The 144,179-nt window shown below is 45.7% G+C and overlaps 3 protein-coding genes across 3 annotated transcripts; 2 read left to right on the top strand and 1 right to left on the bottom strand.

The window, feature by feature from the left end:
- The first annotated feature begins 13,429 nt into the window (after positions 1–13,429).
- COPS6 (COP9 signalosome subunit 6) lies at positions 13,430–45,660 on the top strand. The gene is made up of 10 exons (XM_082255498.1): positions 13,430–13,562; positions 20,370–20,495; positions 24,023–24,154; positions 25,512–25,600; positions 29,713–29,775; positions 29,859–29,906; positions 30,620–30,734; positions 32,468–32,560; positions 32,648–32,748; positions 45,376–45,660. Exons 1-10 carry the CDS (start codon positions 13,502–13,504, stop codon positions 45,514–45,516), a joined length of 969 nt encoding a protein of 322 aa, XP_082111624.1. The 5' UTR covers positions 13,430–13,501; the 3' UTR covers positions 45,517–45,660.
- A 24,306-nt stretch (positions 45,661–69,966) lies between these two features.
- MCM7 (minichromosome maintenance complex component 7) lies at positions 69,967–87,604 on the bottom strand. Its single transcript, XM_082257018.1, has 15 exons — positions 87,446–87,604; positions 82,651–82,730; positions 79,373–79,537; positions 77,003–77,127; positions 76,431–76,611; positions 75,850–75,987; positions 75,606–75,755; positions 74,184–74,298; positions 73,904–74,035; positions 73,599–73,682; positions 73,072–73,283; positions 72,326–72,507; positions 71,969–72,221; positions 70,324–70,433; positions 69,967–70,178 (listed from the first exon to the last, which is right to left on the bottom strand). The coding sequence occupies exons 1-15, from the start codon at positions 87,471–87,473 to the stop codon at positions 69,971–69,973; spliced, it is 2,163 nt and encodes a 720-aa protein (XP_082113144.1). The 5' UTR covers positions 87,474–87,604; the 3' UTR covers positions 69,967–69,970.
- On the top strand, positions 87,124–143,856 carry AP4M1 (adaptor related protein complex 4 subunit mu 1). The gene is made up of 16 exons (XM_082257019.1): positions 87,124–87,191; positions 100,641–100,713; positions 105,807–105,895; positions 119,999–120,105; positions 120,187–120,283; positions 122,235–122,345; positions 122,452–122,532; positions 125,697–125,759; positions 125,875–125,941; positions 129,074–129,127; positions 131,852–131,958; positions 134,939–135,030; positions 137,289–137,336; positions 137,449–137,499; positions 139,663–139,780; positions 143,597–143,856. The coding sequence occupies exons 2-16, from the start codon at positions 100,656–100,658 to the stop codon at positions 143,792–143,794; spliced, it is 1,341 nt and encodes a 446-aa protein (XP_082113145.1). The 5' UTR covers positions 87,124–87,191; positions 100,641–100,655; the 3' UTR covers positions 143,795–143,856.
- The last annotated feature ends 323 nt before the right edge of the window (positions 143,857–144,179 follow it).

Raw genomic sequence — 144,179 nt, 5'->3', positions numbered from 1 at the left:
GGACTGCGACATTGCGTTGGACAAATCTGACCCCTAACTGACATTTTTGACACTTTTGGGGGGGACCAGTGACATTACTACAGTAATCAGTGCTAAAAAATATGCACTGTTACTGTAATAATGACACTGGCAGGGAAGGGGTAAACACAGGGGCGATCAAAGGGTTAAATGTGTACCTAGGGGCGTGTTTCTAACTGTATGGGGGCATGGCTTGTGAAATGATCACAAAGACCTGTGATCCTATATAGAAGGATCACAGGGGCTCTATGATCATTCCAGGGAGAAGAACGGTCAGCTGTGTTTTCAACAGCTGACCGTTCTTCTCTCTCAGTGGGGAGCGATCGCGGGTGTCAGGCGGCAATCGGAGCCACCTGCCCTGTGCATCGGAGTCCCCGTTGCCAAATGGGGGTGGGAGCACGCCGGCAGCAGCGCACACTCGCCCCCTAGCTGCAGGTGCGTGACCAACGTATAGCTACGGAGGTTTGCGCAGGAGGGACAGCCTGCCGCAGTATAACTGCGGTGGGCGGTTCTTAAGTGGTTAAAGGATGTATATGGTGTGGTAGATTGTTGTATGAATACAATAGATGGTCTACTATCAGACTGTGCATGGTGCAAACAGGGTTTCGTTGACCTGTTTAAGATATAAAGGGTGTGTTAGGTTATGGTATGGATTAACGTCGGGAGAAGGGAGAGGGCACAAAGGACATGTGCCCCGGGCGCTGTGTGGAGGTGTGCTGTGCTCTTGTCCCACTCTTCACTGACAGGATAGACTGTAGAATCACTCCTACAGTGCCTTGCGAAAGTATTCGGCCCCCTTGAACTTTTTTGACCTTTTGCCACATTTCAGGCTTCAAACATAAAGATATAAAACTGTAATTTTTTGTGAAGAATCAACAAGTGGGAAACAATCATGAAGAGGAACACAATTTATTGGATATTTCAAACTTTGTTAACAAAGAAAAAACTGAAAAATTGGGAGTGCAAAATTATTCAGCCCCTTTACTTTCAGTGCAGCAAGCTCTCTCCAGAAGTTCAGTGAGGATCTCTGAATGACCCAATGTTGACCTAAATGACTAATGATGATAAATAGAATCCACCTGTGTGTAATCAAGTCTCCGTATAAATGCACCTGCACTGTGATAGTCTCAGAGGTCCGTTTAAAGTGCAGAGAGCATCATGAAGAACACGGAACACACCAGGCAGGTCCGAGATACTGTTGTGGAGAAGTTTAAAGCCGTATTTGGATACAAAAAGATTTCCCAAGCTTTAAACATCCCAAGGAGCACTGTGCAAGCGATAATATTGAAATGGAAGGAGTATCAGACCACTGCAAATCTACGAAGACCTGGCCGTCCCTCTAAACTTTCAGCTCATACAAGGAGAAGACTGATCAGAGATGCAGCCAAGAGGCACATGATCACTCTGGATGAACTGCAGAGATCTACAGCTGAGGTGGGAGACTCTGTCCATAGGACAACAATCAGTCGTATACTGCACAAATCTGGCCTTTATGGAAGAGTGGCAAGAAGAAAGCCATTTCTTAAAGATATCCATAAAAAGTGTCGTTTAAAGTTTGCCACAAGCCACCTGGGAGACACACCAAACATGTGGAAGAAGGTGCTCTGGTCAGATGAAACCAAAATCAAACTTTTTTGGCAACAATGCAAAATGTTATGTTTGGCGTAAAAGCAACACAGCTCATCACCCTGAACACACCATCCCCACTGTCAAACATGGTGGTGGCAGCATCATGGTTTGGGCCTGCTTTTCTTCAGCAGGGACAGGGAAGGTGGTTAAAATTGATGGGAAGATGGATGGAGCCAAATACAGGACCATTCTGGAAGAAAACCTGATGGAGACTGCAAAAGACCTGAGACTGGGACGGAGATTTGTCTTCCAACAAGACAATGATCCAAAACATAAAGCAAAATCTACAATGGAATGGTTCACAAATAAACATATCCAGGTGTTAGAATGGCCAAGTCAAAGTCCAGACCTGAATCCAATCGAGAATCTGTGGAAAGAACTGAAAACTGCTGTTCACAAATGTTCTCTCCTCCCTCCAGCCTGCTGTAGGTGGAAGAAAGCTGCGCATTCCCACAATGCACAAAAAACATGCAGCCCTTCTGCAGGCGTAACTTTTAATAGCACTCCCAGACACCTTGCAAACACACATGCTTCTGCACTTGTACCATGCATTTCAGTGTGCCACAATTTTTAAAGGGTCCGACCCTTCTCTTGTACTTTTTTTCAGGTGTAGGGCATCCCATGGCAATGAAAAGCAATGAACGTAGTCGCCCCCTAACAGAAAGTCAATCACAGCAGCAAAAAAAAAAAAAAAAAAAATCTGGAGGTTTGGAGGAAGCTGAGAGCAATAGAAGGGACTTTTTATGTCAGAAATACAGTTTAGTGTCACTTTCAGGTCACATAGACAATCGTTAGGTATGACTGTGTGATATCTCCAATGATCTCCAAGCACACACAGATTGGAGATGTGCTTTGACTTCCCTCCATTGCATTTTATTAAGCGGAGATAAGGAAGTGCTGACACTACAGAAGATGGAACAGGTTGATAGTATTGATGTGAAGATACCAGCATTGCACTTGGGTACCAGCACTGTGACATCCGGGGGAAGTTTTCTCTTGGTTTTTCTAGGTTCAGAAGAAGTAATTTCTTTGAGGTTGATACCACTCTGTAATAACGTCACCCTTCCAGCTGAAACCTGGTGGTGAGAACTGTCATTGCACATTTACCTTTCCAGATGTATAGAGGAATTTATCTATTTTATAGACGTGTGGTTCGTTTCGTTCCGAATTAAAATTCGGAACAAATTTTTCGTTATTCGTAAATTCAGATGTATCCGAATTTCTGAATTACAATGTATTTAAATGAATCCGAAATTGCGAACAAAAATTTCTGACAAAATTCAAATCGTTTTCAAATCGAAATCGAATTGTTTTCGAATCAAATTCTAATTTTCTAAGAGAATAAAATAAAATTGAAAATAAAGAAATAGAATAGAAGGGAGTGCAATTAAATAGAAAGGAAAATAATAGAAAACAATGGGATAGACTAAAAAAAGGAGAATAGAGTAAAATGGAACAAAATAGAATGGAATAGAATAGACTAAAATAGAAAAAAGGAGAATAGAGTAAAACGGAAAATAGAAAATAATGGGATAGACTAGAAAAAAGGAGAATAGAGTAAAACGGAAAATAATAGAAAATAATGGGATAGACTAGAAAAAAGGAGAATAGAGTAAAACGGAACAAAATAGAATGGAATAGAATAGACTAAAATAGAAAAAAGGAGAATAGAGTAAAACGGAAAATAATAGAAAATAATGGGATAGACTAGAAAAAAGGAGAATAGAGTAAAATGGAACAAAATAGAATGGAATAGAATAGACTAAAATAGAAAATAAAAGAACAGAATAAAATAAAAGAGAAAATAAAGGAATGGAATAGAATAGAATGAAAAAAAATAGAATAGAATAAAATAAAAAGATTATAACCATTTTCTGATATTTCAATGTTAAATAGAATGAACATGACTTCACATACAATAGAAAAAAATAGAATAAAAAAAATGGAGTATAATAAAAAAAAAAAAAAAAAAAAAAAAAAAAGAATAGAATAAAATAAAATAGAAAGAATATAACTCCTTTCTGAAATTCAAAAAAAAAATGAATTCAAATTCCAAATTCAAATTTTCTAAGAGAATAAAATAAAATTGAAAATAAAGAAATAGAATAGAAGGGAGTGTAATTGAATAGAAAGGAAAACAATAGCAAATAATGGGATAGACTAGAAAAAAGGAGAATAGAGTAAAACGGAACAAAATAGAATGGAATAGAATAGACTAAAATAGAAAAAAGGAGAATAGAGTAAAACGGAAAAAAATAAAATGGAATAGAATAGGCTAAATTAGAAAATAAAAGAACAGAATAAAATAAAAGAGAAAATAAAGGAATGGAAAAGAATAGAATGAAAAAAATAGAATAGAATAAAATAAAAAGAATATAACCATTTTCTGATATTCAAATTTTAAATAGAATGAACATGACTTCACATACAATAGAAAAAAATAGAATAAAAAAAAAATGGAGTATAATAAAAAAAAAAAAGAATAGAATAAAACAAAATAGAAAGAATATAACTCCTTTCTGAAATTCAAATAAAATTAATTCAAATTCCAATAGAATAGAAAATAATAGAATAGAATAAAATAAGAAAGAATATAACCATCTTCCAAAATTCAAATAGAGTAGAATAGAAAATAAAATAATAGAAAATAATAGAATAAACAATAGAAAAGAATAGAATGGAATAAAAGGAATATAACAATATAACTGTTTTTCGAATTTCGAATAGAATTCATATACAAATAGAATAGAAAATAATAGAATATAATAGAAAATAAAAGAATAGAATAGAATTTAAAAGAATAGAATAGAAAATGAAAGAATAGAATAGAATAAAACAATAACAAGGGAATGGAAAGAAAATAACCAAATTTTGAATAGAATAAATTCAATTTAGAATGGAATTCGATTGGAATTCTTTGCCTACAAATTCGGAAAATTCGAGTCGATTTGAATTCGAATAAACGTAACAAATTCTGAAATCGAATTAAACTAATCTAACTAAACGAAACAAATTTTTTCATTCTGCACATCTACTATTTTATAGACTTTTAGGGCTCATTCACACGTACAATAGTACTTGTCACACCTATGAAAAGCAATCTGTAGTGTATCGCTTTTTAGATGTGTCTGACAAACTGCGCCTCCCCATTTGCTTATATATTATGACGCTTTCTGAGCAGCCCTGTTTAGTTATATGGGCCATGTTCGGCTGTGGTACTGCCTGCTGAAAGTGGCATGCCGTTAAATTTTTGCTATGGCCGCCGCATGTGTAAAAAATGAGCAGCTGCATGCCCTGGTTCATGGGGGTGGTAAAACTGCAGCCTCTGTGGTGAGAGTCCCGATAGAATGGGAGACGTAGCAATACGAAATGAACCTTGGTTAAGTAGCTGACTACGAAAATCATCATGACCTCGATGTGATTTGAACACGCAACCTTCTGATCGGGAGTCAGACGCACTACTGTTGCGCCACAAGGTCTACTACGAGGTCTGTCTCAAGTTTTTAGCTACTCTTATCTCAATGCTTCTGTGGTTGCCCACAGCATGACCTATAGCCCAGATAGCCCTTTGCTGGCATCCTATATACAAGATTGGGCCGGTTAGCTCAGTTGGTTAGAGCGTGGTGCTAATAACGCCAAGGTCGCGGGTTCGATCCCCGTACGGGCCATTTCTCTTTTATTTCAGTAGCCTCAAAAAGCCATGGATTTCTATGGCCGTTGGCGCTTGGTTTTGTTTTTTTAACCAATAATGCCAATTTTGATAATGACGTAAATAAATTGATCTATTAAAGGCTTAACCAGTTGCCGACCACTCACAGTACTACTACTGCGGCAGGTCAGCTCCCATGGGTCTACGTCGCTGGACTCCTAGTGATCTCAGCGCCGCGCGCCGCTGGAGGCTCGCTCGCGCTGTGTTTAGACATAGCGGGAGTCAGGCCGGAGGAGGAGAGGCGGCGATCGTCTGGGAAATTGTGAGAAGATCCGCCCGCTTGTGTAAACAAAGCAGGCGGACCTTCTCTGTGACAGACAGGGAGAGATCACATAGCTGAACCTGCGATCTCTATCTCTGTCTCTGTCACAGAACCCCACCCCTCCCCACACACGTCAGTAAGCGTGAGGCATACATTTAACCCTTTGATCACCAACAGTGTTAACCCCTTCCCTGCCAGTGTCATTATTACAGTAACAGTGCATATTTTTAGCACTGATTACTGTAGTAATGTCACTGGTCCCCCACAGATCGGACCCCTGACATTTTTTAGGGGCTCAGTGACATTACTACAGTAATCAGTGCTAAAAATATGCACTGTTACTGTACTAATGACACTGGTAGCTGTAGTGTGTATACCGTGTTTCCCTGAAAATAAGACCTACTCTGAAAATAAGACCTACTGATATTTTCGGGGAGGGCTTCAATATAAGCACTACCCCAAAAATAAGCCCTAGTTTAAAGTGTCTGTAAAATCCTAGAATCCACTCTATTACTGTTTAAACCACTTAAGCCCCGAAGATTTTACCCCCATTCCGATCAGGGTTTTTTTTGCGATTCGGCACTGTGTGACTTTAACGGACAATTGCGCGGTCGTGCGACGATGTACCTAAACGAATTTGACGTCCTTTTTTTCCCACAAACAGAGCTTTCTTTTGGTGGTATTTGATCACCTGTGCGATTTTTACTTTTTGCGCTATAAACAAAAAAAGAGCGTCGATTTTGAAAAAATAATATTTTTCACATTTTTTTATATGAAATTCCCCCCCTAAAAATGTAAAAATCAAAATTTTTTAACATTTTCGGCCAATTTGTTTTATGCTACATATGTTTGGTAAAAAAAAAAAATCGCAAAAAGCGTATTTTGATTGGTTTGCGCAAAAGTTATCGCGTTTACTAACAAAGGGAAAGATTTTTGTCATTTTTGTTGTTTTTTTTTTAACGCATAATGGCGGCGATCTGCGATTTTTTTTGCGGTACTGCGACATTGCGGCAGACAGATCGGACCCTTGACTGACATTTTTGGGGTTACCAGTGACATTTCTACAGTAATCAGTGCTATACATATGCACTGTTACTGTAAAATGACACTGGCAGTGAAGGGGTTAACTTTTTTTGAGAGGGAGGGGTTATGTGTGTCCCTAGGGGCGTGATTCTAACTGTGATTGGCTGTGGCTTGAGGTGTATGAACAGTGATCAACGGTCCTACATAGTAGAACCGTATGATCACCATTCATACACAGGGGAGAATGACAGGCGGCTTGTTTACATTAGCCGCCTGCCTTTCTCCCTCTGCATCGACGATCGCCGAGTGACCGGCGGACATCGGGGGGGTCCGAGACCGCGCGGGAGCGCGCCTCCAGGGGTGCGCGCTCGCTCCCTAGACCCTCACAGGCTAGCAACGTAGTACTACGTCGCTCTGCCTGTGAGGGGCTGACCGCAGCAGTAAATAGTCGTGCGGCGGTCGGCAAGCGGTTAAATAATGTCCAATGTGTTTCTGTTATATAACTGTGTGAAATACCTTTGTTACAGTGCCGCTCGGCGCTCAGCTGATCTCCTGCTGCTCTCCTTCTCTCCCCCCCCCCCTGCTGACAGCAGGGGGTCTCAGCCCCTCCCCTCTGCAGTGCTTAGAGCGGGTCACAGAAGCATTGAGTATTATATTATAATTGTGTGAAATACCTTCAGTACAGCGGCGCTCGGCTGATCTCCCGCTGCTCTCCTCCTCTTCTCCCAGCTGTCAGCGGGGGGATCTCAGCCCCTCCCCTCTGGAGTGCTTAGAGCGGGTCACAGAAGCACAGAGTATTATTTTATCATTGTGTGAAATACCTTCGTTACAACGCCGCTCTGTGCTTCCGTAACCCACTCTAAGCACTGCAGAGGGGAGCTGACAGCTGGGAGAAGAGGAGGAGAGCAGTGGGAGATCAGCCGAGCGTCGCTGTACTGAAGGTATTTCACACAACTATAATATAATACTTAGCGCTTCCGTGACCCGCTCTGAACACTGCAGAGGGGAGGGGCTGAGATCCCCCGCTGACAGCTGGGAGAAGAGAAGAAGAGCAGCGGGAGATCAGCTGAGCGGCGCTGTAACAAGTTTTAGATGTATATACTGTACCATAGTTTGTGGACTCTAACTTTCCTGCAGACCAAATAATATACACTGATTTTGGGAAATTTCACCAAAGAAATGCAGCAGAATCCATTTTGGGCCAGATTTATGAAGACAGATTGTTTATTTGCAATTTTCAGTCTTTTTTCGTTTCTTTAACCACTTTACCACCGGAGGATTTTGCTGTCTTACGTCCAGGCCACTTTTTGCGATTCGGCGCTGTGCAACTTTAACTGACAATTGCGCGGTTGTATGACGCCGTACCCAAACGAAATTTACGTCCTTTTTTTCCCACAAACAAAGCTTTCTTTTGGTGGTATTTGATCACCTGTTCGATTTTTACTTTTTGCGCTATAAACAAAAAAAGAGCGTTTATTTTGAAAAAATAACAATATTTTTCACATTTTTTTATATGAAATTCCCCCCAAAAAAATGTAAAAATCTAATTTTTTTTAATTTTTGGCCAATTTGTTTTCTGCTACCTATGTTTGGTAAAAAAAAAATCACAATAAGCGTATTTTGATTGGTTTGCGCAAAAGTTATTGCGTTTACTAACTAAGGGAAAGATTTCTGTCATTTTTGGTGGTTTTTTAACGCGTAATGGCGGCGATCTGCGATTTTTTTTGCAGGACTGCGACATTGCGGCGGGCAGATCGGACCCTTGACTGACATTTTTGACACTTTTGGGGGTACCAGTGACATTTCTACAGTAATCAGTGCTAAACATATGCACTGTTACTGTAAAAATGACACTGGCAGGGAAGGGGTTAGTTTTATTGGCGAGGGAGGGGTTAATGTATGCCTGGTGCTTACTGACGTGTGGGGGGGGGGAGGTGACTGAGTGAGTCAGGGACAGATCGGATGTTCAGCTATGCTGAACACTGCGATCTGTCACTCCCTGTCACTGAGGAGATCCGCCCGCTCTGTTTACACAAGCGTGCGGATCTCCAAACTAGATTCCCCGACGATCGGGGAAGAGCGGCGGCGATCGCCGCCGCTCCTCCCCTGGCCCGACTCCCGCTGTGACTGAACACAGCGGGAGCGAGCCTCCGGCGGCGAGCGCGCACCGCCCACAAGGGGCGGAGTCCAGCGATGTAGGTCTACGCCGCTGGACGATAACGAGCCACATTGCTGCAGTAGCAGCAATGTGAGCAGGGTTTAAGTGGTTAATAAAATAAAAAAAACCCAGTGGTGATTAAATACCACCAAAAGAAAGCTGTTTTTGGGTTTTGCATGCAATAGACGTCAATGGACCTGCATTCAAAATGCAAGTATTGCGGTTTTAAATCTGCCCAACAACAAATTTTCCAAAAAAAATTCAAAACATAAAAAAACGCAAATTGCGGCAAAAAAACAGTGGAAAGCACAGCAAAAAAGCACTACAGAAATGCTCAAAAGCAACATGCATAGGTGTAAATCGAGTCTCAGATCTACCATCTACAACTACTACTACTATAGAGAGGCCTGCTTTAACCACTTTAAGACCGGAAGGATTTGCCCTTCTTCCGGACCAGGCCCTATTTTGCGATTCGGCACTGCGTTGCTTTAACGGACAATTGCGCGGTCGTGCGACGCTGTACCCAAATAAAATTGAGGTCCTTTTTTTCCCACAAACAGAGCTTTCTTTTGATGGCATTTCATCACCTGTGCGGTTTTTATTTTTTGCGCTATAAGCAAAAAAAAGAGCGACAATTTTGAAAAAAAAGAAAAAAAAAAAACACTATTTTTCACATTCTGCTATATAACATTCCCAAAAAAAAAAAAAAATTTAAAAATCTAAATTTTTTAACATTTTAGGCCAATTTGTTTTCTGCTGCATATTTTTGTTAATAAAAAAAAAAACAATATGCGTATTTTGATTGGTTATCGTGTCTATTAACTACGGGAAAGATTTATGTCATTTTTATTGTTTTTTTTTTTTTTTTACTAGTAAAGGCGGCGATCTGCGATTTTTTGCAGGGCTTCAACGTTGCGGAAGACAGATCGGACCCCTAACTGACATTTTGACACTTTGGGGGTACCAGTGACATTACTACAGTAATCAGTGCTAAAAATATGCACGGTTACTGTAAAAATGACACTGGCAGGGAAGGGGTTAACATTGTGGGTGATCAAGGGGTTAAATGTGAGCCTAGGGGAGTGATTCTAACTGTGGGGAGGGGCGGGGCTTGTGAAATGACCATAGAGACCTGTGTTCCTATATACAAGGATCACAGGCACTCTGTGATCATTTCAATGAGAACGGTCAGCTGTGTTTACAACAGCTGCCCGTCCTCTCTCAGCGGGGAGCGATCGCGGGTGTCAGGCGGCAATCGGAGCCACCTGACCCGTGCATTGGCTTCCCCGCTGATGACGCCCGCTCGCCCCCCTAGCCTCCCGAGAGCGAGCGCTGTACATGTACGGCGATTTGCCTGGGAGTGGCTGCCTGCTGGGGTCGTAAACAGGTTAACAGTCCACTCTACAACTGGAGAGTGCAAAATCTGGTGCAGCTGTGCATGGTAGCCAATCAGCTTCTAACTTCGGCTTGTTCAATTAAGCTTTGACAATTAAACCTGGAACCTGATTGGTTTCTGTGCACAGCTGCACCAGATTTTGCAGCATGCAGAGTTAGTAAATGTTAACCCCTTATGTGTATGTAATCAGGCAGGCCCCTGCACCACATATAGCTTTTGGTTGGTCTATAGCCCTGCGTTTCTCAACCTTTTTTCAGTCAAGGCACCCTTTAAAAACGATGGACAGTCTTGAGGCGCACCGTTCTAAAATGTAAAAACTATTCTAATACTTTTACATGATGCAGCAACATCCATACGTAGGATGCCCAGTGTTAGAGGAGATTTATTCTTCCAAAGCAAATACACTTTTGCAAACTGGTACTGACTAGTACCCCTACGTTTCTCATCCTTCTCGGTTTTTCTCCATCTCTCAGCTAATGTCACCCCACCGCTGATGGAGAGAGGCAGGAGAGGAGGATGCTATGCAGGCGACTGACATCCTGCTTATCAACTGATGATGCCATTGGTCGTTAGGATGCCGGCAGCTGGAAGGTTGTAATGGTGAAGAATGAGAACCGTTGGCTCTGTGTAACTAATGGCGCTTTTCCACTGCATAGAACCGTACTGGCTCGGCACGCTTTTGTGCTTTTCCACTGCGGTACCGCATGGTATAGGGTCGGAACGGTTCGGTACGGTACGGTATAGGTTTGCTTTTCCACTGCATGGAACCGAACGGTACGGTACGGTACGGCTCTGAAAAAACAGTACCTACTCGATTGTGGTTCCAACAGGTACCAAACTGGTACCATATCCCACAATCCTTTGCATGCAGTCACTACTAGCCACTGATTGGTCAGAGAATCACACCCACCCCGTTGTTATCCCACCCACTTAACTTTAGTACTACTTTAGTGGAAAAGCAAACCTATACCGTACCGTACCGAACCGTTCCGACCCTATACCATGCGGTACCGCAGTGGAAAAGCAAACAGGGCCAAGCAGGGCCGAGTAGAGCCGAGCCGGTACTAGCCGGTACTTGCAGTGGAAAAGTGCCATAAAAGGCCGGCTTCATCCACATGATGGTTTGTATACAATTTTTGACCAATTTTTAGGCATTTTAGCAAGGCACCCTTGAAGAAACCTCAAGGCACCCTGGATAAAAAAAGGCTTCTATAGGAGATTGTACAGATTGATTGTTTGGTCAGCCTAAAGGATATTGTGAAACAAGATTGTATTGTGTACAGTCAGCTTTACATGCATTACAACAGCAGTAAAGTTTAATCGGAAATCATTTTTAAAGAGCCAGCCTAAAGGCTTTATCACAGCGCCCCTAGAGGCAGCCTAAAGACTGTACCACTGCGCCCCTAGAGGCAGCCTAAAGACCGTACCACTGCACCCCTAGAGGCAGCCTAAAGACCGTACCACTGCACCCCTAGAGGCAGCCTAAAGACCGTGCCACTGTGCCCCTAGAGGCAGCCTAAAGACCGTGCCACTGCACCCCTAGAGGCAGCCTAAAGACCGTGCCACTGCACCCCTAGAGGCAGCCTAAAGACCGTGCCACTGCACCCCTAGAGGCAGCCTAAAGACCGTGCCACTGTGCCCCTAGAGGCAGCCTAAAGACCGTGCCACTGCACCCCTAGAGGCAGCCTAAAGACCGTGCCACTGTGCCCCTAGAGGCAGCCTAAAGGCCGTACCACAGTGCCCCTAGAGGCAGCCTAAAGGCCGTACCACAGCGCCCCTAGAGGCAGCCTAAAGGCCGTACCACAGCGCCCCTAGAGGCAGCCTAAAGGCTGTACCACAGCGCCCCTAGAGGCAGCCTAAAGACCGTACCACAGCGCCCCTAGAGGCAGCCTAAAGGCCGTACCACAGCGCCCCTAGAGGCAGCCTAAAGGCTGTACCACAGCGCCCCTAGAGGCAGCCTAAGGGCTGTACCACAGCGCCCCTAGAGGCAGCCTAAAGGCTGTACCACAGCGCCCCTAGAGGCAGCCTAAAGACCATGCCACAGCACCCCTAGAGGCAGCCTAAAGGCCGTACCATAGCGCCCCTAGAGGCAGCCCAAAGACTGTACCACAGCACCCCTAGAGGCAGCCTAAAGACTGTACCACTGTGCCCATAGAGGCAGCCTAAAGACTGTACCACAGCGCCCCTAGAGGCAGCCCAAAGACTGTACCACTGTACCCCTAGAGGCAGCCTAAAGACCGTGCCACTGTGCCCCTAGAGGCAGCCTAAAGGCCATACCACAGCGCCCCTAGAGGCAGCCTAAAGGCCGTACCACGGCGCCCCTAGAGGCAGCCTAAAGGCCGTGCCACAGCGCCCCTAGAGGCAGCCTAAAGGCCGTACCACAGCGCCCCTAGAGGCAGCCTAAAGGCTGTACCACAGCGCCCCTAGAGGCAGCCTAAAGGCTGTACCACAGCGCCCCTAGAGGCAGCCTAAAGACCATGCCACAGCACCCCTAGAGGCAGCCTAAAGGCCGTACCATAGCGCCCCTAGAGGCAGCCCAAAGACTGTACCACAGCACCCCTAGAGGCAGCCTAAAGACTGTACAACTGTGCCCATAGAGGCAGCCTAAAGACTGTACCACTGTGCCCATAGAGGCAGCCTAAAGACTGTACCACAGCACCCCTAGAGGCAGCCCAAAGACTGTACCACTGTACCCCTAGAGGTAGCCTAAAGACTGTACCACAGCTCCTCTAGAGGCAGCCCAAAGACTGTACCACAGCGCCCCTAGAGGCAGCCTAAAGACTGTACCACAGCGCCCCTAGAGGCAGCCCAAAGACTGTACCACTGTACCCCTAGAGGCAGCCTAAAGACTGTACCACAGCTCCTCTAGAGGCAGCCCAAAGACTGTACCACAGCGCCCCTAGAGGCAGCCTAAAGACTGTACCACTGTGCCCCTAGAGGCAGCCTAAAGAGTGCATAGCATCACTCCTTGAATGAGCCTAAAGAGTGCACAGCAGCGCCCCTAGAGGCAGCCTCAAGTTTGTACTGCAGCGCCCCTGGAGACACGTTCCATTGCGCCCCTAGAGACAGCCTAAAGCATTCCACAACCTTTCTAGAGGCAGCATGAAAACCGTAGAGCAGAAACCTTAGAAGCAACCTAAAGACTGTACAGCAGCGCCTCTAGAGGACGGGGGGGGGGGGGGGGGAGAGAGAGAGAGAAAACCCGCCGCGCGTGCGCAGAATACAGACCAGCCGCGCGCCTGCGCAGATCTGAGCTGTCGCTCCTCGCAGCCGCAGTGACACAGCTTGCCAGCCGGGAGGAGCAAGATGGCGGCTGCGGCTACGGCTACCGCTCCGAACGGCGGCGGGATGGAGGTAGACGGGGCGGGTGAGTATCCGGGCTGTTGTCTGTTGTTAGCTGCGCAGGGCCAGCGGTAGGGAACCCCATTGTGCGGTAAAAACGTGTAAGGGGGGTAATGGCCGCCTCTGGCCTGACTGAGCCTCCCGCTCTGGGTCAGATGGGTGGGCGGGGCCGGAACGGCGCACCTTGGTTGGTTGGTAGGGCTGTCAGTCTCCGGTGGAGGGGGCGTTGCTGTGACGTCAGTCAGTGTTATGAATGGAAGGAAGTGGAGTTGTGTGTGATAATAGAGGGGGGCTCCATATACTGGGGGGAGGGGGTCATACATTGAGCTGCGACACCTGACATTGGGAGGGGTGGATATTTTATACTCTTCAATAATAAAACTTATAGCTGGAGAGCTGTGCCTGATAATGAATTATTGGGCTCCTGGGGCCCCTCTGCTCAACCCACCTCCCCCCCCCCCCCCAAAGCTGCGTCCCCGCTTCCATTGGCTGCGTCCTGTGTGCTGGACGCCCCCCAATGACCAATCATCTTCCAACTAAGTCAGAGCCGACACAAAAAACAGAAAATTCTGGAAGGTGAGGGGAGAATAAGAGCGCCAAACCAAAGGTTCAGGAGCCCCCATGTATTTATGTCATCAAAGCAAGGCAACGCGTTTCACAGGTCTGAGGCCTCCCTTCATCAAGGCTTCAAGTAGAATTATAGGCAAAACTCTTATTTTTATTTTAAATAGAGTAAAGGAGGGTTATAACCCGTCAGACTTTTTTGTTCCCGCTATCTGTCCCCCGTTATGGAGATTTCTCTTCACTTCCTGTCCCATAACCAAACAGGAAGTGAGAGGAAATCTCTGCAAACTAAGGGAATTCTTTGGGGTCGCCAGAACTAGTGTCCCCATTGAAAGATTTCTATGGGAGGGGATAGGGAAGGCAGCCAATGAGGCGGACTGTATATGATGTATAAGTGGGTACAGGGTACAATGTCATAACAAGTGGCAGTCCGTATATAGTCCATAGTATATAGTTCATAGTGTATTGTAGGGATGCACCGAAATTTTCAGCCAAAAATGGGTTAACAATGCCGAAATTAATGGCCGCCGTGAGGAAGGAGGAGGGCGCAGCGCAGGTTTCAAAAGACGCGCCTCTGGCCGGAGGCCCGCCTCCCACTGATGTCACTACTACTGCGATGTGCATGAATGAACTGACCTGACACCGGGCGGGAGGGCGGGCGCTAATAGCTATAACTATGTGAGCTTCACTTCCCTGTCAGAGGAGATGCATGCATGACAGGGAAGTGAAGGCGCTCACATAGTTATAGCTAATAGCGGCCGCCCTCCCGCCCGGTGTCAGGTCAGTTCATTCATGCACATCGCAGTAGTAGTGACATCAGTGGGAGGCGGGCCGCCGGCCAGAGGCGCGTCTTTTGAATGAAGTACACCGGAGGAGCAGAGTGACAGTAAGGACGCCGAGGCAGGGGGGGGGGGGGTTAGCTGAGGCAGCTTGCCAATGGTATTAGTATTATGCAGCATGAGGGGGTTAATGTATTGTCACTGCTGGTCACTGCTGCATTAGTGACCGACCAGTGGCAGTTAATTAACCCCTTTGTGCTGCATTAGTGCAACCAGTATCAGTTCAACCAGTGTTAATTAACACTGAAACTGGTTGCACTAATGCAGCACAAAGGGGTTAATTAACTGCCACTGGTCGGTCACTAATGCAGCAGTGACCAGCAGTGACAATATATTAACCCCTAATGCTTCATAATACAAATACCATTGGTAATTAAATTAACCTCTTGCCAACCCGTCACAGTACATATACTGTGACAGGGTGGCAGCGACAGGTGTACGTCGCTGCCTGTTTTTGGTGTATGCCCCTCTTCTATCTATTTTAAAATTATTTGGGGGAAAAAGTCATTTTCGTTTTCGGTTTTCGGCCAAGGGCATCCTGCATTTTCAGTTTCAGCCCAGAATCTTCATTTCGGTGCATCCCTAGTCAATAGTATATAGTCCATAGTATATAGTGTATAGTCCATAGTAGTTCATTGTATTCCATAGTATATAGTCTGGACTATACACTATGGGCTATACACTATGGACTATACACTATGGACTATACACTATATACTATACAGTATGGACTATGGACTATACACTATGGACTATACACTATATACTATACAGTATGGACTATGGACTATACACTATGGACTATACACTATGGGCTATACACTATATACTATACACTATGGACTATGGGCTATACACTATGGGCTATATGCTATAGACTATACACTATGGACTATACACTATGGGCTATATACTATACACTATGGGCTATATACTATACACTATGGACTATATACTATACACTATGGACTATACACTATGGGCTATATACTATACACTATGGACTATATACTATACACTATGGACTATATACTATACACTATGGGCTATACACTATATACTATACACTATGGACTATATACTATACACTATGGGCTATACACTATATACTATACACTATGGACTATATACTATACACTATGGACTATATATTATACACTATATATTATACACTATGGACTATATGCTATACACTATAGGCTATACACTATATACTATACACTATGGGCTATATACTATACACTATGGACTATATACTATACACTATGGACTATATACTATACACTATGGGCTATACACTATGGACTATACACTATGGACTATACACTATGGACTATACACTATGGACTATACACTATGGACTATACACTATGGGCTATACACTATGGACTATACACTATGGGCTATACACTATATACTATACACTATGGGCTATACACTATGGGCTATATACTATACACTATGGACTATACACTATGGACTATACACTATGGACTATACACTATGGACTATACACTATGGACTATACACTATGGACTATACACTATATACTATACACTATGGGCTATATACTATACACTATGGACTATATACTATACACTATGGACTATACACTATGGGCTATACACTATATACTATACACTATGGGCTATACACTATATACTATACACTATGGGCTATACACTATATACTATACACTATGGACTATATACTATACACTATACACTATGGGCTATATACTATGGGCTATACACTATATACTATACACTATATACTATACACTATGGGCTATATACTATTGACTATGGGCTATATACTATGGACTATGGGCTATACACTATATACTATACACTATGGGCTATATACTATACACTATGGGCTATACACTATGGGCTATACACTATGGGCTATACACTATGGGCTATACACTATGGGCTATACACTATGGGCTATACACTGGGGACTATATACTATGAACTATACACTAGGGACTATATACTATACACTAGTATATACTATGGACTATATACTATACACTAGTATATACTATGGATTATATACTATGAACTATACACTATGGAATACTATGGACTATATACTATGAACTATATAGTATTCCATAGTGTATAGTATATAGTCCATAGTATTCCATAGTGTATAGTATATAGTCCATAGTGTTCCATAGAGTATAGTATATAGTTCATGGTATTCCATAGTATATAGTCTATAATTGCTGGTGCAAATCGCACTAGGGGTGCACTATATCAGGACTGCTGCCAGCTTGCAGAGTATGAAGCAGCTCTGTAGTGTGGAGACAGGGGGAGAAAGAGCCGCTCCTTCCCCCCCTGTCTCCATTGGAAGATTCCCCCTCTATTACCTTTCTGGGGACAACCCAAAATATGGGATTTTCTTTATCTTTCACTTTTAATGATAATGGTAAACAGGAGAACTAGAGAGGGTGAATCTCCTTAATGGGGACACAGACAGCAAAAAACAACTGACAGGGGTTCCAATCCCTCTCCACTCTATCCAATATTAACCACTTCTGGACTGGACCTTTTTCTGACACTATATATATATATATATTAGCAGAGACCCTAGAGAATAAAATAGAGATTGTTGCAATATTTTTTGTGAAAGATAATGTTACACTGAGTAAATAGATACCCAACATGTCATTTTTCAAAATTGCGCACGCTCGTAGAATGGCGACAAACATTGGTACCTTAAAATCTCCATAGGCAAAACTTTAAAAATTTCTACAGATTACCAGTTTAGAGTTACAGAGGAAGTCTAGGGCTCAAATGATTGCTCTCGCTCTAACGATTGCCGCAATACCCCCCATGTGTGGTATGAACACCGTTTACATATGTGGGCGTGACTTGCGTATGCGTTCGCTTCTGCATGCAAGCTTGGAGGGACGGGGCGCTTTAATATATATTTTTTTCCTATTTATTTTATCTTTTATTTTTACACTGTCCTTTTAAAAAAAAATAGTTTGATCACTTTTATTCCTATTACAAGGAATGTAAACATCCCTTGTAATGGAAATAAGCATGACAGGTCCTCTTTAATGTGAGATCTGGGATCAAAAAGACCTCACACGTACACTAAAAAAGAAAAAGTCATTTTTTTTTTTTTTTTTCATGATGAAAAAAAATTAGCCCTTTAAGGCCGTTGGGAGGAAGCGACGTATGATGTCGCTTCGGTCCTCCAAGGCCATAGAGTGGATTGGGGGCCATCTTGCCCTCACTCGACTTCCTGCCTAAGAAGAGAGAGGACCAGATCATTTTCCCCGCTACCGACGGCTCCGATAAGCGGGGGAAAAACGACCGGGGAGATGGGGGGCACCTCTCCTGCTGCCCATAAAGGTGATCCCGCGGCGCATCCCTCGTTGAGACCACCCCTATGCTAAAGCGGAGCGCCCGCTGTTTAAAAAAATACCGGGGTTATGGCAGCTATCTGCTCCTGTAACCCCGGTATTAAACATCACAATACCGACATATATATATATATATATATATATATATATATATATATATATATATATATACAGTGGGCGGTCCAGAAGTGGTTTAAAAAACAGTTTTGCCTTTAGTTATAAATTAACCCCTTTCTTACCGGGCACTTTCACCCCCTTCTAGGTTTGCCACCTCATCCCTTTAAAGGGTTTGTAAAGTCAGAAGGTTTTGCATTCTATGCATGGAGATAAAAAGCCTGCCAGGTTCCCATCTGTAGCCTGTCTCCAACAGCTCGGCCTTTGTGCAGTGAGCCAAATTTTAGTGCGGTGTGTGGACATTAGGGCTTACCCTTCTGCCATCACACATATTTGCCTGGTGGGCATAAAGGAGTTAAAAAGAACCTGAAGATCCTCCTTATACCAGTGACACCTATAGAGTAACTCTGTTGCCATGCAAGGTCTTCCAGGAGCCACCCTAAGGCTACGTTCAGATGTGGGCGCAGCGGATCACGGGCAAAATCACCGCGATTCTGCCCGCGATCCGGAAATCGTTGCAAATCGCGGAACGCCTGTGCGATGCCCGTGATTTGCAATGGCACCCCAAACGCTATACGATATTGCCGCGATTTCCACCTGCCGAATTGCGGTAACATCGTGCAAACAGAATTGCGGGAAAAGAAGCTCTTGTACATTTTTTGGGCGTCATGTGTCCCGCGATTCTGTTTACGCGATGTTACCGCGATTAGGCAGGTGGAAATCACTGCAACATCGCATAGCATTTGGGGTGCCATTGCAAATCACAGGCATCGCAAAGGCGTCCCGCGATTTGCAATGATTTCTGGATCGCGGGCAGAATCGCCCACATGTGAACGTAGCCTTAAACTCTTCCTGCCACCTGCACGGTATACTCGACCTCTTGGCAGGTGGTCTTTAAGGCTCCATTCACACTTGTGCGTTCTGTCATGTGACTTTGGACATCAGTTGCATGACAAGTCGCACCCTATTCTCTTTAATGGCACTCGTTTAAAATTGGTGCGGCTTTGAAAAGGTGCCTGCACTATTTTGGTGCAACTTTTGGTGTGACTTTGATCCATAGAATATAAAGTTGGATTTAAGGCACACCAAAAGTCACGCTGGAAATCGTGCGAATTTGAAGATGCAAAAATGTAAATGGAGCAGCGGCATATATGCGTTTATATGTAAACCGCTTACAGTGCTGAGAGTGCTCCCAGTACAGTACCTAAACTGTCACAGAAAGCTCTGGATGCATTCTTGCGATTGGAAGCTTTTGATCATGTGACAGCCAATCACCGCAGTCACATGATCAGGATGCCCACCTCTGCCTCCTGGCATTTCGATCCACTTAAAGGGGCCTGGAGGGGTAAAAGGGATAGTAAACCCTAAGTTGTTTTAGGCACTTTCAGCAGCTCATTTAATGGATGAAATCTCTGGGAGCTCCTCTCAGCTCCTCTGTAGTTCAGAAGGAAGGCTCTGTGAATTATGTGATACAGCAGTGCCTACTCACATAGTGAATACGTGTCACAGAATTCCAGGAAGTAAATGTGTGGGGATCCTCAGAAAGTACGTTTTACAGTCTTCAAGATCATTCAGATTAATAGGAGTCGGCTAGAAATAATTGATATACAATGTGGAAATGTAAATGGGATTTTACACTTTGAACATTAATACAATTTCTAAACCTTCAAGACCATGGTGGGTAAAATATGATGGTCCCAGGCGGGGCTTCCTGCCGTTTGTCCCAAAAAAAGAGTGTCGCCAGCTGTTTCTCTTTGCCAGTTCTGGGTGAGGATGAGCCCCTGCTTGGCTTTTGCACCTGGACAGCTGGGAAGGGGATCCAATATAAGGACCTTTACTTGTATATTCCTGTATTGCTTGTCTGTGGTTAGATATGCATTGCTTCTACGGAGTAGACTTACTGAGGTCATTAACATCGTCTGTTTCCTTACAGTGCTTCCCACCGTGATGGCGCAGGGAGTCACCGGCAGCGTGGCTGTAGCGTTACACCCGCTAGTCATCTTAAATATTTCCGATCACTGGATACGAATGAGATCGCAAGAAGGCCGCCCAGTGCAAGGTAAAACACTGAATTTCTTAGAGATTGCATTGGGCCTCTTTCAAGGCTGGCTGAATCTTAGGAGCCTTCCAGGCTGTGTCTAAAGCAGATATTCTGAACCAGGTTTCCTCCAGAGTTTGCTAAGGGGTTCCTTGAGCTGTGGCTAATTTACTTCCCATCTGATGATGCCTGCATAGCTTTGGGGATAATACCACTTGGCAGAGCCACTGCCATGACACCAATTGTTCCCACTGACCACCAATGTAAAGGAGCATTCTTCCCATTGATCACCAATGTAAAGGAGCATTCTTCCCATTGATCACCAATGTAAGGGGCATTCTTCCCACTGATCACCAATGTAAGGGTCATTCTTCCCACTGACCACCAATGTACGGGGCATTCTTCTCACTGATCACCAATGTAAGGGACATTCTTCTCACTGATCACCAATGTAAGGGGCATTCTTCTCACTGACCACCAATGTAAGGGACATTCTTCCCACTGGCCACCAATGTAAGGGACATTCTTCCCACTGGCCACCAATGTAAGGGACATTCTTCCCACTGGCCACCAATGTAAGGGACATTCTTCCCACTGGCCACCAATGTAAGGGTCATTCTTCCCACTAGCCACCAATGTAAGGGTCATTCTTCCCACTGACCACCAATGTAAGGGACATTCTTCCCACTGGCCACCAATGTAAGGGTCATTCTTCCCACTGGCCACCAATGTAAGGGACATTCTTCCCACTGGCCACCAATGTAAGGGACATTCTTCCCACTGGCCACCAATGTAAGGGACATTCTTCCCACTGACCACCAATGTAAGGGACATTCTTCCCACTGGCCACCAATGTAAGGGTCATTCTTCCCACTGGCCACCAATGTAAGGGTCATTCTTCCCACTGGCCACCAATGTAAGGGACATTCTTCCCACTGATCACCAATGTAAGGGACATTCTTCCCACTGACCACCAATGTAAGGGGCATTCTTCCCACCGGAGACCTGGGCAGGCCGTGGAAGGTCCCCCCCACCCCCCCTCCCGCTCCTTGTAATGACAGCCGAGCGGCTTCTCAGCCGCATCGGTTGTCATTAAAAGACAGCCGACCGTCGGCTATGGACGCCGGTACCGGGGTGATGCCTCTAGCTGCAGGCATCACTCCAGTACAGCACTTTCCCGAAATATTGGCAATATCGGTCACCTCAGGGGCCGATTCCGATATATCGGGGAAAGTGCATATCGGCCCCCAATATATATTGGCATTGCCAATAATTGGTCGATCCCTACTTTAAATATATTTAGAAGTGTAGGGAAAACCCCAAAACTCATGGGTTTCAGTAACATTTTGACTGTTGAAGCCAGGTTAAAAAATAGATGTATTTAATTTACAAACATGTAGGTAGCAAGACCTGTTTGGAGAGCAATACAGTAACATAGTGTTGGTTTCAAAACCATTGCTCTAACTGGCTAAGGACTTGTAATACAATTTATATAGCCTAAGATAGGTCTGACTTTCTCTGAAGTTTCATCTGTGTCTCTGATGATATTCATTGATATGCTAATAGCTGTTCACATAGGCTTGTTACTTCCAGTAGTTTGGCTCTTTGGAGGAACAGGTCTTCAAAGGCCTAGATAGCAATCTTTACAGCATTTAAACACAACAGCTGTTATACAATATGACTTCTAACAACCTATACATCCAATATATCTGCTTAATCATAAAAACATATTTGATAATCATAAATAAATGTTTAATAAATAAAATGGCTACTCCATTCACCCGATCAGGGAACAAATAGCTCATAGACAGGTTTTAAGATGTCCTGATCCCTTTTCCTATATCAAACCTAAATAGATTCCCTCATATCTGGCTAACCTAAAGAATCAGTTTATGCAAAACGAATGTTTCCTTTTTTTGGGTAAAGACTGGGATGTTGAATTACCCGCTGGGGTTGATTTACTAAAACTGGAGAGTGCAAAATCTGGTGCAGCTGTGCATGGTAGCTGTAACGGAACCGCAGACCCACACTGTACTTGTGGACTTCGGGTCAGTATACGGCTTCCTACAGTCTTGAACATATATACACCATATTTTCCGGCCACCCTACATACAAAACTAGCCGACAACTTAGCTTGTACTGGAAAATCTCTCTTTATTGAACAGTCACACAGAATTCATATAGATCATGAACCTCCCCCTCCTGATTAGATTACCACACACAGGTCAGGGGTTGCCTGATTACATTATCATATGCAGATGAAATTGTATACAGAAATAGAATTAACATATCTAAAGAACAACCAACACAAACCGTATACTATTTCCACTCAGCAACTAACAGAGGACAATAATTCAATCAACTTCAGCCAATTAACTAGCAGACTTTCCGTCCTCGAGCTCCTGCAATACAACACACACCATCTCAACACACAAACAACAGGGAAAGCCTGTCTGTGACATTAAAGAACATGGAACAGAAGCCAATGTGATTATCTCTTTCGATGAACATGTTCAGAATAACACAGGAATAGTCCTCACATATTTTTTGAGAGATATTGTTGATAAATTTTACTCTCCCATTTGAAGTTATCCAAACCATAAAGTATCTGTCTTTCACTCCCAGTGACGGTGAGTACCGTCACAGTAGCCGTTCACCTTTTAAAGAGGTTGTAAACCTCAGAAATTTTTTAAAAACATGAACACCTGAAAGACAAACACATAATAAGCTAGTATGCATCGCATACTAGCTAATTATGCAATACTTACCTTAGAACGAAGCCTCGCCGTTCCGCCCACACACCTGTCTAATGGGTGACATGTTTGGTCACCCTTCTTCCAGGTTTGCGGCATCCGACCATCTGATTGGCCGGAGCCGCGATGACGTCACTCCCGCGCATGCGCGTGGGAGCCGACGGTCACGGCACGCGGGCTCTGAAGGAACGGCATGAGCGGCCATTCCTTCAGAGCGCATGCGCCAGTGATGTCACTGGCTGCATGCAAAGTAAATATCTCCTAAACTGTACAAGTTTGGGAGATATTTACAGTACCTAATAGGTAAGCCTTATCATAGGCTTACCTATAGGTACAAGTTGAAGAGGAGGGTTTACTGCCTCTTTAACTTCAGCTTGCTCAATTAAACTTTAACAAAGAAACCTGGAATCTGATTGGTTTCTATGCAGAGCTGCACCAGGTTTTGCACTCCTGAGATTTTGTAAATCAACTCCTGTATCTCTTGGTGATACCATGGGTGAGATCTATATACAGTTTGACCGCCATTTGCTTCCATTACAAGGGGGTCCCATATTTCCTGTCTGATTACTTTTTATTTTTATATTATGGGGAATGGAAAGGGAGATAGGACTCCTTGGAAAAGGGTACCAATCAGGAATTCTGTTGGCGTCAACAAAAGATAAGGCGGTGCAGCAGGCTATATACCCCAGCCAGATTTTATGGCGTGTCTTTGTTTTCCTATCTTTGACCCTTTATTATGTTACCTGTCCTCTGTGTCATCTGCTCTGTACTCCGTGTTTTTTATCTCCTCTGCAGTGATCGGAGCTCTCATTGGGAAACAGGAGGGAAGAAATATAGAAGTCATGAACTCGTTTGAGCTGCTTTCTCAGAACACCGAGGACAAGATCACCATCAATAAGGAATATTATTACACTAAGGAGGAGCAGTGTGAGTAGAGACACCTCACAGTAGGGGGTAACGGGGTAATTCCACCTTTACAGCCAAAACAATTAAGATTATTTTCCAACACCCTTCCCACTCCTCCAGTATCTGCTGGAGCAGTATAGTGTTAACAATCAGTCATCAGCATCAGACAGTGCTGACCAATGAGTTTCTTCTGTCTTCTACTTTTTCTGAAGTAAGAAATGACTCTTATTGGTCAGTGACCATTAGCCATTGCCAGCATTGCACTTCTACACAACCTCTGGGGCTGTGTATAGAGTTTACAATGTACAGATCAGTACACTGGCAGACATGGGTAGTGGAAGACTATCGGCACAGCAGATAGGAGCAGAAGGGACCATAGGATTGGGAGAGTGTTGGAATAAATCTTTAGTTTTTAGGAGTACGGGTGGAATTCCTTATTAAAGTAAATTTAAACCCAGGGCCACATACAGTGTGTGCACATGTTCTCTGGGCAAAATACAATACTGTGCAAACGTTTTAGGTAGATGTAAAAGAAATGCAGTGAATTAAGAATATTTTCAGAAATAAAAGCATTAATAATTTTCTTTTTTATCAATTAAAATGAAAAGTAAATGAACAGAAGAGAAATCCAAATCAGTGTTTGGTGTGACCCCCCCCCCCCTGTCTTTAAAACAGCATCAATTCTTCAGGCTAGGTTCACACTGGTGCGATGCAGGAACCACAGCGATTCCTGTTACGGTTCCCACATGGCATCAGAATCGCAGGCAGTTCACACTGCACTCTGCAAACCACTGTGGGTGTAAGTATAAACTTAATGACACCCCCAAAACGGTTTGCGAACCGTGGATTTTTCTCTTACGTCTTCCGACAGTCGCCGCCTCTAAGTCATCACTATTGGGTATTGACTTCCGCTCCGCAGGAGTAGCTACTCCTGCGGAGCGGAAGTCAATACCCAATAGTGATGACTTAGAGGAGGCGGCGACTGTCGGAGGACTCAGAGAAAGGAATTTTACAGGTAAGATTTTACAAAAATTCCGTTTTTTTTACTGATCACATGTGCAGCACCCTGGCAACTGCAGATCATGTCTACCACCTGTTTAACTAATCAGAAAAAAAACAAACAAATCGAGGCTAAGATGGCAGCTCCCTTGGCTCTAATAGATTGGGGGGAGGGGGTGTAGTTCTACTTTAATGCAAGGGGTGGGTAAAAACTATTCATTTATTTTTAAAGCATCCTCACTATACAGCATTCTTTTACATGTTGCTTTAATGTTTGCACAGCACTGTATTTCTACTACGTTCTGAAAGTCAGACTCTAAATGATCCAACAAATTCTCTTCTGATTTTTTCTTTTTTTTTTATATTTTTTTCTGATTAGTTAAACAGGTGTTTAAAGAAATGGAGTTCTTGGGCTGGTACACAACCGGAGGACCTCCAGATCCATCCGACATTCATGTCCACAAACAGGTACAGGGTTTACTTTTAGATGGTTATTCAAATTTGGGTTTTATTTAGAAAACATATACTGACTTCTCTCTTCAAAGATCCTAAAGCAAAGCTCTACCCAAAAGGGGAAGGTTTGCTTTTTTGCCTAAAATTCATACTGGGAGGGAAATCCGTATTCCACCACTGATCACTGTTGTGAAGTATGTACAACAAAGTTTATTAACCACTTGCCGACCGCCGCCCGACTATATACAGCGGCGGTCAGCCCCTCCCAGGCAAAGTGACGTACCGGTACGTCACTAGCCTGGGAGCGAAAAGGGGGCGAGCGCGCGCCGCCGGAGGCGCGCTCCCGCCCCCACTCGTACCAGAGGAAGCCCGCGCGTGTGACCGGCGGACCCGATGCCCGCCGGTCACTCGCGATCGTCGGGCAGAGAGGGAGAAAGGCAGGCGGCTAATGTAAACAAAGCCGCCTGTCACTCTCCCCTGTGTAAAAACACAGATCACTCGGTCCTGCTATGTAGGACCGTTGATCTGTGCTATTACACACACAGCCACATCCAATGACAGTTAGAAGCACGCCCCTAGGGACACACTTAACCCCTCCCTCTCCAATAAAGTTAACCCCTTCCCTCCCAGTGTCATTTTTACAGTAACAGTGCATATGTATAGCACTGATTACTGTAGTAATGTCACTGGTACCCCCAAAAGTGTCAAAAATGTCAGTCAAGGGTCCGATCTGTCCGCCGCAATGTCGCAGTACCGCAAAAAAAATCGCAGATCGCCGCCATTACGCGTTAAAAAAACAACAAAAATTACAAAAATCTTTCCCTTAGTTAGTAAACGCAATAACTTTTGCGCAAACCAATCAAAATACGCTTATTGTGATTTTTTTTTTTTTACCAAACATATGTAGCAGAAAACAAATTGTCCAAAATTGTGAAAAATATTGTTATTTTAGCAAAATTGTCGCTCTTCTTTTTTTGTTTATAGCGCATGATCAAAAATTCGCACAGGTGATCAAATACCACCAAATGGAATCTCTGTTTCTGGGAAAAAAAGGACGTCAAATTTGTTTGGGTACAGCGTCGCACGACCCCGCAATTGTCCATTAAAGTCACGCAGTGCCGAATCGCAAAATACCCCCTGGTCAGGAAGGGGGTAAAATCTTCCAGGGCTTAAGTGGTTAATACAACACGGCGTATTTCGTGTTAAGTGTGTGATTTCAGACTGCTGTAGGCTGTCACGGTGCTGCCGCCATATCGGCAGAGCAGCAAACTAATTTCTGCGTCCGTACCTTGCATGTCGTATGGAGACAGTTTGGTCAGAAATATTTGCAACAATATGCATTACAACACAAAGGGGGAATTTACTAAAACGGAAGCGCTCAGAATCTGGTGCAGCTCTGCATAGTAGCCAATCAGCTTCTGACTTCAGCTTGTACAACTAAGCTTTGACAAAAAAACATGGCTGCTGATTGGTTTCTGTGCAGAGCTGCACCAGATTTTGCATGCTCCAATTTTAGTAAATCAACTTCTCAAAACGTTTCCCAGAACATTCATCAGTTAAGCTGGCCATACACTAGCCGAAATATCGGGCAAACTCATTTTTGAAAAAGGAAAAATCGGCCATGAGTGCAGACGATGGTGCCATCATGTAATGACCGAATTTCGAACGATAAATCGTTCAATGGACATAAATGAATCCGTTTTTTGTTCAGTTTGTCACATATGCCGAGTGCAAACAGTTCGGCCGAGAAACAAATTAAGCTTCCAATTTATCGTTCAGTTGGCAGATTTTCAAAACTTCGATTTTTCGGCTCTGAAAAGTTAAAAACAATTTTCTATTTTTGCCCATTAACTGGACGAAAAACGTACGATCGGACCAAATGACAGATTTTCAAACGATTTTTCGACTAGTGTATGGCCAGCATTAGTCTGCACAAAAAAAAGTCTAAACTGTGTCAACAATTCATGTTATCGTGTAAGTATAGCCATACACTTTTTTGGAGGGGAGGGGTAAAGTGGGGAAGGGTAAAAATCCCTGTCAGGGACTTTGCTTCTTAGGTAGTTGCCCCTGTAACAGGCATTGATATAAGATTACCTTTACCTCTTGATCTGGGGACAACTCTAAGGCCTTATGCACACTTGAGCTCAAAAACACTGCACCCCTCCATGTTAGCCTATGTATCCATGCACACTATAGGCATTTACAGTTTAAAGGCAGGGAAAAAAAAAAACACACTTGCGCACTCGAGAGCTTTCGAGCATGAAAAATGCCGGACGTGCCTAAATGTTTGTAAATGTGTCTAAACGTGCATTAACACTGGGCAATTTTAGTACTTAAGCATTCGGCGCAGTTACTGGCAGGAACTGGAAAGCTCCCGATGCATACTTGCGATCAGGTGCTTTCTGATCATGTGACTGCTCTGATAGCCAGTCACATGACCCGAAAGCCTGCCTCCCGGCATTTATAAGCTCTTAAAGGGCCTTGAGGCGGCGGTGGAAAGGGGTTAATTTTATTTGAACTGCTATCTGTCCCATTGTTCTAGTCCTGGATGTTGAAATGAGCCCCTTTCCTGCAATTGTACATAACGTAGTCTTTGGTTTCCCTTTTTGTGAACACGTTTATTAGTGATGTGGTCAGGCGGTGGGGGGGATAGTGGGTGGCACTGCTGAAGTCTGAGCAATGGCAATCATGCTGTGGTGATGTTTGCTGCATATCGCTCACCCAAGATGCTCTGCAGAGGAAGAGATTATGTGACCAACTCCTTGGTGGAGGATCTGGTGAACTCTTAAAGCTAGTGATCCTCCAGCAGAGGTCATGTGTCCAATTCCTTGGTGGAGGATCTGGAGAACTCTTAAAGCTAGTGATCCTCCAGCAGAGGTCATGTGTCCAATTCCTTGGTGGAGGATCTGGTGAACTCTTAAAGCTAGTGATCCTCCAGCAGAGGTCATGTGTCCAATTCCTTGGAGGATCTGGAGAACTCTTAAAGCTAGTGATCCTCCAGCAGAGGTCATGTGTCCAATTCCTTGGAGGATCTGGAGGACTCTTCAAACTAGTGATCCTCCAGCAGAGGTCATGTGTCCAATTCCTTGGTGGAGAATCTGGAGAACTCTTCAAGCTAGTGATCCTCCAGCAGAGGTCATGCGTCCAATTCCTTGGTGGAGGATCTGGAGAACTCTTCAAGCTAGTGATCCTCCAGCAGAGGTCATGTGTCCAATTCCTTGGTGGAGGATCTGGAGAACTCTTCAAGCTAGTGATCCTCCAGCAGAGGTCATGTGTCCAATTCCTTGGTGGAGGATATGGAGAACTCTTCAAGCTAGTGATCCTCCAGCAGAGGTCATGTGTCCAATTCCTTGGTGGAGGATCTGGTGAACTCCTCAAGTGAGTGGTCCTCCAGCAGAGGTCATTGTCCAATTCCTTGGTGGAGGATATGGAGAACCCTTCAAGTGAGAGTGATCCTCCAGCAGAGGTCATTTGTCCAATTCCTTGGAGGATCTGGAGGACTCTTCAAATTAGTGATCCTCCAGCAGAGGTCATGTGTCCAATTCCTTGGAGGAGGATCTGGAGAACTCTTAAAGCTAGTGATCCTCCAGCAGAGGTCATGTGTCCAATTCCTTGGTGGAGGATCTGGAGTACTCTTCAAACTAGTGATCCTCCAGCAGAGGTCATGTGTCCAATTCCTTGGTGGAGGATCTGGAGTACTCTTCAAACTAGTGATCCTCCAGCAGAGGTCATGTGTCCAATTCCTTGGTGGAGGATCTGGAGTACTCTTCAAACTAGTGATCCTCCAGCAGAGGTCATGTGTCCAATTCCTTGGTGGAGGATCTGGAGTACTCTTCAAACTAGTGATCCTCTAACAGAGGTCATGTGTCCAATTCCTTGATGGAGGATCTGGAGAACTCTTAAAGCTAGTGATCCTCCAGTAGAGATCTTGTGTCCAATTCCTTGGTGGAGGATCTGGAGAACTCTTTTATAGTGAGTGATCCTCCAGCAGAGGTCATGGGATCTGAGCTTTAGCAATGGTTATGTGGCAACCGTTCCCTGTTCTAAGTCCATCTTTTTCTTTGTAATAGGTGTAACACCGTGAGAATCATGTGAACGCTGTAATAAAACAATGTTGTTTTCCCCAGGTTTGTGAGATTATTGAGTCGCCGCTCTTCCTGAAGTTAAACCCAATGACAAAGCACACAGATGTAAGCATACCAATCTACCCATATTCCGCTTCTGTTTTACTCTGGATTATTCAATATTCCTAATACCTTCTCCTCTCTCACAGCTTCCAGTCAGTGTTTATGAGTCTGTGATTGATATTGTGAATGGCGAGGTGAGTCTAGTTTCCTCGATGGCTGATACTCTGAATAGTCAAACGTTTTTATGATGTCTTTAAAATTTATAGACAATCTCAAGGCACCCCATTCTAAAATGTAAAAAACTATCCTAATAGTTGTACATAATGCAGCATCATCCACGCGTAGGACACCCAACGTTGGAGATGATTTTTTTTTTTTTTCCCAAAGCAAATACACTTTTGCACACTTGTACTGACTAGTATTCCAATGTTTCTCTTCTCCCTCAATTTCTCTCCATTAGTCAGCTAATGTCACCCCAGTGCTGAGGGAGAGGAGCAGAGGATGGTCAAACAAGGATGCTGTGGAGGCGACAAACATCCTCCTTCTTAACTGATGACATCATTGGTTGTTAGGATGCCGGTGTCTAGAAGGTTGTAATGGTTCATAATGAAAACCTGTGGCTTTGTGTAACTAAAAGGCCGGCTTCATCTACCTGCCGGCTTGTATACAATTTCTGATCAATTGTTAGGCTTTTTGCCAAGGCCCCCCTTGAAGAAGCCTCAAGGCACCCCTGAAGATGCCTCAAGGCATCCTTGTTAAAAAAGGCTGCCCTAAAGTATACAGCAAAGTAAAACTCATATGTGAATCTTGAGAATCATTGAACATTTGTATCATGCAGTAAACTGCAATAAAAAATATTGAAAACAAAAAATGCCTTTTTAAAATAGCTGCCCTCTGTTCCTTTCAGGCCACAATGCTTTTAGCTGAACTTCCATACACTTTGGCAACAGAGGAAGCCGAAAGAATCGGAGTTGACCATGTGGCCCGAATGACAGCCACTGGGAGCGGAGAGAACTCCACAGGTGAGGAATAAATAGGCGGTGAGCTAGTAAAGCAAGGTGAAGTTACACTGTGCTTCATTTACTAAAATTGGAGCATGCAAAATATGGTGCAGGTGTGCATAGAAACCAATCAGCTTCCAGGTTTTAGTCTAGGTTTACACTGAATGAGGGTTTGAAATCATGCGAGTTCAGCTAAACCAAACCGGCATTTCAGTCTGACTTCAGGGGCGATTTGAGAGACATCTGTGCGGGTTCATGCACAGGTAACTATTGAAATCGCCCCCGAAGTCACCAAAAGTAGTACAGGAACTACTTTTGGGAATTGGTGCAGCGCTGCAAAGTCCGCGTCACACCGATTTGGACGGTGCCGTTGCCTGCAGTAGAATCTGATTTGACATGCCAAACTGGCCTGATGTGACCGGGAGCTTATTGACAAAGCTTAATTGAACAAACTGATGTTAGAAGCTGATTGGCTACAATGCACAGCTGCACCAGATTCTGTACTCTCCAATTTTAATAAATCAATCCCTGTGTGACCAAAAGTTTGTGGCCATTACACCTACACTATATCATCATAAGTATGTGAACACCCCTCAGGTTTAGGTGTTTTCCATAGAAGGGTATTAATTCTACAATATACAAAGACGTTTTAGACAATTGTGCGCTTCCAACTTTGTGATAACAGTTTGGGGAAGGTCCTTTTCTGCTCCAGCACGAATGTGCCCTGTGTACAATTTTAGCTCCATAAAGACATGGGTTGTTAAGTTTAGTGTGAAGGAATCTAAGTGGCCTGCAAGGAGCCCTGACCTCAACCCTCCAGAACACCAACTGCAAGCCAGGTCTTCTCATCCAACATCAGTACCTGACCTCACAAATACTGTTTTCATTGAATAGGCACAAATTACCAGAGACAGCCTTCAAAATCTTGTAAAAAGCCTTCCTAGAGGAGTGGAGGCTGTTTTAATACTGCAGATAGGGAGGGAATCATTATTTCATATTCTTTTGAAACTGGAAGTACAACAAGCTGGAATGAGAAGTACAACTATAGAGGGATATGTTTTGTTTATATTTCATGTTTGAGGTTTACAACCACTTTACAAAATCGAAAATAAAATTAGCACAATCTCCTTATGTGAATACATATATATATATATATATATATATATATATATATAAACTGGTTGCTATCACTGATCGTGTTTTATCATCACACCAAAAATATTTAAAATCCTTATAAACAGTGCTGCGCCAGATATAAACAGTAGGGAGATTTGATGTAAAATACATAAAAAACATTAATTTAAAGTGTCTCGGTGTAATAAAAATGTGCAAATTATTAGAATATTCAAAACAATGCTGCGCCAAATATAGTCTATTTGGCGCAGCATTGTTTTAAATATTCCACTAATTTGAACATTTTTTATTACACCGAGACACTTTAAATGTTTTTTATGTATTTTACATCATATCTCCCTACTGTTTATATCTGGTGCAGCACTGTTTATAAGATTTACAGCCACTTCAACTCTAGGTTCACACCTGGGCAAACGTGCGGGCCAGCGGTTTGCGCGGGCACAACAGCCCATTAATTTGGGGTTAATGGCACTCGTCCGTAGGTCCCACCTTTATGCTGTGCGGGTGGTTGCAGCTGCGGGAATTTGTGCAGGTCCCACAGCGGCGCCCCCTGCCCAGGAGTGAACCCTAATCTTAATACAGAAATCAGTTTCTTGATGAGCTCCATTGTCTGTTTCTAGTGGCGGAACACCTCATCGCCCAGCACAGCGCGATTAAGATGCTTCACAGCCGAGTCCGTCTCATTCTGGAATACGTTCGAGCGGTGGAAGCAGGTAACTGGAATTTGTCTCTGTTAGGCCACTTGCTGTGAGTTTTCTAAAAAGTTTATTTATGACATTTCTAATCTTTCTTTTTCTCAGGAGAGGTTCCCTTTAATCATGAGATTCTGCGGGAGGCCTCTGCTTTGTGTCATTGTCTCCCTGTACTCAGCACAGACAAATTCAAGACAGATTTTTATGATGTAAGTCTAAAAATGAAGTGACATTATTTCTTCGCAGGTCCTTTCCAGATTCACCGCACAGCCCAATGCACTTTTTGGCTCTGGCAAACATGAACATGTCTTTTATATATATATATATATATATATATATATATATATATATATATATATATATATAATTATTGTGTAAATACTATTTTTATTTTCTAAATGTAAAGTGTGCAAATCACTTAATCAGATTATCCAGTTGCCGACCGCCCTATAGCAGCTTTACTGCTACAGTGAGGCCACTCTGTTTAGAATCACTTAGAGTCTGTTCACACTGAGGCTACACGACTCCTTACTACTTCGGGGGGGGGGGGGCTTGTGCATTCCCATGCACCACGACTTTGGAGCGACTTGCAGGGACTTCACATAATGAATGTCTATGCAAGTCGCTCCGAGGTCGCCCCAAAGTAGTACAGGACCCTTTTTCTAAGTCGGAGCGACTTGTGTCGCTCCTATTAGAACGGGTCCTGTAGCTGTCAATGGACCGCGAGGGAGCCCGACTTGTCAGGCTGACAAGTCGCCTGACAAGTCGCACTAGTGTGGACCGGCTCTTACATACACGTGATGCTGCACTTCCGGGTGGGGGGGGGGGGGCAATGGATTAGTGACAGCCGAAGCCGATCAGTGGGTGCCAGCCAATGGATGACTGCCAAGACCCGCTAATTGGCAAGGAGACCCATTGGACAGAGCTCTGCCTATGTAAACAAGGCAGAGCTCTGTCCTGTCTGCGAGGATGTGATGGATTTTGTTTCCTTGCAAAGCAGGGGAAAAACATCCAGCACATCCCTTAGTTAACCGGTTGCCGACCGCCGCACGACTATATACTGTGGCGGTCAGCCCCGGCCAGGCAGAGTGACGTATCGGTACGTCACTCGCCTGTCACTGACTTGCGAGCCTATCGCGGGCGGGCGCGCGCCCGCCGAGGCGCGCGCCCGCCGCGGCTCGTTCACAGGCAAGTCAGTGCGTGTGACCGGCGGACTCGATGTCCGCCAGTCACACTGCGATCGCTCCTGTGAAGGGAGAAAGACAGAGCAGCTTGTGTAAACAAGCTGCCTGTCAGTTCTCCCTGTGTAAAAGTGAAGATCTGTCCGTTCTACTATGTAGAACGGTTGATCTTTGCTTTTACACCAATAGGAATGTCCCTACACAGTAGAAAGCACGCCCCTAGGACACACTTAACCCCTCCCTGTCCAATAAAGTTAACCCCTTCCCTGCCAGTGTCATTTTTGCAGTAACAGTGCATATGTATAGCACTGATTACTGCAGTAATGTCACTGGTAACCCCAAAAGTGTCAAAAATGTCAGTCAAGGGTCCGATCTGTCCGCCGCAATGTCGCAGTACCGAAAAAAAAATCGCAGATCGCCGCCATTACGCGTTAAAAAAAAAAACACCAAAAATGACAAAAATCTTTCTCTTTGTTAGTAAACGCGATAACTTTTGCGCAAACCAATCAAAATACGCTTTTTGCGATTTTTTTTTTTTACCAAACATAGGTAGCATAAAACAAATTGGCCGAAAAATGTTAAAAAATTTAGATTTTTACTTTTTTTTGGGGGGAATTTCATATAAAAAAATGTGAAAAATATTGTTATTTTTGCAAAATTTACGCTCTTTTTTTGTTTATAGCGCGTGATCAAAAAATTGCACAGGTGATCAAATACCACCAAAAGAAAGCTCTGTTTGTGGGAAAAAAAGGACGTCAAATTCGTTTAGGTACAGCGTCGCACGACCGCGCAATTGTCCGTTAAAGTCACGCAGTAAAAAATCGCAAAAAAACCCCTGGTCCTTTAGCAGCCAAATCCTCCGGGGCTTAAGTGGTTAAAGCACCACGATATGTACACATAAACTATGGTTAGGCACACATTTAATCCTTTTATTGCCCTAGATGTTTAACCCCTTCTCAGCCAGTGTCAGTATCACTGTATTCGTGTTAATGGTTTAGAAAAAAGGGTCAGTTAGTGCCAGATTGTCCGCCACAATATTGCAGTCCCACTATTAAGTCGTTGATCACTGCCATTACTAGTATAAAAATAAATAAATAAAAATTCCAGTATATATACCATAGTTTGTAGACGCTTCAACTTTCACACAAATCAATCAATATTCACCTATTGGGAATTTTTCTTGCCAAAGACCTGTAGCAGAATACATTTTGGCCTTCATTTTATGAAGATTTTTTTTTTTTTTTCTTCTTTTTATACTGGATGTTTTATAGTGGGGAAAAAAAATAAATTTCTCTTACGTCCTCCGACAGTCGCCGCCTCTTCATATTCGTCACATATGGGGTATTAGACTTTGCTCCGAAGGAGTAGCTAGGCAACAGAATATGTTAACAATAAAGCTTTAACATATCCCACCCTCAAGGGGTGGTCCCCTCAGTCAATACCCTCCTACTTCCTGCAACCATATCTCAGTTTTAATGTCTAGCTTGTCAGGAGTGGCTGGCTCTCTCTGTGCTGGGACTTTCTGTCCCAGACTCTTTCTTCTTTTTAATATTTTGTTTGAGTTTTTCTCTCTACCTTTCATTAGCTGTTATTTTGTCAGCGTTAGTTAGTTCTTCGGACGAAGAGGATCATGCGGACTGGGTCTCGGGCTGATCCCCCTGGTCGCAGGTCGTGGGTCAGTGGCTTCCCAGTCTGCCATCGAGCGTTCAGCCAGGTAACGCTCCTGGCATAGTGAACGACCCATCCCTGTTCGGTGCAGGGATGATTGGTGAGGTGGCTACCTCACCGGACGCTGTGCGGTTTCTTAACCTCCATTGTGTGCGTCTTGAATTGCGACTCTCCCTGCCTCATATGCAGCGGCTTGTTCGCCTGTGCGGGTTCCCCACGCCATGTGAGGTAAGTGTATTTCTGTGGGGACCTGTATGTCTGGGGGGGTGTCAGTCTGGGACTGTGTAACCTGCCTCTATTCACGCTGCTTGTCTCCCTATCTCTCGGCTGCATGCTGTGGGCTGCAAGGGGGGGGGGGGAGCTGTATGACACTGTGTGTGTCAGGCTGGGCAGTGTGAGAAGCTGTGTGCTGTGGGGCATGTTTTTTCTTGGCATGTTTGGGCATATACAGCGATCGCTGCGGCGATCTAACATGTATCCTTCTATTGGGATGTAATGTGTGTGTTTTAATGCACTGTGGAGCGGCGTTTTCGGCGCCAAACGACGCCATTTTACCGGCGCCCGCTCCGGCCGCATGGTTTACATGCATGGCGGCCATTTTCTTGTAGCCTCCATAGGCTTACATAGAGCGCCCTGGCAGCATCACTTCCTCTTTCCAGGAACACCGATCGAGGCAGCAGCAGCAGCGAGGGTCTCCTCAGGTTTTATCCTTCTGTTCTTGCTATCCATTGCCTGTGTTCAGTTTGCATATTCCCTGTGGGGGTCTCATTGTGCTTAAGTGTGGTGCGGTGGGCTGCGCTTGCCGCGCTTGCTACAAAGGGGCAGTTAACCCTTGGTTGTCTGGCATTACAGGGGCAATGGATTCTCAGGAGGGCAAATTTCCTACAGTATTGGTGGAAAGCCAGGGGACCGCTGTTCCCCCCCAGGGGGGGATTTAGCCACTATTGTGGCTGGCCTTGCTGCCCAGGTGCAAATGCTGGTGGCTGCTCAATCTACAAAACGGCCCAGAGTTGCTCTGTCCTCTGATTCTGAGGGTGAAGGTGATGGGGCTGTTCTGGCAGGGACCTCCTTATCGGGGTCCCGCTCCTCTCTTGATCTAGTGGGGTCTGAGGTGGAGGCTGAAGTTGAGGGGGTCGATAATTCTCCCCCTGGCTCGCCTGAAGAGCTTGCAATCATGGATGAGTTGATTGCTTCCATTAAGCAAACGCTGCGTTTGCAGGACGAAGTGTGTCCCCCCGCTGCCTTGGCGGCTTATGGGACGCAGAGAAAACGCAGGACGCCGCAGGTTTTTCCCTGCAATGCTGATTTTCAGCGCGCTGTTAAGGATCAATGGCGCGATCTGCGCAAGCCTTTTGCGGTACCAAGTAAATTTAAGCTGCGTTATCCTTTCTCGCCTGCCACTGATGAACGGTGGTGTGTGCCTCCGCCAGTGGATCATGCAATTGCGGTTTTGAACAAAGCCACTGCGATTCCTGCAGAGGGTTCCCCTGTTTTCCGTGATGCCACGGATAGGAGACTGGAGTCTCTTGCCCGTCATACTTATTCTGTTACGGGTTCTATGCTTAAGGCTCTGTTTGCTTCTCTCATGGCGGCCCAGGCGATCGCAAGTTGGACGCAGATGCTTAGGCGCGTCCTAGTGGCCGATTCGGCCTCAGCGGCGACCCTGGATATGGTGGATCAGATCCACCAGGGTGTCATGTATCTGTGTGATGCGGACCTGGACCTGATTCCGTTGGCTGCACGTGTGCACAGCGTGGCGGTGTTGTCTCGCCGCCTGGTTTGGTTGAAATGTTGGTCGGTGGACCAATCTTCACGTAAGACCTTAGCCAATCTGCCTTATGATGGGTCTCGCCTTTTTGGGGAGTCCCTGGGTGTGTTGATTAAGGGGATCACCGGGGGTAAGAGCACTCTCTTGCCCCATTTCCCCAAGGCTAAGGGGGCTTCTGGGAAGAAGCATGCAAATTTTCGGCCCCCTCAGGGGCCCTTTCGTGCCTTTCGGCCGCACTACAAGGGCAAACCGTTCAAAGGCCAAGGCTCTCAGAAGAAGCCCTGGTCTGGGAAACAGAAGTCCGGCCAATCCGGACCTGCAGCCCATAACAGTTCGGCCTGAAGGGGCGCCCTCACCCAGTTTTGGGGTGGGGGGACGCTTGCTCGGTTTTATTCAGCCCTGGTTGGCCCGTGTGCGGGACAGATGGGTTCTGGAAATCGTTCGATCTGGTTACAAGATCGAGTTTCTCTCTCGGCCGGAGAGCAGATTTTTTCCCTCAAATCTTCAACTGTCTCCAGAGCGCCTGCGGGATCTGCACCTGGCGGTGCGGGACCTGAGGGCTCAGGGAGTGGTGGTTCCGGTGTCTCATCGGGACAGGTTTCGGGGGTTTTATTCCAATCTGTTCACCGTGCCCAGAAAGGAGGGCAAGGTTCGTCCGATTCTGGACTTGAAGGCTCTGAACCGCTCTGTGCGGGTTCGCAAGTTCCGCATGGAATCCCTGCGGTCGGTGGTGGCTGCCCTGGTTCCGGGGGAATTCATGGCCTCCATCGATTTGAAGGATGCGTACCTTCACATCCCCATATTCGAGGGTCATCAGAGGTACCTTCGATTTGCCATTGCGGAGGATCACTACCAGTTCGTGGCGTTGCCCTTTGGTCTCGCCTCGGCTCCGCGGGTCTTCACCAAGGTGCTTGCACCGGTTCTGGCATTATTGAGGGCCCAGGGCATTTCTGTCCTGGGGTATCTGGACGACATTCTGGTTCGGTCTGCGACCAGACAGGGTCTGGAGGAGGACCTGTCTGTCACAATGCAAACTCTGCAAGAGTTTGGTTGGACGATAAATGTTCCCAAGTCGACACTGAGTCCGTCGGTTCCTCTCCCCTATCTGGGAATGATACTGGACTCGGTGCAGGCGAAGGTCTTCCTGCCGGAAGACATACTCAGAACTCTTCAGGAGGAAGTCAGGTTCCTCAGGGACGTTCCGAACTCGTCTCTGCGGACGTGTATGAGATGTCTGGGATTGATGGTCTCGGCCTTCGAGGCGATTCCTTTCGCGCAGTTTCACACGCGGGGTCTCCAGGCGGAGATCCTGTCCAGGTTGGACGGGCGACCTCAATCTCTGGATCTTCAGATCTCGTTGAGTCATCGCACCAGGGAAAACCTTCTGTGGTGGCTCCAGTCCCCGTTGGTGTCCGGGGGCAAGTCGCTTCGTCCGATCTCATGGACGGTAATCACCACGGATGCCAGCCTGTCGGGCTGGGGTGGAGTTCTGGGCGTTCTGTCCGCCCAGGGGACTTGGTCGGAGGGGGAGTCTTCCCTTCCGATCAACATTCTGGAATTGCGTGCGATACGGCTCTGTCTTCATCGCTGGACGGACCGGCTGCAGGGTTGCCCGGTTCGGGTGCAGACGGACAATGCCACGGCGGTGGCCTACATCAACCACCAAGGGGGCACCAGGAGTGCCCGAGCGGCTCGAGAAGTGGCCGACATTCTGTCTTGGGCCGAGACTCATGTCCCGGCAATAACGGCGGTTCACATTCCGGGAGTGGAGAACTGGCAGGCGGACTATCTGAGTCGCCAGACCCTGGATCAGGGGGAATGGTCTCTCCATCCGGCTGTCTTCCAGACGTTGTGCGCGAGGTGGGGTCTTCCAGATGTGGACCTGTTCGCGTCTCGCCTCAACAACAAGGTGAAGAGGTTCGTGGCAAGGACGCGCGACCCTCGGGCAGACGCGTCGGACGCGTTAGTGGCCCCGTGGCATCAGTACAGGCTGATGTACGCGTTTCCACCGATTCAGTTGCTGTCCAGGTTCCTTCGCAGGTTACACTCGGAACGCAGCACGGTGATTCTTGTGGCACCGGACTGGCCTCGCCGGTCCTGGTACGCAGACCTCGTGAATCTGGCGGTCGACGCCCCTTGGCGTCTGCCTCTTCGAGACGATCTACTGTCTCAAGGACCGATTTACCATCCTGCTTTACAGTCGCTGGCTTTGACGGCCTGGCTGTTGAGACCGAGGTTCTGAAGGAGAAGGGTCTCTCTCCAGAGGTCGTTCATACTTTGATCAACGCGAGGAAGTCTTCCTCGGGGAAGGTTTATTACCGTACTTGGAAGGCCTATTTTGCCTGGTGTGAGTGCAGGGGGTTTTCACCCCGCACGTACTCGGTTTCCCGTGTGCTGTCTTTCCTTCAGATGGGTGTCGATCAGCGTTTGGCGCTGGCTACGATAAAGGGTCAGGTGTCTGCGCTGGCCGTTCTGTTTCAACGTCCCGTGGCTTCCAACTCCTTGGTTGGCACTTTTATTCAGGGTGTGCGGCATCTGGTTCCTCCTAGGAGGGATCCTTTGCCCCCTTGGGACTTGAATCTCGTTCTATCTGTGTTACAACGTGCTCCTTTTGAACAGATCAGGGAGATCTCGTTGTCTATGTTGTCCAAAAAGGTCGCCTTTTTGGTGGCGATCACTTCGGCTCGCAGAGTGTCAGAACTGGCGGCTTTGTCCTGCAAGTCTCCGTACCTGGTTGTTCATTTGGATAAGGTGGTCTTGCGACCTATTCCTTCTTTTCTTCCGAAACGAGTTTCGGAATTCCATCTTAATGAGGATATTGTCTTGCCTTCGTTGTGCACGAAGCCTAAACATCCAAAGGAGGTGAGATTGCACTCTCTGGATGTTGTTCGGGCGATAAGGGTTTACCTTAAATCGACTGAGTCTTTTCGTAAGACGGACTCCTTGTTTGTTCTTCCAGAGGGTCCTCGGAAGGGCATGGCGGCTTCGGCCTCTACCATCGCCAAATGGATCAGGCAGACCATTGAACAGGCCTATGCTTTGCAGGGGAAGGTTCCCCCTGTGCCTGTGAAGGCGCACTCTACTAGATCTCTGAGTACGTCTTGGGCCTGTCGTCATGGGGCTTCTGTAGCCCAGGTGTGTAAGGCGGCGACTTGGTCGACCGTGCACACTTTCACAAAATTCTACAGAGTAGATGTTCAGGCATCGGCGGATGCTTCCTTTGGCCGCAAGGTTCTTAGTGCGGCTGTTCCCTAGGGTCCCTTGTTGGGGACTCCTGGCTGTTGGGATATCTTTTGTATCCCCTGGTTTTTTTGTCTTTTCCTGGGTTGTTGCTCCTGTTGAGCACTTATTTTTGCTGTTGCCCAGCTGGTTTCCTTCCTTTGGTAAGGTTCCTTTCTTTGATGTGGAGACTGCGTTGCCTTTCGGCGCGGATGCGTTTCCCACCCCTCGTGTTTGCACTGCTTTGGGACGTCCCCATATGTGACGAATATGAAGAGGCGGCGACTGTCGGAGGACGTAAGAGAAAACTGAATTTTTGCAAAATCTTACCTGTAAAATTCCTTTCTCTGAGTCCTCCGACAGTCGCCGCCCCCGCCCCTCTTTTGGGGTTTGATTGTATACTCTACTGCTATTCCACTAAAACTGAGATATGGTTGCAGGAAGTAGGAGGGTATTGACTGAGGGGACCACCCCTTGAGGGTGGGATATGTTAAAGCTTTATTGTTAACATATTCTGTTGCCTAGCTACTCCTTCGGAGCAAAGTCTAATACCCCATATGTGACGAATATGAAGAGGCGGCGACTGTCGGAGGACTCAGAGAAAGGAATTTTACAGGTAAGATTTTACAAAAATTCCGTTTTTTACTTTCTGATATAATAATAAAAAAAAAAAAAACGCAGAGGTGATCAAATACCGCCAAAAGAAATCTCTATTTGTGTGAAAAATAATGATCTAAATTTAGTTTGGGTACAGTGTTGCATGACGGCACAATTGCCAGTGAAAAATTTACAGTGCTACTCAGCAAAAAATGGGCTGGTCATGAAGGGGGTAAAACCTTCCAGATGTCAAGTGGTTAAAGCTGAATTGAAAACCGAATATAAATGACACAAAATAGTACAGCTCTGTAATATTTAATACATCATTTAGGCTCTGTTCACATATATTCAGTGCAGGAAATGCATCAAATCCTGTGTTTCCCGCACCGCATTGAATCGCTCTGCATTTATGGGAACCACTGCGGGCGTCAATGATAAAGGAGTTGTAAAGACTGAAGGTTTTTTTTTTTTTATCTTATTGCATTCTGTACATTAGGATAAAAAAAACATCTGTGTGCAGCAGCCCCCCTCAGCTTCCCTAATACTTACCTGAGCCCGACTTTATCCAGCAATGTTGCAGGAGTGTCAGAGCCGCTCTGGACTTCCCTCCTCATTGGCTAAGACAGCAGAGTGGCACAATTGGCTCTCGCTGCTGTCAATCAAAGTTAGTCAGCCAATTAGGAGACAGGGGGCGTGGCCAGGTCACAGCTCCGTGTCTGGATGGACACAGGGAGCTGTGACTTGGCTTGTGTGCCCCAATGCAAGGTGCTTGCTGTGGGGGAACTCAACAGGAGGGAGGGGCCAGGAGCACAGAAAAGGGACCCAAGAAGAGGAGGATCGGGGCCACACTGCAAAACCAACTGCACAGAGCAGGGAAGCATAACATGTTTGTTATTTAACCACTTAAACCCCGGAAGATTTTACCCCCGTCCTGACCAGGGGGTATTTTGCGATTCGGCACTGCGTGACTTTAAAGGACAATTGCGCGGTCGTGCGACGCTGTACCTAAACAAATTTGACGTCCTTTTTTTCCCACAAATGGAGCTTTCTTTTGGTGGTGTTTGATCACCTGTGCGATTTTTTGATCATGCGCTATAAACAAAAAAAGAGCGACAATTTTGCAAAAATAACAATATTTTTCACATTCTTTTTATATGAAATTCCCCCAAAAGAAAATGTAAAAATCGAAATTTTTAAAAAATTTTGGCCAATTTGTTTTCTGCTACCTATGTTTGGTAAAAAAAAATCACAAAAGGCGTATTTTGATTGGTTTGCGCAAAAGTTATTGCGTTTACTAAGGGAAAGATTTTTGTCATTTTTGTTGTTTTTTTTTAACGAGTAATGGTGGCGATCTGCGATTTTTTTTTTTTTTTTTTTTTTTTTTTTTTTTTTGCGGGACTGCGACATTGCGACAGACAGATCAGACCCTTGACTGACATTTTTGACACTTTTGGGGGTACCAGTGACATTACTACAGTAACAGTGCTATACATATGCACTGTTACTGTAAAAATGACACTGGGAGGGAAGGGGTTAACTTTATTGGAGAGGGAGGGGTTAAGTGTGTCCTTAGGGGCGTGTTTCTAACTGTCATTGGATGTGGCTGTGTGTAACAGCACAGATCAACGGTCCTACATAGCAGGACCGAGTGATCTGTGCTTTTACACAGGGGAGAATGACAGGCGGCTTTGTTTACATTAGCCGCCTGCCTTTCTCCCTCTCTACCCGACGATCACGAGTGACCGGCGGACATCGGGTCCGCCGGTCACATGCGCGGGCTTCGTAGCCCCCTAGCCCCCTATTGGCTCCCAGGCTAGTGACGTACCGGTACGTCACTTTGCCTGGGAGGGGCTGACCGCCGCCGTATATAGTCGGGCGGCGGTCGGCAAGTGGTTAAAAAAAAAAAAGAGACTTTACAATTACTTTACGTTAACAACACTCCAAAACAGTTTGCAAAACGCAGTGCGATTGACAGGATCGGATCACAAAGGTTTGAGCACACATGCGATCCAATTCAAGTGCAGGGGAAAAAAAGGGTCCTGCACTTTTTTTTTTTTTTTTTTTTTGAGCGGATGTGGTGCGATTTGAGCCATACAAATGATTTGCTCAAGATGTCTCTTTTGATTTGAATAGAAATGTGGTGCGATTCCTATCCGAATCACATGCTGTGTCCTGCACCGCATATATATGTGAACCCAGTGTAAGGCCCCTTTCACACTTGTGCGACTTGTCTTGCGACCTTGGACTGCAAAGTCACATGACAAGTTGTACCCCATGATTTCCAATGAGTACCTTTCCTATCTGTGCGACTTCAAAGTAGTCCCTGCACTACTTTGGCCTGACGTTGATGCGACTTGAGGCCCATAGACCTTAAGATTACACAGGCATTGCTTTAAGTCGCGTTGAAGTCGCATGACTTTCAGGTCAGACAAGTGTGAAAGGGGCCTAAAATGTTTTTGGGTTTTATTTAAATGTAAGCATCTGAATAGGACTTGGTATCAGCACCATGCAGTCCTGTACAGCAAAGTTCAGACTAGAAGAGGGAGAAGCCACACAGTGAGCCAATTATTCCAAAGCAATGTGTAGGTACATGGCAGGATGTGGGAACAATGCTGATGGTCCTTTAATTTGTTTTATTGAGGACATCTTGTGGAGTACTGCAGGGGGACAGCTCTGGATTGAAGTGGAATGTCACAGCAGTAGCTGATTTTTTATTTCAATTATTATTTTTCAATGGGCTCTTCAGTTTCTTTTTTTTAGAGGGGCTTTACACTGCCCCACTGCAGTCCTGCTGGGCTTTGGGCAAAGTGCAGCTAACCTGTGGGTTTCTTGTGGGTTAACTGCATTTTCCCATAGACTTTCTCAGTTTCAGAAACTGCAGGATTATGGGAAAGCACAGATAACACGCGGGCTAGCTGTGCTTTAGCAAATTTCTGTTTAAATTTTTGTTTAGCAGAATCTGCATGTCATTTGAGTTTACCCAAACCTTTTCCCTCTTTTTTTCTCCAAAGAGAGGTACCCACTCCCACTTCCGGCTGACTTTGTCGCAGCAAAGTCAGCTGGAAGTTCGGCCCCCGCCGCCGGGCCATTCACAAACGATATCGGTCGATCCCTAATGCACAGTAGGGAACTGGTTGTAAAGCTGCAAGGCTTCAATGCTGGTTTTCCTTAGCCAAGATAGCGGTGGCAGCACCCGAGAGCCAATTGAAAAATCAGCTCGGGTAAAGACACCACTGGATGCCTGGACAGGTAAGAGCCCTAATATTAACCACTTAAGCCCCGGAAGATTTTACCCCCCTTCCTGACCAGGGCCTATTTTGCGATTCAGCACTGCGTGACTTTAACGGACAATTGCGCGGTCGTGCGACGCTGTACCTAAACTTATTTGACGCCCTTTTTTTCCCACAAACAGAGCTTTCTTTTGGTGGTGTTTGATCACCTGTGCAATTTTTTGATCATGCGCTATAAACAAAAAAAGAACGACAATTTTGCAAAAATAACAATATTTTTCACATTTTTTTATATGAAATCCCCCCCCCCCCCCCCCCCCCAAAAATGTAAAAATCAAAATTTTTTAACATTTTAGGCCAATTTGTTTTCTGCTACATATGTTTGGTAAAAAAAAAATTGCAAAAAGCGTATTTTGATTGGTTTGCGCAAAAGTTATTGCGTTTTACTAAGGGAAAGATTTTTGTCGTTTTTTTCTTTTTTTTTGTTTTTTTTTTTCTTTTTTTTTGCGGGACTGCGACATTGCGGCGGACAGATCGGACCCGTGACTGACATTTTCGACACTTTTGGGGTTACCAGTGACATTACTGCAGTAATCAGTGCTATACATATGCAGTGTTACTGTAAAAATGACACTGGCAGTGAAGGAGTTAACTTTATTGGAGAGGGAGGGGTTAAGTGTGTCCCTAGGGGCGTGTTTCTAACTGTGATTGGCTGTGGCTACTAGTGTAAGAACAGAGATCAACGGTCCTACATAGTAGAACCGTGTGATCTCCATTCTTACACAGGGAAGAATGACAGGCGGCTTTGTTTACATTAGCCACCTGCCTTTCTTCCGGTGCAACGGAAGATAGCGAGTGCCCGGCGGACATCGGGTCTGCCGGGCACACGCGCGGGGGGGGTCCATGACCGCGCCTCTGGCGGCGTAGGCTAGCGACGTAGACCTACGTCGCTTTGCCTGTGAGGGGCTGACCGCCGCAGTAAATAGCCGTGCGGCAGTCGGCAAGCAGTTAAAAGACTTTTACATTTTTCTGAAGGAGCCAGGAGCTCTGCTTTGATGATCGCAGAGCATTTACAAGACGCACACCGAACTTTGTCAACAAGCGATGTTCACATTACGACTTGCAAATATCATTCTTTGTATGGCTAGACTAAGTCTTTTTCTTCATTTCCAGCAATGCAACGACGTGGGCTTGATGTCCTACCTGGGAACCATCACCAAGACATGCAACACCATGAACCAGTTTGTCAACAAATTCAATATCTTGTATGACCGCCAGGGGATTGGAAGGAGAATGAGAGGCCTCTTCTTCTGAATCGTCTTCTGATGGAAACAATGTTTTCTGTGACTAAAATGGACTTTAGAAAGAAAAAAAAAAAAAGCAACTTTTGCTCTGTTATGTTATTGTTATTATAGGAAATAAATGAATAAAAGTATATCACGTATGTTCATGACATTACATTGTTACGGGGTATTGATCTTTAAAGATCAAATGTTTGTGTAAGAGACTCGTATAGCATAAGACAGGCAGACCAAGCCACTGTCCCATCCGGACCCATGGCCGCTCCATTTAGGAAACGTCATTTTTCAGGCAGCGCGGAGAGCAGGAGGCAGGGGATAGCAATGAGAGAGCGGGAGGCACAGCCATACTGGATGGAGTGTGGGAGCTGGAGCTGCATGAGTTAACTTACCAAATTAACCAGCAGGTGATTGGTTGCTAGGACAGTAGCAACCAATCGCCAGCTTGTTAATAGGAAAAGTTAACCTCAGTAGCCCCCTGCTCACGCCCTCCATCCAGTGCTACTGTGCCTCCCGGCCACTCTCTGCTCTGTGTAATGTAGGCCAGAGAATATAGCCGTGGTCGGGTGGCGTGAAGGCGGCAGTGCTGTGTGTGTGTGTGTGTGTATGTGTATGGGGGGGAGGATTTGAAGGGAGTGGCAGATGTGAATAGAGCAGAGCACATTACTGTGGTGGGGGAGGGGGATCTGAAAGGGTAGCAGCGCTGTGGGGGAAGAGGGATGTGAAGAAGGGCAAGTGGGGTGGGGGGGGGGGGATGTAAAGGAAGCAGTGCTGATAGGGAGGTAGATTTGTAGGGGTGCAGTGCTGTGTGTGTGGTGGGGGGTAATGTAAAAGGGGGCAGTGTTGGGGGGGGGGGGATGTAAAGGGATGGGCAAGCGCTGTGGGGGGGTAGTCCTGTGGGGGGATGTGAAGGGGGTCAGTGCTGTGGAGGGAGATCTGAAAGGGGGACAATGCTGTGGGGGAAGGGGATTTAAAGTAGGCCAGTGCTGTGGCCGGGGAGATGTGGTGATAAAGGGAGGCAAATGCTGTGGGGGGGGTGATGTGAAGGGGGCAGTGGACACTAATGTGAAGGGAAAACTGATGTGAAGTGGGTTACTGATGTGCAGGGGACTGAGGACATTGTTGTGAGAATGGGATTGTGATATAAAATGAGGGGACTGTGATAGAAAGGATCTGGGACATCGCACAAACATGCGATTCGGACCTCTGCTGGAAGAGAATTTTAGTGTTCGGACCTCCATACATTTGAATCCAATATCCCTGCCATAAGATACTTACATTTAAAAGGCTTAAAGCGGTATTAAACCCAAATACAAAAATGTAATCTATTGCAGCTTACTAATACCTAAATGTGGTGGATGCATTCGTTTTATTTTTTTCCGGCTTTTTTTTCCCCCCTTATTTTCACCTGGTGATCCGGTCAGTAATTTTGATCAGTTTGTGGCCTTCTCTGGACAACAGAAGTTTAATCGACTTCTGACAAAAGAACACTTTTCCTGGTACTTCCCCAGGAAAAGGTAGCACCGAGGCCTCAGTCCTTGTTTCTACCCAAGGTGGTTTCTTCTTTCCATCAGAATCAAGACATTGTGTTACCATCTTTTCTCTATCGCTCATTGACAGACGTAGTCTTCTTGATTCTCAAGAGCTGGGTTATGTTGTCTCCGCAGGAGTAGGACTAGGCAGAAAGACAAAACGTTCTGGCTCCACCTTAGGGGCAGTCCCTGAGGGTATATCCTCCCTCTCTCTGCTACAGGGAATCAGTTTTTTTCTGTCTAGTCAGGAGTAAGGACCTAAGTTCCTTGCTGGGATCTTTTGGTCCTGGCAAGACTTTTTTCTTTAAGAAAAAGACATTTTTTAGGTAGTTTTCTCCAGTGTTTTTTCCTGTGAGATCTTCAAGCAAAGATGCCGGACTGGGCGACACTTGTGGTCACCCCAGCCGGCCTACGAGCGCGCGCAGACCATGGCATTGCGCTTGGTCGGCCGCGACACATTCAAGTAAGTATGCGGGGCCGGGCGACGGGCTGGATGTTGAGATCCAGTGGTCACCCCGGTTTCTGCCTACGAGCGCGTGCAGACCAGAGCTCCGCGCTGGGTCGGCCGCGACGGAGTCCCAGTGGAGGGACTGACCTTGCGAGTTAAAAGTCTCGCTTGGACGCCAAGAACCAGAGAGTCGAGGCGTCCGGAGTGGTCCACAAACCCCCACCCCGGTGGAGAGGGTATTGTGAAGAGAGGGTGCCTGTCGGTTCGGTATGGTGAGTAAAACGTTCCCTTTTTTTCCTCGTTATGAGGCAGTATGTATTATGGGCCCCTCCATATATAGTCAGTATATATCTGATACTTACAAGTCCCCCTTGTAATACAGCATGTGTTTGTGGGAAGTGGACTTGGTTTAAGAGCTAACACTCTACCCAGCAGACTGTTACATTACAGCTGACATAGGAGGTATAATCCTACCTTATGTGTAGTATATCTTCTGTAGATCCATATATCGCCTCTTAGCAGAGATGCAGGTGGATGTGCTGGGAAAACGATTTCGGCGGTCCGCCGCCATTTTGCCGTAGACCTAATGCATGTATGTCCTCAGGTCACGCCGGCCGCCATGTTTTTGGAGTCTTATGTCTCTTCTATGGGGGCGGCCATGTTTTGTGAGCCCAGCTACCTCGTGGAGAGCTGGGAACGCCGGAAGGCGTACACAGGGGGCGGAGCCACGTCCTTCTACCCGGGGAAAAAGCAAACAGCTCCTTCCAGTCTGTGTAAGACAGACGCTGACTGCAGTTGGTTGGAAACTGCACTGCATCGGTTGGTGAGCCTTGGGGGTCCCTCTCTCTCTCTGTGGGATCGAGAAGCAGGTACTCTGAGGGGCGCTATTGCGCTAGGGGGAGACACACAAAAAAAAAAAAAAAAAAGTTTTTTTTTTTTTTTTTTGTTTGCTGGCAAAGGTGTCCTGAATTAACATGGACCCTGCCACTCATGTATCTCCTCCGGATCCCCTCGAGGGGTCTGCGGGATCCTCCAGCACCCCATTGACAATTGAATCATTGTCAGCTATTATGGAAACTTTTGTGTCCCGGGTGGAAGTGGCTTGTCAGGGACAGGGCGCAAGAAAGCGACCCCCGCCTAACCCCATATTATCTGAAACCTCGGATTCAGACTCTGAGCCCATTTCTGCAGTTGCAGGTACTTCATCTGGGATTGGTGTCTCGGGTCCTGTCTCTTCAGACAGTGAGGAGGATGTTTCGGCATCCGCCATAGCCCGAGAGGAAGCGTTGGTAAACGCACTCATTGTATCTGTTCAAGAAACCTTAAGGTTACAGGGTACTCCATCGGAAATAGCTGAAACTGAAATCCCTTTTGGGACTAAAAAACGCATCAAAGTGGCGAAGGTTTTTCCATTGCCCAAATGTTTTGGCAATCCAATCGAAGAAGAATGGCGTCTGCCAAAACGCACTTTTACTATTTCTAAACGCATTGACAGGCGTTATCCGTTTGAGGAAACCCTTATTAAGAAATGGACAGAACCACCTGTGGTGGATTCACCAATTGCTAGATTGAATAAAGCCACGGTTATTCCTTTAGAAGACGCTCCGTCTTTTAAAGATCCAGTGGATCGCAAGATAGAAGCTATGTCTCGCACCATGTTTTCCTTGATTGGATCAGCTTTCAGACCAATAATTGCTATTGGTCTGGTTTCGCAGGCTGTAACTGAATGGACCAAGTGGTTACGCCGGGACTTAGAAGAGGTCCCTCAGGCGGTATCAGATTTGTTGGAACAAATGATACAGGGGTTACAGTTTGTGTGTGATGCGGCGTTAGACGCCACTCCATTATTGGCGCGAGCATCAGTCTCAGCAGTGGTTCTCAGGCGTACACTGTGGCTAAAAGGTTGGTTAGCCGACCAAGGTTCCAAAAAAGCATTGGCTAATATCCCCTTTTCAGGAGAGCGTCTATTTGGAGCCAACTTAGATGAGATCATTAAAGATCTCACGGGTGGAAAGAGCACCTTTTTACCGCAAAATTTTAAAGGTAGAGGAACTCGTCAAAGACGAGGGCCTTCTTTTTCTGCTCACAAGAGGTTTTTTCGTCCCGCGGGTGAAAAAACTAAGTCCTCCAAAGCTCCTGCAGGAGGCGTCAGGGGTCGTTGGTCGGGCAAGCAAAAGCCCGCCCCCCCCAGACCTGAAGATAAACCATCCAAAGCCTGAAGGTGCGCCCCCACCCATAACTGGGGTGGGGGGACGTCTTCGCCGGTTCCCGGATCCATGGCTTTCCAGAATCCCGGACAAATGGGTTTGCGAAGTCATAAGGTCAGGGTACAAGATCGAGTTTCGATCTCTCCCACCGGCGCGATTCTTCCCTTCCAATATCCGACTATCCTCAGATCGTTTAGAAGATCTGCGGAGAGCAGTCACAGATTTACTACAACAAGGAGTGGTAGTCCACGTTCCTTGGACAGAACGGTTTCAAGGGTTTTATTCAAACCTATTTACAATACCCAGGAAAGAGGGCAAAGTGCGTCCAATTCTGGACTTAAGAGCACTCAATTCTTTTGTCAACATAAGAAGATTCAGAATGGAGTCCATTCGCACGGTAGCAGCCTTCCTGCATCCAGGGGATGTCCTAGCGTCCATAGACATCAAGGACGCCTATCTTCACATTCCCATTTTCGCAGGACATCAGCGGTTTCTACGCTTTTCCGTAGAAGAGAACCAACTCAGTTTGTGGCGTTACCTTTCGGTCTCGCCACGGCTCCGCGGGTCTTCACAAAGGTGTTGGCCCCAATGTTGGCACTTCTGCGCCAAAGAGGCATATCGATCCTTGGTTACCTAGACGATCTTCTGCTTCATGCAGAGTCTCCTCAGACCTTGCTACAAAACATAGAAATTACTATGATTTCTTTACAGGAATTCGGGTGGCTGGTGAACCAGCAAAAGTCATTTCTGGTTCCCACCCAGAGGCTCGAATATCTGGGTCTAATTCTAGACACAGTCAGGACAAGAGTTTTTCTTCCGGTAGGGAAACTCCGAAAGATTCAATCAGCAGTCCAGTTGTTACTGTCCAACAGCTGGTCTTCCCTTCGGACTTGCATGAGGGTTCTGGGGTTGATGGTGGCTTCGTTCGAAGCAGTCCCATTTGCCCAGTCCCATACCCGAATTCTTCAGCAAGAGATTCTTCTCAGATGGAATCGGAATCCCTGGACAATCAGATCCGATTGAGCAAACAGACCAGAGAGTCTCTGGTCTGGTGGCTTCGGTCTCCGATGCTCAGCCAGGGAAAGTCATTTCTGCCAATATATTGGACGATAGTGACCACGGATGCCAGTCTATCCGGATGGGGAGGAATTCTCGGTCAGTTATCTGTCCAGGGACTTTGGTCCCCGGAAGAATCCAGGTTACCGATAAATGTATTGGAACTGAGAGCGATCAGACTTTGTCTGATTCACTGGACCGAGCAGCTCCAGGGCAGCCCGGTTCGGATTCAGTCGGACAATGCCACGGCCGTGGCTTATGTCAATCACCAGGGGGGCACCAAGAGTGTCCGAGCGGCCAAAGAAGTGGCTTGCATTCTTCGCTGGGCGGAACGATTTGTTCCAGCAATCTCTGCGGTGTTCATTCCGGGGGTGGAGAATTGGCAGGCAGATTATCTCAGCCGTCAGACCCTGGATCAGGGGGAATGGTCCCTCCATCCAGACGTTTTCCACCAGTTGTGCCTACGGTGGGGCACCCCGGATGTGGATCTGTTGGCATCACGATTCAACAGGAAAGTTCAGAGATTCGTGGCTCGCTCCCGCGATCCTCTAGCAGAAACCGCAGACGCACTGATCGCCCCGTGGGGGCAATACCAGCTAATATATGCCTTCCCTCCTCTCGCGTTACTGCCAAGACTTCTTCGCAGGATAGAGGAGGAAGGAATTCCAGTAATCCTGGTAGCTCCGGACTGGCCTCGTCGAGCTTGGTACGCCGACATGGTCAGACTGGTGGCGGACGTCCCGTGGAGACTTCCTCTCAGGGAGGATCTACTGTCTCAGGGACCGATCTTCCATCCTGCTTTACGATCGCTGGCTTTAACGGCCTGGCTATTGAGACCCAGGTGCTGAAGGACAAAGGTTTGTCAGCTTCAGTTATTCCTACTCTAGTTGAAGCAAGGAAAGCGACTTCCAGAAAGATTTATCATCGCACATGGAAGTCCTACATTGCATGGTGTGAACCTTTGGGGTTCCGTCCTCGGTCTTATTCGATTAGTCGAATATTGGCTTTTCTGCAACAAGGGGTTGAGCAGAAACTGGCCTTGAGTACTATCAAGGGTCAGGTCTCAGCATTAACCATCTTCTTTCAGAAGCCTTTGGCTACTCATTCCTTGGTGCGGAATTTCATCCAGGGGGTGCGACATCTGGCTCCGCCAGTGCACGCGCCGTTACCCCCCTGGGATCTTAATTTAGTGTTGTCGGTTCTTCAGAAGCCTCCCTTTGAAGATATTAGGGAGATTCCTCTACCTACGTTGTCCCAGAAGGTGGCCTTCTTGGTGGCTATTACTTCTGCACGCAGGGTGTCAGAACTGGCCGCATTATCTTGTCGTTCCCCATATCTGGTGGTTCATAAAGATAAGGTGGTTCTTCGTCCGAATCCATCCTTCCTACCAAAAGTGGTTTCAGAATTTCATCTGAATGAAGAAATTGTATTACCTTCCCTGTGTCCTAAGCCCAGTCATCCTCGGGAGTTTGCTTTACACTCCTTGGATGTGGTCCGGGCGATCAGGGTATACTTGAAAACGACAGACTCGTTTCGCAAGACGGATTCACTTTTTGTGATCCCAGATGGACCCAAAAAGGGGTTGCCTGCATCTGCCGCGACCATTTCCAGATGGATCAGACAGACGGTAGTACAGGCTTATTCTATTAAGGGTCGGGAGCCCCCGTTCCCTGTTAAGGCGCACTCCACTCGGGCACTTAGTGCGTCATGGGCCTTTCGCCATCAGGCGTCAGTGGTCCAGGTGTGCAAGGCGGCTACCTGGTCGTCGGTGCATACCTTTACTAAACATTATAAAGTTGATGTAATGGCATCGTCTGATGCCTCGTTTGGCCGCAAGGTTTTGCAGGCCGCAATTTGAGGAGACCAGTGGTCTACCTCGAGGGTTTTTCCGTTGGAAAATGTTTTCTTTAGTCTCATTCTTGTTTATAATGAGCCTTTAAAACTTCTAGTTTGGCACCGGTTGGGCCTTCTAGATTGGATTTGATTTGTCAATCCCACCCCTCATTTGTGGCACTGCTTCTGGATGTCCCAGCTCTTGAGAATCAAGAAGACTACGTCTGTCAATGAGCGATAGAGAAAAATGGATTTTTGTAAGATCTTACCGTAAAATCCTTTTCTCTTAAGCTCATTGACAGACGTAGTACCCGCCCCTCTATCATTGAGTTGGGTTGGGTTAAATTCTCTGTACTGCTTTAAAACCGAACTGATTCCCTGTAGCAGAGAGAGGGAGGATATACCCTCAGGGACTGCCCCTAAGGTGGAGCCAGAACGTTTTGTCTTTCTGCCTAGTCCTACTCCTGCGGAGACAACATAACCCAGCTCTTGAGAATCAAGAAGACTACGTCTGTCAATGAGCTTAAGAGAAAAGGATTTTACGGTAAGATCTTACAAAAATCCATTTTTTGTCCTAATCATCCTATGGAAAAGATGCTTCACTCTTTGGATGTTTGAGTTTATCTGAAATCTACGGTCTGATTCCCTGTTTGTTCTGCCTCAGGGTACACATCTCCCCTTGTAAGACTAAAGCCCCATACACACGCAACGATTATCGGCCGACCGATCGTCCGTCTTTTGTCCAGAGTTGTGTTTTGTTGGTTGGAATGTGCCTAGACTGCACACTAATTTTCTCGGCCAACAAAATTCTACTTCAGAAGTGATGTCATGTGTTGGTTTGTTTTCTTTTGTGTTTTTTCTTCACTGAGCATGCCCAGTCTTGCTCATCAGATTTTTCCCTGTCGAAATCTGTACTGACTGCACGAAAATCGGCCGTTATGTTGACAGCCAACAAAAATTTTATAGTCTGCACACCAGATTTTTTTCGGCCGAAAAGTCGGAGTTGGTTGTCGGAAGCATCATACTAACAAGCCGAAAATCGGCAGATCGGACGTTGGCCGAAAATTCCCTGCCAATTTTCGACGCGTGTTAGAGGAAGGTTGCTTCTCGGTCCACTATTTCTAGGTGCACTAGCGCAAGGTAGCGTGATCCCATGACCGTTGTGTCACAGTGCTCGGTGTGATTGGTCCTAGCAATCACATGATTACAATGTAAACAAGAGTCATGAATGGCTTCCACTGATGACTGTTTTGCTTACTATTGTGATGCTGTAAATGGCCCACAGCTATCACATGGTACCTGGGCCAATCACAGCACCTTGTACCAATGTGATTAGCTTTAGCCAATCACAGGTCACAATAGTAAGCAAGCTGTCATGAATGAAAGGCCATCATAACGGCTAACACTAGTGCTTATAGTAAAAGAAAACTAGTATGAGTCTATTATCCACTTGACGACTGCCCACCGCAGATTTACTGCGGCAGGCGGCCGCTCCTGGGCAAACCGACGCAGTACTACCCATCGCTCGCTCAGGAGAGTCTAGGGGGTGTGCTCCCGCCCTCGCTCGTCAGCTGGGGAGCCAATGCGTGTGACAAGCGGCTCCGTTGGCCGCCGGCCACTCGCAATCTCTCCCCCCCCCCCCGCTGACAGAGAAGGACGGATGGCTGATGTAAACACAACTGTCTGTCCTTCTCCCTGAAGTGATCACAGAGGCTATGTGATCCTGCTATATAGGATCACAGGTCTCTGTGATGCTCTCACAAGCCACGCCCCTCCAGTTAGAATCACTCCCCTAGGCTTACTTTTAACCCCTTGATCACTAATAGTATTAACCCCTTCCCTGCCAATGGCATTATTACAATAACAGTGCATATTTTTAGCACTGATTACTGTAGTAATGTCACTGGTACCCCCAAAAGTGTCAAAAATGTCAGTTAGGGGTCCGATCTGTCCGCAATGTCGCAGTCCCACAAAAAATCGCCGCCATTACTAGTAAAAAAAAAAAACAATAAAAAGGACATAAACCTTTCCTGTAATTGGTAGACGCAATAACTTTTGCGCAAACCAATCAAAATACGCTTATTGCGATTTTTTTTTTTTTTTACTAAAAATATGTAGCAGAAAACAAATTGGCCTAAAATGTTAAATTTTGATTTTTCATTTTTTTTTTTTTTGGGGAACGTTCTATAGCAGAATGTGAAAAATATTGTTGTTTTTTTTTTTTTCAAAATTGACGCTTTTTTTTTGTTTGCAGCGCAAAAAATAAAAATCGTACAGGTGATCAAATACCAATAAAGAAAGCTGTATTTGTGGGGAAAAAAGGACATCAATTTTATTTGGGTACAGCGTCGCACGACCTCGCAATTGTCCGTTAAATTAACGCAGTGCCGAATTGCAAAATAGGGCCTGGTCATTAAGCAGCAAAATCCTCCAGGGCTTAAGTGGTTAATCTCTTCTCAAGAGAGCAAATTCAGTTCCTAATATTTCCTCATAGCTGAGCTCCTCCATGCCTCTTATCAGTTTGGTTTCCCTTCTCTGCACTTTCTCCAGTTTCCCGATATCTTTTTTTTGCGGACCGGAGCCCCAAAACTGAACTGCAAATTCCAGATGTGGTCTTACTAATGATTTGTACAGGGGCAAAATGATATCTCCTCTGGAGTCAGTACCTCTCTTAATACAAGAAACCTCATTTGCCACATAGTTGCCAATTAAACAGTGCATTGAGGTCAGCTCGTAAATTGGAGACATCATGTAAGGAAGTTATTCCACAGCATAGCTTGGTGTCATCTGCAAAGTGTAACGGTACTTTTAATCCCAGACCCTATATCATTTATAAAGATATTAAAAAGTAAGGGTCCCAACACTGAACCTTGGGGTACACCACTTATAACCTTAGACCATTCAGAGTAAGAATAATTACCACTACTCTCTGAATTCTACCTTTTAGACACTTTTCTATCCATTTACAAACTGATCTCTCCAAGCCTGTAGACTTTACCTTACACATTAGCCGTGTGTGGGAAACTAAGTCAAATGTTTTTTCAAAATTCAAGTATACTACGTCCACAGCCACCCCTCTGTCCAAGGTTTTACTTCCCTCCTCATAAAAAGAAATCAAATTTGTCTGACAACTTCTGTCTTTCATGGATCCAGGCTGTCCAGTTAATCCCCCCTCCCCCCCAAAAAGAGCTCATCTATGTGGTCTTTTGGCAAACTCTCTAGTATCTTCCTGACTATAGAAGTTTAACTAACAGGTCTATAGTGGTTAGCTGTTATGGCACTTTTCCACTGCAAGTACCGGCTCGGCTCTACTCGGCCCTGCTTGGCCCGGTTTGGTTTTCCACTGCATGGTACGGTTTGGTATGGTTTGCTTTTCCACTAAAGTAGTACTAAAGTAAGTGGGTGGGATAACAACGATTCTCTGACCAATCAGTGGCTAGTAGTGACTGCATGCAAAGGATTGTGGGATATGGTACCGGTATGGTACCTCTTGGAACCACAATCGAGGTGGTACTGTTTTAGAGAGCCGTACGGTTCGGTTCCATGTAGTGGAAAAGCCCGCCGTACCGAACCGTTCCTACACCATACCATGCGGTACCATGCAGTGGTAAAGCACAAAAGCGAACCGAACCGTTCGGTTCCATGCAGTGGAAAAGGACAGGGAAAATCACAGAGACAGTGCCAGAGGATCTGGGAAGCCCTGTGGGGCTAACCTGACCACAATGGGATCTAAATAAAATGCCAAAAGTGGAACTCTGTGCAGTTTTAGTGCAGCAAGCTGGCTCGACTGCGCAAACCCAAGTAAGGAAATGATGCAATATTCTCTTCTGGAGCGCTTTTCAGTTCAAGTGTGAGAGAAGAAAGCATCAGACAGTGAGTACACTACACTGACATTAGTACACATATTTAACCCCCTCTGAGAGCTGCCTGACACCGGCGTTCTCTCCCCGCTGAGGGAGAAAGACGGTCGGCTGATGTAAACACAGCCTTCCGTCCATCTCCCTGCAATGATCACAGAGACTATGAGATCCTGCTATATAGGATTGCATGTCTCTGTGATCATCTCACAAGCCCAACCCCCCCCCCCCCCCCCCCACAGTTAGATTCACTCCCCTAGGCTTATATTTAACCCCTTGATCACCAATAGTATTAACCCCTTCCCTGCTAGTGTCATTATTACAGTAACAGTGCATATTGTTAGCACTGATTACTGTAGTAATGTCACTGGTACCACCAAAAGTGTCAAAAATGTCAGTCAAGGGTCCGATCTGTCCGCCGCAATGTCGCAGTCCCGCAAAAAAACGCAGATCGCCGCCATTACTAGTAAAAAAAAAAACAAAAACAATAAAAATGACATAAATCTTTATTTCGCAATAACTTTTGTGCAAACCAATCAAAATATGCTTATTGCAATCTTTTTTTGTTTATAGTGCAAAAAATTAAAATTGCACAGGTGATCAAATACCACCAAAGGAAAGCTCTATTTGTGGGAAAAAAAAGGACGTAAACTTTGTTTGGGTACAGCGTCGCACGACTGTGCAATTGTCCGTTAAAATAAGGCAGTGCCAAATCGCAAAATAGTGCCTGGTCAGGAAGGGGGCAAATCCTTCCGGGACTAAAGTGGTTAATGGTAGTTAGCGACAGTACCAGATAGGTTTAAGGCATCCGCCATACATCCCCTAATAAAGATTTAATCCCCTGATCACCCCCAGTATACCCCTTAATTTCCCTATCAGTGTCACTATTATATTGTACAGCTCTTTTTTCTGATCACTGTATTAGTGTCACAGGTGACGTCAGTTTGCATCAAGCCAGGACCCAGATTTTCTTGTAGCCTCATGTGCTGAAGAGATCGGCAGCCACCCCGCACAGCCATTTTGCGGTAGCTTTCCTAATAGGAATCAGAATGGGAAGTTCCTGGAGGCGTTTTTTTGTGGGTGGAGCCCCACCCTATACCCTGGGCTGTTCTTCAGATCCTCCCCTTTTGGATGGAGATTGTTGCTGACACGTGCTGTGCAGACGTTCTTGGCCTCCTGGTGCATTTTTGGTACAGGGTGGTGAGTCTGGGGGTCTCCAGTGCGCTTTGCCTGACCTCTGTGGGGCGCTGTAGCACGGTGGGACGTTTTTTTTTTTTTAAAAACTAACTTTTTTTGTGTAATTTTTTTCAACTTTTGCTGACGGGTTCCTCTGGTGCAACAGGGACACTAAAGATCATGTGTCCCCCCCCATTTGACCCCTTCAGTGAGGCCACAGGGCCTTTCGGCCCCCGGCTGTCCATGTATGCAATTTCTGCGGTCCTGGAATCATTTGTGTCCCGAGTGGAGGCGGCCTTTAAAGGGCGAGGTGCTGAGAAACGCCCTCCGCCTATCCCTGCCTCATCTGATGTCTCAGATTCTGAGCCTGGATCAGCCACTACAGATGCGGGTCTCTCTGCCGGGTCCGCTACTTCGCGCCGTCTCCTCTGACAATGAGGATGACATCCCTACCTCTGCCACTGTGCAAGAAAAGAAGAGGGGAGAAACGCCACTGGAGTGCAATAAAAAGAGTTTTATTAAGAACAAGCAGGATATGGTGACTCACATCTGGGCTCAAATCTGAACAATCACTGTGGTGCCCTCCGTAGAGTAGTCAGGTAGCTGGTTGCCTTCTCTGGGTCCGGTGCGGTCCGATCGTCCGGGAGAGGTCCGGGGGTAGTCTCAGGCGACTTCCGGGTTGGGACAGCGGAGGAGCTGCAGAGAGCTGTTGTGGCGGCGGCCGGCAGCGTCTGACGTCACGGGCAGTCTGGGCTTAGGACAAAGGAGTGCGCATGCCCAATAGCGGCATGTTGCGCATGCTCCGAAACATGTAGTGATGCCCGGATACGCCCACTAAGCCCAGACTGCCCGTGACGTCAGACGGTGCCGGCCGCCGCGCCACAACAGCTCTCTGCAGCTCCTCCTCTGTCCCGACCCGGAAGTCGCCTGAGACTACCCCCGGACCTCTCCCGGACGATCGGACCGCACCGGACCCAGAGAAGGCAACCAGCTACCTGACTACTCCACGGAGGGCACCACAGTGATTGTTCAGATTTAAGCCCAGATGTGAGTCACCATATCCTGCTTGTTCTTAATAAAACTCTTTTTATTGCACTCCAGTGGCGCTTCTCCCCTCTTCTTTTATGGTACACATTGAGCCGCTTCGCTCACCCGGATAGCAGCCCAGAGTGCTGCCCAGCCCTATTCCCCCCATCCACCTGGACAAGTGGATTTTTACATCCCCACCCCTCCCCCCTCTGTACCGAGGTCAGCCCAACAGCATACACTACAGGCACTTGAACCTTTTATTCCATCCCCTCTAAGGCTCCTCCAGCTTGCAGCCCTTTGATGTGCCAGTGTTTTGATTGACTTCCACCTGACTGTAAGCCCCTACCAGCAGCCAAAACAGAGAGTAGCACCCCTTGTGAGCGCTGACTAATATACTTTCTATCTACTGTGCAAGAAAAGGCGCTGGTGGACGCACTGGTTGTATCTATGCGTGAGACCCTTAAAATGGAGGACGCAGCTGCGACTGCTACTGAGGCGCAGGTTACGTTTGGCAATAGCCATCCAGAGCGGCAAAGGTTTTTCCCTTTCCCGCGTACTTTTGACAACATGGTCAAAAAAGAATGGGACCGTCCACAGCGTTCCTATGGGGTACCCAAGCGGATTACTAGACGCTACCCCTTTGAGGAGTAGATTATAAAAAAAAGGTGGACCCTCCGGTCTCAAGACTGAGTAAAGCTACCATGATCCCAGTGGAGGATTCCCCGTCCTTTAAGGATCCGGTGGATAAAAAGGCAGAGTCTGTGGCCCGCAAAAAAACAAGACCTGTTTTTACTGTTGCCCTTGTCTCGCAAACTTTGACTGAATGGGCTCAGTTGCTACACGCGTGACCTAGGGGGGGGGGGACAACAACGCCCCCTGCCTTTGCAGAGCTGTTGGACCAGCTCGTACAGAGGCTGCAATTTGTTTGCGCTACCACTCTGGTTACTGCTCCCATATTGGGTCGTCTGTCGGTTTTGGCAGTGGTTCTCCAGCGTATACTTTGGCTAAAGTGCTGGTCTGCGGATCAGACCTCAAAGAAGGCCTTGACTGATCTACCTTTTCAAGGAGATTGCCTGTTTGGGGCTACCCTGGATGACATTATCAAAGGTCTCACAGGGGGTAACAGTACCTTTCTCACACATGCTAACAAGGGTAAGGACCCTCGTCGCAAACGGGGTCCCTCCTTTTCAGCACACAAGAAGTTTTTTCGGCCCTCAGGGTCAGTCGATAGGGCAAGTCCTTCAAGACTCCCTCGGGTGGTCCCAAGAGACCCTGGTCTGGCAAACACAATTCGAATTTCTCCAGACCTGAGGACAAGGCCCCTTCGGCTTGAAGGTGCGCCCTCACCCATATCTGAGGTGGGGGGACGTCTTGCCAGTTCCCAGACCTGTGGCTATCCTGGATAGTACAACAGGGAGTAATAGTTCCGGTTCTGTGTGCAGACCATTTTCAGGGCTTTTATTCAAACTGGTTTACGGTTCCCAGTTAGGAAGGCAAGGTGTGTCCAATCCTGGACCTGAAGGCACTGAATTGCTTTGTGCGAGTTCAATAATTCAAGATGGAATCTGGTCGCACGGTGGTGGCCTCCCTACACAAGGGAATTTCCTGGCCTCCATAGTCATCAAAAATGCCTACATTCACATCCCAATAAGTGAAGGACACCAACAGTTTCTGCGCTTTGCTGTGGGAGAGGATCATTATCAATTTGTGGCGTTACCCTTTGGTCTCGCCTCTGCTCTTCGGGTCTTCACGAAGGTGTTGGCTCCGGTCCTGCCGTTGTTATGCCAGTGGGGGACATCGGTCCGGGGTTACCTGGCCGATCTGCTTCTCCGTGCAGTCTCCCACGGTGCTGCTGACAAATTTGGAGTTCACCATGAGAACTCTGAAGGTTCAGAATCCACCTGAACTCCTCCAGAGGTCGCCCCTGGTCCCTTCGATGAGACTGGACAATCTGGGCCTGACTTTGGACTCAGCCAGGGTGTTTCTTCCTCCAGAAATAACTCAAAAACTCCAGACAGATTCAGCCATTGATGTCCAGCAAATGATCATTCCTGCGTACTTGTAGGAGAGTTCTGGGACTGATGGTTTCGTCCTTCTCAAATGGAACAGGAATCCACATTCCCTGGACAATCAGATCCAGCTGAGACAGGTGACCAGGGAGTCCCTGATCTGGTGGCTTCGTTCCCTGATGCTCAGCCAAGGTAAATCCTTCCTCCCTATATATTGGACAATGTCACCACGGATGCAAGTCAGTCCGGCTGGGGAGGGGTTCTCAGCAGGTTGTCTGTTCAAGGAGTCTGGTCCCTAGAGGATTCCAGGTTACCAATCAATGTTCTGGAGCTGAGAGCTATCCAGCTTTGCCTAGTCCATTGGACCGAGCACCTGCAGGATTGTCCAGTGCACATTCAAGCGGACAATGCCACGGCCGTGGCTTATGTCAATCACCAAGGGGGCACCAAAAGTGTCCTTGAAGCCCTGGAAGTGGCAGACATCCTTCGGTGGGCGGAAGGCTTTGTTCCAGCTCTCTCCGCTATTCACATTCCAGGAGTGGAAAATTGGTAGGCAAGATTACCTCAGTCGACAGGCCTTGGATGCAGGGGAATGGTCCCTTCATCCGGAGGTGTTCCAGTAGTTGTGCCACTCCAGATGTAGATCTGTTGGCATCTCGGATCAACATAAAAGTGCAGAGGTTTGTGGCCTGCTCCCAGGACCCTCTCGCAGATGCACTGGTGGCCCTGTGGGGGGTCAGTAATAGCTGATGTATGCCTTTCCTACCCTCAAGTTGCTGCCAAGACATCTTTGCAGCATCAAGGCAGAAGGTATTCCAGTAATTCTTGTGACTCCGGACTGGCCTCGCCAAGCTTGGTACGCTGACCTGGTCAGGCTGGTCGCAGGTGCTCCTTAGAGACTTCCTCTCAGGGAGGATTTACTGTCTCAGAGGCCAATCTTCCATGGCTGGTTTTGATGGCTTGGCTGTTGAAAGCCAGGTGCTGAAGGAGAGGGGATTGTCTGCTTCAGTGATTCCCACTCTGCTTAGAGCAAGGAAAGCATCTTCTAGGACAATCTATCATTGTACGTGGATGTCGTACATTGGGCAGTGTGAGTCTCTTGGGGCTCCCCCTCGCTGGCTCGGATTTTGGCTCTCCTACAACGAGGTGTTGATCCAAAGTTGGCCTTGAACACTATCAAGGGTCAGGTCTCGGCCTTGGCAATTTTTTGTTCCAAAGGCCTTAGCCGCCCATTCACTGGTGCGTAACTTCTTCCAGGGGGTGCAACGCTTGGTACCTTTGGTGCGTCCTCTGTTGCCTCCTTGGGACCTTCATTTTATGCTGTTTCTTCAGGAACCTCCTTTTGAAAGTATTAGGGCGATTCCTCTGCATATCTTATCCCAGAAGGTGGCCTTCTTGGTGGCTATTACTTCTGGGCACAGGGGGTCGGAACTGGCGATGTTGTCCTGTCATCCTCCCTATCTGGTAGTTCACAGGGATAAAGTGGTACATCATCCGGATCTAGCCTTCCTTCCGAAGGTGGTTTCCAGTTTTCACTTGCATGAGGACATCGTGTTACCCTCTGCGTCCTACGCCGACACACCCTAAAGAACTTTTGCACTGCTTACTCTGAATGTTGTTCGGGCAATCAGGGTATACTTAGCGACTACTGAATTTTTCAGAAGTCAGATTCGCTCTTTGTACTCACGGATGGCCCCAAGAATGGGCTACCTGCATCTGTTTCCATATGGATCAGACAGACGGTGGTGCAGGCTTATTCGTTTAAGGGTCAGGTTCCACCTTTCCCTGTTAAGGCGCATTCTACTTGGGCACTTAGTGCTTCTCACTCTCAGGCATCGGTGCTTCAGGTTTGCAAGTCGGCTACCTGGTCGTCTGTTCACATCTTCTCAAAATTTTAAAAGGGCGATGTGCTAGCATCTGCAGATGCCTTTTTTGGCCACAAAGTTTTACAGGCTGCTGTCTAAGGGGGTTTTTTGTCTCCCTTGAGGGTGGTTAATGTTTTCTTCGGGTCTCATCTGTTGTTCTGAAGAGTCCCATGTTGCCTGGTTGGCTATGTTTAGCCTTGGGGACTTATTTTTTTTTTTTTTTCTGCTGTTCCGTCCCTACTGATATGGATCAGAGACAGCGTCCATCAATGACCGACACAGAAAAACCTACCGTTAGTTAACCGGTAACAGTGTTTCTACGAGCCATCCAGGACGGCACAACATGAGAGATGATAGGCTCCTCCCTACCGGAAACACAATCACTTACAATTTGTTAAAAGGCCCCACCCTTCCCTCTGCCCCTCAGTTGTAAAAAAGTATCTTCCACAAACAAATTCCAAGGGAAGTGTTCTTATAATTCTATAGGTACTTACCACCTATGTTATATTTTCTTAACACACCCTTTTAACAGGGCGGGAAGCAGGCCGGCCATCCTGGAAGGCTCGTAGAAACACCATTACCGGTTAACTAACGGTAGGTTTTCTCCTCTCACCTTCCAGGACGGCCCAACATGAGAGGATAATAATTACCCATAGGCCTACCTTAGGGTGGGACCACTGCCTGTAAGACCTTTCGGCCAAAGGCTAGGTCTTGTTGAGACAGTACTTCTACACGGTAATGCTTCAGGAATGGGTCGTGACTGGACGAGGTGGCTGCACTGCGGATCTGCTCCCAGGATGCTCCAGCCTTCTCGGCCCAGGATATAGCTAGGGCTCTTGTTGAATGAGCTTTAATTTTAGTTGGAGTCGGAACACCTGAGACCTCATAAGAGGTGGTAATTGCTTGTCTAATCCACCTAGAAACTGAAGGCTTTGAGGCCTGCAGTCCTTTTCTGGGCCCAGAATAGAGGACTAAAAGGTGGTTTGATCTCCTAAAGTCTTTAGTCCTCTCTAAATAAGTGAGAAGAGATCTTCTCACATCAATACTGTGAAATTTCCTTTCCTTATTATTTTTGGGGTTATCACAAAAGGAAGGTAGATTTCCTTTGTCCTGTGGAAAGAAGATGCTACCTTTGGCAAATACAGGGGATCTGGTTTAAAAACAATCCTGTCTGGGAAAATCACCATAAAAGGTTATTTTATGGAAAGAGCTTGTAGGTCCCCTATTCTTCTCGCTGTTGTAATGGCTAACAGAAAAGGCCAATTTTAACAGCAATCTAAGGGAAATTTCCTTTAAGGGTTTGAAAGGGTCCTCAGATAATGCCTCTAGGACCCTGGTCAGGTCCCAGGGGGGGGAACCTGTCTTTAATGATAGGGTTAATCCTTTATCTAGCCAATAAAAATCTTTTGATCAACTGCTCTTTTGCCAGACTAGTGTCCAAAAATACCGAAAGAGCCGATATTTGTACCCTAAGGGTGTTAGTTGCCACACCCTTATCTACTCCATCTTGCAAGAATTCTAAGATCGTAGGAATAGAGGTGGAGGCAAGTTCCTTTTGCCTCCGCCCGGTACAAAAAAATGTTCATATAAATATTTCTAGTGACTGGCTTTCTGCTCAGCAAGAGTGTGTCCACTATTCTTTCTGAGCAACCTTTTGAGATTAGGAGTTGGTGCTCAGTAACCAGGCTGTCAGATGGAAGAATCCTGGGTCTGGACACAGAACTGGTCCTTGAGACAGCAGGTCTGGGGGATTCAGGAGTTGCCATGGTGAGGCTACTGACATGGCTTTCAAGGTTGCAAACCATGGCCTTTTTGGCCACCAAGGGGCAATAAGGATAAGCCACAGATTCTGCGACTGACTCAATTTCTGCAGGACTCTGGGAATTAAGGTCGGGGGGGGGGGGGGGTGGAGGCGTAGGCTAAGTTGAAGGCTAGGGCATCCAGCCCGGACATCCCTTTGGCCCATGCAAGGGAGAAGAACCTCTTTACCTTCCTGTTCTGACCGGTGGAAAACAGGTCTATCTCCGGGTGCCCAAACCTTTGGACAACTGACTGGAAGATCTTGGGATTTAGTTCCCATTCTCCTTTTATGGGATGGCGACTGAGGAAATCTGCTTGCCAGTTCTTCCCCTTGATGTGAATGGCCACAAGGGAGATTATCTTCCCTTCAGCCCACCCAAGAATCTCTTTGGTCAGTGCTAAGAGGGAACTTGACCTGGTTCCTCATTGTCGATTTAGATAGACGACAGTTGTGGTATTATCTGATAGGATCAGAACTTCTCTGTTAAGATGAAGTTTTCGAATGCTTTTAGGGCTTCCCCCACTGCTTTCAACTCTCTGAAGTTGGACGAGGCCTGTGCTATTTGTCTGTTCCAGACCCCCTGAGCTTGAGCCCCCTCCAGGTGCGCTCCCCAACCCTTCGTGCTGGCATCTGTGGTGATCCTCATAGGGTTCCACTGACCCCAGGGTCTGCCTTTTCCCAAGTTGTTTGGGTCCGCCCACCACTCCAAGGATACCTGAACTTGGAGTGAGATTGACAGACTCGTCTAGTGATTCTATCTTCCTGTCCCAGGAGGACAGTTGGAAGAATAGAAGCTCTCTTGCGTGGAGTTGCGACCAATCGCTGGGATGCTGGCCGACATGAGTCCCATGACTCTTAGGATTTCTCTTCTGGAACAGGAGGGTGCGTCCCTGAGGGCTGTTACTGAAGAGACTATTTTCTCCCTTTTTTCTATCGGTAGAAAAAGTCTTTGAACCCTTGAGTCCACCTGGTAACCCAGAAAGGTTTGTATCTGGGTTGGTTCCAGGGATGATTTCTCTAGGTTGATTAGCCATCCTAATTTTTGTAGAGAACTTATCACCTGCTGGGTGTCCAAGTTCACCTGACCCACTGATTTGCCAAAAATTAGCAGGTCGTCCAGATAGGTGATTAGGGCTGTCCCTTGAAGGTGTAGATGGGCTACCGCCTCCGACAAGGTTTTTGTTAAAATTCTTGGGCTGGCTGCCAGTCCAAAAGGAAGTGCTCTGAACTGCCAGTGAGCCGTCCCTTCTTTTGAAACTATCGCAAACTTTAGAAAGGGCCGATGTTCCTGATGAATCGGAACATGCAGGTATGCATCTCTGAGGTCTAGTGTAGTCATGAAAACATCTTTCAGTAGATTTTTTCGTACCGAATAGATGGTTTCCATTGAAAACTTTTTGTAAAGTAAAAACTTGCTAAAGTTTTTTAAGTTGATGAGGCGATACTTACCTGAGGGTTTGGGGACCACAAACACATGGGAATAAAAACCTTGGAAGAATTGATCTTCTGGGACCGGAATTATCACTAACTGCTCTGCCAGTTTTTGAATTCCTTGTAGTAGGGCGTCCTTTTTTTGAACTTCTTTGGGGAGATGGGTAAGGGTTATTGTTACAGGGGGGTAACTAAGCAAATTGTAGGCAATACCCTTTTATGAGGGAATGAATATATGGGGAGACGGCAATCTTTTCCCACTGGGATAGGAATTGACTCAGTCTGCCCCCCCACTTTGACTTTGGCATCATTTGTTATCCCTTGTGCCCGAGGAGGAAGGGAAGAGCAAACTGTTTTTGTCTTCCTTTTCCGACCCCCCCCTTTTTGCCGGCTCTCTTTTGTTCCTCTGTTGTCTTTGTTCCCGGGGCCACGAAAAAATGTTCTACCTCCCTCTTTTTTGGGTTTGGTGGGGAATTTTTTCCCTTTTTCCGAGGATCTGGTTAGAACTTCATCTAAACCGGACCCAAACAGTAAAGCCCTTTCAAAAGGTAGCCCACAGAGCTTTTTTTTTTTAGATGAAGTCACCATCCCATTCTTTCAGCCAGATGGCTCCTCTGGCGGAATTCAGGAGAGCCCCAGTCTTGGCGGAGGCTACCACAGATTCAACTGCCGCATCCGCCAGGTAGGCAACCGCCTTACCTATCACTGACAGGGAATCCTGTAGGTCTTGGGCTTTGAGCTGAGGCAACGGTTTGTTCAGTCTGTCTACCCAAAAGAAAGCGTTCCTTGCCACACAGGAAGTAGCTAATGCTGGGGCCAATGCCGTGGCATTGGCATCCCAGGCCTTCCTCAGTAAGGACTTTGCCTTACGGTTCATGACATCCTTTATGTTGCCTGTATCAACAAAGGAGAGGTCTGACCTTTTTGTCACCTGTGACAGAGGGGCATCTAGTTTAGGATTTTTTTAGAAATCTTTCTATTTCTTCTTCCTTAAATGGAAATCTCCTTTTCCAGGATCCTGACTTGGTCAGCCTATTTTCTTGGCAGCTGCCACTGCTGAAGTATTAATCCCTTTAGGGATTGGTGGACAGGTAAAACTCTAGAGGGACTCTTTCCTAGCCCCTTATAGAGTCTATCCTGGGCTGAGGTTTCTTTTGGAAGTTCAGGTATCTCTTCAGAGGCATAAATGGCCTGAAGGAGTCCCTGCATATTTTCCAAGCCAAATAAATTCCTAGTTGGTTCTATTTCATCTGGTTCTTCTGAGTCCCTGTCTCCTTCACCATCTGAACTGGTTTCGGAGTCCGAGCGGTTTACTTCTACTTTCTTCTCTCGGCTGTTTTGAGGGGAGGTTTTGGGATATGGGCAAGAACCCCAGAGGGTCCAGCTTTAGACAGTGAGCTTTCCTGGGAGGAGGTACCCTCCCCTAAAGCAGGTTCACTGGGCTCTCTGGTTTGGGGGGGGGGGGGGTCCTAATGAAGAACGCACTGACTGAATCGTAGTCAGCATTTCTTCTTGTACAGACTTCAAGAAGTCTCATTAGACCCGAAGCCTCTTTACCCGCTAATTTATAAATGCACTTATAACAGAAGGGTTTGGAGTGGGAACTGGATAATCTATCCCCACAATTACCACAATTCTCTGGTTTGGGGGGGGGGGGGGTCCTAATGAAGAACGCACTGACTGAATCGTAGTCAGCATTTCTTCTTGTACAGACTTCAAGAAGTCTCATTAGACCCGAAGCCTCTTTACCCGCTAATTTATAAATGCACTTATAACAGAAGGGTTTGGAGTGGGAACTGGATAATCTATCCCCACAATTACCACACTTCTTAGAGTTAACAGAGCCTGCTGAAAGTGCTGGGGTGGTAGTAGAGGTCTCTTGCGAACCGCTCTGGGACTCTAATTATGGAAGAGTGATACCATGTTATGTCTGGAAGAAAGGATACAAACAAATACATGGACCATAGAAAGGACGCAGAGGTTAAGTCCGACTAGGGTCAGGGAACGGGACTTTTCTAGGCATATTTGTCAGCAACAGCAGTCTTTAAATAACATGCAAGGATATGTTCCAGCACTTACCTGGTTTCGACCTGGGTTTGACTGCCGACACCTGGACCGGCCTCCCCTCCTCCAGAAGGTGGGTTGTGGAGGGCTTCATTTCCCCTGCAGCTGTCCGGGCTCCTGTAGCCTGGGCGTCTGCTTTCCCGCTAGTAAGCGGGTCCGGTGTCTCCTCCACATTTTCTCTCTTCCGTATCGCTGTGCGGCTGCGTCCTGACGTCACACCGGAAGTTCCGGTTCCAAGATGAGGCTTGAGGCGCTCAATGGCGGGTTTTTCAAAAAAACTGTGGAGGAGAGCTGCTGGTGCCGGAGACAAGCCTAGAGGGGCACCCCAGGTGACCGACGGCTTGTATGCATGGGGGGCGACCTGTGAGAAGCCCGAGGAGGCGGCAGGTAGAGTTCAGCTCTCAACGGCAATTTACTGAACCTAGCTCACAGGGGGACCGTCAGACTCCAAGTCATTAGGTCAGTAAAACAAAATGTTTTTCTGTAGGAAGAAACAATCTACACTGAGGGGCAGAGGGAAGGGTGGGGCCTTTTAATAAATTGTAAGTGATTGTGTTTCCGGCAGGGAGGAGCCTATCATCTCATGTTGGGCCATCCTGGAAGGTGAGAGGAGAAACTGGATTTTTGTCTTACTGTAAAATCCTTGTCTCTTACGTTCATTGACTGCTGCAGTACCCACCCCTCTATTTTGAGCTGGGTTGGTATTGTTTCTCTGACACTGCTTTGATACAAAACTGACATCCTATGCAGGGAGAGGGTATACCCCCTGGGACTGCCCATAGGCGTAGCCAGTTTTTTCTGCCTAGTGTCCTACTCCTGTAGGGGGCAGCATAACCCTAATGATATGCATCAGAAACTGCATCCGTCATTGAACTTCAGAGAAAAGGACTTTATGTCAAAAATCCAGTTATACTTATTCCAAATGGCTCTGCTAAACGCTTATGCGCTAAACAAGGTGTCAGGAAGAAGTGGATCCCTTGTAAAATTCTAGGAAGAGATCACATGCCTTCCATATCCAGAAGATGCTGTGGCCCAAATTCATAATCCAGATGCAGTGAGCTGGCTGCATGAGAGGCATATTCCATATGTCCTCCCTGGTAACCCTACCCAAACAGCACCCCATAGATGTGTTAGTAGAAAACAGATATAGGCGTGACATCCACTTTTTTTGTCCCGCCTGGTCTCTATACTGGACTGTTTGTCCCTACCACACACTAGTAGAGTATTAGTATAGGGTACAGCAGTCTAGGGCCCACTTACACACAGGGTCATGAAAGAGGTTAGATGGCAATCACATTTTGAGAGACCCTAGCCTGGAACGTTTAACTATTTTTAGTTACAAAAGTATTTAAAAAAAAATAGTCCTTTTGAGTTGTTCTTACTCTCTGTACTTTACAGTATAGCAGTATGTTATGTTACAGTTTCATCATTAACCATAGTTTGCTTTGCAGCTATCACCATTCTACTTTATGCCATTATAATGTAATGTTTTATTGTTAACAGTTTATTGCTTTGCAGGTACACCCATAAGCACGGATTTGTTTATTCTGACAGCAACAGCATTTGCTCTCAGCATATACGCAAATCGATGATTGCAGCGCTGTAGGAGGCGATTTCACCACAGCAATATATAAAAAAAAAGTGAAAATAAATCTTGCTTGGGTACAGCATTTGCTTGACTGCGCAATTACCAGTTAAAGTCACGCACTGCCAAATTGCAAAAAAATGGCCTTGTCATTAAAGGGGGTAAAGCCTTCCAGTCCAGAAGTGGTTAATTGCAAGATCTTTCCTCAACATAAGGCAGTACCAATTGTGTGCACATAATAAATTCAGTATCACAAGTAAAAAAGTCTTTATTGAAATTACTTCAGAGACCATCATTTTCATTGTAGTCAGAAAAACAAGTCTCCATAGTAAGGACCAGAAATACCTGAAGTCAACTAAAGGAAAATATAAATGCGTCAACATGTCATCTTAGTATAAGCGCAACACTAAACAAAATGTGCCACTAGGCAAAGCTAGATCAAATGTATGCTGCCTCTGTATGCCCGCAATTGTCCATTTGCCCATCAACGTGAATTCCTGAAGAGACTTAACAGCCTGGCTGTAGCAAAGTGTTTGATGCACATCAGTTATTTAGACAAGAAGCGTGGAGTACATAATCACACAAAGGTGATCTTTGTCCGGGCTTGGTTAACCAGCCAAACGTTCAGCTCCTCATATTCTTCCAAGGCAGCTTCAAACTGTGCTGGAGTAAAGCCTTTGGAAACACAACGCTGCTCAGCTTCGGAAAATTTGACACTGCGTGCCCCCTTCTCTGGAACCATCTCACGAACTGTGGCAAAGATCACATCAGCAGGTCGCTGTGTCCTGGAAGCAAAAAAAAAAAAAGGATATACTTTAGTAAAATTGTTATAGACCTACTTAAATAGCCATGCAGCATAACGAGGAAGCTCCCAAGTCTGAAGATCAAAGACAGCTGGGACATATCCAGATCAGGTTTAAATAGTTTTACCTTGCAGTCTGTCCTTTGTCACCCAGCAGAGAGTCTTTAGACATTTCCATTAGCCTCATTGCTTCGTTCACATCCTCTTTCTCAACAGTATCTTCAAGACGCAAACGAGCCTATCAAAAAGGGAGTAGCATTTGAGATGCATTAAAAAAAAAATAAAATATTGAAAGTAAAAGCCCATGTTCTGATTTTTTGTAGCAAGAGAAGTCTCTAAAGGCAGTGATAAGTCACTTAAAAGCCCTCCTAGCTATTTATCATTTGTTAAAACACATCCAAAGGTTTTTACAGGCATTGGTGCTGCATCAAATGGCCAAACTGTAGACAACAGACCATCACACCTCTAAATTTGTTAACATCTTATTCCAAAACTATGGGCATTAATCTAGTGTTGGCCCCACATTTGTGGCTATAGGAGCCCTGCTTTTCTGAAAATGCTTTCAGGATTGAGTTCATTCTACCAAAACAACCTTTTGGGAGGTTCGGCACAGATGTTGCATGAGAAGACCCGACCTCGCATTCAGTTTTCCAATTCATCCCAACGGTGTTGGGCAGGGCTAAGGTCAAGGCTATGCAAAGGCCCACTCGAGTTCCTCCACACAATACTGGCTAAACCTAGTCTTCATAGGCCTGGCTTTATGCACAGGGGCACAATCATGCTGTAACAGAAGAGTCTTCCCCAATCTGTTACACATAAGTGCAAGTGTACAATTGTCCAGAAGGGTCTTTAAATCCATTAGCGTTACAGTACCCCTTCACTGCAAAACCACAAAATGAATTCAGTTTTGAAAGGGGCTTCCACATACTCTCCTGCCATAGCACCGGTGTGACTGGGAACACATTGACTAAAACACTGCAGCCTATTGGCAGATCCAGGAGTGATACATGCAAGTCTTTCAAAATCGACATATTCCCTGCCACTATTCTAAAAACAGAACACGTGTTGGTGATAGGCAATAATTAGCAGGTTTGTTCAGTCATTTTATCAGCCTAAAAACAGAAGTGTTTGGTCATTATGCTGTAGTGTTTTGCCAACACTGTCAGACCGAGACAAGTGCAATGCTCCTAGGACACACCAGCAGTTGCTCCTATCTCTGCCTGTCAACATCGGCCTTTCTGGAGAAAATTGGGTGCCTTTGATTCTATCTGCAGGCATCAGAGCTTTAGGATGATGGAGGTCACAGGAAACTCGTGAAGTGCTGTCCTTACAGTAGGACCATCACACAGCTACCTGCACGAACAGCACTTTGGAGCTCCAAGGACAAAAAAATTGTTCCCACAACAACAAACACCACATTCTCACTTTAAGTTTTCCGATAGCTCCAGCAATTTGCAGGATGGAGGGCAGAAAATTGGTCTGACCCTGTACAGATCTTCCCGTTATCTTAGCCCAATTGGAGTCAGGATCTTGTGTGTCCCACCCTGATACAAGGTATAGCAGGAAATGACAAATTATGCAATATGAGGGTATTTCAGTATATTTACCGTTATGGGGGGGTGAAGGGAGAAAAGCAAGAACTAGGAGGAACTACGCAAACTAGAGGGGTACGAGCACTGGTATACATTGGGGATCCAATATTTTAAGGACAATCCAGGACCTACAGTTGTATTGCCCACTGCCAACTTAGTATTCTGATACTCAGGTCTTTACCAGAGCTGTAGAGAGGCGCAGAACTGCCAACAGTGTCCTTGCAGAGGTGAATGTGGTGTCTTTATTGGTTCTTGCTTCTTTCCTCATCTCCACATACGCAGCGGTCAAATAATCAGCAAGTGATTCTGGAATTGCAGGTTGCTTCCTCTTGCACATAGTGATGTATCGCCTCATCAGCTTCATATCCAGAGCTTCAAACTGGGATGGTGGCTGTTTGCTGTGCTGGTGGACATACGTGATGTGCTGAGCCAGTCTAAAAAAAACAATAGACTTCCATTAGTCACTTTGCCACAATCTGCAGATGTGTAAAATTATATACATACATACACAAACACATCATAAAAGCTAAAGGGTCACCTGAGATCGTTATCCCGATCTGGCTTGTCCTGGATTAGCCAAAGCAAGTCAAATCGAGACAGTAAGGCAGCAGGGAGCTGGATGTTTTGCTCTACACTCTTCTTCGGGTTGTATCGCCCATATGCAGGATTTGCAGCTGCAAGGATGGAGCAGCGAGCATTCAGAGTGGTCATAATCCCAGCCTAAAAAAAGAAAAAATATATGTAAACAAACCATCAATTTGTTCCCTCCAGTGTCTGTCACTTGATTTTTGCTTTCAGTTAGCATCCCCCACCTTTCACATACATAAATTATCTGTGCCAAGGCTAAACAGCATAAGTGCCTGTGACTGCCAGAGCTGTAAACACAAGGCATAAATAGTCCGACTGCCTGCATCAATGGAAAGGTTATCCCTCAAAAAGTCCAGCAAGTGTTCTTATTGTGCCTACACCAGGGATATGCTAAATGTGGCCCTCCAGACGTTGCAGAACTACAAGTCCCATGAGGCATAGCAAGACTCTGACAGCCACAAGCATTACACCCAGAAGCAGAGGCATGATGGGACTTGTAGTTTTGCAACAGCTGGAGGGCCACAGTTTGCATATTCCTGGCCTACACAATAAGACAATAACGCATGTACAGCAAATATCAGATTACATTGTTACTCACCAAGAATTACAAAGAAAAAAAAAAATAAGGCAACTTAAACTTACATTTAAGACCCACTATTACTTAGAATGCACATGTACCATCTATCTGATACTCACCTTGGCAATGGAGATGGTCTGCTGCTCCATGACCTCATGAATGGCTGTGCGGTCACTGTCCATCATCTTATCAAACTCGTCAATACAGCAGACACCCTGATCTGCCAACACCAGAGCTCCGCCTTCCAGAGTCATCTCCCCCGTTACTTGATCTTTCATTACAGCAGCAGTGAGACCCACCCCAGATGAACCTCGCCCAGTTGTGTACTGACCTGCATGTGAAAAAACAAAGTCACTCACCTGTTCGGACAAACAAAAGGATCTAAAATGCTAGTTGTCTGGCAGTCTTAAGATGGATACACACTATACAACTGTTGTTCGATTTCCTTTCAACTACGTAGTGCAAGGGGCCTGCTTGATTGCATACAAATTGAAAGTGTTTGTTTTTTTCCTTTTTAGATTTACCAAAACCATATAATAAGAGCTCAATCCTAAAGAAATTGTATAGTGTGTATCCAGATTTAGAATAAGCATGCAGCCAGTAAAGTCTGATCTGCATACCTGCACGTAGCACGCAAGATACTCACTGCGAGGAGCTAGACGGTCGATGTAAGACAGAAGCTGGGACTTTGCTACTCCAGGGTCTCCCATAAGGCAGATGTTTATGTTTCCTTATAAAAAATTAAAAAAAAAGAAGAAGGCGTTAAAAAAAAAAAAAAAAAAAAGGTATAAAGGTCAAATTGCATTTATAATTACTGTGAAGCAAAAATCAAACTATAAAAAAAAAAAAAAAAAAATATCACAAGACTACTACAAGTTGTGCTCAGACTTCACTAGGACATCCTCCACCCACCACGTTCTTGTGAAGTCAGTAGGCCAAGACATTACATACCTCTTATCTTCATGCCACGGGGAGAGTGGTCAACACCACCCACCAGGAGAAGCAGCAGCGCCTTCTTTACATCCTCATGACCATAGATCTCTGGAGCAATGGAGGCAGCCAGCTTCTCATAGAAATCTTCCTCTAAAAACAGAAGTGAAGACTTTCATTACAATAAACCCTGGTAACTGTACAGGTTATTGGAAACACCTCTGCCCTCTCAGGGGGCATTTACAAACTAAAGCTAAAAACACCTTTTAAGAAATTTAGTTTTTACATCGCTTCTGCACACCTGTAATCTGTCGTAGTTCCTCTTCACTCAGCTCCTCTGTTCCCAGCTCATCATCCTCGGTTTTATTCATTTGAATGATTCGATGAGCCTCCAAGTAAGTCTCAGAAAGAAGACCCTACAGAAGAACACTTTTTTAATGTGCCAAGCCCCATTAGCTCTTTTTTTTTTTTTAAACCAAAAAAGCTTTAGTGAAGTATTTAGCACAGCAGTGTGCAGTATGAAACAGTACAATATACAAGCCTCAGACTTTAAAGCATTTCACCCGCGATCAGCAGATGCAATGCAGGACTCCTGCATGCTTGTCAGTGACAGCGGCTTCAGGAGTTGGAATATGTTCCACCTTAAAAACAAGTGGAACATGTAACATTCCCAAAGATGAACTCATCCTTAAGGCTGGGTTTACACTTGGTCTGAACACCCATGTGATCCAATTCCAGTGCGGATCAAAAAAAGGGTCCTGCACCATTTTGGTCCAAATGAGATGCAAATTTGCTTGTGATCTGCACAGCAATGCAGTGCGAATCACATGCAATGTCTGATTGCACCAGTGTGAACCCAGCCTTAAACATTTGTAGCAAAATCTGATTGTTATTGTGGGTCTGCAGCATGACTGTAGGCCTAAGACACCAAAGAGAAAAAGTGACCGCACTCAGATAAATGAACTTGGTGTTTATTCCCATTCATAAAAGACAACAGTGCATCGAACAGACATGGACACGGTTGACATGTTTCAAGACTCTGTAGGTCGCTTACTCATAGGGTTATGAGTAAGCGACCTACAGAGTCGTGAAACATGTCAACCGTGTCCATGTCTGTTCGATGCACCGTTGTCTTTTATGAATGGGAATAAAAACTTCAAGTTCATTTATCTCTGAGTGCGGTCACTTTCTCTTTGGTAGTTTGATCACTGGATGGCGGATCCGACCAGCACCTGGATATCTGTGCCTCACCTGAGCGGCTTTCCCTGTGTTGCTTGAATGTAGGCCTAAAACAGTTGGGTGAAAATTGCCCTCATTTACCAGAATGTTGCAAACAGCAGTTCCAAATTTTGTTATGTTCACATGGACAGCCCCTATGAACATAAGAGTTTAAGGTAGGGTGGCATTTACTTACAGGACCCAGACATTTAAGTGTAGGAAGTGGGGCTTGAACCCAGCCCCTTGTGATAAAGTTTTACGCGGGGGGAAAAAAAAATAGAGACACGATTTTCTGCATTAGGGTGGGGAATAGAACTAAAACATTACTAGGGGTGTGAAGTGAGTGGTGAGCCCATTGTGTCATGGAGGAATCACCACCTGTGCCCAGAAGCCCTGGATAATGGGGCAGGCAAACAAAATTGAGAAAAAGTGTCCTTGGGTTAATTTTTCTTCTTTTTAGATACACTTTAAATGCATCAACTGACTGAAGATTCAGCTCACTTACCTGTACTACTTGCCGAAAACCAGTTTTTAGCATAGGAAGGAAGATCCCAGTAATGCCGATGTGATCACCTGGCTGGGCCAGACGGGTATTCTCTCCTCGCACGTACACAGTCATACAGCGGGGAATATTACCAACTGGTACTTGGTCACTCTAAAAACATACAGAAGGCAAAGACTGTTAGATAAAGTTCTCTTAGGAGGTTAAACAATTGGAAAAAATAAAAAAATAAAAAAAATCCACTTACATGCTCCTGAATCTTCAGTTCCTGGAACTTGACAAACTTTGACCCCCTAGTTTGTAAGTAGAGTCTGCCACCTGACCGGTTAGTCTGACACTCTTTACTTGGACACATTAGGAGAGGCATGAAGGTTGGGGACTGGATCTGTAACAAACAAAGTATATAAACTAAGCCACACAAACTTCTATTACTACATTTTCATACCCTATACCTCCTCCGCAGACCAGGCACCACCACCAATAGGCAAACCCAATTCCTCTTAAATTCTGCATTTGTATGTGACTCCAAATAGTATAATTCACTCTACTAGGGATAAGGTTGCCATCATCCCTCAACACTTTACATTTCATTCATAACTCCTAATGGCATTTTAACTGAATTTTAAATGGCAACCAAAAAATTTTGGCAGAAAGTAATGCATTGTGGGAAGCCAGGATGAGTATACATACATGTGGCCCATGTCACAGATGAAGCCAGCAGGTTTGGACAGCAAGTACTAAAGCTGAAAAGAGTTTGCTGTGCAGTAGAGGGGCGAGGTGAAAAAAAAAATTGCAGACAAAGATTTGTTTTGAGATCCGGATACTTACTGGTTGATAAGTCTCAGCACCGCACTGATCACAGGTATAAGTTGCTACAACCATCATGGGTTTGACCTCTGTGACCCTGGTCACAATTCCTCTCACAGTAACCAGTTTACCAATTGAATCTGCTTTAACATCACGGACAACACGAGCTTTGGCACTGGAGGGAGTCTTGAAGTACAGTTCACTGGAAAGGGGGGGGGGGGGAAGAAAAAAATAATAATATTTGTAGAATTGTCCATGTCATAGTTGGCAAAAGAAAAAAAAAGGACCAATATAGCTTTAGGAACACAAGTGTTGGTCATAACCTGGCATGTGCATTTCAGAACACTACAAGTTGCAAGATTATAATGCCAGAACCCATTGCAAACAGGCCGTTTTCTCCCCCTTCACAGAAGAGTGGGCCACCAGACTTGACCTTAAGGAGAAATTCCAATAAGTTGGAAAATCCCTCTGTATAAGGTCAGAAACATCCTAATTTTCACACCTGTAAGGCTGTAACAGTACACAATGTAGTCTGCCGTTACTGGATAACCCTTTGAATATCAACTAATAAGATTTAAACGGCTGCTACTTACAATCTTCTCATGAGCTCTGGTGGATACTGGTTGTGGGGGTCCCGGATCTCTGAGGGGTCTCTGCCTCTCTGCTCCATCATTAACCGATGTTCTATGTAGACATCTAGAGAGTCTTTATGCACAACCTATGAAGAGTTAATTTTTTCAAGAGTTCAGTACATCTCTCCAACATGTGTTCATTGCCCTATGTTTGGTATTAAACTCTGCATGTAAAATATTGTCTGGTGACCCTGTCAGAAGTTAAGCCTCGTACACACGCAACAATTGTTGGCCGACCGATCGGCCGTCTTTTGTCCAGTGTTGTTGTGTTGGTTGGAATGTGCTCTAGACTGCACACGAATTTTATCGGCCAACAAAAACCAACTTCAGAAGTGATGTCATGTTCTGGTTTACTTTTCCTGTGTTTTTTCTTCTGAGCATGCCCAGACTTGCTCATCACATCTTTGTCTGCCGAAATCTGTACTGACTGAAGAACAATCGGCCGTTCTGTTGGCCAACAAAAATTTTATAGCCTGCACACCAGATTTTGTTCGGCCGAAAAGTGGCAGTCGGTTGTCGGAAGCATCATACTAACAAGCCGACAATCGGCCGATCAGATGTTGGCCGAAAATTCACGGCCAACAATCGTTGCGTGTGTACAAGGCTTTACACTCATTCCAGCATGCAAAAACCATAAAAAGCTTAATGTGATAAAACGCTAATTGGAAATCTGAATTCTCAGTCTAAAATTGGGTGTGCCGATAATTCAAATCAGTTGTCTTCAAAGCCACACAGAATAGTAAGCACACACCCTGCATAAGACCCTGATCATTTTGGGTGCAGTGTGTTAATCCTGCTCACCGCATCTTTGATAGTCTTTCACCAAACATGTTATAGAGAGTTAAATGGTAACACATCGAAAATGCATGGTACAGGTATGACCCTGGCTGTACATCTTACTCCTGTCTGTACGATAAATCATACTCCTGTGATCCCGGCTGTACATCAGAAGCAGCATATTTTGTCTACCAACTTTATCCATAAAACCAAAATTAAAGTGGAAGCATAATCAAAAATACTAACTAAGCCTAAACCTACTTTTACCCCTATTCCAATTACCCTGTAAAGGAAAGCACTATATACACCCATGCTGAGAGCGATTGTCACATGAGGATTTACTAAAGCTGGAGAGTGCAAAATCAGGCCCACTTTAGCATAGAAACCAATCAGCTTCCAGGTTTTTAATGTCAAAGCTGAAGTTAGAAACAGACTGGCTTCTCTGCAGAAGCGAGACTGATTTTGCATTTTCCAGCTTTAGAAAATAAACTCCACGTCGTCTCCAGCGATCAGCTTCAGTGAAGAGCAGGAGATCGGCGACAACAGCTGCAGAGCCTGGTTGAGGAGGTCACCCATAGGCTTACCAAAGAGCATCCGTTGTCGGCTGTCCCTCTACGCTGAAGTAGGCACGGGGATCTGATAATGTGACCGGACAGGAGTGCCCGGAGTATATGTATGAAGACATATCTTTCCTTTCACAGGGTGGATAAAATAAGCTTAGAATGGGGGTGGGAACTGATTTGGGCTTAGTATTTTACTGAAAAAACACTTGAATACAAAGGTTGCCAATACTTCGGTCCTACAACAAGCATTGAGCTGGTGAAAAGTCAGATCCTCCAAGGCAGGACCAGTGCAGGGTAAGCACTGATGAGACACCTACCTGTTCAGCTGTGTCTTCCCGCTACTTTCCTGCACTGTACATGGGAAAAGAGGACGAGACGACAACGGTGGGGGTAAAGAGTGAAGCACTTCTGACAGGGTTAGATTATCTGGCACCTGCCTAAATTGGCCCTAGAATGTGTATGAATGAATGAATGAGAGTTTGGGATCTTATATTGTAAGCTCCTTGAGGATAGGGACTGATGTGAATGTACACTAGAGATGTGAAGCAATGCATAAAGTGACAGCACTATACAAGTAACTGTAAAATAAACTGGGGACTCACTAGTACTATAATGGGAACTACAATCGGATGTATAACTCTGGGGGGGGGGGGCCTTCACCACCAAGGGAGAATGTTACTTGGGCTCTGTTGACTACCAATGCACATTTCTCATCACCACCAACTTTAAAATTTGGCCACAACCCTTTAAAAGTTTGCCGCAGATCTTTTGAGTATTAAAAAAAGTAGATCACCTCCTCTCTGGGGTTGCTGACAATATGATTGGGCCGTACTCACATCTCAACTGAACAGTCCTAAAACAAACCCAATGCTTCCAAGTATGAAGAACGCAAAAGACTGCCTTCTAAATTAGGTTTGTTTTGCAATTTTCCCCACCAATTCATGAGTCCCAGTACGACTCTTATTAGAAGCCTTCCATTTTCTGCATTCACCTCTTTTTCCTTATACTGGGGTAACAACTCCTGAACCGCATCAGCGAAGAGATTGGTGTATCTTCTGGTGTTCTCACAAATGGCATCCACCAATTCAGGATCTTCTTCTGCCAGATCATCCAGGTCTATGTAGAGAGAAACTTGCTCCCTGTGGGCAATCTTTGTCTGAAATACAAAAAAATTAAAAAACACCCCAATTAGCAATGAACAAGCAGGACAGCGTAAATGGTAGAGCGCTGCCATATTACAGAGGTTCACAAATATAAAAAAGTTAAAGAGGCAACAACCAATATTTTAGGAACCTGAATGGACCATGTATTGGAAATATGGGGGTGTTAATACCCAGATCCCAAAACACTATATGAAGCTAATACACAAGACACTGGCTCATTTAATCATCAGATCACAGGCCCAATGACTGATACTGTAGCTAATTGTGCTGCCAATGGTTGAAAATAGTAATTTGCCGTCTTCTACCCCCATGTCCACGTCTTCCATTCTTCTCAATGCAAGTATTAGAATGCTACGGATAACAGGTACAAGAGCAGATTTGCCAGACCTGGGAATGGGGAGAACCCCCCATATCTTGTCTTATAAAAAAAAAAAATCGACAGGATGGGGGGGGGGGGGATTTATCCAAATTAAAGCTGAATTCCAGGAATGACAATGTTTACATTGGTTCAGCTTGTTCCAATGAGTGTATGTATGCGCCATTCCTGAGGAAGCCGAGAATCACTGTAGTATGCACTGCTACATCGCCTCTAGCTTCTGAATACCATGCCAAGCGCTGCCCTGCTGCTTACTGAACGCAGCAAGAAGTCACCCACTCAGCATGAACACCATTCAGAGAACACTTTTTTCAATAAATGCCAAGTGGATGAGGAGAAGCTTGGGGTCTCCTCACCCAGTCTTTCCACCTTGTCCAATCAGAATGCTTTGCTCTACCTACAATTCATCTAAGACAGCAGTGAATGTCTGACCCTTCCCCACGCAAAACACATTTCATTAGGTTAGGGCTTGAACGTCAGTTATTCTCAGGTGAACTTCACAAGATAAGTCTGTATTAGCAACACCAGTAACAAAGATGGCCCCTGTCCATCTAGAACTGGCCTTCACAGCAAGGAGCGAATGAAAGGGCCAAGTATTTAGCAACACCATGATCCAGTTACCATCCTGAAGAACTATGAAAGGACAGTTTTCAAAGCTGGGAGAAGGTACCTGCTCCCATTTTCGAACGATGTGATGCTCAGGAACAAAAGTTCTCCCCCATCCCGTCTTCTGGGACCCTGGCAGGTTCCAGAAGACCGCATCCACCAATCCAGGATGCATTGCGCACCGGGCACTCGGCTGTGAAGCCACAAGCTGTCAGAGCCAGGTGCCCATAGTGAGATGCAGGTGCCGCTGAGGTAGGACGGAGGATGATGAGCTCACCGCTGGACTCCTTTTTAAGAACAGTCTTCTACCCACCTTCCATTAAAGCACTTCAGTCCCTGGTCCTGGAAGAAAACTTGGACTGGGGGCCCCCTATCTACTAGCACAGGGGCCAAAGAAGATTGTACTAGAGAATGTGTCCCTGCTAGGATCAGGGAAGGAAACAAATAACCGAGGCCAACAGAGATGACACTTTGAACGTGGACCTTGTGTTTACTGTTCTAGAAAAGAATCACCCCCCCCCCCCCCTCCTTTAAATCAATCATTTTATTGCTTTGCAGCCCAAATTGAAAATGGTCTTCAAGTCATTCCACAGATTTCCAATGGGGTTTAAGTCTAGGCCATCCAACTTTTTCTCCTTCAACCACTGTGGTCATTTTTGCAGTGTGTTTTGGATCATTGTCATGTTGGAAGGTAAACCTTCCAATTGACAACTTTCTGGCAGAGGGCAGCAGTTTTTCCCTCTATCCTGACAAGTGCTCCAGTCCCTGCTGTAGAAACACTCCCATACCAGGATATTACCACCTCCAAGCTTTACCGTAGGAATGGTGTTACTTGGATGGTGAGCCGTATTGGATTTCTGCCATACATATAGTTTGGTGTTGAGGCCAAATAATTATACATTTTGGTCTCATCTGACCATAACACCTTTCTCCATGTGGCCTCAGAATCTTTCAAGGTGCGTTTTGGCAAACCTCAGTCATGACTGCATGTGGCCTTTCTTTGACTTTTCTTGCAACCCTCCCATACAAGTCACATTTGTAGAGAATTTGTGATATTGGCACATGCACACAATGACCGCTCTGTCAAATTCCTGCAACTGCTTCAGAGTTGCTGTAGGCCCCTTGGTCGCCTCTCTGACCAGTTTCCTGCTGGCTCTTTCCTCCAGTTTGGAGCGAAGTCCTGATCCAGGGAGGGTCTGTGTTGAACCAAATACCTTCCACTTCTAAATAGACGTCATTATGCTTATAGGCATTGATAAAAAAGCATTTGACTTTTTTGTATCCATCGCCTAAATTGTGCCTGTCCACGACTTTATCTTTGAGATCACAGTGACATTGCATTGCCACCCATAGTGGATTGTTTGCTTCAGTTGTTCTACAAAGGACTGAGATGCTCCAGGAAAGCTCTTTTCAAGCTGAGCTAAACAAAATGACAACAGCTGATCACAGTTGAAAGTCCAATTGCTTTGTGGGCCATTGAGAAGGTGATTAGCTGTACCTAATCCAGTTTAAAGTAAACCCCTGTTATATTTCAGTCCCAATATTTTGCGTTTGTTTTCTGTAAGACCTATTTTACTAATTAAATCATTAATATTTTTGTGATTGCCATTGCTCCGTCTCCCAGTATCTTTTAAAAGTGTATTTAAATACCTTAAAATGCTTTTAAAAGTACAGTGAAAGTTATAAAAATATGCCTAGTGTATTTAAATAGGGTCTTTTTCACGGATTTTAACTTTTCACGGGTGGGTGGGTCCGGAATGTAACCCCCATAATGGAGGGGGGTTTACTGTACAAGTCATTTTTAGGAGAGGGGTGATCCTTTTACCAACTCAGTGATTCGGGTTTTTACATTTTTATATTTTTTCCCTGACACTTTATTGTTCTATCTTTCACTTGGATTATAAGTTGCATTGAGTGAATGCAGCTGGCTAAAACATAAAAAGGTCTCCGTAGCAACAAAAAAATTTTAATGGGGGGGGGGGCATTGTTTTCTATTTTTCTATACCCACTGTAGGGGGGGTGAAGCCATTCTTATGTGCTATCCTGAAGACGATTGGGCAAAAATGACAGCAGAATAAAAATGACAGCAGAATAAAACATGGAGCACAGACATCCAACACTCACCAGCTGTGTTCCATATTTAAAGTGCTTCTTTCCAAACTCATCATCCTTGTAAAATTCCTGAAGGAAGGTTTTGCATTTTTCTGGAAATAAAAGATGGAAACATTGACTTTTAGTTAAGGATTAGAAAACAAAAACGTACAACAACTTTTGTTTCAAGTGGTAATGAGCCAAGAACTGGTCTGGCATTTAAGGAAAACATCCACACATTCCCTCAACTGGTTTAGCAGTCTACAGAGCACTCAAGCAGCCCTGAGGCTACCAAATAGGTTTGCATTGGGAGCCAAAGCCACCTACTGCAATTCATTGAACAGAAGCTGCCTAGGGTGACAACCCTGCTCCTCCAGGTACAGTAAGGATGATCACCCTAGGACAGAAACTTTGACTGGCAGGATTATCAGGTGAAAAAAGGAAAAACCCAGAAGAGAAGACAGTGTAGCTCTTATATTTAAAGGATAATTGGTTATCCTCCAGTGTTGCAGTTCATTAGCCATTGATTTTTTTTTTTTTCTTAATGAATGGCTGCAATTGAAGGCTTGTCTGCTGCTGGTCATGGCTATTCATGAAACAGAAGAATCAAGGGGGACTCGTCTGTTATAAACGCAAGTCCACTAAAGCAACCACAAGCTCATAGCCTATGGGGATTGGGGAATGCAGCTGCTGTAAGGCTTACTGAGCTGGCCAGCTGCAGTTCTGTTCCACTACCACTCTTGTGTCAGTGAAAGGGTTGAAGTGACCAGTTCATCCTTGTAAAGGCTGTAGAAGCATCTTTGCTTACTGACCAGTAGTGCGTGTCTGCAACCTCTGCTGTTTCACTGCAGATACAGTGCACGGATGTACAAGTCAGCAAGAGAAGTATTCCATACATCCTGAAATGTCAATGCCTGCAGCAGCGAAGCAGTGGAGTTTGCAGACATAAGTCAGCAGAAAGGCAAGTGCACGTTCTTTCACAGTGAGGCTCCAGCGATGCACGCCTCTGAGCGGAAGGGAAAAAAATAAAAATCATGTACAGGTATGTGTTTTCGGGCCTAAGGGCTGCCCTGCCACAGTGCATGTACGCGGGGCGGTCCTTACGCAGTTAAAGGATAAGTTCACCTTTTGAAAAAAAAAAAAAAAATGCTGCACATTTATTGCCAAAAAAAAAAAAAGGATGCATTTATTTTTTTCTACAAAGCCTAAAGAGCATTGCACCAGCATTCAGCAGATGGTGGGTGCAAAACAAAAGCTCCTGCAGACTCAGGATAGCTGACTAGACTATTTTCCCTCCAATACGGGCAAGCAGGCAGGGCCCCGAGAGCAGGAAAAATCAATAAACTAAGAAAGTGTTAATCAGTGCCCCCACAGTACACTTACTAACTACAAGCCGCCAGGCACAACAGATGATGGTACTTTTAGTCTTATTTAGTCACAGAAAACGTAAAGAATGAAGTGGCCATGTGGGAGGAGCTCCCCAGCCTGCTGGCGGTGGGTATATAGGAGCAGGTATTCTTGTAATGAGACCCTCAATGACTCACTTGTCTGCCAGTTGATCTAAAAGAACACAGTTTGTTCCCCAACCATACTGGCTGGGGAAAGGGACACCAAGACCTGGAAGTGATCTTTTACATGTTGCTTCAAGCTAACAGAAGGGAGAGCAGCAAACTGATGTTTTCCGATCTCCCCGCCCCCTGTACCTGGCAGAACGCTGGTCCCAGGTCTGCTGATTAGCACATGATACCCAGGAAATACGGCCGGGGTGCACTGCAGTAATGGTGGTATGTGGAAGTGATCCGGCGTCTATAGGCTCTCATTTTCATTAAGTAGCCAGTAAGTCTAAGAACAAGCTTTCCTGTAGAATGCATGGATGGGACAAACCACTTGCTTACAATGATGACCTTTACCTCAAAAGAATAAAAATGCTTATAAAGCATTAAGCCGGGCCCTTTCACACGGGCGCTCCGCATGTCCGTATATTATCCTATTTTTTTTTGCGGGTGATATACGGACATAATGTATGTCAATGGCATTGCGGAATACCATCCGCTGACATCCGATTTTCGTCCTTTCAGTTCTGTTCCGGTTTTTGGAACGGAACCCTATTTTTGTTTTGTTTAAAAAAACGGAACGGATGCAAAATTGCATGTTAGCGGTGTCATCTGCTGACATCCGCAATGCCCATAGACTTACATTATGTCCGCATATCATCCCCAAACGGATGGGATAATATGCAGACATACAGAGCGGCTGACAAGTGTCGTCCGCTCCGTGATAAAAAAAAAAGTGCCGGAGCGGATCGCAATGCGGTCCGCTCCGTGTGAAAGAGCCCTAACTGGACTTGACTTCCATTTGTTAGTGTGTTTGAATGCGCTCGTACATCTAACGCTGCCCCCCCCCCCCCCCCCCAGTGTGACAATGGTGCTGCCTGCTGTGTTCCTGCCAGAGTGGGGGGTGCTTTAACTAATACAGGTAGTGTTACTGGCCAGGTCAGATAAAAGGAGGAAAAGGCCAAGAAAGAAAAGAAAAAAAAACAGCCACCAGATCCAACAACTGGTGGTAAGCTGCAAGCAATAGATTACATTTTGGTGGTGAATACTGCCTCGAGTGGTGATATGAGTGTATTACAGCCTGATCTTTTTCTATCTGCACACACACACACACACAAATATCATAGAAGCAGTGTTAATTTTGTCGACTAAAACACTTTCGTCGACTAAATTAACACAATGTCAACTAAAATACGACTAAAACAATTCAGATGACTAAAATACGACTAAAACTAAAATGGCATTTTAGTCAAAAGACTATAACTAAAACTAAATTGAAATTTGCTGCCAAAATTAACACTGGTGCATGCTCAAAGCTTAATACCATAAGTAATAACATTCGATTTTTTACTCCAGGACCAGCAGTAGTATATAATGAGTTTGGAAATTGTAGAGAAATACTTAAATAATGCATTACAAATTACAATTGAACTACACCCATTCGATTATAGATGACTAAAATGAGTTTTAGTCGACTAAAATGTAGGGCGTTTTAGTTGACTAAAATATACTGGAGTTTTAGTCGATTAAATACGACTAAAACTAAAACACTTGCAGAAGACTAAAATGGGACTAAAACTAAAATGCCATTTTAGTCCTAAGACTAAAACTAAATTGAAATTTGCTGCCAAAATTAACACTGCATAGAAGGCAGTCATCGCACACACTGGTGGTTCTGGTCTCACATGGGTGGACTGTGTTTTATAATGAAGCGACAACACACAGGGCCACATCACACTTCCTCCACCAGGACTTTGTGATTCCGATGTGCTATCAGAATACAGCTACCTTTCAGACTCCGCAACCGGAAGTGATGATTGGACGAGAACTTACTGCGCATGCGCTCCAACCTGGCTGCTATGCGTTCCAATAGCTTTCCTAAGAGGGGGTGGGGGGGGGGGGGGGGTCACATGACCCGCGGCCATTTTGGAAAACAACAGGAAGTTTACAGAGAAGCGCTGCACGCTTGCAAGCTCTGCATTTTAGCTTTATCATGAACTTTTACATGAGTGCAATTTGGTTTTCTAATAAATGAATATTGAGTAATACAGAGAGCATTAGATCTGAAGCAGATGCGGACATCTTCTTACATCCACGCAAGTCTTGAATTTTACATTTAAAGCAGAAAACTCACCTTATATACTGAACAGTATTACATTTCTATTATTGTAATATAGCGAGAGACCTGCAGTTAGAAGGTGGCGGCAGCCATCTTGGTACACCCAGCACGGCTCGGTGACAAACGAATTATATTGAGAAATAAGACTATTACACTCGGTCGCGGTGGAAGAGTCTATTTCAATATACAAGGAGAGTTTACTGCTAAAATAAATGTAAAAAATTCATGACTTGTGCCGATGTAAAATGTTTGCTGTTCTATCAGAATACCGCTACCGATCAGATTCTGCAACCTAAAAGTGACGCTCGGACAAGAACAACTTGCTGCGCCATGGGTTTCCTAATGTGACAGAACATGAAGCAGTGGCAGACATCTTCTTACACCAATGAAAGTCTTGAATTTTACATTTTAGCAGTAAACTCACCTTATATACTGAAATAGACTAACTGCGATCGACTGAAATAATCCATTTCACTATATAATCAGTGCAGGGTGTACCAATATGGCTGTCGCCACCTTCTACCTGCAGGTTTCTCACTATATTTATATAATAGGAATGTAATACTCTGATTCAGTATATAAAGGTGAGTTTACTGCTAAAATAAAATTCAAGACTTGTGTGGGTGTAAGAAGAAGTCCGCAGCTTTTTCCTGCTCTGTCACATTAGGAAACCCATTGGAACGCATGGCGGCCAGGTTGGAACACATGGCGCATGCGCATTAAGTTTTCGTCCGAACGTCCCTTCCGGTTTCAGAATCTGATAGCGCACAGGTCACAGAAGCCGGTCACATGACTCGTATAACCCGGAAGTAAAAGCGCCCTCCCTGCAACACCCTACTAGCCAGAAAGGCTGATCCGGGCCTATCCCTCCCGGAATGTAGAGTGGTGACCACCCCGGCCGGGTAAGTCTATACAGCAGAAGGTTTCCTTACTGCAGTCTCCGGCTCCGCAGGCCTCAGAGAAAAAGTCTCTGTATATCGGGGACCCCCCATTCGGTAAAGAAGGGTATATGGAGGGAATAAGGCTGCTCCGAGTGTTGCGGATTACCACAGAGTGTCAGAGCGGTGACCCGGTGTGAGCGCTGTGTTACCTCACTATACTAACACACTGCCTCCATAGCCGCCCCGTGACACAAAGCACTTCGCATCCTCCGTACCTTTCTCGGCCTGGTAATCCTTCGGCATCTCTGCTGCTGGCGATGACGGATCCGCTCCGGCTCTGTACGACTCGCTGACTGCTCGGCGGTGCCTCTAGTTTCCCGGGCTTTCTTTTCGCGGGCTTTTGCCCACTCCGCTACGCGATTGGCTGCCCCGGAAAGCTGTCACGCTCGCTCGCACCGCCCCTTAGCAACAGCGGGCGGGGCACGCGATTTGGAGCCAATGGTTGCCCGGCTGCTGGACCTCTAATGGCGAACCAATAAGACGCGTGTGATTGGCGCTCGCGGCCCGCCTCCTTCGTGGAGCGCAAGCCAATGAGATGGGGAGAGTGAGAATTTCCCGCGTTTCTTCTTTGTTGAGCTATTCCTGTGGTGAGGGAGGGATTACCTCAGAGAGAATGATGTGTGTGTGTTACATGGGACTGCATAGCCTCAGAGATAACGATACTGCAGTCAATCCATCAGACAGTTCCAAATTAGTGGTCATGCTATCAGACAAGTTTTTTTTGTGTTGAAAATTGAAGACGGAAACATTATTTGACACAATACACAGCAGATTGTAACCTACAATATAATTATTACACAAATGTGTCATACACACCCCCTCCCCCTCTACCATATCTTACAATATGGTGGGATTTTACTGTGGAAGTTTAAAGATACAGAGCCCCAAATATCACCCCTTAGGCTACAAACTGACATTTTTTCAAAAATGTTAAATGGGAGAAAAATAAAATCTCCCATTGGACCACTACGTTTACAATGCAGATGTGTCATACACCCCCCCCTCTACAATATCTTACAATATGCTGGGATTTTACTGTGGAGATTGTGTCTGTATCTTTAAATCTTCACAGTAAAATCCCACCGTATTGTAAGATATTGTAGAGGGGGGTGTGTATGACACATCTGCATTGTAAACGTATTGGTCCAATGGGAGATTTCCTTTCTGACCCACTTTGAAGTATTGTGAAAATGTCAGTTTGTAGTCAATGGATTGATATTTGGAGCTCTGTATCTTTAAATTTCCACAGTAAAATCCCACCGTATTGCAAGATATGGTAGAGGGGGAGGGGGTGTGTATGACACATTTGTGTAATAATTATTTTGTAGGTTACAATCTGCTGTGTATTGTGTCAAATATTATTTCCGTCTTCAATTTTCAACACAAAAAAAACTTGTCTGATAGCATGACCACTAATATGGAACTGTCTGATGGCTTGACTGCAGTATAACGATGGCTGTGTGTTACATGGGACTGTGTTACCTCAGAGAGAATGATGGCTGTGTGTCATGCGGGACTGAATTAGCTCTGAGAGAGCGATGGCTGTGTATTACATGGGACTGCGTTACCTCAGATAATGAGGACTGTGTGTCACATGGGACTGCGTTACCTCAGAGAGAACGATGGCTGTGTTTTACATGGGACTGCCTTACCTCAGAGAAAACGATGGCTGTGTGTCACATGGGACTGCGTTACCTCAGAGAGAACGATGGCTGTGTGTCACATGGGACTGCGTTACCTCAGAGAGAATGATGTGTGAGTTACATTGGAATGTGTAAGTTACCTCAGAGAGAATGATGACTGTGTCTTACATGGGACTGCGTTACCTCAGAGAGAACGATGGCTGTGTGTCACGCGGGACTGCATTAGCTCAGAGAGAGCGATGGCTGTGTCTTACATGGGACTGCGTTACCTCAGAGAGAACAATGGCTGTGTGTTACATGGGACTGTTACCTCAGATAGAACGATGGCTGTGTGTTACATGGGACTGCGTTACCTCAGAGAGAACGATGGCTGTGTGTCACATGGGACTGTTACCTCAGAGAGAACGATGGCTGTGTTTTACATGGGACTGCGTTACCTCAGAGAGAACGATGGCTGTGTGTCACATGGGACTGCGTTACTTCAGAGAGAACGATGGCTGTGTTTTACATGGGACTGCGTTACCTCAGAGAGAACGATGGCTGTGTTTTACATGGGACTGCGTTACCTCAGAGAGAATGATGGCTGTGTGTTACATGGGACTGCGTTACCTCAGAGAGAACGATGGCTGTGTTTTACATGGGACTGCGTTACCTCAGAGAGAATGATGTGTGAGTTACATTGGAATGCGTTACCTCAGAGAGAACGATGGCTGTGTGTTACATGGGACTGTGTTACTTTAGCGAGAACGATGGCTGTGTGTTACATGGGACTGCGTTACCTCAGAGAGAATAATGGCTGTGTGTTACATGGGACTGTGTTACTTCAGAGAGAACGATGGCTGTGTTTTACATGGGACTGCGTTACCTCAGAGAGAACGATGGCTGTGTTTTACATGGGACTGCGTTACCTCTGAGAGAATGATGGCTGTGTGTCACATGGGACTGTTACCTCAGAGAGAACGATGGCTGTGTTTTACATGGGACTGCGTTACCTCTGAGAGAACGATGGCTGTGTGTCACATGGGACTGTGTTACTTCAGAGAGAACGATGGCTGTGTTTTACATGGGACTGCGTTACCTCAGAGAGAACGATGGCTGTGTTTTACATGGGACTGCGTTACCTCAGAGAGAACGATGGCTGTGTGTTACATGGGACTGTGTTACTTCAGAGAGAACGATGGCTGTGTTTTACATGGGACTGCGTTACCTCAGAGAGAACGATGGCTGTGTTTTACATGGGACTGCGTTACCTCAGAGAGAACGATGGCTGTGTTTTACATGGGACTGCGTTACCTCAGAGAGAACGATGGCTGTGTTTTACATGGGACTGCATTAGCTCAGAGAGAACGATGGCTGTGTTTTACATGGGAATGCGTTACCTCAGATAGAACGATGGCTGTGTGTCACATGGGACTGTTACCTCAGAGAGAGCGATGGCTGTGTTTTACATGGGACTGCGTTGCCTCAGAGAGAATGATGGCCATGTGTCACATGGGACTGTGTTGCCTTGTACTTTAATACATTTTTTTTAATCGCTTGCTGACGAGGCTTTTTCCAGCACTTTTTGTGTACAAGTATAAATCAGTAATTTTCTGCTAGAAAATCACTTTTAACCAACAAACATTAAAATATAACAGAAAGTTTCCTATCAAATACTTGCCGTAATTTTCCTTTCCTGATGGACTCCACGGCAGCATATGTATGTGTTAACCTCCCCTCCACTCATCCCCTATAGCAGTGGTCCTCAACTCCGGTCCTCAGGGCCCACTAACAGGCCAGATTTTAAGTATTACCTTGGGGAGATGCAGACTAGAATACTGCAATTACTGAGCAGCAAATGATATCACCTGGGATGTATTTCAGTTATCTTGCAAATCTGGCCTGTTAGTGGGCCCTGTAGGCCAGGGTTGAGGACCACTGCCCTATAGGACCCCACTCCCATGAATCTTTGCTCAGAGTCAGAGGCCGTGTTCCATAACTAGCTTACTCATGACTCTGGGAGGGAACTCCTGCTGCCTTGGAGTCTTTTAGGAAAGGAAAATTAATTAAGTATTTGATAGGTAATTTTCAATTGCAGAACAAAAGTATAGGGTTTAATTGACACTGTCAAACGACAGGATTTGTAAACCAAAAATTTACAGAAGATAAAGAGGCCGGCTCTACATAATAATGGGCCATAAATGTATTGATCGGGGACCACAAGGCTGCCCTACCTATTACATTGGGAACCACATGCTGCAAAGCTGCCCAAGATGTAGACCTACTCCTGATCGAGTGAGTGGTCACCATCCCCAAAGGAGCCAAGTCTTTCGCTCTGTGAGTCTGTCGGATGGCCCAGACGATCCATGACACAATTATCCTAGATGAGGCACTTTTCCATTTTTTTTTTTTATCTTTATTTTTCTTCATAAAGACAAATAACACAGGTTACAAAAAAACAAAACATAAATCTCTGTTAATACAACCAAATAAACTAGTCATGGAGGGCAAAAACAATGGCCCGACCACCAAGGCACCTAAGACACTAACCAGTTTAATCACTTTACCACTAGAGCATTTTGCTGTCTTACGTCTGGGCCACTTTTTGTGATTCGGCGCTGTGCGACTTTAACTGACAATTGCGCGGTCATGCGACGCCGTACCCAAACGAAATTTACATCCTTTTTTTCCCACAAACAGAGCTTTCTTTTGGTAGTATTTGATCACCTGTGCGATTTTTACTTTTTGTGTTATAAACAAAAAAAGAGCGTTTATTTTGAAAAAATAACAATATTTTTAACATTTTTTTTATATGAAATTCCCCCCAAAAAAGATTTTTTTTTAAATTTTTGGCCAATTTGTTTTCTGCTACCCATGTTTGGTAAAAAAAAATCGCAATAAGCGTATTTTGATTGGTTTGCGCAAAAGTTATTGCGTTTACTAACTAAGGGAAAGATTTATGTCATTTTTGGTGTTTTTTTTTTTAACGCGTAATGGCGGCAATCTGCGTTTTTTTTGCGGGAGTGCGACATTGCGGCGGACAGATCGGACCCTTGACTGACATTTTTGACACTTTTGGGGGTACCAGTGACTTACTGCAGTAATCAGTGCTATAAATATGCACTGTTACTGTAAAAATGACACTGGCAGGGAAGGGGTTAATTTTATTGGAGAGGGAGGGGTTAATGTATGCCTGGTGCTTACTAACGTGTGGGGGGGGGGAGGTGACTGAGTGAGCCAGGGACAGATCGCAGGTTCAGCTATGCTGAACACTCCGATCTGTCACTCCCTGTCACTTAGGAGATCCGCCCGCTCTGTTTACACAGATCTCCAAACTGGATTCCCCGACGATCGGGGCAGAGCATAGGCGATCGCCGCCGCTCCTCCCTTGGCCCGACTCCCGCTGTGAATGAAAACAGCGGGAGCGCGCCTTCAGGGGAGGAGTCTAGCGACGTCGCTAGACGATAACGAGCCACTGTGCCGTAGTAGCAGCACAGTGGCTAGTGCTAAAGTGGTTAATAACATTAGGGAAACAGTACAGAAAGTAGGCATTACATGTAAGCCCATATAAAAAGTGTATAGAGAAAAGTACAATGGCCCACCTAAGGTGACATCTGCCTTGATATAACTCGGCTCCACTTTTCCATTTGTCCTTTCCGGCAAAAATAATAAACAGGTGTTCTGAAGCCTGAAGGAAGCTGTAGCTTGTAGATATATCTTCACAATATCTGAGAGATTCCTAGAACCAAAGGAAGGCACTGCTGAGAGTCAAACTCAGGATTCCTAGACTAGACATGCACTTTGACCAACTAAGCCACAGTGCAACCTCTTCCACGTCTAAAGGACGCAAGTTAGTACTCCAAAGGTTGGTAGAATGATTTCTTAGTTCCCATGAAATACTGATGTACCCTTAGGAATTGAGTCAAGCACAGGTAAAAGCCGCTTGAACTGGAAGAAGGTTAAGAAAAGTTCTCCATGACCGGTGAATTAATCTCTGAGGTTTTTTAATGCAGACATGATAGCCAGGAGAAAGGCGAACATGACAGAGAGGCCTTTAACAGAGACAAAGAACTCTCCGCTCTTATTCTGGAGAGGGGAAGACTCCATTTGGAAAACATCCAATTATTCTGAGGTCTGAGCCTAGTTGCTCCCTTGAAGAATTGTTGGACAGGAAAAGATGCCTAGACCTGCAAACACCTGTGAAGGCTGATATAGCTGACACGTACTCTGAAGGAGCTGATCGATAGAGCCAGATCTAAATCCGACTGGAGGAAGCCCAGAATATTTAGAACATTTAGATGAGTACATGATCTGTCAACAGCAGACATGTATTGCACAGACTTTGACCAGATTCTCCCGTAAACTTTGTGTTCACTCTCCTAGCATTCAAGAGAGAGATGACTCTGGAAAAGCAGCCAAGGACCTCCAATCTCAAGAACAAGACTGTTATACGTAACCGTGCTGGACATGGATGTAGAAAAGCACCCAGTGACAGAAGGTCTGGCCTGATGAGAAGGGGCACTGGATTCCGGTAGTTGATCAGTGCTAGCAAGGGGAACCATGGCCTAATTGGCCAATAAGGCATCACTGTCACTATCTCCACAACTTCTGTTCAGGGTTTTTGTAGAAACCCGAGGAGGACCTGGACTTAAAGAAGCACACAGGATCCACTGCATGATCCGTCAGGGCATCTGTGCCTGAAAAACCTCCACATGTAGAGACCATTCTTTGTTGTCCAACTGGACTCTGGAAAGAAAGTCTGTTAGGATATTCTCTCCTCTAAGATGTAGGCTAGATTCCTCTGAGCCCAAGACATAAATGGCTCCGCTTCCTGTAATAGAGAACAGGGTGTGAGTCTCCCCATGTCTTTTAACGTAGGAGACCGCTGTGGTGTTGACTAGCCTATGAGCACTGACGCTCCCTTCGATATATGGTGAAAGGCCTGTAGGGTGCAGAAGGCTGCCCGTAGTTTCAGAATGTTCAACTCAATCTTGTGAAATTGACAGCCCCTGCCTGCCTTGAGCTATCCCTGACAGGCAGAAAGCCCCCCCCCCCATCCCATATTGGTGGTATCGGACGTGATTGTGAACCAGGAAATGGGGCAATGGAATGGCAAACAAGCCAGTTTCTCCATTGCAGCCACCAGGGGACTCACTCTCATGACTGAGGTTATGTAGATGACCTGAATTCTGCTTTCCTGACAGACTCCATGGCAGCATACGTTCGGGTAGGCCCCGCCTCCTCTCCTACCTCATAGGACCCCACTCCCATAAATCTTTGCTCCCTTTCAGCATCAGTGTTCCTTTTTTGTCCTCCTCATACATACTGTGATATGTTCCTACAACAGTCCTATACTGGAAGCAGGATTGGGTCATCATGGAGCCTCCGCTAAGCCCTTGCTCTTAGCAGGGTATGGAGGGGGCAATCGAAGAGACCCTGGGCAGGAGCTTGGTGGTCTGGCCGAGAGAGCCCAGCTGCGGCGGGTGGCCTATTATTGCCTGAAGAGAGCCCGGTGTTGCGTCTCCTGGGACCCCGTCTCTGCTTCAGGCAGGGTGGTAAGCCCTGTTATGGGACCTTTCTTTCCTCTATGCTTATTTTTATTGCTGCTATATGTCTTGCTGTTCTTTGCCTGTTCTTTGCCTCATTATTTGCCTGTTATGTATTGCCATGTATTGTTACTTAGCTCAGGTTCCCCTGTATAGCTGTCCATGTCTTCCAGTTCGTGCTTCAGTGTCCCCTGTATTCCGGCCGTATCCGCGGCCGCGATATCGGCGTTACTTCCGGGTTGCGCGGTTCGCGCATGCGCAGTGCCCGCCGAGTGTCAGACTTGGCGCGCATGCGCAGGAGTGACGCGGGAGGTCACTTGCGCATGCGCAGTGCGTACGGCGGCCGCGGGCGGGCTATTCAAATCGCTTTTGCATACAGGTCTGGTGGGAGGTCGGCATTAGGATAGCGTCCCCCAGTCGCTTAAGCTTGATATAAAGGTAAGCTTCTGGACACTGTACATGCCTTTCCTATATATGCTAATTACCGCATCTCCTTACTCAGCTAGACAGAGATTTGCAGTTTTGTCTGCAAACCATGGAGTCGTCTCCACCCCCTAGTGGCCAGCCCGCTCATACCAGGTATGTGCCTGGGCAGAGTGGGGGGTGGTTTAGGTGTTTTTTCTCCTGTATCATATGTCACCTCCTGTCCTTTTCTTTGCCTTGTCTGTCTGTTTTCAGCTCTTCCAGGTCTGACCAGCAGCTTAGCGCACGCAATGAAGACAGGCGATCAAAATCGCAACACCGGCACTCCTCGTCCAGAACCAGGCGCAGATCCCCTCAGAGTCAGGGGCACGAGGGCCGGTCTTCTGCCACAAGGAATCATGGTCACTCTGAGCGCCCGCAGGGGAAAAAGTGTTGGGGATGTGGTACCCCAGTCCAGGACGGAACTTCCCTCTGCAATCCCTGCTATACCCAAGCCATTGGTGAACGGGAAAGCTCAGATCAACACATCGAGGAGGTAGTGCGCAGAGTCCTCAAGGACTCCCTTGGTGATCTCCATCGGCCAAGTACTTCAGCGGGGCCATCCCGCTCGCCAGATAGAGATCTCTTGGGTCAAGATCCTTTTGGGTCATCCCAACCCAGCCACCCTTCCATTCTCCCCTCGGATTCGGAGTCTGATTCAAAGGAATCTTGCCTGGGGTTCGAGTTCAACCTGGTCTCCCCGTTGATAAGGGCGGTGAGAGAAGCTCTTGACTGGGAGGATCCTGCAGTCTCCCCCCCAAAGCAAAATAAATTTTTCAAGCAGTTGTGCAAGGAACGCTTGAATTTTCCTTTCCTAGGGGAGTTGGGAGATATAATCTCTGAGGAAAAATTCCATGATTATAAAAATGGCGACGCTTTACCCATTCAAACAGGGGGAAGTGAAGCACCTGGATTCTACACTCCTGGTGGACGCTGCAGTAATGCGCCTCGTGAAGCACGTTACTCTTCCAATGGAGGATACGGTGTCTTTTAAAGATCCTCTGGGGAGGAGAATTGATGCTGACCTCAAACGAGCATATCTTATGGCAGGCATGGCTTGTAAACCAGCTCTAGCCCTGGCCACTGTAGCAAAAGCTATGGAAGTTTAGATTAGTGGCCTCGACGAAACTCTTAAGGGAGTTTCTGAAGAAGCAGCAAGGAGCTCTCCGGTTCAAGAACTAAAGTTGGCTGCAGGGTTCTTGGGAGAGGCGTCTATAGACATTATTCTCCTGCTGGCCCGAGTTATGTTATCTTCAGTCACAGCAAAGCGTGCTCTCTGGCTTCGGCCTTGGGTGGCTGATGCTGCGTCAAAACAGGCATGATGCCGGATTCCCTTTGAGGGTTCTTCCCTCTTTTGGAACAAACTGGATGCAGCCATAACTCGGGCCACGGGCGGTAGGTCCGGCTTCCTTCCCCAGGACAAATGCACGGGCGCTCAGAAACGCTTCTTCCCAAGAAAACAGAATACGAACCGCGCCAGAGAAGCGCGCAGTTACAGACCGGACAAGAGTTACGGGAAAGGTTGGAAATCTAGACAAACCGCCTTCCAGAAGGGTTCCAAGGATCTAGAGATCCTTCTCTCTTATCTAGACACTTTGGTGGCTCAGGAAGCCGTGGTTCCAGTTCCAGAGGCGGAAAGAGGTCAGCGAGTCTATTCACCCCTCTTTCTTGTTCGGAAAAAAAAAATAAATAAAAAAATAAAACGGCACCTGGAGACCCGTGATAGACCTTACGTACCTCAACAGGTCTATCCATCGGGAGAAGTTCAAGATGGAGTCCCTAATCACAATCCAACAGTCTGTTTTGCCAGGGGAATGGCTTGCATCCATAGATCTGAAGGATGCGTACTTTCACGTTCCGGTAGCGAAAGAGTTTCAACAGTTTCTCCGCTTTGCCATCGATCATGCTCACATGCAGTTCACCTGTCTCCCCTTCGGGCTTTCAACATTGCCTCGCACGTTTTACAAGTCCTTATTGGCAGTTGTGGCCTCATCAGGATCAAGGGTGTCAGATTATACCATTATCTGGCGACCTACTTCTTCTATCTCAAAACAGGTCCCAACTTCTTCTGCATCTAGATCAAGTCACATCAACTCTCCAAGATTTGGGTGGATCCTGAACCTCGAAAAAAGTCATCTGGTCCCAACTCAATCGCTGGTATTCAAGGGAGCACTGTTCAACACGGTGAAGTGCACCATTTCTCTGCCCGAGGAAAAAATTCCGGTGGTCCAAGGCAGGGTGGCTCTCGCCCTTGCCTCCTCCTGTCTCACTGCTCGACAGTGTTTGAAGATAGTGGGGACTCTCGTGGTTACAGCCCCATGGTGAAGTGGGCTCTATGGAAACTGAGACCTTTCCAGAGGGGGTTTCTCCAGCAGTGGACGTCAGAGAACATGGCACCGGTTATTCACCTAACCCCATTTAGGAAGGGATGCCTTCCCTGGTGGCTACGTCGAGTGAATCTCATGAACTGCCTTCAAAGCCCTTCAATCCTTCCGACATCTGATCCAGGGAGCTTCAGTCATACTCAGATTGGACAACACTACGGCGGTGGCATACGTCAAGAGACAGGGAGGGACACGCAGCATGTCTCTACTCCAGGAGAAGGAGACGGAACCAATCATGTCCTGGGCTCAGCAACATCTGACCAATCTCTCGGCAGTCTTTGTTCCAGGAGTACTGAATGCGGAGGCAGATTTTCTTTCCAGACACAAACTCGACAACAACGAGTGATCTCTTCATCAGGAAGTGTTCGACTGGATTCTGTTCCTGGGCCTATTTCCAGAAGTGGATCTCTTCGCGGCTCCCCGCAACAACTCCGGAAATACTATGCGAGGTTCCGGGATCCTCAGGCCTTCGGGGTAGACGCTCTTACGGACAGCTGGAATTTTCAAACAGCCCATGCCTTTCCGCCAGTGCCAATTATCCTCCAATTTCTACGGAGACTGAAAACGGAGGAGGTGGAAATTGTAGCAGTAATTACATTCTGGCCCAACAGACCCTGGTTTCCCCTGCTGTCTCTTCTCAGCTTCCAGGATCCAATCTCTCTACCCCTCAGGCCGGACCTACTATCTCAAGGTCTTACTCTGCATCCATGCCCGGCATGTCTGCACCTCAAGGCTTGGTTCTTGAGAGGGGGAGATTGGTGGCCCTCGGGTGCCCAGAAGAAGTAGTCCCTACTCTTATGAGTTCTAGAAGAGGTAGCACTAACAGGGTCTATGAGAGGATCTGATCCGAGTTTGTTAGTCATCAAACCCAGGGGTCTGACTCGGTGAACGCACCTACGGTTCAGCAAGTCCTAAGTTTCTTGCAGTCTGGCCTGGATCTCTCCCTTTCGGTCAGCTCACTCCGGGTGCAAATCTCGGCCATCTCAGCCTTTACCGGGATTTCATGGGCAAAACATCACCTAGTCCAACAGTTTTTTAAGGGCGCGGTCAGGCTCAGGCCCCAGAGAAAACCGAGATTTCCCAAATGGGATCTCCCTCTAGTCTTGGACTTCTTCTCCTCTGTCGATATGTCTTCCATGTCAGTTAGAGAGCTTACGCTGAAGACGGTGTTTCTGGTGGCTATTACTTTTGCCAAGAGAGTCTCCGAGATTCATAATCTAGGATCTAAAGAGCCTTTCCTGACCTTCTTCCAAGAATCCCTATGCTGGGGTCAAACCCCAAGGTGACTTCCGTCTTTCACGAAAATATGGATATAGTCCTTCCCACCTTCAGGACTAATGAAGATTCTCCAGTCCATCCACTAGATGTGGGCAACACTCTAAAACAATATTTGGAATCTACATCCCTTTTCCGTCAGTCGGTCTTTCACGTCATGGGCAGTCTCTAAGCATGTCGCGCCCGATGTGATCTGCAGGGCAGCCTCCTGGTTGTCTATCAACACTTTTCTTTCCCATTATTGTGTTGAACCAGCTGCATTATCCTCTGTTAATTTTGGCATTCAAGTGCTGTCTGTTGACGGTACCAATTAAAGTCTTTTTGTTCAGCATCTTCCCACCCGGGAGAGTTAGCGAGTTATTTCCCGAACGTATGCTGCCATGGAGTCTGTCAGGAAAACGGAAAATTGATATCAAATACTTACCGTAATTTTCCTTTCCTGATGGACTCCATGGCAGCAGGAGTCCCCTCCCAATTCCTGAGTAGGCTAGTTACAGAACACTGATGCTGAAAGGGAGCAAAGATTTATGGGAGTGGGGTCCTATGAGGTAGGAGAGGAGGCGGGGCCTACCCGAACGTATGCTGCCATGGAGTCCATCAGGAAAGGAAAATTACGGTAAGTATTTGATATCAATTTTCCGTTTTCTGGCTCCCACTGCTGGAGAAAGCTCTTCCTGAAGGTCCACCTTCTCCGGAGCGTCCACTTGACCTGATCCACTTGACGGATTCGTAGACACCATAGTGTTGATCATTTTAGGCACTGCAAAGCGTGCAGGTGGGGTATTTGCGCATCTTTTAAAAAAAGAAGAACTTTAATGAATAAAAAAAAAAAAAAACACGATATATCCCTTTTTTTTGTTTAAAAAAATAAAAGATGATGTTACACCGAGTAAATAGATACCTAACGTGTCACGCTTTAAAATTGCATCTGCCCGTGGAATGGCGGCAAACTAGGGTGCCTAAAATTCTCCATAGGCGATGCTTTAAACCACTTTACAGGTTTCCTGTTTAGAGTTGCACGGGGGGGTCTGGTGCTAGAATTACTGCTCTCACTCTTACGTGTGGTGCGATCACCGTTTACATATACGTGCGGGAGTAACGTATCCATTTACATTTTTACGTAAGCACAGTTGGACGGGGGGCGCTTTCATTTTTTTAAAATTTATTTTATACATTTTTTTTTTTTTTTTTTTTTACACTTTTATTTTTTGGAGTAACTTTATTGCTATCACAAGGGATGAAAAACATCCTTGAAAAGATTCATACTGGGATGATGTCTGTAGGTGCAGGCATCATTCCAGTATAACCACTGAAACTGGAGGACGTCCTCCTGGTGGGAAGTGGTTTGATCAGTATTTTTTGCTAGAAAATGACTTCTAATCCCCAAACATTATAAATATTTTTTTAGCAGAGACCATAAGGGAATAAAATGGCGATTGTTGCAAATTTGTATGCAACACGATATTTTCGCAGGGGTTTTAAAAATACACTTTAATGAATGAAAAAAAAAAAACCCTATATCCCATTTATTTATAAAATATAAAAGATGATGTTACGCCGAGTAAATAGATATCTAACATGTCACTCTTTAATTTTGCACACACTCGTGGAATGGCGACAAACTACGGTACTTAAAATTCTCCATTGACAATGTTTTGAAAGACTTTACTGGTTACCAGTTTAGAGTTACAGAGGAGGTCTAGTGCTAGAGATATTGCTCTCGCTAAAACGTTCACGGCAATACCTCACATATGTGGTTCGAACATCATTTACATATGCGTTCACGACTTACGTATGCATTTGCTTCTATGCTTCTGCAGGCATGAGGGCAATTCATTATTATTTCTTATTTATATTACTTTTTGGCTTGTTCTATGACTAATGCCCCACCTGGAAGAGCTGGATCACGTATCAGATTTTGTATGTAAATCTGAACGTTTGGCTCGCAGGCGTGGCTTTAGGGCTAGTAAGAAAACGTTAGAATCCAGATGGTTGTTCTGGTCAGCAACAGACACCTTCATAAATATATATATATATATATATATATTAGACATTGTTTATATATGACTTTTTGCAGTAGTCTTGTAAGAGCAGTCTACTCATTGTTACTTTGTTTTCCAGGGTTGGGACTGAATCATGATCTCCCAGCTTTTCATTCTTTCCTCCAAGGGGGACCTTCTGATACATAAGGACTGTATCCTTCAGTAAAGCTAACCGTGTATATTCATACCTGGATTTCCCTTTGACTCATCTCTAGTAAAATATAATTGCTAGAGCAAGCCAATTGCACACCAAGTGTGCGCCACTGAAAAAAGTAATACATTATGCATTGTAGTGTATCGTGTTCCAATGCTCTGTAATGCATTGCAACATGCCGTGGTGCATAACAATACCACCAAAGTAAAAAAATAAACAGCATTTAACCACTTAGAACTTTCTTTTGGTGGTATTTGATCACCTGTGTGATTTTTATTTTTTGCGCTATGAACAAAAAAAGCGACAATTCTGAAAAAAAATATATTTTTTACTTTCTGCTATAAAACATTCCCAATAAAAAAAAAATTTAAAAAATCAAATCATTTTAGGCCAATATGTATTCTGCTACATATTTTTGGTAAAAAAAAAATCCCAATAAGTGTATATTAACTGGTTTATTGTGTCGACAAACTAGGGGGAAGATTTATGTCATTTTTATTTATTTTTTTTACTGGTAATGGCAGCGATCAGCGATTTTTAGTGGGACTGCGACATTTCAGCGGACAGATTGGACACCTGACATTTTTGGGGGGGACCAGTGACATTACTACAGTAATTAGCGCTAAAAATATGCACTGTTACTGTACTAATGACACTGGCAGGGAAGGGGTTAACACTAGGGGAAATCAAAGGGTTAAATGTCTGCCTAGGGGTTTTTTTCTAACTGTGGGGGGTGGGGGTGGGCTTGTTGCATGAACACAGAGATCTGTGTTCCTAAATAGGAGGAACACAGGATCCCTGTGTTCATCACTGACAGAACAGCGGTCTGCCGTGTTTACATCATTTACGGAGAGAAGTACAGCGGGGACCGGGGGTGGGGAGGGTGTACGGTGTTAGTTCACCTTTACATTTTTTGTTTTCCTGAAAAGGTGAACTTAAACTTTAATGCAGAATTTAAAGCGGAGTTCCACCCAAAAGTGGAACTTCCGCTTTAAATAGTCCTAACCCCCTGACATGCCACATTTGGCATGTCATTTTTGGGGGGGGGGGGGGAGCAGGTACCTAGTTTTGACAGGTACCCACTTCTGCTCGGAGCGCCGCGGCACCCTGAGCGGAAGTTCTCTCTCCCTCCCTCCCTGCAATCTTCTGGGACATGTCAGAGGTCCCAGAAGATAGCGGGCCAATCACGACGCATAGCGCAAACTCGCGCATACGCAGTGCGTACCCGGCTGTGAAGCCGCAAACTGTCACAGCCGGGTGCCCACATCAGTGATGCCGGCGTTGCAGAGCAGAGAGGGAGAAGACGGCGCATCGCTGGACCGTGGGACAGGTGAGTGTGCGGTTAGGCTGGAACTCCGCTTTAACTCTAAACATAAAGAACGCTAGGAGGTAGGGTTTTTTGGAAGAATAGATATGCAAAGTGGGCAGAACAGTGGCTTAGTGGTTAGCACTCCTGCTGTGCAGCACTAAGATCCTCAATTTGAATCCCAACCAGGACACTAGCTGCATGGAGTTTGCATGTTCTCCCTGCACTTGCATGGGTTTTCTCCCACACTCCAAAGACATGCTAGTAGGTTAATTGGCTCCTGTCTAAATTGGCCCTAGCGTGTGTATGTATAGTTTGAACCTCAGATTGTAAGCTCCTTGAGGGCAGGGACTGATGTGAATGTGGAGTATGTAACACGCTGTGAAAATTGTTGATGCTATATAACTACCTTTAATAAATAAAAATAAAAAAGTCAGAAGTCTCTTCTGCCAAAAACCATTTTCCTCTTTCCCCTAGCATTTTTTATTTATTTTCTGCATGCGACATGCAGTGTACGCTCTTATTTTCAGCATCTGCAAGATGCCAGGAATGATCCAGGTGCCTGTGCAGGACTTACTTCATCTATGGCCACCCAGTGGTCTAGGAGGATCTCTGGAGGATCCAGAAGAATTTGCAGTGGAGATGGCAGGGGATGTAGCAGTGCCAGGTGTCTGTACCCATCATAAAAGAACAGCAGGATGTAGGTATGTGTCATAATAATCATACATGCCTGCAGATTATGGAAAAAACCTCCCCCACATCAGTGAAGTTTACTTCTACTGCAAGGATAATTGTCAGGTTATTTACCTTGCGGGACTGCCTGGTGTTGCACAGCCGTTCAAGCAAAAACCAACCCATCTTTAACCACTTCTGGACTGGAAGGATTTGCCCCCTTCCTGACCAGGGCCTATTTTGCGATTCGGCACTGCGTTACTTTAACGGACAATTGCGCGGTCGTGCGACGCTGTACCCAAATAAAATTGATGTCTTTTTTTCCCACAAATAGAGCTTTCTTTTGGTGGTATTTGATCACCTGTGCGACTTTTTTATTTTTTTGCGCTATAAACAAAAAAAGAGCGACAATTCTTAAAAAAAAATATTTTTCACATTCTGCTATATAACATTCCCAAAAAAAAAAAATGTAAAAATCAAAATGTTTTAACATTTTAGGCCAATTTGTTTTCTGCTACATATTTCTGTTAAAAAAAAAACACAAAAAGCTTATTTTGTTTGGTTTGCACAAAAGTTATCGCGTTTACTAACTACGGTTTTGCAGGACTGCGACATTGCGGTGGACAGATCGGACCCCTGACTGACATTTTTTACGCTTTTGGGGGGACCAGTGACATTACTACAGTAATCAGTGCTAAAAATATGCACTGTTACTGTAATAATGACACGGGCAGGGAAGGGGTTAATACTGGGGGTGATCAAGGGGTTAAATGTGTACCTAGGGGTGTGTTTCTAACTGTGGGGGGGGGCGTGGCTTGTGAAATGACCATAGAGACATGTGATCCTATATAGAAGGATCACAGGTGCTCTGTGATCATTCCAGGGAGAAGAATGGTCAGCTGTGTTTACAATAGCTGACCGTTCTTCTCTGTCAGTGGGGATCGATCGTGGATGTCAGGCGGCAGTCGGAGCCGCCTGCCCCGTGCATTGGCTTCCCCGCTGACGAGCGGGGGCGGGAGCATGCCGCCAGCAGCGCGCGCACCTCTAGCTGTAGGTGCGCGACCGACGTAGATCTAGGTCGGTTTGCCTGGGAGAGCCACACTGCCGTAGTAAAAAGGCGGCGTGTGGTTGGTAACCGGTTAAAGCGCACACAAGCACTGTGGCCCCATTTATTCCTATGGGTGAGAATTTCTGCCATCCAGAGGTAAAAAAAAAAAATAAAAAATGTTTTGTCTAAGCACCGTAGAAGACTGCATATTGCTAAGAGGGTATAGAGCCAGGAGCAGTACCCTTGGGTATAAAACAAATGATTCTAAGGCCCCTTTCACCCAGGCGGACCGTTCAGATCCGCCTGTCCGTTTTTTTTGGCGGATCTGAACGGTCCCCCCATGCTTCCCTATGGGGCATCGGATGTCAGCGGAGACATGTCCGCTGACATCCGATCCTTCAAATCTGGACGGATGGAAACCCTATTTTCCACCCGTCCATCAGATCGGTCCGTTCCCATCCAATCCGTTCCCATCAGATTCCATACATCATAGAGATGTATGGGGAACTGACAGCTGTGTCTCTGCACCCCCGCTGAGATAAACTGAGCCCTTATTGTAGATGGGTGTGGTCGCCTTACCTGAGAATGTCAGGGAGTAAAGAACCATTTTAAATTTGAGACATTTTTACCTTACCTTTTTGGCAATAAGTTTAATTTAACTACAGACTTCAGAAACGTGGGTAACATGCACTGATATTTTCAGGGGAGGTTTACAAAAACTGGTGCAAGCAAAATCTGGTGCAGCTGTGCATAGTAACCAATCAGCTTCCAGGTTTTATTGGCAAAGCTTAGGCGCCGTTCACATGTCAGCGTATGGATCGCGGGCAGAACCGCCGCGGTTCCGCCCGCGATCCGGAGATTATTGCAAATCGCGGGACGCCTGTGCGTTGCCCGTTGATTTGCAATAGCCCCCCAAACGCTCAGCGATGTTGCCGCGATTTCCGCCTGCGGAATCGCAGGAACATCGCGCAAAAAAATTGCGGGACGCAATACACTCCAAAGAAGCTCTTGTACTTTTTTGGGCGTAATGCGTCCCGCGATTTTTTTTTTTGCGCGATGTTACCGCGATTCGGCAGGCGGAAATCGCTGCAACATCGCTCAGCGTTTGGGGGGCTATTGCAAATCAACTGGCAACGCACAGGCTTCCCGCGATTTGCAATAATCTCCGGATCATACGCTGACATGTGAACGGAGCCTTAAGGCCCCTTTCACACACTCCGTCTGTCAGACGGACTCCATTTTTCTCAGCGGGGGATCGATCCGCCGATCCCCCATCTGAGCAGGAGGATGACAGCTGTGTCTCCGCGCTGTGTGCAGAGACACAGCTGTCAGTTCCCCATGCATCTCTATGGGGGAAATCGGATGGGAACGGACCGTCGGTCCATTCTCATCCGATCCGCTGGACGGGTGGAAAATAGGGTTTCCATCCGTCCAGATTTGTCGGATCGGATGTCAGCGGACATGTCTCCGCTGACATCCGATGCCCCATAGGGAAGCATGGGGGGACCATTCAGATCCGCCAAAAAAACGGACAGGCGGATCTGAACGGTCCGCCTGTGTGAAAGAGCCGTAAGGCCCCTTTCACACCAGCGGACTGATTCGACCCACCTGTCCGTTTTTCAGGCTGACCCGATCGGACCGCCCATTGTTCTCTAAGGGGCGGTGGTTGTCAGTGGACATGTGTCTACTAAAAACAGACATTTGGCAATACGTTCGCCATCCAACTGGCGGATCGGATAATTCATCAGATGAAAATGGTCATGACGTCCGTTTCCATCCGACCACCCCATAGAGAAGAGCGGGCTGTGTCCGTGTCCACTTTGCATAGCGGAGGGGACATGGACCTGAGATATCCCCTGATGAGCAGTCGGATCCGCTTGGACGGATTCCACCGGGCCTCATTGAACAAGTTAAACTTAGAAGCTGATTGGTTACTATGCATAGCTGCACCAGATTCTGTGTGCACCCGTTTTAGTAAATCTCCCACTCTGATCTGCGTTCTTTATCTGTCTGTGGTATTCCCCTGGATGGGTTGTTGCTTTATGTTCCTTACAAGTTTTCTCAGACCGCGGTTCATCCGCACATACCAACATGGCTGATGGCCTTTATCTGAAGCTCTCCTCTCTTCCTTCCGACCAAGCTCCTGTGGTCATGGTGAGTTTGCTTTCATATATCCATATAGTTTCAAAAATAAAAGCTTTTTGATGTATACAGTTTCTCAGCTTTGTTAAAGTATATGTTTGCTGCCCTCCTCTTCATGTGAGTCACCAGGTCACAAGCACTTCTTGCCATTGGCACCATCATAGCTGGCACACCCTATGTGTAAGGGATTATTCCGATACTAGCAGTGCTTTACAACAGGTTTGTTTTATCACATATTGACATACATTAGACTCAATTCACAAAGTTAACACACCAGGATAAGTACAGTAGCCTTATTTTCAAAAAAGTGACAGTTATTTTTAGTTACATAGTTCATTGAATCTAAACATAACAGGCACACGGCTGTCACATAACATGGAGTGTTAAAGATTTGTGAATTGAATCTATTGCATTAGCCAATCAAATTTAATGGGCTACCAACGTACCAAAAAAACGCGTGTGGTCACTTTTATTGCCAAAGTAGTGCAACAAAAAACACTGCCTATGCTTTGCTCATGAATATATTTTAAAATAATTGTAAACCACAGACATGAAATATGAACAAAGCATACCCCTCTATAGTGTGTACTTGTCTCAATTAAGACCACTAATGCCTCGTACACACGCATCGATTATTGGCCGGGAATTTTCGGCCAACGTCCGATCGGCCAATTTTCGGCTTGTTAGTATGATGCTTCCGACAACCGACTCCGACTTTTCGGACGAAAAAAATCTGGTGTGCAGGCTATAAAATTTTTGTTGGCCGTCAACACAACGGCCGATTTTCCGTCAGTCAGTACAGTCAGTCAGGACATCACTTCTGAAGTAGATTTTTGTTGGCCGAGAAAATTCTTGTGCAGTCTAGATCACATTTCAACCAACACAATAACACTGGACAAAAGATGGCCAATCGGTCGGCCGATAATCGTTGCATGTTTACGAGGCATAAGTGTGATTTCTGTCTGCTACTTCCTTCCTCTGCTATCAGCATGAATCACTTCTGACAGGTTTTCCTGACACCAAGAGAAAAAATGGTGACAGGTGAGGGAGCTCCAGCTGATTGACAGCCTCAGCTCTGTTCCTGTGTGAAGGGGGTGTGTTCCTTCCCTCCAATCAGCTGTCAGATCTCTCATCACTGATCTCTGCAGAGTGTAATGTTCACTCTCTAACAGTTTTTTTTCTGAACTCTCAGACAAGCCTTCTATTTCAGCACTTTAGCCGGATGTAAAGATGAGAATACTGCAGAGAAACAGGTACAACTTATGAAGAAGGACTTGTTTCATCTCTGTGTATCACCTGAGGCCAGTCACTTAAATAGGTACAGTAAACCCCCCTCCATTGCGGGGGTTACGTTCCGGGCCCAGCCGTGAAAAGTGAAAATCCGCGAAATAGAAAAACCCTATTAAAATGCATTGTAGGCATGTTTATTTTACTGTCACTGTACGTGTAAAAGCATTTTAAGGTCTTTAAACACACTTTTAAAACAATAGAAACTCATTTAAATACATAAAAGATACTGAGAGACAGAGCAAGAGCTATGGAAAACACAAAATATTTCATTTTTAATGATTTATATAGTAAAATAACATTACAAAAAAAAACGCAATATACCGGGACCGCAAAAACTGAACCGCGATGGAGCGGGGGTTTACTGTATATGGAAAGGTTTACAACCACTTTACCTGTTGTTGCATTCTGATTAGTTCTTTAAAGGCACATGATAAAAGTGCCTTTGGTCCTTACATAATGTTAGTTCTAGTAACCAACTTTTTCAAGTTAAAGTTTTTTTAAAAAAAAAAAAAAACAGTTGCTCATATTTAACCCCCTTGTGAACCATAATCAGCTGTAATTAACATTTTCCTTCCCTTCCCTCCTAGTGTTTTTTTTTTTTTTTTTTTTCTTACCACACATACAGCATATGATTTTTTTTTTGTTATCTTCATTCAAATAAATGTAGCGGGGTTAAACATGCCTAAAGACACTGTTTGATATGTGGGAAGGAACTAGGCTCCCTCTAGTGGTAGCTGCATGGAATTTCCCGGGCTGTGACTTCCTTTTCACAAGATGAAGAAACTACATCTCCCAGGCTGCTTTGCAAGATCCAGGAACTAGGCTCCCTCTAGTGGTAGCTGCATGGAATTTCCCGGGCTGTGACTTCCTTTTCACAAGATGAAGAAACTACATCTCCCAGGCTGCTTTGCAAGATCCAGGGTGCACGGCTGCACCGCACGGCACTATGGGGGAGGTTATTTAAAGGAAGAGAGAAGCGCGCGAAGGGGGGGGCCTTTCTGCGCTGGACTCTGAGGAACCAGCGAGCGAGAGTGAAGGACTGACACTGGATATTGGGCCAGAGCCTTTTAGCCTGGAGGGACGACGTGGAACCGTCCCATCTCAAGCACGAGGCACATTCCTGGAGGTCATACTGCTGTTTGCCGAGACCGGAAGTCATCCGCCAGAAGGACCCCGCGCGGCTGGCATATAGCCAAAGGACTGAGACCGCAGTGGAAGCGCGCGAAGGAGAAACTTCTGTTGGTGAGAGGGCTCATGCCCAATAACTGACTTTATCTGCTGAAGAGACAGTTTTATCTACAGATAGCGGTAGCGCAGCAGGAGGTGATAAAACCCCGGGGTTTATCACCATACTCTCTCAGGAGACTCATAGACAAACAATAAGGTCTGTAAAGGAGTCGCCAGAGGCTTATCTCTCTCGCAGAAGTTATTGCTCAGTTACGCAGACACCCTGCGGTGACAACTAACAGCTCGTTGTTTTTTCTTTCTTGATCTTTATTCCTAATCTGGATTACAAATGAGCTCTATTCAATAACCTTGCTAGCGAAGATCAACAAGAAAGAAGAGAACTCTGGGGGAGGGACTCAGATAGGCCCACCTACCTGGTACTGTGTCTAGCCTTAATGCAGGAGGAGTGTGGGGGTATTCTTTTACCTTTTTTAAAGCTGTTTTAAATAACCTTTTATGGACTTGTATTGTATTGTATTGTATCTCCCCTATTCAATTTGATACATAGTAAACTAAGTTTGGTTAATTACAATCTTGTGCGTTGTTCCATTGTGTCACCCAGAAGGACTACTATTCAAGAAGGTAACAAGGTATTGTTGCATAGTGAAGTATTGTATTCCAACCTGTGTATCTATTTGATAGTCCAGTCCTATTCTGGGTCAGTTGTGCCTGAGGAGGGATCGAGCCAATTTGATTGGGTTGTTAGGCAGGGTGTAGACCCAATAATATAATCAGCAGCTCCTGCGGGGGTGGTGCTACACGTGGGGGCTCGTCCGGGATTTCTACAGTCCTGTAACACAACCCTCTCAGCCCCAGAATCCCCTCCCACGCAGAAATGGATCCTGTCGCTGCTGCTGAGTGGTGCAAGGAAGAGAATGTCATAGTGGAAAATGGCCTGGTGGTTGAAATCAAGGGAGAAGCCTGGACTGAAGAAAAGCTCCTCCCTGTTTTAAGGGCACTATCCACAGACAGGAAATTCTGGGTGATTGACATAAAAACTGACACCACTGCCCCACACACGTATGCACTGTGTGAGTGGAGGAAAGGGGTCCCTGATTATTTCAATGGAAACAGTGTAAAAACTATTGACCAAACAGAACTTTTCCTGATACATCCAGGAGTTCCTACTGCGGGTCCCTCATCCACCACCCCTGGGGTATCCAGCCAAGAAAAAGGTGTCCAAGAAGGGCATCCTGAGTCATCACCTTTGTCGACTTTTAGCTCAGAACTGTGTGCTGTTCTTGGGGAGATTGTGGCAAAATGTAGCAGGGACTCCTCGAGCTATCTGATGACTGGATATAGGAAGCTCCGGACATTCTCTGGGAAACAGCCTGTGCCTTCAGCAGAAGATGGGTTCGAAGAGTGGCTAGATACCGCCACTCAGGCTTTGGAGGAATGGGAGGTACCAGAACAGCACAAGAAGCAGAGAATCACAGAGAGTTTAAGGGGACCTGCATTAGAGGCTGTACGTAATCTAAAGCTTAGCAAGAAGAACTGCACTGCACAGGATTATTTGGACATTCTGCAAGATGTGTTTGGTCGGACGGAGAACGCGGCTGAACTTCTCTACCAGTTGGACCACTGTTATGACCACTGTTATCAAGAAGAGGGGGAGAAGTTGTCCGAATTCATTAAACGTCTGGATAGGATTATCCACCAGATTCTGTTAAAGAAAGGAATAGACCCCCGGAAAATAGATGAGACTCGTGCACGACAGGTTCTGAAAGGGGCTCAACCTTTAGATCCCATTGCCATACTGCTACGAACTCGTCAAGATGGCGGCATTCTAGAATACCCCGACCTGATTCGAATGGTCAGAGAGGAAGAGGTCATGTTGGACAACAAGAAGAAAAGTCGGCAGTTTGACTCAACTGCCCGGGTTGGAGTGATAAGTGTGGAAGAGGGTGACTCTCAAGTTGAACTCCTAAAGACCCAAGTGTCTCAGTTGATAGAAATGGTGTCCATCCTGACTGGTCAGGTATCCACTCTACCCAAGGGGAGTATATCGGAGAGGCCAGATGAACCTGTTAGTCTCAGCACAGATCCAGAGCCACGGCCTGCAAGATTGTTAACTTGTTTCAACTGCGGGGGAGTTGGGCATGTTAGAAGGGTATGTCCCAGCTCAGGAAAGGTTGCCACGAAACCTCGCGAGCCAGCGGGAAACTTCAGAGGACACCGGTGAAGGAGTCAATCGGGTGTCCGTCAGTCTTAAGGGACTCCAGAAGTGGTGCAGGATCAGGGAAACTGAGTCAGGGGGTCAGACCCAAATATAACACCCCCAGTTCTAGACTCCGGGTTACTGAGGGAAGGAAAGTCAATGCACACCGGGTTCAGCGGGGGCCCAGATCAAGGAAGAAAAAGGAGAAGAGGGCCAGGGTACAGAGAACTGAATCAGACAACAAGGCTACAGCAAGAGAATTCCCAACTAACTTGGTCGGGCCCTCCCCAGTGGTCTCGGTTCAGGTGGAAGGAATTTACACAAGAGCCCTCCTTGACACAGGGGCCCAGGTGACTCTTTTGTATAGAGACTTCTATGATAAATATCTTACCCATCTACCTTTGCAGAAGTTGGAAGATCTGGAGATATGGGGTATTGGGACCCAAAGTTTTCCCTATGACGGGTATCTGCCAATCAAGTTGACCTTTGATCCATCAGTGGCTGGTGAAGCGGAAACCTTCGACACCTTAGCGGTGGTCTGTCCTCGTCCACCAGGGGCCAACAAAAGCTCTCTCATCGTAGGAACAAACACTGACCTGGTAAGGCGCCTTCTGATACAACTGGTCCAGGGACAAGATGCTCAGGCGCCAAGGATCCATCCCATGCTACGGCAGGCCTACCAACGATTAGTGTTGGAGCAAGAGACCCCCGCAGAAGGAGTTGGACGACTCTGGAAGCTGGATAGAGCAGAAAAGGTCTTACAGCCAGGAGAGGTGGCCTGTTTTAAGGCTTCTGTTAAACTCACATGGCAACAGCCGGGTCCCTTCATTATCTTTGAATCAGGTCAAAAGGAGAGACAGAGAGGGATAGAAGTGATCCCTGAGGTGATCCCTTTGAAGGTGTTACAGGAAAACCGTGGAAGGGTTTTAGTGAGTGTCAGAAACACCTCTATTACACCAGTGAAGGTACCGGCCAGAGTGCTCCTGGGCCAAGTCAACCCGGCTACCCCAGTTGCCCCCATTGATTTCAAAGAAAAGGAACAGGGTGAAGCGGTTATAGAGGAGCTCTGCTCTGGAAGCGCTGCCCTCCCGCCGGAATGGGTGAAGAGGGCCAAGGCACAACTTGCTCGATGGAGGGAAATATTCTCTAAGGACGAGTTTGACGTGGGATGTGCCAGGAGCGCCACTCATAAGATCCGCCTGAGTGAGGACAAGCCTTTCAGGGAGAGAGTCCGGCGAGTCCCCTTAGGTGACTTAGAAGATCTACGTCAACAGCTGGCAGAGCTCAAAAAGATCGGGATTATCCGAGAATCCAGGAGCCCGTATGCTTCCCCGATAGTGGTAGTCCGGAAGAAAAATGGATCTTTGAGGCTTTGTATCGACTACCGAACGCTGAACAGAAGAACCATCCCAGACCAGTATACCACTCCTCGAATCGAAGATGCCCTACAGAGTCTGTCAGGGGCGAAGTGGTTCAGTGTGATGGACTTAAAGAGTGGGTATTATCAGATCCCCATGCACCCTGAAGATCGGGAGAAAACAGCCTTCATCACCCCTGTTGGGTTCTTTGAGTTCAATCGCATGCCTCAGGGGTTGTCCGGGGCCCCTGCTACCTTCCAGAGGCTGATGGAAAGGACCGTTGGAGATATGAACTTGATAGAGGTACTGGTATACTTGGATGATGTTATCGTGTTTGGCAGAACTTTGGAAGAACACGAGGAGAGGTTGGAAAAGGTCTTGAAGAGGCTACATGAAGAAGGTCTGAAACTTTCTCCTGAGAAGTGCCAATTCTATCAGTCCTCGGTCCATTACCTGGGCCATATCGTGTCTGGAGAAGGGGTGGCCACTGACCCGGACAAGCTGGATGCTGTTGCTTCCTGGCCCAGACCCACAAATGTGACCGAACTCCGGTCATTTTTGGGCTTTTGCTCCTATTACAGGAGGTTTGTGGAGGGGTTCGCCCAGATTGCCCGACCCCTAAATGAGCTCCTGAAGAATGAAGAAGATGATGTCCCTAAGTTGGTAAAGCCGGTGAAGTCCACCATGGGCCCCCGGAAGGCTAAGGAATCCATCCAGGATCAGTGGACCCCGGAATGCGAAGGGGCCTTTGTCCAGCTGAAGGAAACCCTAACCACTGCCCCTGTGTTGGCCTATGCGGACCCCACAAAACCATATGAACTGCATGTTGATGCCAGCCGAGATGGGCTGGGGGGGGTACTTTATCAGGAGCATGAGGGTCATCTGCGACCTGTTGCCTATGTGAGCAGAAGCCTACTGCCTGCTGAAAGGAATTATCCTACTCACAAACTTGAATTCTTGGCCTTGAAGTGGGCAGTGGTTGACAAATTGAAAGACTACCTGTACGGAGCTGAATTCATTGTCAAGACAGATAATAATCCCCTCACCTATCTGTTGACTACGGCCAAGCTGGATGCAACAGGACATCGATGGTTGGCTGCCCTCTCTAGCTTCAATTTTAGCCTGAAGTATCGGCCAGGAATCGGAAATAGGGATGCAGATGCCCTATCCAGAAGGTTGCATGTTCCACAGGAACCTGCGGAAGAATGGACTCATTTGGCTCCAGAAGGGGTGCGTGCCCTATATCAGGGAACTGAATTTCGATCCCGAGGAGGGTCAAGAGCAGAAGAGATTGGGGTTTCGGCTATCGGAGTACCCAAATGCTACTGCCAGGTGACCCAGGTTGAAGGGGAGGGTTTGCCCCGGCTGTCTAAAAGGGACTTGCGGAAGGAGCAGTTGGAAGACCCTTTGGGAAAACTTCTCTTGGAAGCCCTGGAGATCCAGAGCCCTGAGTTGCTTCTAACTGACTCCCCTCAGGGGGCCCGTCTGTTACATAGAGAGTGGACCCGGTTACAGATCAGAGAAGGAGTGGCCTACCGGAGAGGTCCATCTGAAGATCTGGAGGAGAAGTGGCAACTGTTCTTACCAGCTAAATACAGAGAGGGAGTTCTGGCCGCTCTTCATGATAATCATGGCCATCTGGGGCCCGAAAGAACCTTTCAGCTTGTCAGGGACAGGTTCTACTGGCCTTGTATGAGGGCCGAAGTTGAAGGATACTGTCATTCTTGTGTCCGGTGTATACAGAGGAAGACTCTGCCACGTCAAGCAGCCCCAATGGGCCATCTACAAAGTCAGGGACCCATGGAGCTGGTGTGCATTGATTTCCTTTGCTTAGAGCCTGATCTGAGTGGCCAGGGGAATGTCCTTGTGGTAACAGACCATTTTACCAGATATGCTCAAGCATTCCCAACAAGGGATCAGAAGGCCTCAACGGTAGCCAAAGTTCTTGTAGAGAAGTTCTTTGTACATTATGGGTTACCACAACGCCTCCATTCTGATCAGGGAAGGGACTTTGAAAGCAGACTGATCAAGAGACTGTTAGATATGTTAGGCATTCAAAAGACTAGAACCACTCCCTACCATCCACAGGGGGATGCCCAGCCTGAACGATTTAACAGGACTCTTTTGGATATGTTGGGGACTTTGAGCTCAGAGAAGAAACAGCATTGGGGCAAGCACGTAGCTGCCATTGTGCATGCCTACAACAGCACTGTCAGTGATGCTACTGGATATTCCCCTTATCGGCTGATGTTTGGAAGGGAGGCTCGGTTGCCAGTGGATTTGGCCTTTGGCATTTCGCCTGATCATACCTCTTCAGCATCGCATAGAGGATATGTGGACCGACTGCGGAAGAGTCTGAAAGCGGCCTATGACAAGGCTCAGGCCACATCTGATCAACGTGGACTGCGGAATAAAAAAAATTTCGACCTAAAAGTTCGGATCCATGACCTGCAACCAGGGGACAGGGTTTTGTTGAGAAACTTGGGTGTCCCGGGAAAACACAAGTTGGCAGACCACTGGAAGTCCCAACCTTATGTTATCTGCAAGCAACTGCCAAACCTTCCTGTGTACCAAATTCGGCCTGAAGGAAGTGTGGGTCCATTGAAGGCTTGGCATCGGAACCATTTGCTGCCTCTCTCTGAAGCGGTTCGTATGCCCCCTGTGGAAGACTTGTCAGAGGCCCCTTCGACTTCTCGCCGGTCCAGACCAGTTACCAGATCTCAGACGACGCTCCCAGATGAGGGAGAGGGAAGTTCTCCATCTGAAGATTTGGAAGATGAAGAGGAGGTACCCGACTGGTTGTGGTCATCTCAGTTGCCAGAACCCACACCTGCCTCCCTGTCTTCATCTGACTTGGCTGATAGAGGAGCCCTTCAGGCAGAAGCCCCTGAATTCATACCCTTTCATATGCTTCCAGAAGAAGCAGCTGAGGATGAAGATCCTGAGGAGGAGGTTGCACCCTTCTCTGAAGAAGAACTGACCTCTCTTGAACCATCAGGTTCCTCTGTGTTGGAACATGAGGAGGGGGACATTGAAGAATCCTCAGAAGTGCCTGATCCTAGCACCTCTGAGGGCATGCCTCCACGGGAACAGAGGGAAAGGAGAGTCATTCACCCACCTAAGAGACTGACCTATGATCAATTGGGTGAATGTTCGGAAGAAGCTGTTTTTACCTCCAAAAGATCTCCTGACCAGCCTAGTTCCTCCACTGTAGATTTGGTGGGGGACAACCCTAGCTCACCCCCAGGCACAACTGTACAAGCCACCCAAGTTTTGGGGGGTCTGTGAGAGATCATGAGAACAAAGTATTGAAGTAGAAAACGTTTGCATTTAAGTTTGTACATAAGGATATTGGGTTTGGCCATTATAATAAGCACAGTTTTTGATGTTCACAATTTGGTTTACTTTGTGAGTTAATGTTTGCGCACATTTTGTTGCTCTGACCTCACTATATGTTTTTTTCTCTTTCTCACCTTTTGATGTTTTTTTTTCAACACAAACTTTAAGATGTAAGTGTTTAAGAAATTGCAAAGGCACATGTGCTTTTTAAAGGAGCACTAGAAATCACTAGAAATCAGCACTATATTAACACTGTAGAAATCACTTATTTGCTTATTAATTGCACTTTATCGTTTTACTGTTGCACTGCTATTAGAATACAAAATTGGATGTATTCAGATTGACTTATTTCAGCAAAATGTTAATGTTTTTGTTGTATAATGCCAACCTATGCACTAGGGTACATACTGTTGACCTCTTTGGGGACCAAAGTGTCTCAAGTGGGGGGAGTGTGTAGCGGGGTTAAACATGCCTAAAGACACTGTTTGATATGTGGGAAGGAACTAGGCTCCCTCTAGTGGTAGCTGCATGGAATTTCCCGGGCTGTGACTTCCTTTTCACAAGATGAAGAAACTACATCTCCCAGGCTGCTTTGCAAGATCCAGGAACTAGGCTCCCTCTAGTGGTAGCTGCATGGAATTTCCCGGGCTGTGACTTCCTTTTCACAAGATGAAGAAACTACATCTCCCAGGCTGCTTTGCAAGATCCAGGGTGCACGGCTGCACCGCACGGCACTATGGGGGAGGTTATTTAAAGGAAGAGAGAAGCGCGCGAAGGGGGGGGCCTTTCTGCGCTGGACTCTGAGGAACCAGCGAGCGAGAGTGAAGGACTGACACTGGATATTGGGCCAGAGCCTTTTAGCCTGGAGGGACGACGTGGAACCGTCCCATCTCAAGCACGAGGCACATTCCTGGAGGTCATACTGCTGTTTGCCGAGACCGGAAGTCATCCGCCAGAAGGACCCCGCGCGGCTGGCATATAGCCAAAGGACTGAGACCGCAGTGGAAGCGCGCGAAGGAGAAACTTCTGTTGGTGAGAGGGCTCATGCCCAATAACTGACTTTATCTGCTGAAGAGACAGTTTTATCTACAGATAGCGGTAGCGCAGCAGGAGGTGATAAAACCCCGGGGTTTATCACCATACTCTCTCAGGAGACTCATAGACAAACAATAAGGTCTGTAAAGGAGTCGCCAGAGGCTTATCTCTCTCGCAGAAGTTATTGCTCAGTTACGCAGACACCCTGCGGTGACAACTAACAGCTCGTTGTTTTTTCTTTCTTGATCTTTATTCCTAATCTGGATTACAAATGAGCTCTATTCAATAACCTTGCTAGCGAAGATCAACAAGAAAGAAGAGAACTCTGGGGGAGGGACTCAGATAGGCCCACCTACCTGGTACTGTGTCTAGCCTTAATGCAGGAGGAGTGTGGGGGTATTCTTTTACCTTTTTTAAAGCTGTTTTAAATAACCTTTTATGGACTTGTATTGTATTGTATTGTATCTCCCCTATTCAATTTGATACATAGTAAACTAAGTTTGGTTAATTACAATCTTGTGCGTTGTTCCATTGTGTCACCCAGAAGGACTACTATTCAAGAAGGTAACAAGGTATTGTTGCATAGTGAAGTATTGTATTCCAACCTGTGTATCTATTTGATAGTCCAGTCCTATTCTGGGTCAGTTGTGCCTGAGGAGGGATCGAGCCAATTTGATTGGGTTGTTAGGCAGGGTGTAGACCCAATAATATAATCAGCAGCTCCTGCGGGGGTGGTGCTACATAAACAAAGCCCATTTTGTTTAGTTTTATTATGTATTTCTGTCTTTATATTGTATATAGCATTAATACATTTTTTGCAGGTCAGTACTGAAAATAAAAGCCTTGAGTTTCTTCTGAATATATGTATTACTTTGGTACAAAGGTTCTTTAAAAGTTTGTGTACCTTTTTTTTTTAAAGTGTGGAAAATTTTTGAAGACCCCTCGTATTATACATTAAAGTATAACTAAGGGTCCTTACACACGGGCTTTCCACCCGGAGGACTCCATTTTGCTCAGCGGGGGATCGATCTGCCGATCCCCGCAGAGCAGCGGGTGACAGGTCTGTCTGTCCAATTTCATCCGATCCTCCAGATGGATATAAAATAGGAATTCCATCCATCCGAAATTCACGGACAGGGTCAGATTGGATAACAGCGGACATGTCACCTCTGACATCTGCTGCTCCATAGGGGTGAATGGAGCATCTGATCAGGTCCACCTGAAAAACTGACAGGCGGACCTGATCGTAAAGCCTGTGTGAAAGGACCCTAAAGGCCCGTACACACGTACCGATTGTCGGCCGTAAATATTCGGCCGACGACCGATCGGCCGATTGTAGGCTTGTTAGTATGATGCTTCCGACAACCGACAGCGCACTTTCGGCCGAAAAGAATCTGTCGTGCAGGCATTAAAATTTTTGTTGGCCAACACCAGAACGGCCGATTGTTCGCCAGTCAGTACAGAATTCGGCCGACAATCAGCAGATTAGCAAGACTGGGCATGCTCAGAAAAGAAAAAAGACAAGGAAAGTTAACCATCACATGACATCACTTCTGCAGTCGGCTGTTGTTGGCCGACAAAATTCGTGTGCAGTCTTTTGCAGTTTTCAACAGAGACGACAGCCCTGGACAAAAGACAGCCGATCGTTCGGCCGACAATCGCTACGTGTGTACGGGGCTTAAAGGCAAACCTTTTGGGTAGAGTGGAGAAGTATTAGAACACCTGTCAGTTGTTATTGCTGTCTGTGCCCTGTTCGGGAGATTCACCCTCTCTATTTGTCCTGTTTACCATTATCATTGAAAGTAAAAGAAAATCTCACATTTGGGTTGTCCCCAGAAAAGTAATAGAGAGGAAATCTTCCAGTGGGGACACTAGTTCTGGTGACTTGGGGTTCCCTAAATAATTCCCTTAATTTGCAGGGATTTCCTCTCAATTTCTGTTTGGCTATGACACAGGAATTAAGGAGAAATCTCCTCAATGGGACACAGATGGTGAAAAAAAAATCTGACAGAGGTTATAACCCTCCCTTAAGCCCCGTACACACGTACCGAATGTCGGCCGAACGTCTTTTGTCCGGTACTGTCCTGTCAGTTGAAAAGTGCTAAAGACTGCACACGAATTTTGTCGGCCAACAACAGCCGACTGCAGAAGTGATGTCATGTGATGGTGAACTTTCCGTGTGTTTTTTCTTCTCTGAGCATGCCCAGTCTTGCTCATCTGCCGAATTTGTCGGCCGAATTCTGTACTGACTGGCGAACAATCGGCCGTTCTGGTGTTGGCCAACAAAAATTTTAATGCCTGCACACCAGATTCTGTTCGGCCGAAAAGTCGCAGTCGGTTGTCGGAAGCATCATACTAACAAGCCGACAATCGGCCGATCGGTCGGTGGCCGAATATTTACGGCCGACAATCGCTACGTGTGTACGGGCCTTAACTCTATCCAAAAATGAAAAAAAAAGTTTTGCCTATAGTTCTACTTTAAGTGCTAGTTCACACCACAAAAACATCCTCCAGATCTGTTCCCGGATGCATTTCTGCATGTGTGTTTTTGAATGCATTCTGGTGCATTCCAGACGCTATTTTTACTTTTTTCCTGATTCTATTTTTTACTGTACTGGGGTCCGGTGCATTTTTTGTGTGTAGGTGCCTTCCAATGCCTTTTTGATGCATTTTGCAGCGTTCCAGTGCAGTAAAAATGCATCATGTTCTACTTTTATTTCTGGAACCGGAATGCACTGGAACTGCAAGCACTGGTGTGAACTATGCCATTGAAAACCATGTAACCTACTTTCTATGTGTTTTGGATGTTGAAAAAAAAAGCACCGGAATGCATGTGGTGTGAACTAGCCCTAAGAAAGTATTTGCTCAATCTACAGACTTGTAGCTAAAAAGTTAAAGTTATTTTGGTCCTTAGGTTAATAAGAACTAATTAATACAGCATTTAATGCAAGCACCTGAGTTGACTGGGTAAGTGCCTCGTGCAATCTACTGTACAAATGGCTAAAGCCCACGCCAACCGATCGGCCATCTTTTGTCCAGTGTTGTTGTGTTGGTTGAAATGTGCTCTAGACTTGCACTGGACTTTTGTTGGCCAACAAAAACCAACTTCAGAAGTGATGTCATGTGATGGTTGACGTTCCGTGTTTTTTCTTCTCTGAGCATGCCCAGTCTTGCTCATCTGATTTTTGTCTGCCGAAATCTGTACTGACTGAGGAACAATCGGCCGTTCTTTGTTGGCCAACAAAAATTTTATAGCCTGCACACCAGATTTTTTTCGGCCGAAAATTTGCAGTTGGTTGTCGGAAGCATCATACTAACAAGCCTACAATCGGCAGATGGGACGTTGGCCGACAATTTACGGCCAACAATCTGTGCGTGTGTATGGGGCTTTAGACTGGGAGAGGGAGAAGCCGGGCTGTGGAGGGTGTGGGATTAGCTGGCTCTGGTTCTCAGTTATGCGCTGAGAGGCTGAGCCAGATCTCAGTCAGACATCTGGGTGGATCCCGACAATATGGTCACAATCCTTCCAGAGCCTGGAGTGGCTCTGTGATGTCAGCCAACTTTAGTCTGCTGTCAGCTGATTCTTGGCCACTGGAAAGCAAAAGTAAGTACACTCCTGTGACCCACAAGAGAGGTATGATGCTTTGGCTATACTTCTCTTTAAGTTGAGTCTTGCATCCAATTAACTTTGTCTTCTATTTTTTCTAGGAACATGAGGGGTGCCACTTTATTCACACTCGACATCAAGGTCTATACTTTGTCATAAACATTGGTTCCAGTGACTCTCCCTTCATGTATATTGATCTTCTGAACCGGTGGGTTTGTGACTATTAGTGCTCTATAAGTTGATATAGGATGGATTGTAAACTAATCTATCTCTCTCCCTTTGGTCCCAGGCTGGCTTCCCTGATTCGCGATTATTGTGGGGACCTTAGTGAGTCTGTGGTCCGGCTCAACTTCGCTCTCATCTATGAGCTGCTGGATGAGGTTCTGGTAAGTGGCCATCTAGAGGTTTTAAAAGTATAGCTCTCTGTCAGGAAATGTTTTGTTTTTAAACATGTGGGATGTGAACCACTGGTGAAATATCTGCTCCTCTGGGTCATACAACTTGGGATTTAGATCAAATTACTTACTGTCTGGCTACTCATATAAGCCTCAATGCCTTCTGGGAAACCTGAGGATCCTAAATCTTACCAGAATGCACTCCAGAATGACCAGTGGTATTTCTTTGCTAGCAATCAAAGGGACAAGTTGCAAACCTTGTAGAGTGGTTCCAAAACAAACAAGCTGGCTGGCGGGACATCATAAATTGCTTTGAAGGTAAAACATTATTGATCCTCTGACACTTTTCACTGAAATGGGGCTCAGCTATAGAGAAGTCTTATTGAGTAAGCCCAGTTGGGGTGAAATGTGTCAGAAGAAGTCTCAGGTTTATTTTGTTTGTCTTGAACAATAATTTGACCAACAAATAATTTTATGGTGTGCCCTCAGCTACTTTTCTTTTACATTTACGGATAGTTTAGGGCAGGGACAAGCCCCTACCTGGTTTTGGCACTCGGTATCCAAAGAGGTAAACCTCCATACAGAGCTCAGAAGCAACAGAAATCTCCTTTGTCTAGTAGGGTGGGTGTTAATGGAGGTGGTGTCCGATACCTTTTCAATCATATAGTAGCATCTCTTCTAAAAACAGTGCATGCTAGCACAGCTGATTTGAACATAAATGTAAGTAGAACTGAATTCCCCCCCCCCCCCCCAGATCTGTGACGAGCTAGAATCTACTTCTACTGTCTCTAGAGAGGTTCTTATGGTTGCTTACTCTTCCCGTCTGTGTTGCAGTTGGAAGGATTCTTTTCACTACTTGCCTTGGTGACACAAGAGGTAGTGAAGGGAAATCTCCTCGAAATGCAAGCAAATAGTAGTAAAATCCTGTCAGAGGTGCCAATCTTCCTCACTTTCTCAAAAACTAATAAAGAAAAAAAAAAATAGGCAGGAGTAATATTTAGGTGCTGAGAGGTCACACAGCCCTTGGCTGTGCTGTATTCATGTTTCTGTGGAAGACAGCATGTCACTGGACAACATACCTTTCCTTGTCCCCTCCATAGCTCCCCAGGAGGATTGGGTGCTCCATTTGTAAATGTTGACTCTCCATTCCAGCCTTCTACTTCTGGCACAGCCTGTTACTTTGTGCTTTAAATTATTTTACGTGAATCTGTGCTTTACCTCTAAAGGGCAAAGCAACAGGCTGTGCCGGAAGTCAACGACTGAGCGGAGTCAACATTTGCAAATAGAGCACCTCAAGTCCTCCTGAAGCAGCTTATACTTACTTTCTCTTCGGTCCCCTGCCATCATTTGCCAGTGGGGGTGCAGAGAAGAAGCTCTGTGTATGTCCCAAGTCAATTCCAATTGCAGCCTATACAAGGACTAAGAGCACTCTTTCCACTCCAAATGATGGGGAGTGGCCAGTTACCAATTACCAGCCATATTATATTGGAGAAAGGGGAGACATGCACCCCATACCTAGAAGTGCCTAGTATTGCTTTTAGCTTCTGGTGGCCAAAGGGAGCAATGTAGGAGCATAAGGGAAGATGAGTATAAAGCACTGTGTGGGCTGGCATGAAAGTAATGCCTCGTACACACGCATCGATAGTTGGCCATGAATTTTCGGCCAACGTCCGATCGGCCGATTTTCGGCTTGTTAGTATGATGCTTTCAACAACCGACTCCGACTTTTCAACCAACACAACACTGGACAAAAGACGGCCGATCGGTCGGCCGATAATCGCTGCGTGTGTACGAGGCATAAACCTGCGATTTCTCCCTGCATGCACAGCACAGGTTCACTTTAGATCATTACTTTATACCTAGCCCTACCTACCTTAAACCATACCTTATACGAGTCATTAGATGTGTATACCTTTAGGTTGATTATACTTTCCCCACTCAGGATTATGGGTACATCCAGACGACATCAACAGACATGCTTAAGAATTTCATCCAGTGTGATCCTGTTGTCATCAAACCATTTAATCTGCTGGATCTGAGCAGTGTTGGGCTGGTAAGAAGCTGCAGTATTTACTAATTTTTCACTGTACAATGGCTTCTCAAGGACTTTTTTTTCACCCATCTTCTTTTGTTCTTTTTCCGTACCTGATGACCCTCAGTTTGGAGCCGAGACTCAACAAAGCAAGGTAGCTCCCAGTTCAGCTTCCAGTCGGCCTGTTCTCTCCTCGCGACATCAGCTGGTGAGTTCGGTTTATCTAACCCAACCTTTCTGAACCAGGGTTCCTCCGTATTAGAAAAGTTTAGAAAGACTTATCCAACCTGCTGAGCCTAGAGCAGGGGTCTCCAAACAAAAGTGCAGTTTACTGCCCTTCAGACTTTAGGGGGGCTGGACTGTGGCCAGTGGGATTAAACAATAGCCCATCTTTGATACTAGGGGCGGAATAGTGCCCTATTGTTGGTGTCAATGGAAGGAATAGAGCCCCATTGTTGGTGTCAATGGAAGGAATAGTGCCCCATTGTTGGTGTCAATGGAAGGAATAGTGCCCCATTGTTGGTGTCAATGGAAGGAATAGTGCCCCATTGTTGGTGTCAATGGAAGGAATAGTGCCCCATTGTTGGTGTCAATGGAAGGAATAGAGCCCCATTGTTGGTGTCAATGGAAGGAATAGTGCCCCATTGTTGGTGTCAGTGGGGGGAATAGTGCCCCATTGTTGGTGTCAGTGGGGGGAATAGTGCCCCATTGTTGGTGTCAATGGAAGGAATAGTGCCCCATTGTTGGTGTCAATGGAAGGAATAGTGCCCCATTGTTGGTGTCAATGGAAGGAATAGTGCCCCATTGTTGGTGTCAGTAGGAGGAATTATGCCCCTTCATTGGTGTCAGCGGCAGGATTTATGCCTCAGGGGCTGAATAAAGGCAAACAAAGGGCCACATCTAACCCCCGGGCAAAGAGTTTGGAGACCACTGGCCTAGAGCATTGTAATGGACCTTGTAGTTTGGGGAATTTCTGTAGAAACAATAAAATGTTATATGAGGTTCATTGTAAATTGCCCTGCATCTTACCCTTTTGGCTGACTTGATGGCTTGTCTTCCTCTAGTGCCAAAACGTGGAGCAATCACATACAGGTGAATCTGGACCTGGCTCTTCCTTGCATCACTCATAAAATCATCATAAGAGTAATTTTAGCTATGAAATATGCTTTTAAATATGTAGTTAGATATAATGGCAGTAAAGTAAAAAGTGCATGGGCTTGCAGGTATAGGGGTTATCTTTTAAAAAGGAATTTCTAGTTATGGATATTTTTACATAGTTACATTGGTCCATTTTGGACCAGTGTAAGTATGCATTTACCAGACCTGGTAGATCCCCCCCTGGAAGCTGGAAATCACTGTAGTAGGCACCGCTACTGCAGCAATCTCCACTAGCTTCTGGGTCTCATGCCTCGCCAGGGGTGCTGTTCATTGAACACTTGGTATTTTCTGAATGAATGCAAAGCAGACTTTAATTGGATGACATGGAGAGATGTGGCGGTGATGTCATGATCTCTACCTCGTCCAATCAGAGAATGCTTTGTATTCATGAAAAAAATGTAAAGCATTCTTTGAATGGCGCTTGTGCCAACAGGCAACCTCCTAAGTTCAGTAAGCAGCCGCTCGGCCCAGGACCCAGAAGCTAGTAGAGATTAATGTAATAGCGGTACCTACTACAGTGATTACCAGCTTCTGGGGGGGATCCCTTCAGGTATGGTATATGCATACTTACAAGCTGGAGCAATGTATAGGATATCCAAACCTGGAATTCAGGTTTAACTTATAGTCAGGTTACAAGTAAGTACATTTTTGTGCCCCTTTCACACATGCTGTCAGTTTGTCCGTTTTTTCATCCATCCGTTGACGGATGAAAAACGGACATCAATGTATCTCTATGTAAAAACGGATGACAACAGATGATCATCCATTAACATCCTTTTCATCTGCTTCCGTCAATGTCCGTTTTTTTGAACGTATGAATGCCCTATTTTTCATCTGTCAGAAAAACGGATGACAACGGATGAAAAACAGATAACTGACGAAAAACGGATGACAACTGATGAAAAACGGATAACAACTGACGAAAAACAGATAACAACTGACGAAAAACAGATAACAACTGACGAAAAACAGATAACAACTGACGAAAAACGGATGGAAAACGGATAAAGCCCTTTTCACACAGGCGGACCGTTCAGATCCGCCTGTCCGTTTTATTGGCGGATCTGAACGGTCCCCCCATGCATTCCTATGGGGCATCGGATGTCAGCGGAGACATGTCCGCTGACATCCGACCCGATCCGATCCGTCAAATCTGGACGGATGGAAACCCTATTTTCCATCCATCCAGCGGATCGGGTGAGAAGGGACTGACGGTCCGTTGACATCCGATTTCTCCCATAGAGATGCATGGGGAACTGTCAGCTGTGTCTCCGCACACAGCGCGGAGACACAGCTGTCGTCCTGCTGCTCAGCGGGGGATCAGCGGCTCGATCCCCCGCTGAGAAAAACGGACTCCGTCCAACGGACGGAGTGTGTGAAAGAGCCCTAACAACTGACGAAAAACGGATGACAACTGATGAAAAACGGATACATTTTGATGTGACTGAACTGATGAACTGAACGGACCGTATGTGTGAAAGGGGCCTAAAGGTGGATGTTTCAGTAGCACTAATTTGGCACATTCTGCTTCTGAACCAACATTTTCAAAGTTGGTTTGCCATGCTGCAGATTTGTTTTGGTGCAAGAAATGTTCAGTATTATCAGCGATGTCGTATAATGACAGTGTTTTTTTTTTTGGTATATCACATGGGAGCTTAGGTGTGATTAAATGGAAATTTTGGTGCTTCTAGTGAAATTAAGGGCTAGGGTTTTGGTAGAGAGGCTGTGGTTAAAGTGAATATGTGTTTTGCCCATGCAGGAGTATGTAACAGGTTCACTGTAATAGCTCCATCAAAGTAGCTTACGTAACGTTCACTCCTCAGCGGCTTCGGTCACCCAAGAAGCAGTGACATTCCATTCCTGGTACTCCCATTCCTTCCATGTAGCAGCACTAATGCTTATTGACTGGCCACTCAGGCAACCAGCACTGTCACATGGGGTGGAAGGAAAGGTCTCATCCCCCTGTAAGCTCAAAGTTGTGACATGGATACTGTTGACTTGTTGCACTTGAGTCCCAATCATGATATTCAGTTTATGCTTGGATGGATCAAAGAGTTTGATGCTGGGTTGGAGCTGCTTTATCTTCCTAGCTTGTGTCTGGCTGTTGTGCCAGAGCCCCCATCATTTTGCCATTTTTTCCACACTGCTGTAGGTGTCTCTGTGTGTAAGGAAAGGTCAGATTAAACCAAAGCCCTCTTTTCTCCTCTATACCAGAGTGAGCAGAATGAGATCTTCTTGGATGTCATAGAGCGCATGACCGTGGCCATTGGCACAAACGTGAGTATTATTTACACAGCCTTCTGTACTCAATCCTACAAGAATCACAGCTGTCCAGCTTTCTTTAACAGGAAAGGCAAGCTGATTAGTCTGATGTAACCCTTTCTTTTTACAGGGTACTCTGTTGAAAGCCGACGTTCAGGGTGAATTGCGACTGAAAAATTTCTACCCAAACTGCCCAGGTTAGTAGACTTTACCATTTGCCTCCTGAATAGAGGGCAAACTAACAAGAAAGCTTATTCCACCCTCCCCTGCAGCCTGCTCACCTTTCCTTCATACCCCCACTCTGCCACTCAGCTCAGTTCAGCTTTATGGAGTAGAAGAAACTGCCCTGTTTAAGCTATGGGTCACTAAATTCAAAGCTCACACTGGGTTTTGGACTCTTCCCCTGTGACAGCATTGGTGCTAGTTTATTGGTTCAACACTGTACCATGGACTGAATCACATGCGCCTCTATACTTGGAAGTACTGGGTATTTATTTCTACAGCTGAACAGTAGGAACTGAGGAAAAAGGTACATTTGTGCAGCTGAGTTAGGTCCCTTTCACACAAACGATCCGATCAGATCCGCCTGTCAGTTTTTTAGGTGGACCTGATCAGATTCTCCATGCACTGCCTATGGGGCAGCAGATGTCAGCGGAGACATGTCTGCTGACACCCGCTGCTATCCAATCCTGTCCGTGAAATCCGGACGGATGGAAACCCTATTTTCCATCTGTCCAGGGGATCGGTTTGGATGGGATCGGATGAGAGCAGACAGGCGGTCCGCTCTCATCTGATTCCCCCATAGAGAGCAGCAGGTCTCTGACACCTCCCTCTCCGCACACAGAGCGGAGACGGAGCTGTCAACTGCCTGCTCAGCGGGGATTGGCGGATCGATCCCCCACTGAGCAGCACGGAGTCCGCCAATGGAAGAGGACCGTGTGAAAGGACCAAAAGAGGGCTTAAAGCAAGCATGTTGCTTTGCTTTGCGCTTGGATAAAACTGGATTTTTTGACTTACCGTAAAATCCTTTTCTCTTAAGTTCATTGACAGACACAGTCTCTGATCCATATCAGTAGGGTTATGCTGCCCCCTACAGGAGTAGGACACTAGGCAGAAAAACGTTCTGGCTACGCCTATGGGCAGTCCCGGAGGGTATACCCTCTCTCTTCCTGCATAGGATGTCAGTTTTGTATCAAAGCAGTGTCAGAGAAGTAATACCAACCCAACTCAAAATAGAGGGGCGGATACTGCGTCCGTCAATGAACTTAATAGAAAAGGATTTTACAATAAGTCAAAAATCCATTTTTCTCTATCATTCATTGACGGACGCAGTCTCTGATCCATATCAGTAGTGCCATCCCAAAGCAGTGCCATAAAATGAGGAGTGGGAACAGCAGTAAAAAAAAATAGGTCCCCAAGGCTAAACATAGCCAACCAGGCAACATAGGACTCATCAGAACAACAAGATGAGGCCCACCTGGAAAAAAAATAGTAAACAGCAGCCTGAGGAGGTGGTGCACGACAGGACAGAGGAGAACCCGGGAATGGTCCAAACGTCCCAGGGAGGAGCCCGCATCCACCCCAAAATCTGCCAGGGGGGGGAGGAGGGGGGAACATTTACTCACCATACCGGAACAGGCGGGCCTCATCTCCAGACAGAACCCCTCTCTGCTGAAGTGGGGGGGCCGTCGGCCAAATAGGAACGCTGTAACTTAGGCTTAGACCCCCGGTCGTGTGCAACCTGGCGAGAGGTTTAACTTGCGGGGCAGTCCCCATCCAGTGGGACTATGTTGTGGCCGACCCAGCGCGGAGCTAAGGCCTGAGCGCGCTCGTTGGCCGGCTGGGGTGACCACTGGATCTATACATGCAGCCCATCGCCCAGATCCGACATAGTTGCATGTAGATCTCAAAGGAAAAAAATTCGGAGAAAAAAATTATCTAGTAAAAAACTTTGCCAGGACCAGAGATCCCAGCAGGGAAATAGGTCCTTACTCCTGACTAGGCAGATTAAAACTGACATCCTATGCAGGAAGAGAGAGGGTATACCCCCTGGGACTGCCCATAGGCATAGGCAGAACTTTTTTCTGCCTAGTGTTCTACTCCTGTGGGGGGCAGCATAACCCTAATGATATGGATCAGAGACTGCGGCCGTCAACAAGCGATAGAGAAAGTACAGTTTTTCTTTAAAGTGTAAGCTCAGCCTTTCACAAAAAATGAAAAAGTGAATGAACACCCTACACCTTCAGTCCCCGCTGCACTTACCTCTGTAATTGATGAGCTGTCACTGCCCATGTAGCCGGCGCAGCGGTCCAGGGATTTGAAAGCGCTTGCCTAGAGTTCCACCTTTAGCCCTCATTCACTTTGGAATGATTTTGTCATGTGATTTGACAGGTTAAATGGCATGACAAGTTGCAGCCTATTGCCGGCAATGGCACCATTCCAATCGGTGCGGCGCCGCACCGATTTGCAAAAGTAGTTACTACTTTTAGCGATTTCGGGGACGACTTCAATAGACATCTGTGCATGAAGCCGCACAGAAGTCGCACCTGAAATCACACTGATATGCGGCTTTGAAACTCTGCAATTTCAAAGTCGCGTTCAATGTGGACCAGGACTTAAAGTAGAACTATAGGCAAAACCTTTTTTTTTTTTTTTTTTTCCATTTTGGATAGACTAAGGGAGGGTTATAACCCATCAGTTTATTTTTTGCCATTTATGTCCCAATGGGGAGATTTCTTCACTTCCTGTCCAACAGACAACACAGAAAGTGAAAGGAAATCCCTGCAAATTAAGGGAATCCCTTGGGGACCCCCAGCTCCCCAGATTTAGTGTCCCCATTAGAAGATTTTGCCTCTATTACTTTTCTGGGGACAACCCAAAATTTGGGATTTTGTCTAAATTCCACTTTCAATGATAATGGTAAACAGGACAAATGGAGAAGGGTAAATCTCCCTAACGGGGGCACAGACAGTAATAAAATCTGACAGGGGTTCTAATCCTTCTCCACTCTATCCAAAACTAAAATACAAATTTTTACCTTTAAGTGTACTTCTTCTGCAAACTGTCCTCATCTTGCGCCAGTCCCATGGCAATGAAAGCAGTTACTATTGTAATGAACCAAGTGGGAAGGTGGCAAAATGAACGTCACATTACAAATGAAGTAGCCCCTGTTGCTGTTCATTTTTGGCACAGGTAAAAATGGGAACTAGACAAAAGAAATGACTAATAAAGGATTTTACTCAAGGTGGCGGCTTTGCACTGTAAAATACTGAACGTTCAGTTTGTGATGGAGATTTGAACACATGCCCTCATTTCTGTTTGTTTTTCAGAGTTACGAATTGGTGTGAGTGAAGAATTTTGTGTTGGCAGTTCAGAATTGAGAGGTTAGTGGTTTCCATGCCCTTAATGTTATGCCAAACTAGAGAACATAAGACTGCAGTCTAACTACACAGGTTGAGTTTCAATAAAATCCTGAGTGGTATCATATGCAGAGGTGCCTGTAGATCTATAGGACAGAAGACTGCTGAAACTTCCTGAAAGTTTGTAAAGCCTTACTGACTATCCAAACACCTGGAGATCGGATAAAGGATTGGGCACCCCAAAGAATCAAGTTTGTCTACCTAAGAATTTGCATGGAGACAGTCATATTCTCCATAGGTGAAAAGTTATAGAGTTAGGACTGCAGTATGCCGTGAAGTGGTTCTGCAGCTTACGCATGCATTTGACAGTTGTGCAAATTAAACCCCTTGGTTTTAACTTTTATCGTGAACTTTTAGACATGATAATTTGGTTTGTTGCAGGCTGGCTGGTAAGTGAGCGCTGAACTTTTGTTTGTTGTTTTTTTGACATGTGTCGCCCTTCAATGTGCTCCTTGCTGCAAAGGCCAGTTATAGGTTGGGGTGGTTGCCATTTGTTTTTTACTGTATTCTCCACAGGAGCATAATTAAATTTGCATACATCATAATTCGCAACACTGACCTACTGTTAGTCATTTATCAGAATCTATATATATATATTCCTTTCATCAAATTATTCTACACCCTAAGGGTTCTCCTGCCTCTCTCACACCCGTCTTGTTTTTTCTGCATGAACGTTGCTTGAGTTCTTCCTTTTTTTACACATGATCTGAGGAACAGCGTATTGTATCAGTTCCGGACTTGTGCAGCTCATTTTGGTCCAAATAAAGTTTCTGATTAATTTTTGGTTATTCTGAGATACTATTTCATTCAGAGATTTGGATATATCCGTAACGATCTAGTTTTGTTTTGTTTATTCCTTTTTTTTTTTTTCAAATTCCAAATTTTCTTAACAATTCCAATTCGGATCGGTCGAAAATTGATCGACCAAATTTAATTCTGTGTTAAGAATAGTGGATTGTTAAGGAGCGGGCCGGGAAGCTGGCCGTCACATCCTTAACAATGCTGTCAGAGGCTTCCCGTCTGAGAGCTGAAATGTAAACAAAAGAGTGCCAGCAATAGAAAATTCAGAAAAAAAAAAACTGCCATGCTAAAATAAAACAAAAAAACAAAAACCCAGCTGGAGCCCCCCTAAAATCTATACCAGGCCATTATGCGTACATGCAGCCTGGAAGGCCAGGAAGAGGGGGGGGGGGGGAGATGTGTGAGCGCCCCCTTTACTAAACCATGCCAAGCCACATGCCTTCAACATGGGGAGGGGCGTTGGGGCAAGGGAGGCCTTCCGACCCCCCACAACCACCGCCCAGGGTTGTGGAGAAGAGGCCCTTGTCCCCATCAACATGAGAATAAGGTGCTTTGAGGTGGGGACAGAGCCCCCCCCTGCCTCAAAGTACCCCCCCTAATTTTGAAGGCATGTGGACTGGTATGGTTCTGGAGGGGGGCGCTAGCTCGTCACCCCCTTTCCTAGCATACTGGACTGCATGCTCTGATAAGGGTCTGGTAGGGATTTTGGGGGACAGACACAGCCTGGTTAGACCCCACTCCCAATGGCTCCTGCTGTTCTCAGCGAGCCCTGTATGACCAGTAAGAGAGGGAGAGAAGAGCTGCAGCCAGGCACAGCGCTGGATCAATACAGGAGTCAGGTAAGTGTTCAGGAGGGGAACACACAGTGGAAGGTTTTTTTTTTTTTCAATCATAAAGCAGAGAATGCATTAAGGTAAAAAACCTTTAGACTTTAGAACCACTTTAAGTTGCAAAGGTAACCAGGTGAGTTTGTAAACCTACCGTCATGCTTTGTGCCCACATCAAAATGTATTCCCCCTATTGTGTTTAGAGGGTAAATGTGACCCATCCAAGAAAATTGGGTCGTGCCACAACCACCCTATAACTGCGTGTAATGTACACAGTTGTAGTGCAGCTGAACTTTTCCCTATTACTGACTTATCACTGAACTGTCACCAGCACACCATGGATTCATAATCAATAGTCCAAACGTTTAGTAACGCAATCGCATCACAATAAGGGGAAGGTACAATAATTATTACAGATGCATCGATACCAGTTTTTTTAAGACCGAGTACAAGTACCAATATTTTTTTTTTCCAAGTATTGGCCGATACCAGTACCTATTTTTTAGTGTCGTGTGACAGTTTTTTTTTTTTTTTAGACTAATTCCCTTGGATGCATTTAGTTTTTTTTTTACCACATAACGCCCAGCTCACCTCCTCTGCCCTGGTGGTGTAGTGGTAGAGCACTTGCCAGAACTTCTGTGGTCCGGATGTAACGCCTTGCGCGACCTACTCCCGTTTCTCTCCATGAAGGCCGCATTCACAGTCTTCGCACTTGAAGGTATCGGTTTTAGTATCGGAACATTTGCACGAGTACAAGTATTTGTGAGAATGCTTAGTATCAGCAACGATACCAGTTATCCTTTTAACGCTATTAATTATGGACCTACTGTATGGTGTGCTAGTGACATACATTCATTATTCTGATTTTATTGAAGCTGCTGGCAGCACCCACCTACTTCAGCGGTGCTCAGAAATGTGTACAATGAAATATAATGAGTTAAAACTGCTGCAGGTAATTTATATCTGTCAGCAGATTTTTCTTTTCTTGCTACGGTACAAGTCACTTCAACCTTTCAGTCACTTGTTATAATTTTAATGCTCTAATTCTCCCTATACACAGGATACGGTTCGGCAGTGCGGGTGGACAGCTGTCAGTTTCACGAATCTGTAAAGCTGGATGAGTTTGAGGTCAGTCGGATCCTGAAGGTCCTTCCTCCTCAGGGAGAGGTGAGTCATAGCAATATCTTCCATGTTACTGAAGGCAACTTAGACTACGACCTAACGAACCATCATTTTCTGCTTGGTCACTTAGGTTAGCTGATCTCTCAGTTAAAGCTGAACTCTGGCAATTACAAATAAATATATCTGTGTGTTGGCTCCCCACACTGCCAGGGTTAAGCGCCTGTTAAAGTGGAAGTTTAGTCAGTAAATTAATTCACTTTAGATGACTTCAGGCTGGAGATTAGACTGAATATTGGGGAAAAACATGGACTTTGAAGGCACTAGATACAGTAAAACATAACTATTTTATTGATTTACATCTTAAAACACAGAAAAAAAGACATAAATACATTGCCTCAAAAAAAGGCGTCAGTGTACATAACGTCCACATGATTGAACAGTAATGATGATGCAATGATAGAACAAGCAAATAAGAGCAATTAAATAGATGGTACTTCACATCAAGACGATCCGTTAAAAGGTAACAGGTGTATGAGCTGTTCTCCCAAAAAGATTGATCGATGTGGTCATAAATGCATAACAAATATTAATTGAGCCAGATTGCTCATAGATTGCTTGTTCTATCATTGCACCATTACTGTTCAATCTTATGGACGTTATGTACACTGACGCCTTTGAGGCAATGTAGTTGTCTTTTTTCTGTGTTTTAAGATGTAAATCAATAAAAGCTCAAGAAGAGGAAAGTCATAAATCAGACGATACTGACCCCATGGGCCGCCAGCACGTCTGTGGCATCTGCCAGAGGATCCCTTGCCCGGGCAACAAACCTCTGCACCTTTCTGTTGAGCCGAGATGCCAACAGATCCACCTCGGGAGTGCCCCACCGGAGACACAGCTGATGAAACACCACTGGATAAAGGGGCCACTCCCCTTGGTCCAACGCCTGCCGACTGGGGTAATCTGCCTGCCAATTTTCCACCCCAGGGAATGTGCACGGCGGAGGGGGCAGGAACAAACTGTTCTGCCCACCTTAGAATGCTGGCTACCTCCAGAGCCACAAGGGCACTTCTTGTGCCCCCTTTGTAATTGACATAAGCTACGGCCGTGGTATTGTTCAATTAAATGCGCACTGGGCCTCCCTGAAGATGATCCTTTTAATGATCCAGACACGTCTGATCCGTTCCAGGACATTGATCGTTAGTCTGGACTCTTCCACATCCAGATCCCCTGAGCAGAATGCTTGCCGAGGAAGCTGGCATGCATGGTGACCACTGTCCAATACAAGCGGAGGAAGGATTTTCCCAGCCGAAGCGCAGGAGAACAAAGTCACCATATTAGGGACTCCTTCGACCCCCAGCTCAGCCAGATCTGATTGTCTAGAGACTGCGGAGTCTTGTCCTATTTGGCTAGAATCTTCCTTTGCAGGGACCTCATATGGAACTGTGCAAACGGAAACCGCCTCAAAAGGTAGACACCATCAGGCCCAGCACCCGCATGCAAGTCCAAGGGATTGACCATCTGTTAGACAGCAGGAGGCGAATTGCAGCCTGCAATTTCTGGAGTTTGTCCAGAGTCGTGGACGGAACCAGGGCATACTTGTGAAGATTCAAATCCAGCCGAACTCCCGAAGAGTTCGTATTGTGATCGCCAGGTTCTCTAACAGAGCAGAGGGAGACTCTGCTCGCAGAAGGAGATTGTCCAAGTAGCCCAGTACCGCGAACCCCCATTGGCATAGCAAGGCTAGCGCCAGGGTCAACACTTTTGTGAAAACCCAATGAGCAAAGGCGAGTCCAAAGGGCAACGCCACAAATTGATAATGGACACAAAGCAGTTCAGCACCTTAAGGTCCAGGACTGAAGCACTTTGCCTTCCTTCCTGGAGACTGAACAGGTTTGAGTAAAAACCCTGAAAAAGTTCCAAAGTCAGAACTGGGATGATCACCCCTTTAAGGAACAGATCTTGTACCGCCCCAAACAGACCCCCAGATACGGGTGAGGGCGAGGGCAAACCTTCATGAAGGAACCACCTTGTCTGCGGGCCTGGAGAAGCCCGCTCTCAGCTTGCCAGACCAGGGTCGCTTGGATCTGCCAGAGGAGGCCCTAAAAGGCTTCGAGCCCTTGTCAGTCGACCCTGAGGGATGAAAAAAACTTTTTATGAGCAGAGAAGGAAGGTCCACGTCTATGATGAGGTTCCTTGTCCTTAGTAGCCTATGGAAGAAAGGTACTCTTCCCCCTGTGAGACCTTTAATGAGGTCATCCAGGGTAGCTCCAAACAGACTATCTCCTTAAAAGGGAAGATCAGTCAAGGCCTTTTTAGAAGTCTGGTCCGTAGACCAGCATTTAAGCCAAAAGACACTCCGAATGCCCACCGCCAAAACAGAGCGGTGAGCCATCAGGGGAGCCACATCCCAACAGGCATCACAGATAAACTGCAGCCCCTGGACCAGCTGCTCCGCCAGCTCAGCAAAGGCAGAAGGGAGTTGTTCACTCCCCAGGTCACGGCGTAGGAGCTTACCAGACCAGGTTCTCCTGGAAACTCCGGTGGAGGCTCTGAAGAGCTTAGATACCTTGTCTTGAGACCCTGAGGGACGAAAAGGCCTCTTATGAGCCGAGAAGAAAGGCCCCCCCATCTACGACGGGGCTCCTTGTCCTTGGAACTCACAGAAACAAAATAAAGATAGAAAAAAAATTCAATTTAAAAAGAAAAAATTGCCAGGACCAGAGATCCCAGCAAGGGACTAGGTCCTTACTCCTTACTAGGCAGAAAAAAAAAGTGCCTATAGCTGAAAGTGGGAGTATACCCCATGGGACTGCCCCATAGCCTTTTCCTTCCTAGTGTCCTACTCCTGTAGGGGGCAGTATAACTCAATGGTCAAGATGATAAGGAGCTGTGTCCATCAATGAATGAAAGAGAAAAAAAGTTTTGCCTATAGTTCTACTTTAATCTTGTTGTGTCTATGGCTGAAGTCTTTAGTTTCGTTTTTTTTTTTTTTTTTCTAATCCATTTTCTTATTTATTTTCTTCAGCTGACAGTAATGCAGTATCAAATCTCAGACAGTCTCAGCACCTCCCTCCCTTTCCACCTGTTCCCCAGTGTGGAGAGAGACCCCGGCAGCAGGTAAGGTTCAAGATGAACAACTTCATATAAAGGATGTAAACAGACAGGAAAATTAAAAGATTCACGCATTGCTACACAGGGGATTTTGTGATGCAACACAATTCGGAATTACCTTTCAAACTTATTCAGAAAGCAGAAACAAACACCATTGTTGCAGTATTGTTTGTAAATACATTTATCTTTACGCTCCTGTTTATACAATTAAAATATTTTCACACCCAGAAAATTCTACAGACTGCTTTGAATATAATATCCTTGGTACTCTCTTAGGCCACCTTCCACACAGGCGTTCCGCTTGCTTCATCCATTTAGTCATGTTTTTTTTTTTTTGGCAATCAGATGAAAAACGGATCGAGACTTCGGTTTTTACATCTGTCCATGGGGAATTCCCTGCTGACAGGAGAATGTAAACAACAGAGGGCAGCCATATTTACAGAGCGTGGGGAGAGTGTACACAGAGGATCTGTCACTTGCCGGCAGCAAATTATATTGTCAGTTCTCCCCTTGCTAGAGTAGACATCAGCTGGATTTGTCATTTGCCGGCTCCAAATCAGCACTGGGAGAAGCAGTACTGTCATTCTGCGCCGCCGCTAAAGTAAACAAAGGGCAGGCACCGGGTAACCCCAACCTTTGTCTACTTTAGCAAACTCCTAACAACCAATGCAAAAACTGACCATTTGTCTGTTGATATCCGTTTAGGTCAGCTTCCATTTTTTTAACTGAAGAAAATGGGGCGTTCTTCCATTTAAAAGAAAAGGGATGTTAACGAAGGCAGATGTCAACGGATGATCATCAGCTAACATCCGCTAGCCTATAGAAATACAATGATGTCAGTTTTTCATCTGTCAACAGATGGAGGAAAAATTGGACATATAGAACGCCTGTGTAAAAGGACCCCTTAATGGTTACTGCACTGGATGTTTTATGTTTGGTAACGTGCGCTTTGTTCTGTATGTAAGGATTATACCCAGGCAAACAGCCTACATGGCCGCCGAAGACCCAATCAAAGCCGCATTCGGCTCTGATCGGGTCTCCATGCAAAAACCCGGAAGTGATGTCATGACATCACTTCCGGGTACTCGGCGCCAGATTTAAAAAAATGACAGCATTCAAAACAGCCAAACTTCGTGGTTTGAATGCAGAGGAGGAGTTTGGGGTCTTTTCCACAAGAGTAACTGTCAAAAAAAAAAAATTATATATTGGCCCATATCAGCCGATACCGATACGCGATGACCAAAATATCGGTATCGGCAATGAAAAAACGATATCGGTCGATCACTAATTTATATATCACCAGTATGTACACATTCACAGTTCATACCAGTCTTTGCCCAAATGGATCTTGTCCTCATATCTTTTCCACAGCAATACATGCACTCTAGCAATACATGCACTCTTTAACACATTCCCAGCCCTGTTTGGGCAAATGCCAAGTAACCTAACTGAATGCATTGTGATTTTGGGAGGGAACCTACAGTAACAAGGGGAGAATATAAAATTGTTATACTGAAGAATACTTTAACCACTTCCCGCCCGCTCTATAGGCAAATGACGGCGGGAAGGTGGTTACATTATCCTGACCGGACGGCAGCAGGATAAAGCGCTCTGCCTCTCCGATCTCGGTAAAGAGCCTACTGACGTAGGGTCTTTACCATGTGACCAGCTGTGTCCAACCACCAGGGATGCCCACCATGGCGTCCAGGGATGGCAATCAGGGCTCAGGGAGCCCGCCAGTGCCCTCTCCATCAGTGCTGCTCACCAGTGCCATCTATCAGTGCTGCCCACCAGTGCCCATTATTGCCGCCTATCAGTGCCGCCTATCAGTGCCCAGAAGTGCCGCCTATCAGTGCCCACCAATGCTGCATATCATTGCTACCTATCAGTGCCACCCCATCAGTGCGGCCTCATCAGTGCAGGAAAAAACGTATCTATTTACAAAATTGTATAACAAACAAAAAAAACTTTTTTTTTTGTTTTTTTTTTTTTTTCAAACTTTCAGGTATTTTTTATTTGTTTAGCAAAAAAGAAAAAACCTTGCGGTGATCAAATACCACCAAAAGAAAGCTCTATTTGTGGGGAAAAAATGACATAAATTTGGTTTAGGTACAGTGTTGCATGACCGCGCAATTGTCATTCAAAATGAAACAGCGCTAAAAGTTATAAATTGGCCTGGGCGGGAAAGGGGGAAAAGTGCCCGGTATTGAAGTGGTTAAATGAGCAGAATGCGTTCGTGAATAACGACAAATATTCTCTTGCAGTCGGCTGCGAATATTTTTGAAGCTGCGCTGTGATCTGAGTCCCAAGAGGTGAGAGTCTGAGAAATAAGGGGATCGGGCTTATAAATAAAAAAAACTCTGATCATAGGGAGGGAATTTTTCATACTGTACTGACCTAGGTTTCCTCTACTTGTATTTTCAGCCAAGCAATAAATGTACGTGTGCAAGTCCCTGTGCCGAAAGGAGCCAGCAGGTAAGTGTCCCACAAGTACCTACTGTATGTTCTGGGGAGACTGCTAGAATTTCACAGTCTGGGAAGGAACCAGAAAGCAGGATTGGAGGTCAGAGTGCCCCCTTGGGGGCTTTAGGTGTACAGGTTTTTTAGCAATAAACATAAAGCCCTGAATGTGAAAAGTATGGGAGTAAAGCTGGTTACACACCAGTATAACTTTGTTCACCATTCTTCATTGTAAGAACGTTTGTTTGTTTTTCTAATCATTAGATTAGATTTTCAACTGCAGTGACAAGAGTTTTTAAAGGAGTAGGATGGGAAAATATTCTCAAATGTACGCATTTCTAACAGTGAATGCGGTTTTAGTTTAGTAAAAACCCATTAATTTCACAGTTTAATGTTAATAGCAAACGGAATCTTGATCTACTTTCGAATAACATTCAAATGTACTGAGAATGTTTGTATGGATTTTCTATTCTACTAGTGTATACCCAGTTTTAGTAGCACTGTTCCTCCCAGGGATAAAGAGATAAACCCCTTCCTGCCCAGACCCGAAGTCCCTTTAACCACTTGCCAACTATATAACATACATGTACGGCGGCTTAGCAAGGTGGGTCTGCTGCGCCGGATCACGCATCTAGTACACGATCCGACGCTTCCTGGTAGGGAGCGCACATGCGCACTGGCGGCGGCCTGCTCTGATTATACACAGCGGGAGCTGATCTGCGGGTACCGCAGACTCCATGTCCACCGGCACCCACCGATCATTAGGCAGAGAGCCAGAAAGCCAGTCTGTTTATCAACAAGACAGATCTCTGTTCTGTCAGTAGGGAAGGGATTGATATACTGCGTTCATGCAAAGCAGGGACAAGGATCCATGCCTTCCCTTAGTAAAAGCACCTCCCACAGTACACTACAAACACAGGCTAGGCACACAGTTAACGCTTTGATTGCCCCTGATGTTAACCCCTTCCCAGCCAGTGCCATTAGTACAGTGACAGCGCATGTCCGCTGAAATATCACAGTCCCACTATAATTTGCTGATCGTTGCCATTACTAGTAAAAAAATAAATACAAATATCTCATAGTTTGTAGACGCTATAACTTTTGCGCAAACCAATCAATATACGTCTAGAGGAAAACAGATTTCGTCTCCAAATACGGAAAAGTTTCTTCACCGTAAGAGCTGTGAAAATGTGAAATAGACTTCCTCCAGAGGTGGTTCTGGCCAGCTCACTAGATTGCTTTAAAAAGGGCCTGGATTCTTTCCTGGGTGTACTTAATATAAATGGGTACTACAATTTTTTTTTAGGTAAAGTTGATCCAGGGAATATCCGATTGCCTCTTGGGGGGATCAGGAAGGAATTTTTTTCCCCTGCTGTAGCAAATTGGATCATGCTATGCTGGAGTTTATTTTTGCCTTCCTCTGGATCAACAGCGGGTATAGGATTGTGTATATGGGATTGTATGGTTGGGTTTTCAATACTGTTTTTTTTTTTTTTTTTGGTTGAACCAGATGGACTTGTGTCTTTTTTCAACCTTACTATGTAACTATGTATTATATGCTTATAGGGATTTTTTTTTTTTACCATAAATATGTAACAGAATATAAATTGGCCTAAAATGTTGAAAAAATTTGATTTTTAATTTTTTTTTTATATTGGGAATGTTATATAGCAGAAAGTAAAAAATATTGTTTTTTTTTTTTTTTTCAGAATTGTCGCTTTTTTTTGTTTATAGCGCAAAGAATAAAAATCGCACAGGTGATCAAATACCACCAAAAAACTACTTGTGGGGAATAAAGGACATCAATTTTATTTTGGTACAGTGTCGCACGCAATTTTCCGTTAAAGTAACGCAGTGCTGAATCGCAAAAAAAATGGCCTGGGCATTAAGGGAGCAAATCCTTCCGGTCCAGAAGTGGTTAATGTTAAAAATTTTAAAAAACATTAACATGTTCAGTACCAGATTTGTGTCAAAAATTGTGTTGATTTTTCAAAAGTTAAAACTTACAGAATATTGGCACCTAATATTGGCTATCGACCTGAAGGGTGACTAGAAAATCGGTATCGGCCCTAAAAAAAACTATATCAGTCGATTCCCTAGACTTTAATGAGACTAAATACTTTCTGTATAAACCAGCCTTTCAAGCCCTGTACTAACTCTTCATGCTTTGTGTTCTAGTGTTTCTCAGGAGCTCAGCAGTCCAGATCAGAGTTCGGAGTTGTCGCTGAGCACACAGTCGCTGACATGGAATATTCCAAGAATCCGAGGAGGGAGCCAGCTTTCGGCTCTCTTCAAGGTAAGGGTTCAGCTCAGCCTTGACAGTTATTCTTGCTTCTCTATTCCATTCACAAGGGTGGTTTCCAAGATATGCAACAGAGTCGCTTTAACCACTTTACCACCGGAGGATTTTGCTGTCTTCCGTCCAGGCCACTTTTTGCGATTCGGCGCTGTGCGACTTCAACTGACAATTGCGCGGTCGTGCGACGCCGTACCCAAACGAAATTTACGTCCTTTTTTTCCCACAAACAGAGCTTTCTTTTGGTGGTATTTGATCACCTGTGCGATTTTTACTTTTTGCGCTATAAACAAAAAAAGAGCGTTTATTTTGAAAAAATAACAATATTTTTAACATTTTTTTATATGAAATTCCCCCCAAAAAAGATGTAAAAACCAATTTTTTTAAAAATTTTTGGCCAATTTGTTTTATGCTACATATGTTTGGTAAAAAAAATCGCAATAAGCGTATTTTGATTGGTTTGCGCAAAAGTTATTGCGTTTACTAACAAAGGGAAAGATTTCTGTCATTTTTGGTGTTTTTTTTTTAACGCGTAATGGCGGTGATCTGCGATTTTTTTTTGCGGGACTGCGACATTGCGGCGGACAGACCGGACCCCTGACTGACATTTTTGACACTTTTGGGGGTACCAGTGACATTACTGCAGTAATCAGTGCTATAAATATGCACTGTTACTGTAAAAATGACACTGGCAGGGAAGGGGTTAATTTTATTGGAGAGGGAGGGGTTAATGTATGCCTGGTGCTTACTGACGTGTAGGGGGGGAGGGGACTGAGTGAGTCATGGACAGATCGGATGTCCAGCTATGCTGAACAGTCCGATCTGTCACTCCCTGTCACTATGGAGATCCGCCCGCTGTGTTTACACACAGCGGGCGGATCTCCAGACTCGATCCCCGACGATCGGGTAAGAGCAGCGGCGATCGCCGCTGCTCCTCCCCTGGCCCGACTCCCGCTGTGAATGAAAACAGCGGGAGCGAGCCTCCGGCGGCGCGCAAGCGCCGCCCAGAAGGGGGAGTGTCCAATCACGTTAATACTACGTGGCTGGACGATAACGAACCACTCTGCCGCAGTAGTATTACTGTGAGCGGTTGTAGAGTGGTTAAGGATGACATGTTTATACAACTAAAACGGACAGTAAACGTTGTGCCTGTACAAAAGGAAGTAAATACTAATGGACATAGTAGCGGCATGGGGGTCAGTGGAGCAAAGTGACCATTAACTGGGACACAAGAGATCAACCCTTCCAGAAAGTGTCTGTTTCAGGAAAGGTCAGCCACGGATTTTCTGCAGCACAGCAATATTTAGCGGCACGATCAGCAGGAGGGGTTAGCATTCCCTTTCTGCTTTACAGGCACAGTGGCTGGCTATTCCGTCTTGCAGAACTTGGGGTAATCAATAAGATGGCTATTTATAGTACTGGATACGAACAGCAGATTTTGCGCAGCTTATGCATATACCTCACATCTTTTTCTATATGGCCAGGGAAATTTATAGATGGCTATATAATTGCTATTATAAAAACTTATCAATGCCAGTAGGCTGGATAATAAACATTTATGACCAGTTCTGGACTATGATGCACTGTATGCATGTAGCTTCTGACTGGGTGTGTCCAGGAGAGATGCTACATAAACACCTGACTTTGGGTTCCGTAGTTGTTTCAGTATCAGTGATTCAATACATACCGAAATCACACAGGCGCCTCTGTGTAGCGGATTCCGCTTGCTTAGCAGGGGATGCCTCCACTGACCCCCGCTGAGCAGGCAGATAACCGGTCCGTGTCCTTTTACCGTGCAGAGCAGATACAGTCCCACTCTCCTCTATGGGGAAATTGGTGAAACGGACCGCCTGTCCGTTTCCATCCAATCCGATCTGCGGGATGGATGAAAAATAGGAGCACCATCTGTCTTTTTTTTTTTTCAGGCAGGATTGGATCAGATGGTGGCGGATGTCAGCGGTGACATCGCCGCTCTATAGAGGAGACTGGAGGGTTATACTTACCTGCTCTGTGCAGTGGTTTTGATTGTTCCTCTTCTTTTTGTGCCATGGGGGCACTCAAGCAGGCTCGCTCCCAAGTGGTGGCGCTTCTGTGAATGGACATTGTTCATTCACACAAGGAGCATGTCTTGGCCCTGCCCCCTGCTCTCTCCTTACTGGCTGTGATAGATCCTGCTGCTGTGTGAGCCAATGAGACAGAGACCCGGGAGGGCTGCTGCTCTCATGCACATTGCTGGATTGAAATCGGGCTCAGGTAAGTAAGTATAAGGGGGCTAGGGGGGAGGAGCTGCACCCAGAAGGTTTTTTTTTTTTTACCTTAATGCATAGAATATACAAAATTCTAACTTCAGTTTTTTGTTTTCTCTGTAGGCTTCATTCCAGCACAAACATAGGATATAGGATGCCCAACACTGCACTGCCTATTGAATACATTTTTTTTGTGAGCAAGCTACTCTCACCCCACCATCCTCTGGTCTTTAACCACTTCCTTACCGCTGGACGTCATATGACGTCTTTGGCTTTGAGTGGGGATATCTTAATAATGATGAGTGCAGCTGCAGGCATCATTCAGATATAATTTTTTTCCGCCGGCGATTTCCTTTTCCATAAGAACAATCATAGCGGCTGTTCAGCCGCTTGATCTTTCTTACAGACGGCGGGAGGCGACATCCTCCCGCCACCCTCCAGTGCTTCTACTGGCTCGCCCGTGCCATCGGCGAGCTGGAGAAGGATCGCCCGTCGGTGAAAGTTTACCATAGAGACTGCGAGGACCAGATGGTCCCCAGCAGTCTCTGACTCTGAAGCCCGACGTCACGCCCAGCCTGGCAGTTTTCAATACTGCACTGATCTCGGCATTCAGCGGATATCGTTTTTTTTTTTTTTATTTCAGGCTTTCTAGCCTGTAGGAGAGATCTGAAGTCTAATTGACCCCACATCTCTCCATAAAGAGGACCTGTCATTCACCATTCCTATTACAAGGGATGTTTACATTCCTTGTAACAGGAATAAAAGCGATAAAAAAAAAATTCAAGGGAAAGTGTAAAAATAAAATACATTTAAAATAAATTTAAAGTGCCTGCGTCCCCGCACGCAGAAGCGAACGCATGCGTACGTCGTGGCCACATATGTAAACGACGTTCAATCGATACATGTGAGGTATCGCCACAAACGTTACAGCAAGAGCAACAATTCTAGCTCAAGACCTCCACTGTAACTCTAAACTGGTAACCTGTAAAACTTTTTAAAATGTTGCCTATAGAGATTTGTAAGTACCAAAGTTTAGCATCATTCCACGAGTGTGCACAATTTTAAAGCATGACATGTTAGGTATCTATTTACTCGACGTAACATCATCTTTCAGATTATACAAAAAAATTGGGCTAACTTTAGTGTGTTTTTTTTTTTTTTTATTCACAAAACGTTTGAAAAATTTTTGCGCAAATACTTTTATGTCAAAATGTGACATAAAAAAAATTGCAATGACTGCCATTTTATTCCCTAGGGTCTCTGCTAAAAAAAAAAATATATAATATTTAGGGGTTCTGAGTAATTTTCTAGCAAAAAAAATTTAATTTTTACATGTCGGAGCGGAGTGTCAGAAATCGCTCGGTTAGTAAACTTTAGTGGGGTAAAAGTGGCTTGCCAGCTCCAGTAAAGTTATTTTCCAAGTGGTACAGCAATGTGCGGTCTCTATCTTAGTAGATATCTTATGTTGGAGTGTGCTGGAAAGCACCTTAGGAAGTTGGCTTAGACAGGGCTTAGAGCAGTGCTTTTCATCCACCTGAATCTTCATTCCAGCTTTGTATGTCTCCTACAGGTGGATGTGTCTGGCTGCGTCTCCCTGCCCTCGGTTCTGGACCTGCCTCCCGTGAATCTTTCCTTTCAGGTACCCTCCCACACCAGTTCTGGCCTTCAGATCCGTTTCCTCAGGCTCAGAAATGAACGTCCAACCGCCATCCACACCTGGGTTCGTTACTTGACTCAAAGTGACTCGTACAGTGTCCGGCTTGGGTAGACGTCCGCAGAACATCACATCGTTCTCTCACTCAGTGGTGGGGAGTTGCTGGTGTCAGGCCTAAACAGCGTTTCGTCGGTGACCACACATGGCTTGAATGAACTGAGTGGAAGTTTTACAAAGTTATATCTTCTCAAAGGGACCGACCTGAATAAGGCGATGCTTGCACTAAAGACTCGAACTTCATTCATCATCTTGGTCTAAGTAGAGGGTCTGATCAGCCTGTGACTGCCCAGATGCTGCTTCTAACAAATTAGGAAAAGCAGCAAAACACCCTGTAATGTGTCAGCAGGGATGCAGGATGGGAAGAGAGACCCCCTACAAAAAAAAGATCTACCCAATTCAACCCTTTGCCACTCTGCTTGCTGACCGCAAGCAGGAATCT

The sequence above is a fragment of the Pelophylax lessonae genome (genome assembly GCF_965119305.1).
Source record: "Pelophylax lessonae genome assembly, chromosome: 4".
Classification (NCBI taxonomy): Eukaryota; Metazoa; Chordata; class Amphibia; order Anura; family Ranidae; genus Pelophylax; species Pelophylax lessonae.
Note: the sequence above shows the minus strand (reverse complement) of the source record. Positions and strands in the feature narration are given on the sequence as shown.

Excerpts from the sequence above, each read along its gene's own strand:
- COPS6 (XM_082255498.1), top strand. The coding sequence starts at position 13,502 with ATGGCGGCTGCGGCTACGGCTACCGCTCCGAACGGCGGCGGGATGGAG. Across the intron at positions 29,776-29,858 it reads CAATGACAAAGCACACAGAT|CTTCCAGTCAGTGTTTATGA; the intron begins GTAAGCATACCA and ends CCTCTCTCACAG. Across the intron at positions 30,735-32,467 it reads GAGCGGAGAGAACTCCACAG|TGGCGGAACACCTCATCGCC; the intron begins GTGAGGAATAAA and ends GTCTGTTTCTAG.
- MCM7 (XM_082257018.1), bottom strand. The coding sequence starts at position 87,473 with ATGCCGAAGGATTACCAGGCCGAGAAAG. Across the intron at positions 82,731-87,445 it reads GGATTACCAGGCCGAGAAAG|AAAAATGCAAAACCTTCCTT; the intron begins GTACGGAGGATG and ends TTTTATTTCCAG. Across the intron at positions 74,036-74,183 it reads GGAACTACGACAGATTACAG|AGGAAGATTTCTATGAGAAG; the intron begins GTGTGCAGAAGC and ends TTCTGTTTTTAG.
- AP4M1 (XM_082257019.1), top strand. The coding sequence starts at position 100,656 with ATGATCTCCCAGCTTTTCATTCTTTCCTCCAAGGGGGACCTTCTGATA. Across the intron at positions 129,128-131,851 it reads TGGCAGTTCAGAATTGAGAG|GATACGGTTCGGCAGTGCGG; the intron begins GTTAGTGGTTTC and ends CCCTATACACAG. Across the intron at positions 137,337-137,448 it reads TGTGATCTGAGTCCCAAGAG|CCAAGCAATAAATGTACGTG; the intron begins GTGAGAGTCTGA and ends TTGTATTTTCAG.